General features: G+C 37.6%; 12 protein-coding genes and 3 long non-coding RNA genes across 24 annotated transcripts; 7 read left to right on the plus strand and 8 right to left on the minus strand.

Moving 5' to 3' along the window:
• Positions 1-11,918: 11,918 nt before the first annotated feature.
• On the minus strand, positions 11,919-14,244 carry LOC131690198 (probable enoyl-CoA hydratase, mitochondrial). Its single transcript, XM_058975782.1, has 2 exons — positions 14,060-14,244; positions 11,919-12,904 (listed from the first exon to the last, which is right to left on the minus strand). Exons 1-2 carry the CDS (start codon positions 14,145-14,147, stop codon positions 12,114-12,116), a joined length of 879 nt encoding a protein of 292 aa, XP_058831765.1. The 5' UTR covers positions 14,148-14,244; the 3' UTR covers positions 11,919-12,113.
• Positions 14,245-21,296: 7,052 nt separating this feature from the next.
• LOC131690195 (enoyl-[acyl-carrier-protein] reductase, mitochondrial) lies at positions 21,297-22,650 on the plus strand. Its single transcript, XM_058975777.1, has 2 exons — positions 21,297-21,636; positions 21,740-22,650. Exons 1-2 carry the CDS (start codon positions 21,423-21,425, stop codon positions 22,591-22,593), a joined length of 1,068 nt encoding a protein of 355 aa, XP_058831760.1. The 5' UTR covers positions 21,297-21,422; the 3' UTR covers positions 22,594-22,650.
• LOC131687131 (SET and MYND domain-containing protein 4) lies at positions 22,621-24,728 on the minus strand. Its single transcript, XM_058971182.1, has 3 exons — positions 24,667-24,728; positions 23,086-24,504; positions 22,621-23,027 (listed from the first exon to the last, which is right to left on the minus strand). Exons 1-3 carry the CDS (start codon positions 24,726-24,728, stop codon positions 22,664-22,666), a joined length of 1,845 nt encoding a protein of 614 aa, XP_058827165.1. The 3' UTR covers positions 22,621-22,663.
• Positions 24,371-26,970, minus strand: LOC131690200 (U6 snRNA-associated Sm-like protein LSm8). Of its 2 annotated transcripts, XM_058975786.1 has the most exons (3): positions 26,839-26,970; positions 26,483-26,782; positions 24,371-24,504 (listed from the first exon to the last, which is right to left on the minus strand). In XM_058975786.1, exon 2 carries the CDS (start codon positions 26,776-26,778, stop codon positions 26,491-26,493), a length of 288 nt encoding a protein of 95 aa, XP_058831769.1. In that variant the 5' UTR covers positions 26,779-26,782; positions 26,839-26,970; the 3' UTR covers positions 24,371-24,504; positions 26,483-26,490. The 2 variants fall into 2 exon arrangements, with proteins under 2 accessions (XP_058831769.1, XP_058831768.1); XM_058975785.1 differs by lacking the exon at positions 24,371-24,504 and having other exon boundaries at positions 26,440-26,782.
• Positions 25,822-38,948, plus strand: LOC131690196 (protein OSCP1). 2 transcript variants are annotated; one of them, XM_058975779.1, is made up of 3 exons: positions 25,822-26,049; positions 37,841-37,983; positions 38,065-38,948. In XM_058975779.1, the coding sequence occupies exons 1-3, from the start codon at positions 25,941-25,943 to the stop codon at positions 38,761-38,763; spliced, it is 951 nt and encodes a 316-aa protein (XP_058831762.1). In that variant the 5' UTR covers positions 25,822-25,940; the 3' UTR covers positions 38,764-38,948. The 2 variants fall into 2 exon arrangements, with proteins under 2 accessions (XP_058831762.1, XP_058831761.1); XM_058975778.1 differs by having other exon boundaries at positions 37,841-38,948.
• On the minus strand, positions 30,158-36,613 carry LOC131690201 (uncharacterized). The gene is made up of 4 exons (XR_009305529.1): positions 35,866-36,613; positions 30,840-30,922; positions 30,432-30,612; positions 30,158-30,375 (listed from the first exon to the last, which is right to left on the minus strand). It is a non-coding gene; the product is annotated as an uncharacterized LOC131690201 (long non-coding RNA).
• Positions 38,949-50,935: 11,987 nt separating the features above from the next.
• On the plus strand, positions 50,936-57,304 carry LOC131690197 (myeloid leukemia factor). The gene is made up of 4 exons (XM_058975780.1): positions 50,936-51,101; positions 51,347-51,910; positions 52,151-52,384; positions 56,727-57,304. Exons 1-4 carry the CDS (start codon positions 51,052-51,054, stop codon positions 56,806-56,808), a joined length of 930 nt encoding a protein of 309 aa, XP_058831763.1. The 5' UTR covers positions 50,936-51,051; the 3' UTR covers positions 56,809-57,304.
• A 9,955-nt stretch (positions 57,305-67,259) lies between these two features.
• On the minus strand, positions 67,260-70,892 carry LOC131690193 (uncharacterized). The gene is made up of 4 exons (XM_058975775.1): positions 70,234-70,892; positions 69,598-70,171; positions 67,579-67,816; positions 67,260-67,516 (listed from the first exon to the last, which is right to left on the minus strand). The coding sequence occupies exons 1-4, from the start codon at positions 70,740-70,742 to the stop codon at positions 67,371-67,373; spliced, it is 1,467 nt and encodes a 488-aa protein (XP_058831758.1). The 5' UTR covers positions 70,743-70,892; the 3' UTR covers positions 67,260-67,370.
• An 8,054-nt stretch (positions 70,893-78,946) lies between these two features.
• On the minus strand, positions 78,947-81,902 carry LOC131690189 (uncharacterized). 3 transcript variants are annotated; one of them, XM_058975765.1, is made up of 10 exons: positions 81,766-81,902; positions 81,588-81,706; positions 81,162-81,429; positions 80,883-81,107; positions 80,706-80,744; positions 80,227-80,644; positions 80,006-80,166; positions 79,768-79,945; positions 79,482-79,609; positions 78,947-79,419 (listed from the first exon to the last, which is right to left on the minus strand). In XM_058975765.1, exons 2-10 carry the CDS (start codon positions 81,659-81,661, stop codon positions 79,072-79,074), a joined length of 1,839 nt encoding a protein of 612 aa, XP_058831748.1. In that variant the 5' UTR covers positions 81,662-81,706; positions 81,766-81,902; the 3' UTR covers positions 78,947-79,071. The 3 variants fall into 3 exon arrangements, with proteins under 3 accessions (XP_058831748.1, XP_058831749.1, XP_058831750.1); XM_058975766.1 differs by having other exon boundaries at positions 81,761-81,902; XM_058975767.1 differs by having other exon boundaries at positions 81,842-81,860.
• Positions 81,903-83,359: 1,457 nt separating this feature from the next.
• LOC131690190 (uncharacterized) lies at positions 83,360-87,437 on the plus strand. 3 transcript variants are annotated; one of them, XM_058975769.1, is made up of 11 exons: positions 83,360-83,660; positions 83,718-83,840; positions 83,912-84,056; positions 84,128-84,158; positions 84,236-84,387; positions 84,496-84,525; positions 84,583-85,000; positions 85,060-85,220; positions 85,281-85,458; positions 85,548-85,675; positions 85,742-87,437. In XM_058975769.1, the coding sequence occupies exons 2-11, from the start codon at positions 83,758-83,760 to the stop codon at positions 86,087-86,089; spliced, it is 1,674 nt and encodes a 557-aa protein (XP_058831752.1). In that variant the 5' UTR covers positions 83,360-83,660; positions 83,718-83,757; the 3' UTR covers positions 86,090-87,437. The 3 variants fall into 3 exon arrangements, with proteins under 3 accessions (XP_058831752.1, XP_058831751.1, XP_058831753.1); XM_058975768.1 differs by having other exon boundaries at positions 83,361-83,660; positions 83,912-84,158; positions 84,208-84,387; XM_058975770.1 differs by lacking the exons at positions 83,360-83,660; positions 83,718-83,840 and having other exon boundaries at positions 83,971-84,056; positions 84,208-84,387.
• A 7,727-nt stretch (positions 87,438-95,164) lies between these two features.
• On the minus strand, positions 95,165-98,710 carry LOC131690187 (uncharacterized). Of its 2 annotated transcripts, none has more exons than XM_058975761.1 (12): positions 98,523-98,710; positions 98,186-98,468; positions 98,083-98,128; positions 97,716-97,744; positions 97,244-97,661; positions 96,969-97,171; positions 96,778-96,810; positions 96,306-96,723; positions 96,075-96,235; positions 95,835-96,012; positions 95,615-95,742; positions 95,165-95,560 (listed from the first exon to the last, which is right to left on the minus strand). In XM_058975761.1, the coding sequence occupies exons 1-12, from the start codon at positions 98,600-98,602 to the stop codon at positions 95,210-95,212; spliced, it is 2,328 nt and encodes a 775-aa protein (XP_058831744.1). In that variant the 5' UTR covers positions 98,603-98,710; the 3' UTR covers positions 95,165-95,209. The 2 variants fall into 2 exon arrangements, with proteins under 2 accessions (XP_058831744.1, XP_058831743.1); XM_058975760.1 differs by having other exon boundaries at positions 97,716-97,748; positions 97,907-98,128; positions 98,523-98,709.
• Positions 98,711-105,507: 6,797 nt separating this feature from the next.
• On the plus strand, positions 105,508-106,786 carry LOC131690203 (uncharacterized). The gene is made up of 3 exons (XR_009305531.1): positions 105,508-106,405; positions 106,467-106,591; positions 106,661-106,786. It is a non-coding gene; the product is annotated as an uncharacterized LOC131690203 (long non-coding RNA).
• Positions 106,787-109,569: 2,783 nt separating this feature from the next.
• On the plus strand, positions 109,570-111,887 carry LOC131690194 (uncharacterized). Its single transcript, XM_058975776.1, has 8 exons — positions 109,570-109,737; positions 109,795-110,074; positions 110,131-110,238; positions 110,298-110,492; positions 110,692-110,772; positions 110,828-110,950; positions 111,028-111,403; positions 111,459-111,887. The coding sequence occupies exons 1-8, from the start codon at positions 109,655-109,657 to the stop codon at positions 111,638-111,640; spliced, it is 1,428 nt and encodes a 475-aa protein (XP_058831759.1). The 5' UTR covers positions 109,570-109,654; the 3' UTR covers positions 111,641-111,887.
• Positions 111,864-114,889, minus strand: LOC131690192 (reticulon-4-interacting protein 1 homolog, mitochondrial-like). Of its 3 annotated transcripts, none has more exons than XM_058975771.1 (7): positions 114,749-114,889; positions 114,459-114,678; positions 114,048-114,128; positions 113,840-113,987; positions 113,061-113,774; positions 112,520-112,914; positions 111,864-112,465 (listed from the first exon to the last, which is right to left on the minus strand). In XM_058975771.1, exons 2-7 carry the CDS (start codon positions 114,504-114,506, stop codon positions 112,379-112,381), a joined length of 1,473 nt encoding a protein of 490 aa, XP_058831754.1. In that variant the 5' UTR covers positions 114,507-114,678; positions 114,749-114,889; the 3' UTR covers positions 111,864-112,378. The 3 variants fall into 3 exon arrangements, with proteins under 3 accessions (XP_058831754.1, XP_058831755.1, XP_058831757.1); XM_058975772.1 differs by having other exon boundaries at positions 114,048-114,259; XM_058975774.1 differs by having other exon boundaries at positions 114,048-114,330.
• Positions 114,890-127,377: 12,488 nt separating this feature from the next.
• LOC131690202 (uncharacterized) lies at positions 127,378-132,186 on the plus strand. Its single transcript, XR_009305530.1, has 3 exons — positions 127,378-127,637; positions 128,500-128,750; positions 131,680-132,186. It is a non-coding gene; the product is annotated as an uncharacterized LOC131690202 (long non-coding RNA).
• The last annotated feature ends 10,134 nt before the right edge of the window (positions 132,187-142,320 follow it).

A 142,320-nucleotide genomic window follows, 5' to 3' on the forward strand; every position in this document is an offset into this window, starting at 1 on the left:
TGATCCTGCTTGCCATTTGCCATTTAATTCATAGACCTTAGTCGTTGTATCACTCTTTTTATTGTACCTGTCTGGAACTTTGACTGCAGAAAAAAGTATTATATTTGTTTGTTAGGAGTTGAAAGTAAGCCTGGTGGATTGGAGAATCAGAATTGTCGTGCTTTGCCATCCGGAGTGTGTCCGTAATGTTTGATTTCCGATTTGGGCTGCCAAGCATTCGACTTTCTTCGCGTAACATATGCGGTTTTTGCAAGGAAAAGGAGTAAAGGTGTGTCGCACATTGGATAGGCTTCCTTTCAGCTTAATGTTTTCTAATGGACAGCGGTGTTTTTGGAGATTTTACGATTAGCCTGATTCCATTGATTTTCAGCCATCTCTGGCATGTGTCTGGGCACCGATGGTACGACTCTAGTTGCCTAGCTCAACAAGGAATAGTGTAGCTGAAATACACACCAAAACTGTGTTTAGGAGATAAAAGGAGATGGAATCAGGAATCAGTAGCATTTGGATCAAATGGCATGTTCCCCATATGGATCAGAGATTTGTGCCTTGCCATGAATCGTTTTTTTTTATCATTCCCCTGATGGGAAGGTTTGGGGAAGTGGTAAGGTTAGGGGTAAGGAAAATAACGACACAGAACAATTAAGCATTCTGCACCCCCGGAAGAATGCTAAACGCTTTGCAGGTGCTACAATAGCAGGAATAAAACTTCCAACCCCCGGAGGGATTTAGAATTTTTATTTAAACAGTGGGCGGATATATCAATACCCCTGAGGGGATATTAATATAACAGAACGACAACCACTTACCACATTGGGTTAGTAAGAAAAGCATATCCTTGAGTTTTAGCTATCCGTTCATAGGTTCATCTATGTATGGAGAACCAAAAATACAGATACGCAATTGCATTACTACATGGCAGTTGCATATCAAATGATATGATGTTCCGTAATCGGATTCACAAAGATCACACGAATAATACTCAGCATGCTGAATAGTAGCCAAGCGATAATTGAGTATGCAATATCCAGTCAGTGTCCTGACTAAAATACTGCAGTTGTGCTTGGAAAAACCAGCAGAAAAGCGAATCTTGCGCTTTATCCAACTTATCGAAAGTGGTAGAACTGGTTCTGGACCAACGAAGTCAGTCGCGCCTGCTCTAGCCAATTCGTCCGCCCATTCATTTCCAGTAGTACCGGAATGAAGGTAGATAGCATTTGAAATGCTACGTTCGTCGAATTGAGTTCGACATGCGATTGCAGTCTTCTGTGGCTAGTTGCACGATCTATTGGGTTACTGTTCCGGAGCCCATTAACCTTAAGACAGTATACACAAGAAAGTGCTTCTTGTTTCAGAAACACATATAGTGGTTTTATATCCAAGAGTGCCTCTAGAGCAGCAGTAGATGTTGTCAAGAACGCACTAGTCATCGCCATTAAAACCATCCTCTGAATATGGAACTTTGATTGGACTGTCATATTTTCTCCCTTCTGCCACCAAACAAGGCAGACGTAAACCAGTTATCCATAATTAGTGGTGTAGATCCACTGAATGTACTTGGGTTTGAGTCCCCAAGATTTGCCGAAAGCCCACCTACATTAGTCGAAGGCCATGCAAGCTTTCTTGATCCTGAAATCGATGTGAGCTGTCCAATTAAGTTTTGAGTCAAGAATTAACCCAACGTAGTTAACTTGGTCTGCGACAGTAATTTCAGAATCAAAACTGCAATGGACGAGCTCCGGTTGTAATCCTTCGTTGCGTGAAAAGCACCATTGATGTTTTATTTGGATTAACTGATAGTTCAACATGAAGACACCATACGTAAAACCATACGTCGGAAACCCAAGCTCATTGAGTTTCCTTAACAAGCCATCGGCGACAAGGTTCCATACAAGTGGTGACAGCACACCACCTTGAGGACATCCGCAGACACTCAGTTTCCTTATCTTTACTTGTTTTAACGATGAGCACAGATGTCGGTTGCTAAGCATTGCGTGTATCCAGATCGTGATATATGAAGATATTCCATGACTTTCAAAATGGCTTCGAAAGACACGTTGTCAAAAGCACCTTCAATATCGAGAAAAACTTCTAAAACTCGATTGCTTTTGTGAAAAAGCTTTTTCAATGTTGTAGACAACATTGTGTAACAGGGTGGTAGTAGACTTCCCCCGCTGATATGCATTGTATGCAGCGGATGCTCGCCCAAGCTAACATCCTGAGTGTAGTGGTCGATTAAACGTTCCACTGATTTGAGAAGAAAGGAGATCAGACTGATCGGTCTAAACCTCTTTGCCTCCTCATAAGGGATGCGGCCACCTTTGGAAATGACTTTTACAGTTATTTCCCGCCACGCCAATGGACTGTATCCTGTTTCAAGACTACAAGTTTTTTCAAAATATGCTTGAAGTGCTCATATCCTCTTTGTAGTAGAGCTGGAATGACTCCATCTTTTCCCGGAGACTTATACGGAGCAAAACTTTCAATCGCCTATTTGATCGATTCGGTTGTCACAATTCTACGAGCACAAGCCCAAGAATCAGAACTACCTGAAAAGAACTCAGGGGCAGTCGTCAGTGATGGCTCCGTACAGCTTGGAATGTGTGTGTGTCAAAAAGACAGCTGAGTTCTACATCTAAGATTCCGAAGCATGGAGGTTTCCTAGGAGGTTGGCATTTAAGCACGGTTATTTCAACACAATCAAGCAGTAGTCGGTTGTGAAGGTCAACAGCAGCACCTACATCCACATGATCAAGTAGTACAATCCAGTAGATCAACAGCAGGGAGCAGCGCATTGTAGCTAGATCAGTTTTGCGAAAATTACCGACGATCCGCAACCAAAGCTTCTTCGTATTGCATGGTGCTACTGGTAAAAATCATCATTTCTAAAGCGGAATGATAGTTATCCAAAGGAACGATCACACTATGTAGAACAATCCCTTTCACGAAGACGAGGTCCAGAAAACGAGATTGGTGGTTGGAGATTGTGCTTACTTGATTTAGTCCGTGGGAAGCGGAAAGCCATTCCGTGCAGTAGTAAACGACTGGCAGGATTAGTTGTCGAGTGTGACAGGCTAGAGTAAGCGTGTCCAATGGACAATGTTCATGCCCAGAAGCTACCTACAAAAGTCCTTCTTGGTTGAAATCACCAAGTACTATCATCGCATCGTTTGCATTTGTCTGAGAAAAAATGCATTCTATAGAGGCTAGATGGAGCTGCATAAAATTGCAATCAAGACGTTTTTCTGGAGGAATGTAAACAGCACAGATAAAGTAGCACTTCATTAACGTTGTAATCTTCGTCCAAGCTTCGTCGCATGATAAACTATCCACACCAAATTCACAGGAGACAAGTGCGGATAGAAAGAGCTATCAAAACTCCTCCGCCGCGAATGCTACACGTCCTCGATTTTCGTCCTTAGCCCTCCGACGTTTTGATAGTACAAACGCAAACCGTCAACGCCAGACAGGTGTCCCGGCATATTATCTGAACGTAATGTATTCGATGGCAAGCTAGAAACAAAAGGTTTTCAGGAAGCGGATCGTCATATACAGCAAAATACTCGCCTGAGAAGGGAGTTCGGAAGACCCCCTCACGATCTCCGAACGCAGGGCCGGGACGACTAAGCTGGTAGCACGACTGCTTCGGTGTGCTCAGGAGCTCCCGTAGTACTATATAAAGGGCGTCTCGGTGATGGCAGCGTGTATCATCGCGAAGGGCTCGAGTATGTTAACGTGTTGAATTGCACATGTCGCGTGTGCTAGCGTCTATGAGACCGCATTTGTACATTTTTAATGGCTAAAGAGGTCACTTTATCACCGGGGTGTTATAAAGTGTGCGTAGCTGTACGTGGATGATAGCGAAGGGCTCAATCGTTTGTATTTCAACGTGTTTGTAGCGTGTGTGGCCAGGCATATTGGCGTGAGGTATGTGGTCATAGTGGCATATTCGAGCGTGTTTTTGGATGATCGTGCGCATCGTGAATATGTTACTTAATTTTCAGTGTGCAGCTTAGATTCTAGGAGAGTCAAAAACTGCTAAGCGTGCAAACAATTTTTCGTCGGTCGAGCTTTTTCTGTAATTTTTTATGGATTCACAACGGTAAATAATACATACAATTTGAACAGTTTTTCGAAATTCGAATTATTTTCAGAGTTAGCTCTATTGACGCGCTTCTAGCGCTGTGCCTGTCGCGCTTGTCTTGCAGCCCGTGCCTGTTCGAGCGTGTGGCGAACAGTCTGAAATGGTAGCGATTGTGGTATTTTCGTTTTATTTCGGTCTGAGCCTTCTTCTCAGCGCGCAATGAAGTTTGGTTGATTAAATTCGATGATTTTTTTTACATTTGTCTGAATATGTTATTTTTATTGAGTCTATTTTTGAAAATACTTTCGTTTTAACCGTTAACATTCTTGATAACACACGTGTATTTTTTTATTGAGAAGATAGCAACAAGAGTCCGCTCTATACTGTACATTTATCGTTACATTAGATATACTTTAAATGATTTTCACAAAATATGCTGCTTAAAATTATTGCTTGCCCAATATTGCTTCATTCTAAGCAATTAAAATACACTGGTTTGCCGGTGTTAAATCGCCAAGACCTAAATAAATCGCTGTCAACTCCATTCCGGAACCGGTTCGACATCCTGAATGGATTCACTATGGAATCTGGCTTAAAAGAAACAACCGATTCTGACTCAATCGGTTGATGCATTTGAGCTGGAATCTATACTGAATCCACTCAGAAGTTCGAACTGGTTCCGGAATGATTTGACTGAGTAGACGTATAATCGCTGTCAATTCTGTCGAACTCAGCTACTAAAAAACATGACGACAGTAGCGCATCTGGTGGAGATATCCCAACTATCTTCGAAAACGTTAGGGATTTTTACACAAGTTGAATGCTTAAGATGGACATCTGTTCTCTGTGCCCATATGGAAATGCCCTGAAGCTCATAAATCTTCTTACAAATTGGTTGCCTAAAGAACATCATATTACTGAAAAATTGACGATTTTTACTAGTTTTGTCAACCAGTTTTGCTATCCAATGTAGTTGGCTACTATTATTAACGTTTATATTAACCCTTTAACGACCAACGCCTTCAAATAGGTTTACATAAATGTAGTCGAAAAAATGAATTATGGAATTTTAAAACTGATAGGAGAAATGGATTCAGCGACCCAAAATTAGCTAAAAACTCAGTTTTTAGCCACACAAACCAAATTTTATAATTTTGTGGGCCGCACAGAGGCGTAACTAGCTTCAAACCCTGGCCAAAATAGAAAAAATATTGTTTTAGTTTATTTGTCCATATTTTCAGCTTAAATTGTTCTTCGAAACATACTCTGACGTTTTTCTTAAAAAGAAAAGCGTTTTCGTTTGATAATTTTTGTATACAATTATTTGAAATGAGTGATTTTTTTACACATTTTATTAGCTTGAAAGCAATTATCCCTCAATTTTTCAGATTGCTCAAAAACCAATTACCCACAGTCCATATATAAATCAAAATCGTGCTTTTCATAGTAAACTCCAGCAAATACAATCAATTGGGGTCAATTTTAGCTTTTCTTTGTAATTTTTGGGTAGGTTTTATAAAAGTGCTTTTTTCAATTTTCCACATATTCGTTAGTAAAAAAGTACCTTGTCCGGGTAAATCTATTAGAAGGAGAAAATTATTTGGAGTGTCCTCTTACTGTTCCACGAAAATAACATTCCCAATTAATCCCATTCGGTTTTTTACAGCTGATTGAAAATGTCGTTTAATGTCGCTCAAATTTAAGAGAACACGATTAAAAAAATCAGTATTGGGGCTATTTAAAAGATCTTATATGAAAAGAATAATTTGAGACGGCGCCGGTGGTTGAGTGGCAAGCGTGACCGCCACTAATTACAGTTGCCCTGGGTTCAATTCCAGCCAAGGTCATTGGGATTTTTCTGAGGTGAAAAAATCTGTGGCGACGTCTTCCTTCGGAAGGAAAGTAAAGCGGTTGGTCCCCGGTCCATGAGTTGATGGATCGATATCCAGAAATGAAGTCACCTCTCTGGCGTCGGTAAATACGAAGTAGTATTCAACTTCTGTACTTACTAACAAATATCCTCCTCCCGTGATACTTGTGGAGTGCGCAGTAGTATATACGGCCTCTAGCAAAAGAAAGTATCGGACTAACTATTCCTTCACTTTCCTTCCACGATCTACGTTAGGGTCTGGCCGGCGCCGGTGATCAATAAACAATTTAGGATTGCCAGGAGTTACATATAAACATATATACATAAACAATTTAGGATTACCAGGAGTTGCACATTGAAAGATGTTTCGCTACTCCCAAGCATAATTATCTACGTATTCCCTGTGCAGCTTCAGCTAGTTCAGATCGATAACGGAGTAGCGGCCAGGGGTGGTCGCACAAGCTTATATGACAAGAATGATTTGATTGAGTCCCCCATATTATTTTATGTTAGATTACGTCCATTAACCAAGGACCACTATAGCCATATAAAAGAGTGTGAAATATTGCTTCCACTAACCTTGCTATATGAAACGTAACGTACACAAGTTACCTTGGAAACGTTAGCGAAGCATCAAACAAATTATGCAATCTTCTCATTCCAGTTCCTTGTCTCCGGATTGCAAGTGTTAACGTGAATAATCTAGATTGAATACGATAATCACTTGGATAGATTTCTATTACCGAATTTACAAAAACTTGAACATTTTTTCTGCTATAAGCAAACCAGAAAAGCAAAATAAACATATGACACAAAATGTTTTAATTTATGAAAACAGTTGAAAAAGACTAAATCTCAATGCGAGGTTGATAGATTACTCTAAAAACACATTTACATTGAAAAATAATAATGCTCGTGGAATTCGTTTATTTTCGGCTTTGCATCACCCTGCAAGGAAGCTTAATATTTTCATATTTTGGTCATAAATTGTCTAAAACCATGAAAAACCATTTTTCATCACTTGTTATCGTATAAAAAAGCTTATAAACATGTGAAATGATTTTGGCCATGGATTTGATATAGTTACGCCACTGTGGGCCGGTACGATTCACATGGCGATCATTGCGCGTCAATGAAAAGACGCCAATAACTTTTGTCCTGTGGAGAAGTCACCGTTATTTCAATTCATATTTTAAAATTGTTAATAACTTTTGCAGTGAACTTTTTTCTCGTTATGTAAGATTTTAATTAGAAGAACAACTCATCGCTTTTAACTGGTGAAAAATGAGGAGGATCGATGGTACCTATCGTGAGAAATTAAATGAAATCCAAACTCATGTAAAAAAAGTAAATATGAAGAGATGGCTTTTTGGTCACGGTTTTCATACGACAATATCTATATTTCGTCTAATATCTAATGGTATTAGACGAAATATAGATATTGTCGTATGAAAACCATGTCCAAAAAGCAATCTCTTCATATTAAAAACAAAGTGGTCGTCCTTCCTACCATCGAAAAAAGTAAATAGCCTTAACGCTGAAAATAATTCGAATTTCGAAAAACTGTTCAAATTGTATTTATTATTTACCGTTAATTTACAGAAATATCTCTACCGACGAAAAATGGTTTGCACGCTTGGCAGATTGTGACTCAGAATAGAGTGAGTTCCCCATATCACTAAACTACCCATCAGTCCCATGTTCTATAGGATTCCCTATCAACGTGTGACTGACTTGTGACGTGATCGATTCATGCTCGCGCGACATTGGCGGATCCAGGGGGAGGATCCTGGGGGTCCGGACCCCCTCCGAAAATTTTCAAGTTGTTATTATTTTCAATTTTATATTAGTTTCAAACATAAAATTATTTCACAGCAAATTTGACCACCAAAACTGATTTTCATAAAAATAAGGCATAAGGTATTGTACAATGTTCTTTCCAAAATCAAAATTTCGGTACAAATCACCCCCCCCCCCCCCATTTTTTTTCTGGATGCGCTCCTGTCGCGCGAACAAGATCATTTATAGGTTCACATTTGAGACCGCGTTTATAACTTTATAAGTGCCAGACGGTTCACTTTATCACCGAGATATTGTCATGTTTGGAAGATCGCGGGCATAGATATGTGTGAATGATCGCCAAAAGCGGCCAAAGATCATCCGGTATACTGTCATCTTCGGGAGTCCTAGCTTATGCCAAGTTTACGAGTCCCAAACTAGGGCTCATCACCAAGCCCAGGAGACCTTCAGAGAGAACTTAGTCGAATTTAGTCTTAAGCCCACGTTGTACATTAGTTCGACTGTGATATAAGTTGAAGGTAACGGTGAAGAACACCGCACTGCTAGCTCACCTTTAGGATCTCTCAGGGTCGGCAACCACTCTCGGGAGGACTCATAGTACCATAGTCAATCGACGTTAATTTAAATCAAAGTGAAGCGAAACAATAGAAGACCATCCAACCAAAAGAAATAGACTCTCTTATTAAACAAAAAGGAATACATACAATTTTTACATTTATTGAATGGCCATGTATGCGCTCTGTTGCGGCGTCGATCGATGTTTGTTGGAGCCCATGACGATGGATGGAGAGAGAGAAAGGACGTACCTTGGTACTCTTCGCTGACGATAGCGACGACAACCTGCTATATTCCAGGCCGCTGGCGACTGGCGGCGGTTGATACGGCGATGCTGGCGAACTCGTGGACGTGCACCGAGCAAAATTTAATTTGAATTTCCATAAAAACGTCTTATGACTTTCAGACATAAGGATTTTAAATGGATTTTATAGGTCTGTCTTATTATTTCGAGGGGAAATTTTCCAAATCCATCTCTTATTATTTTCATAAACACTCTTATGAAATTTATGAAAATGTTCGAATGAACGCCATAGGTGCCCATTTATGAAAATTGCTGACATTTATAAGCAGAAAACATAGTAGTAATAATGATTTCCATAGAACTGTCTTATGAAATTCATCAATGATCGAATGAATGCCATAAGTTTTTATGGATATTATTGTGCATTTATATAAAAAATAGAACATGGCTGATATTTCTCGAGCATTTTTAGTAGACAAAAAATCGACAGTAAAAATCAACCTTTTTAGGATATTAGGTTTTACACCAACCGACATAACTCCAAAATGAGCCGGATGAACTTCGTTTGACAATGTTCGGTGGTTTGTTTACATGGAGGTTACGTGAGTTTGAATATAACAGTTGGGCACTTGTTGCACTCGAACTCACGCAACTGACAAAGTAAACAAACCACCGAGAATTGTAAAACATGAACGTCATTCATAATGAGTTCATTCGTGTGATCATCTTGCAGAACTAAATTCGGGACAAATAAACCGCCAAGTGTAAATCCCTTCAGAAGATTGAAGAGAAAACTCCCATTAAATAATAAAATTTGTACATAATGAGCAACGCTTCGTCAATATTTCCTGGGGAACTGTGCTTAGACAACTGGGAAACTGGACTTGACAACTGAATGATAATGATTCTTACTTCTCAAATGATTTTGATAATTATAAAATACGTGTCAGACACAAATTATGCACAACTTATTTCATTTCAAAATATCGGATATCTTCTGTAAAAATCATAACCATTGTAAACTGATTTAATGCTCACAGTAAGTTATTGAATAATATAAAAAAACAATTATTCAAATTTTGTTGCTATTTGACTAAAATTCTCACTTCTTTTGTTTCATACAGCGGTAACCGAAAAGTTCTGGCCTGAAACTATTAGCTCCTTTAGCCGTCCAGGCCAGTACTGAATTCATAAGAAACAATTATGAACTTTTCACAAAAGTGACGTTTATGAAAAACAAAATATAATTTTATAGAATCAATAACAGATCTCATATGGGTTTCATGAGAAACACTTATGAAATACTTAAACACATATATTGGAGCAAAATCATAAGACTGTTTTATGAAATACATTATTTGTATGTCTATGGAGTGCATGAATAAAGATAAATGAATTCATAAGCCTGCCCATGACATTCTAAAGCGTTCAATGGCATCGTCAGAAGGCTGGTTCATATGCCGAGACTTATGAAATTCTCAGATGCTTTTTGCTCGGTGTAAAGATGTGGACCAACTTCCCAGAGGCGGTGATAGGCAGCACGCGTGTATTACCGTAGTTGGTTGTTGCTTTGGACGGATCTTACTCGACGATTTGAAGGGCCGTCCATTTCTTGGCACCCGTCTTGGTGCAGGTAGCGGTATCTTTGTAGGACTATTAATGGTTGTGAAGCGGGATCCCAGAAACTTGTCCCGAATCACTACTTGACGGTTTTTTTTTCAACTGATTTCACTCGCTGTGAGTATTACTAGTGGTTTTTTTTTCCTTGCTGATGACTAGATTGCTCAAACCAGACTCATCTCGATCGATATTAGTCGTTTCCCAGGGACTCCTTTCGCTCTCTATCCATTTCTCTCTCTCTCTCTCATAATCTTCCTCTCTCTCTCATAATCTTCCTCTCTCTCTCTCTCTCTCTCTCTCTCTCTCTCTCTCTCTCTCTCTCTCTCTCTCTCTCTCTCTTTCTCTCTTCCTATTTTCCGGATACAGTGGTGCTGCTGGTAATTTAATCCTCCTTACCCAGCTCGAATAGAAACAAGCAATTAACAAAATGTAGTACTAGATTTAAGGTTAGTTTTTTTTAATAGGTTGAATGTGTAAATTAGGGTATATATTTTTAGGTTAATTAGGGTTAGTGTACACTTATTCTAGGTTAAACAAAAAGTACATAGGAAGTTTCCAAAAATTTATAAACTAACGACAATACAAAGAGAGTCTAACAGTAGCAAAACAAAATTATCTTATGGACTAGAAACACTTAGGTACTAGTATACTAAAGTGGATGGACAAATATTGTTACGAAAAAAGTTGTTCGGTAACAAAGTGGGTGATAAAGATCGTCAAGTTAAGTATTACATTTGGTCACAATGTAGTTCAACTAAAGAGAAAGTAGTCGTAGGTAAAATTTGTATGTGATATAATCACTAATACTAGCTTAGAGGAAAAGCTCCGGACCACGTCATGGTACAGTATCATGCCGAGGGATGTTTAATATTGAACAAAACTTTACAAAAAATATATTAATTGCGACGCGTAAAAATACATCCTCGGTATCAGTCAGTAAAAAAAACTCAACACACCCGTGAATTTCGGATAAATCCTGTGAATTTAGTGGTATATGTAGTATACTAGTAATTCAGTAGTATAAGTGGGAGGCTGGAGAGTAAGAGTGAGCTAAAAATTCGTTACGTATACGTTTTATTAACAGCAAAACTGATTTAAGTACCAGTAAGAGCAGGAATGTGATAGATAACCTTAGCCCAAAAATGGGCTAAAAAGATATACCACTTTTGCTCTGAGAGGAGAAATATTCCATTTTGATCCTAAGATGTTTTCAGAAATGATTTATCACAAATCAGTAAAAACTATCAACAGTATGGGTGTCATTTGAAAGGGAATGTTCATTAGATATCGGAAATTAATAATTACGCCATTTTGAAATCAAAGGTGGCGACTTCCGGTGACCAGAAAACACAATGCAAATCATTTTAAATGTGACCAAAACGAAAGCGAAGCATATCATTCGATGAAAGTGGGAACGAGTAGTATGCTAGAAAAGATCAAATCATAAAAAAGTAAAATTTTTGTTAGAATGATTTTCTGGGAAATTGTGCATTCTGGGGGATGGAATTTTGGGATATGGTACATTTTCTGGAAAAGTATATTTTGAGGGATGGTATTCTGGAGGGGGGAGTATTTCTTGGGAATGGCTTTCTGGGAAATGATTTTCAGGGGTATACACACATACAATCAACATTCCCTATCACAAAAATCGTCAAATATCTATAGTATACTGAAAGTATCTGGCTGGAAACGCGCTTTTTGGAGTACTATATAATCTTAGTTTAGAGTGATATATAAAATCTATCGATCGTTCATGCGTAATACAGCATAGAATATTGATTCTCGTTTTTATTGAACTTGTCAAAAGCTTCTGTTACAAAAAATGCTTTGCATCAATTTTACCTTTTTATTATTCTAATAAATGCATGAAATGCTGTCGTATCATTTTAAAGTGTTCAAATTATTGATCCTGAGCGTCGCGAGATGTTTCAGAGGTAATTTTATTCATTGGTAAAGTTGGGTGCACGCTTCTCAATGAATGCGGTCATGCCCTCTAGGCGATCCTTGGTCGAGAAAGTTGCGTGGAAGTGACGTCTCTCGAATTTCAGTCCTTCGTTCAGTGTGGTTTCATATGCAGTATTTACAGCTTCTTTGCACAGTTGTACTATCAGGGGCGAAAAAGTGGAGATCTTTTCACCTAGTTTAATTGCTTCTCCGACTACTTTATCAGCTGGAAAAACCTTGCTAACTAGACCAGCCCGTTCGGCTTCCTCGGCGCTCATCATATTGCCAGTGAGGCACATCTCCATTGCCTTGGATTTACCAATAACACGTGTTGTACGCTGAGAGCCGCCAGCACCGGGAATCGTTCCAAGGGCAATTTCTGGTTGTCCAAACTTGGCCTTGTCACCAGCAAAAATAATATCGCACATCATTGCAAACTCGCAACCACCACCAAGGGCATAGCCGTTAACAGCAGCAATTACAGGCTTCTGGGCTTTGGCAACGCGGGTCCAATTGCTCAAAAAGTTTCCGGTGATGCACTTGGCGTAGGTATTGTTCTGCATCTCCTTAATATCGGCACCGGCAGCAAAGGCCTTCTCGCTGCCAGTAATAACGATTGCTCCTATGGTGTCGTCGGATTCAAATTTGTCCAGTGCTTGACTTACTTCGTCCATCAGCCCATTGCAGAGTGCGTTCAGTGCCTTTGGGCGGTTTAGTGTAATCAGGGCGACATTCTTCTTCTCGCCCACCAAATCAGTCTTGATGAATTCGAGTGCCTTTGGAGAAGCTGAAAGAGTAATAGGAAATATATGTATTTTCTTTTCATTACTGTTAGTATAGCTGTCTCATTGCGTTAAAAAATCACTTTGAGTATGTTGTATTGCTTTTTTGCTTTTTTACGTTCCAATTATGTTTTTACCTCCATAATTAATAAAAATTTTGAAATAAGATAGTGGATACGATAGTTTTCTATTGAATTGGTTGAATCAGCAAAGCGATCAGAACTAAATTATCGGATTGTATGGTAATGTAACTATGACTAGTTTAGCGAAATTGGTAAGAATATAGAAAAAATACACAGAAATTATTTGACAATGAAAAATGGTAACTAAAGTTAAACTTTAGGGCAATTTCCCGTTCGGTCAGCACCAAGAGGGTGAATGTTTTGGCGTTTCTTTGAAAAACGAGTGAAGCCAACATAATCTGGCTTTCTGGCTCGGCTAGTTGTCAAAAATGACAGCGAACGCGCTTTGACCAACGTTCACTTTGCTACGAGCCAATGTTGTTAACTCGACCTGAAACTTTTTGAATGCAAACAAACTTCATTTTGATGTGCTTAACTGGTACTCATGTTATAAAAGCGTTCGGATTTTGTGGAGAAGAAGCGATGCAAGAGAAAGCGTGAATTCTCATATATTGTTATTAATTACTTGTTGTGATTCCAACTTTTAAACAGTGTTATACAGTTCATGTGAACAGACCTTGAAAATTTGAAACGTAGCTAGCGCTACTGGCATTTGGTGGCAGCTTCAGGCAACAAACAGTTTTCACGGGGCTGGTCAGCACTTATGATTGGTCGTACCTTGGTTATGAGGTTTATTAATATTGCAATTAATTTGTTTTGAACCTTTCGAGTGGTACTGTATGCTACATTCTGCTTGTCACTCTGGGCCACTGTATCAGAAGTGACCTTGAATGTGAGGTTTATATTGTTACGTAATCAAAATATGGAAAATGTGATACTCATATGTTTCTATAAAAATAAAATACCAAAGTATGTACATAACTTAAATCTGTTCCAAACCGATAACACGCAGCAACCATCCTGAGCAAGCGCAGTAGCCTCGCAATTATGTAGATCTTACATCATGGTATCACCCCGGTAACCATGTAAATTAGGAGGTAATCGATTATAGCAAGATAAATTATGGGCATAACTTACCGCAGCAATAGAACCGTACGTTATTGGCATTAGCAGTTTTGGCAAAGCTGCTAGCACGGGATGCAAAAATTTTCCCTATATTGGCCATTTTAAACTATACTGATCTTTCCGAAGTAGAGTTTGTTCCTAAGAGCACAGTGCAACACTCCTCACGACCACTAGTTATGTGACTGAATGAGCAGTGATATGGTTGACTCGAACCAGACGATCGCACACATTCTCAACGTGGCCGTGCTCTGTTGTGCTGTTAATCTATAACCGGCTTTTCTTCGTTGTGTACGCGTGTTTATCTTACATATAATGGGCATACTCATATTTACCGGTCTGTGATGCCTGAATATATATGAATTAGCAGGATGTTCGTATGTGGATTGGAAACAAATGACATTGCATAATTGGAGATTGTTTTGCCAAATGTTATTGTTTACGATCTATATATCCCTAGAATCTTTACTATTCTGATTGAACTCGAAACATCCTAAATCTTGATTTTTTTCCAGCGATATTCAAATAATGGCATAATAGTTTGTCATTGCAATATTACAAAACATATCCTTTTGTGGTCATTGGAATATTTCTCGATTACGCTTGGCCATGTTAGAACCGATTCTAATGGGTCCTCGAAATAATTCCTTGGTCTTATCACTATTGGTATCGTCAACCCCGGATATACTCAGAATCTATTCTGGAGTTACCAGATCAGGAGTGACAGTTTCCCAAATATTTCAAGTGTATGCAATTTATAATTTCATGAAACTATCATTTAAAACAACTGTTGAACGTATGAGTACTACAACATGTAAGGAATTGCTATAAAGTGATATTTACAAAATGTCCTTAAATCTATTTTTTTCCAAAATATTGTTTTATTGTGAGCTTCATGAACTCTGGCTTTGGATAAAATGTAAATTTTATTGTTTATAAATAGTGGAAGAGATTTATCATAAACAGTAAAATCATAATAATTTATTTCAAAGGTAGATACAAATAGCCTGAAATATTTTGAAACCCGGACCACATGGAGCCTTCATTTCTTTAACATAGTGGTTTTTAATAACACTCTCGAAAACTTTGCTGAAGACATTAAGCCTCGAGATTCTCTATTACTGCTTCTAGGGGAAGTGACTGCCAAAATTATTTTATCAGATGCTGTGCCGTTTTACGTTGTTAAATATTTCGAAGATGCTAAATCTCCGAAATTAATGAATTCGAAATAATATGCTCTTGACCTTAAATTATTGTTTTTCAACATACTATTCATATAATTGATGATACATATAATTGATAATACAACCTAAATCAAACGCTCATTAAAATCGATAAGAACCTGATAGAGTCAAATGGAAAACGGATTTTTTTAAAATTTCTTTCAATTTTCGGAAAATGTTATTCTCGTTATTAACATATTACTCAAGATTACTAGGTCCTATACAAAAGATTGATAAACTATGGTTCAGCAACCGTGAACCGATGAACTCTGTATAAGTATGGTTTTGCTGCCCCTTCGTTGATAGGCGTCGATCGTGTCGCAGAAAATTCAAAAGCGTCGATAAAATGCCTTGAATACATAACAAGCAATAAACGAAAATACTCTGACTGGTACAGAATAGGAACATTTAAGTGAATACTTTACGCTGACGTCACAAATGAACTCAAGTGTTCATTTTTGACAGTTCGCTTGTACTGTTTACATGGACTTAGAAAATTTCTTGCGAATTGCTTCGAGCGAATCTAGTCGTCCACAAAAGTCCATGTAAACAGTACAAGTGAACTGTCAAGAAAAGTGAGGTTAACTGCGTCCGTAAAGCACCTAATAGTTGATTTCATGTTCGTACAGGTAGAAGGCAGAGCAGAATATGTATAAAATTAGGCACCTGGTTCATCTATCAGTAAACTTGCTATAAGATAAAATGCCATTTCCCGAACCTTACTTTAGCTCGTACGCAATTATTTTTATTATTTTTTTATAGCTTTGTTATATTACTAACATGTTTTCAGCAAAAAACATTTCCATGTTATTTATAACAACAAACATTTGCGTGGAAACGATGCATAGATCGACGTTGCTTGCTGTTGCTCAAAGCATCACTTCAATTCATAGTTGATCTGTCATTTTGACGGTGAACCGGATTCACCGAGGGGTCGTACTTCAATGGTACATGGAAAATATCTGACCACTGTATCTTGAGTATAGCTTTGATATTACGTTTTCGTCTCAACTCTACTTCGTCGTACGATTCGATGAGCATCTGGAAGTGTGGATAACAGAATATTCGCGCTAGGTCATGGGCATTAGAGTGGGTCATGGTTATATGAAAAAAATAAAATTTGGCTCCGAGTAACTTTTTGAGTCCCATTTAGCTCCCAGAACAACTCTGCAAATTTTCAGCTCGATCGGTGAAACTATCACTGATAAAAATCCAAACGTTAATTCTATTTGCTTCAAACCACTTAAAATCCATATGAAGAAGAAATGCTAATGTTATCGCGCGTACACATACCTTCTATGTGTCAACTGTATAAACTATGTATGCGCACACATAAATTATATGTGCGTATTGTTATAGAATTGGATTTTATGCGCCTTATAGTTATGAAATGTGAATATAAGATTATTATGTCTTGTGAATACACACATTAGGTTTATGTTCCAGAAAATAGTGTCTATCTGCCTCCGCTAATTGCAAAAATCTATGTGTAAAATCAATAGGCATAACATTTAAATTTTTTTGAGTGATATTTTTGCGCCCGCGGTTTAAAGTTTACATGGGATTTCGCATGGGGAAATTTTTTTTTGCAAATTGATTCTTCCAATAGTCGCACTTTACCTCCTAAAAATAAATAGATGTCTGATTTTTATAGGAAATTTGTCCAGGAAACAAAGTCTAGAAGACTGCAAAACGATCTGATGCTTGTGGAAAAAGTTATTAAGCAAAAACCGATTGATGTCTTGAAGATTGATGAAAATTTCACTTTTCATAGCATCACTGCTTCTGACGGTCTAATTATATGCAAAAAAATTTAACTTTCTCTTATTATGTACAAAAGAAGCCCTCAAAACCTTGCGAAGTGGCCAAATAGTGTACACTCAAAAAAAAGTAAACATTATGCCTATTGATTTTACACATAGATTTTTGCAATTAGCGGAGGCATATAGACACTATTTGCTGGCACATAAACCTAATGTGCATATTTACAAGAAATATTAATCTTACATTCACATTTCATAACTATTAGGCACATAAAACCCCATTCTATAACAATATGCACATATAACTTATGTGTGTGCATACATAGTTTATACAGTTGACACATAGAAGGTATGTGTGCGCGTGATAACAATAGCATTTCTTCTTCATATGAATTTTAAGCGATTTGAAGCAAATAGAATTAACGTTTGGATTTTTTTCAGTGTAGATAAACGATTTAGACACATTAAGAGAGGATTAAAACAAAATTGCGTATAACTGAACAACCAACAGCAGTGGTGCTAGAAAAAATGAATATTTTATCAATCGTCAGAGCATCAATCAGTTTCTGCTTAATAACTTTTTTCTCAAGCGTCAGATCGTTTTGTGGTTTTCGAGACTTTGTTTCTTTGTTAAATTTCCTTTAAAAGTCACATAACGATTTATTTTTAGGAAGTAATGGGCGACTCCTGGAGGAATTATTTTGTAAAAGTTAATTTTCCCATACAAAATCCCATATAAACTTCAAACAGTGGGCGCGAAAATATAGTTTCACCGATCGAGCTAAGAATTTGCACAGTCGTTCTAGGACCCAAATGGTACCTAAAAAGTAGCTCGGAGCTGGAATCTAATTTTTGTCCCACCCTAATGGGCATGTGGATTCCGCGAATGACTGCATCGATCGACCACTTCCCGCACCATGGTAACCAGCTTCCATCTATTCTGTTTAATTCACCCATTACTGCGAGAGTTTCACTTTCGATCTTCTATGATGGTTGAGTTTTCCACAGGATTTGGAATTCTCGATCGAACGCTGAATACCTGTAGGATTCAGCAATATTTTATTCTGAATTTGGTTCTAAAGCTTTGATTTTTTTTCATTGCTGAAAAACGCGACATATGAAAATTTACGTCCACTTTTGTCCACAGCCTACTTCAATCGTTACTTGATAGTACAATAAAATCTAAACTCAAAACTGACGAAAATGAATATTGGACTGTTATGCGGGTACCGGCTGTTATTTAAAAATGGATAATCTGATTGAAAATGACGCAGACTAATATAACCAGGATGAATTTCGGCAAATATCGAATGTTATACATATAAGGGACCCAGGGGGAACCCGGGGCTATTTAGACCGTGGGGATAATTCAGACCCCCTCGATTTCTCAGAAAATCGTAAGATTTTGTGGCTGTTGTACATATTCGTGGAACCGCTTATTTTGCAGTTTTTGTCTTTCTCAATAGAAAGGTTTTGCAATTGCTCTGAAAACCGACTTTTTAACGGAGGCCCGGAGGGCCGAGTGTCATATACAATTCGATTCAGTTCGTCGAGTTCGGCAAATGTATGTGTGTGTGCGTCTGTGTGTGTACGCGAACACAATCTCACTCACTTCTCAGAGATGGCTGAACCGATTTTCACAAACTTAGTCCCAAATGAAAGATGCAACGTTCCCATAGGCTGCTATTGAATTTATAATGGATCTGACTTCCGGTTCCGCAATTAATGTATAATGGTGAAAATTTTTCCAAAATGTGACCACAACTGCTTCGATTTGTAGTACTAGGCCACTAACAGCCATTCAAAGTCTTTTTGGTCACATTGGCCACCATCATCGGTTCCGGAAGCCCCGGCGGAAGTATCCAAATTCAGAATAACAGTCACATCGGTTTCTCGGAGACCGAATCAACCAAACTTAGTCTCAAATTGAATCTGTTGCGTCCCCGTAAATGGCTATTAAATTTTATCCCGAACCGACTTCCGGTTCCGGAGTTACGGGTTGTGGCGTGCGATCACATAGCAAATTGTGATTCAAACCGATACTCCGATGAAAGCAAAAAAGGTAAAAATTTCGCTAAAATTTCTCTCAAACAACTTAAATTTGCAGTTCTAAGTCACCAACGGCCAAACAGACTTTCGTTGACTACATTGACCACCATAGACGGTTCCGGAAGTGCCCGGGAAAAGCGGCCATCTTTCAAAACTAGCAAACTCATATCAGTTTCTCGGAAATGGTTGGGCCGATTTTCACAAACTTAGTCCCAAATGATAGCTATATTATCTCCACAGATGTCTATAAAATTTCGCATGGATCGCTTATATGGTTCCGGAAATATAGACAACCGTCCGGTCACATATGAAATTCCCATATAAGCCGGAACTCAACATTTTTTCAAAGGTGGGACCTCATGAAATTTCAGAAATCGAATTTGTATCTTTGATGCCAAACATCTTTAAAATGCATGAAACGTCGAGATTTTATGTTATCACGGAAATTTTTTTTTATATAAAAATCGGCTTTTTGATATTTTGCCGATTTCGCACCTTTTTTCAGTTCAATATTACTGTGGCTGTTTTTTCTTTTACAAAATTTTAGAACTCGAATAATGATTTCTTTTCCTGTATATAGTTGTCATGTGATGTATAATAATAAAATGTAATATATACATTTGAAAGCTTTTAATGAATATAAACAACGCGAACATTCTCGTGTTCATGATTGAGAAAGGCACAATTGCACCGCTAGGTGGATTAAGACAGGTTTTTCAGTTCTATATTACCGTGGCTGTTTTTACTTTTACAAAATTTTAGAACTAATGATTTCTTGTATATTTGTCATTACATGTATAATAATAAAATGTAATATATACATTTGAAAACTTTTAATGAATATAAGCAACGCAAACATTCTCGTATTCATGATTGAAAAAGGCACAATTGCACCGCTAGGTGGATTAAAACAGGTTTTTTTGTAAAGGAAATACACTACCGGTACTCGCATAACAGTCCCATATGCAAAATCGTCATATCGAGAAAATGCACTCATAAGATTTTCGTTTTATTTTGTACCCAGGTGAGCTGCGTACCCGACCAGGAGAAAATAACTGGCTAATAACCTGAGCATGCTATTTTCTGGTATTATACCAAAACCTGGTATTAATTGATTATTAATACCTCATTGAGCAGGTATTGAAGAAACATTCTTCAATACTTGCCTAATACCTCAATGAGGTATAATACCTTATTTTAGTATTATATATGTATTCCAATGATTTTTACAAATACCAAATCAATACCTTATTGAATACCTCCATACAGTGAATTTTGTCATTGGACCCGAGCAGAAGAAAATAACTTCAAAATACCAAAGCTTGAGGTTTCAATTTTATGGAATAATTTTTGTTTGGGTGAAAACACATATTTTCAAGAAGCTCACTACTTTTGTGCGAAATGGGCGTGTGGAGCCATTAAGACCCCCTATTCCATCAACCACCGCTCAGCGCAAGCTATAAACTAAGATAGTAACTATAACATTCTAGTAAGCTACTTGAAATCGTTCTATCAAATCCAACTGTTTGTAATTGATTGTAATGCTATTGGAAAAAGTGGAAGATTACATAAAAGTAGCTCATTTGAAACTTTTGTGTATATTGTCGTTTTGCAACATATTAAAAATACCAAACTAACTTAGTACGTTGATTTCATGAAACGATACTGTTATCAGTCATTTTTACTTTTTAGATAATTCAGGAATCCTGGGAATCGAAGAGGGGCATTTAGCCCTGGTGGGGCGTATTATACCCTTTTACCCTACCTACTGAAATCAAAGCAAACATATGGAGAGAGCTAGTAAACAATGTTGGTAGCTGTCATTTCTAAAACCAACATGGCTAATCGGCATTTTTGAGGATCTTATCATCTGAGAATAAAAACTCCTTGATATGCCTGTTCTCTGTGGTAAAACATGGCACACTATAGTGTATACACAAAATAAAAATTAAAAAATTTAATTTTTTACGCTGTCCGCTGGTCTCGGGAGCGTCCATCGAAATGTAAACTTATTTCTTTACAGGGTTTACCTATAAGGTCCCTGATTGAAATACCGCAATAAGAATGCTATTTAACCGTGCTGTAGGACTTGGAAATAGGTATGCGATATTGGTATAGCTATACGTGCTCAGATTCAAAACTGATTCTTCCCGAGTGACATTTACGGTGAGGGTGACGTGACATGAAATTGTTGCATACTAGCCTAGTGTCATTTGCAGTGCTTGCCGCTTCAAAATATTTAATAATTAACTATCAATCGACTTTAGCCGTTCAGTGAATGTTGATCGTAATATATTACAATAATTATCAACGCTGCTAATATAACGGTAAAGGGTGTGCAAGATGTCTCTCCTGTTTCGGAAATACCGGTTCACCACCGTAGATTTCAATCGTCAGATGAGTGTCGTTGCATCGGTTCTCCGGTATAGTGAATTTGGTGACCCTGCCAAGGTTGTTCAACTCGAGCAAGAAACTGTATCTGATCCTGTGGCCGGAGAAGTTCTAATCAAGACAATTTGTGCACCGATAAATCCAGCAGATATCAACACGATTCAAGGTATGATAATTTCTATGATATTCGTAACTGGTAGTGCGCTGATGATAAATTCCAAGACGATCCATCCACTGTTATTACGTTATCATATGTTTACATTTTTTAGGAAAATACCCTGTAAAACCTACATTCCCAGCTGTTGGCGGTAACGAATGTGTTGGTGAAGTAGTTGCAGTTGGTGATCAAGTGAATCGGTTGAAAATCGGCGATCGCGTGATACCGTTTGCTACCGGGTTAGGTACATGGCGTTCACATGCTGTGTATAAAGAAACTAATCTTATGAAAGTCCCGGAAAATATTGGTATTGCTGAAGCAGCCACTATAACTGTGAACCCATGTACTGCTTATCGTATGTTGAAAGACTTCGTTCCACTGAAACCAGGAGACTCGGTGATACAGAATGGGGCAAATTCTGCTTGTGGACAAGCGATCATTCAGTTGTGTCGTGCGTGGGGTATTCATTGTGTGGGAGTCGTTCGTGATAGGCCGGAAATTAACCAGCTAAGGGATTATTTGAAAGACTTAGGCGCTGTGGAAATTCTTACCGAAGAAGAACTCAGAACCACGAAAATATTTAAAGATGGAATATACCAGAAACCCAAGCTAGCGCTTAATTGTGTCGGAGGCAAAAATGCATTGGAAGTGTCTCGTCATCTCGACAATCACGGTGTCATGGTTACGTACGGTGGAATGTCGCGGGAGCCTGTTACTGTGCCGACAGCATCGCTTATCTTCAAAGATCTCCAGTTCAGTGGTTTTTGGATGACCCGCTGGACCAAAGAAAACGCCCAAAGCCCCAAACGATCAGAGATGTTTGATGAGTTGTTCGGATTAATCGAAAAGAGAGCTTTTGGGGCGCCCGCACACGAAATGATTGCGTTCACTGATTACGTGACAGCAGTCACTAAGGCACTCAGCATTCAGGGATTTGTAGGTAAGAAGTTTTTATTCAAATTTTAGACACTTTGTTACATGGTTAAATGTTGTGTTATGGTAATAAAATCTTTAAAAAATCAACTGAGTGGTTAAATTAAAAAGAACAGAAACCTCGGTACTTCATTTTTCGTGACTGAATTGAATAAACTATTTGGAAACATCGCAGTAGAGCTTCTTGAACAGAGCTTACCTCGTAATTGGGGTACTGATAGTCATACTCATTTAGAAATTTGCAATACTCGGGAATTTTCTTCAAAGCCATTCCAATGTCGTGCTTTCTAAGAACATCAAGCTCAAATGTGTTTATGGGATTTTTAATTCCAGTTGAAAGTTTAGCATGCTGCAAGTCGTGGTATAAAGGATAATTATTTTTGCATGCTTCACATTGACACTTGAAGCAATACTGTTTAAGGAGTCCTATTTGTCGCTCGGATAATGTTTCGAGGCAGTGATGATAGCTTGAAAATAAAAATGTGTTTATTAGATATTTGTATCACTAGTTTGCCTTAGACTCACCCGTAATTGTCGTATAACTGTCCGCCTTTTTCAATCGGTCGATTTAATAGGGCTACAATGTGTCCATTCGACAGAGTCATTCGTACCATATTCGGTGCACAGGAGTGATTTATCATGCTTAAAATGGGCAATGAAACACACCCAATGTCATGGTGCTGAAACTGTTCTATTTCATCCGGACAATAGTTCATGTATGCAGTTGAGTGCATATTCACAGGAGCAGTTTGTGAATGGCGGAAATTGAGAAGCCTAATGAGATTACGATGAGATTCGTTGCTTCCACAGAGTTTTTTCAACGGGGTATAGTTTAACAGTGCTTCGCTCATGACGATAGCGTAAATAGCGCGCTGTGTCAGATCACTGGGACTACGTAACGATTGATTGGTGGCTAGTACGTGGATCGTACTATAGATTTCTTTAGCATGTACGTTTCTCCAGTCCAATTCGAACGCGTTCAAAGAAGTTTTATCAAGTGTTTCCACGTGTTGCCGCAATTCTTCCAAATCATATCCAAATGTACTTATGGCCATTGTGGTAGTTCTGAGAGCCATTAGGATCACTTTTGTGAACAACAGTCGCATATGCTTGATGATAGGACATTCTATGCGATGGTAGCTTTCGTATGCCTTTTGACGACAAATCTCCGAGCAAAACATGGTAATCGAACAATGATTGCATGGTATCAAAGTAAGGAAGTTGTCTTGCAGGCAGTTATCACAGTTTAGATAACGGTATTTTCCTTCTAACATTGCGGAAAAAGGTTTTTCCATTATAATTAAATCTCCAGCACTTAAGTTTCGATTCGTTACTAAGTGCCGTCCAAAATGGTCATCCTCTTTCAATTCCAAACAATCAGAAATGTGAGGTATCTTTGGATTAGTATTGTAGCATAATTTTGGCTCGCGCAGAGCGTCGTCTGGTTTACTTTGATCCATGTGGTTATTAATAAGCTCCAAACAGTCTGTTTTTCTTTTCAATAGTTTTGGTAACAGATGTGCTGGGTATGGATTTTGTTGCGCTAATCGAATGTTTTCTAAACAATCATGATACTCCTTCAGCTCAAAGCAAATGGCTGAACGATTGGCATATGCAATGGCCAAGCTTTCTGAATTAGCGTTTGACAAAGCGATGCTTTCGTTATAGCACTCTATCGCTTTGATGTATTTCTTTATTTTTGGATGGAAACTTTCGTTACCAATTTTTCTACATTCTATCGCTTTAGATTCATTTTTGCTATCTCCTACGAACTGGATCTTTTGCAACAGCTCCGATTCATCCAGTAGTTGTCGTACATAGGAGATGATTTCGCTTTCGGTGCGAAAAGCTTTCAGATCAACTGACACTCGTTTTTCCTGTTTACTGATTACTATTTTTCTCCACAATGCTGAATAGAGGTCGTGTGCGTCCATTATTAAAATACTGAAAAAAGCAAAGTTTAAATTATTTCATTCTTGTATACTGCCATAATCGCAAATCAGTCCCATGTTCTACGGGCTTCTCTATCTAAATGGGACTGACTTGCGATTATAGGCAGTATCCTTCACTGGCGTGTAAATACTATACAAACATGAGGGAGCCTACAGTAAAACATTATTTTGGTGTGATGCTGCTTTACCACGACCGTTGTTATCCTTTCCGACCATCACCTCATACACTTAATATATCTATGAGTGCGATGCGACACCTGCTGCCTTAAGCGGACTAGTTATCTGACAATCCCTTTTTCAGAAGATTGTATACTCTATGGATATGAATATCACCTAACGAATATAACATCAAATCGGAAATAAACCACCGGTATACGTATATTTGTCCCATATTCTATGGGGCTCCCAATATTATACATCGGCCAATAATATGTAGAGCACTGGGTATAGGGTTAAGTTGCCAAGGCAGTGCTAAACTGATAAGGTACCAGACAATCTTTGTCAAGTTTTGATATGCTAGGATACCTAAGGATTTTAATATCCAGAAGAAATACACCTTGTTAGGTCTAAGAAGGATCATACTGAATGTTTTCAACAAATTAATATTTGATTATATGGGGATTCTTACTTTTTAAATAGGTATATACTGTCGCTATACGCATAGCTATTCCATCAGCTATGGCATTTCCTATACACATGAGACAATTATTCCTAGACTGGCGGTAAACTACGCATAATTGTGTTTGTCTCATATTCTATATCATACTATATAAACGTGACTAACCTTCGAATCTGGGCAGTAAACCATATAGATAATGGTGTAACTAGATGCTAAGCTACTATTGCCTTCCACTGGCTATTATCATAGGTTCTGACACCTTTATGACTGGTTGGTGGACGTGTGCTTCTCCTTACGAACAATATTAAGTATTTTATGAGCCCCATCTTCAAGAAGAATCATAAACATGAGTGTCGGAACAACATCCCGACCCGTGTGTGACGTAAGATGGATCAAAGCAGGGTGATGCCAAGGTTGGCGCACTTTTAAATGTGCTCAATTCTAACAAGACAACGTACAGTGTAGAGAACAAGGAAATCCGAATCTGAGCTGAGGTTTATTAAGTACGTCACAAGACTATGACGAAAATCAAAATATCACTGTCCTTCATGGTTTTATCGGGTATAAAAGGATTTCACATCCGCTTTTGCTCGGGCACTTTCGTATGCACTACAAGTGCTACTTTTGCAATGCATAATTATAAACAAGTAACACTTCTATGAAACCATGTGAACACTCACCATGGTTTCCGTTGCCACAAACAAACTAAAATTACAGTGGACGGAATATTTCAGAAGTAGGGTATTTGTGCTGACAGCTAACAGTACGGTCTGGATTCTATAGCAAATTTCCACGCATAGCCGGTGAAGATGACTATTACTAACCTGTTTATAGTCCTGAATCTGGGATGTGAGATGCTGTATGTAATTGATCAGCGCTTGAAGGCACAGACAATTCCACTCGATAAGTCCGCTCAAGGTGAGTGGTTTCCGTTTTGTTTTGTAGAAAAAATAGTTTTTACCAAAAAGCACCGCACAGAGTTATATATATGTTGTTTGATTAGCAGTCAGGAAAAACCGAAAATCGATATATACTCGCGAAAGGCAATTTTCACTAGTCGCCCTCGTTTCTGCCTGACTTTGGCTTTAGAAATTCAAAAGACCGGATTTATTTTTAGAATTCGGGGGGTCACTTTGTTATGATACAATTTTTTCAACGATATTGTATCGCGACAATAACAAAATGTAGCATACGCACTGTCGTGATACGCATTACAAACCCATTTGCTTCAAATATTCTATGCAGATGGGACTGTTCTGCGTATCACGAAAGCAAACCATTACTAAATTGAATAAAACTTAAAAAGTATTTCTATCTGATTTACTTTATTACCTCAGATTTTTATACTCACAAAATATATCAATGAACTACTGGTTCCAACGGCATTCCGCGAATTGTAGAAAAATCCAGTTTACTATCTATACTTTCGTCTAATTGACCAATCACAGCCACATTGTCCCCGCGGATGATATGCAATCCAAGTACAACTTGCTCAATTCCAGCATTCATTGAATATACCCTCTCGTGCGATTCGTCTAGGATGATATTAATTGTTTGGTCAAATCCCTTTAGCGTGCCCACAAAGTTTCGGCCATCCGCTGTTATTATTGATACTGTATTATTAACGTACGACTCCAATCCTGACATGGTGCTACCAAAAATATAGATTTACTATTATTGTATTAAGTAATTTTATTTTATTCCTACCTTTATTCCTAAAACTGTCTGGATGATTCGATTTTAATAAAATAATGCGCTGTGAACCGAAGCAAACAAAACGTTTGCCTGTGTTGTTTTAGGATGTCGCTTGTTTCACGAATGACGTTTATGTTAGCAACATGCAACATTATGGCTAGAGAAAATGTTACAAATATAGAGAGGCGCGGGGCAGTGGCTAATAAAAGTTAGAGTGGTTAAACTACGTACGAGTTACGTACCCCAGTCAAAAAAGGCGGACGAACATTGTCAGGCGAATTGAACAATAATATTTTCAATACTTAGTCAAATTTTCTGGCGGATGAAATAGACTCATGTTTGGCTTAAACTTAAATTATTTTTCAAGCAATCCGCGTATTCTCGTTTGTACTTTGTTTGTCTTGTGCACTTCATTTGACCAACGAATAAAGGAAATTGTGGAATCGAGTGTAAATATAATAGAACAAGATCAGAGACCTAGTCTTAACGAACGTCAGATTGTGGTAAGTTTTGGTGTGCAACATCAATTTCACCATTGATTCTTCCTATAGTTGGGCGGTGATTATCTCGAATGCCGATAAATTTGGGCGAGTGCATAATGAATGCAAATAGAGAAATTGTTTCCATAGCCCAAAAGGGCAATTTGTTGACTAACGGGGGGCTCTTTGCCAACTCAGATACGCATTTGCCTTTCGATTTACTGACAATTTGAGGGAAAATCGGGGGATCTCTATTGCAACTTTTGGGCGATTAGCCACCGTCTGGGTCGCCGTCATTTTTGCCGCCCTATCCACCCTTTAATTGCTGCCAAATCATCACAGTGAAAAAGGGCAACCCGGTCAGCGTGGCAAGCAGAAAGTTAGCAAAAGTTGAGAAAAGCGAAATTGATGCTGGCAGAGTTTCTGCGAGCATTTTGCGCGAGAATTCTGGCAACGAATTCGTCAAATGCAACAACCGTTTCTGACAGAAGCGGTTAAACCAACCGATGCTGCTCACTTATTCAGAATCCAGCCAGAAATGTACGGCCAAGATCTCTGCACGCTTCCTGCCACATCTTTGTCAGATGTTTTGCTCGATTCGTGCTAAATTCTACCAGGTAGGAATTGCCAGGATCTTTACACAGTTTATGTCCGAGTTATGTCAGGGTTTTGCTCGGTTCCTGTCAAAATTTGCCAGAAAACGCGAGCGAAACCGAGTTCGCCCTAGCTCAACTAACCCGACAGGATACGCGCAGAAATCTGACAAGGCTGCCAAACCAAGACTTACAGAAATCTAGCAGAGCGGTCTCTGCCAGAAAATTTGCTCACTGGGTAGTTGTTGGCTAACGGGAGGCTGTTTGCCAACTTACACGCTTACCGGCCGTTACCTAATTTTGGGTAGAATCCTACCCAAAATGGACTAAAGTGCATCTCCTCACTTTTGGGTAACAAGCTTTGAACTTAAATTTTGGGTAGTGTGAGGACTACCCAAAGTTTGGGTTACAGATAACCCAAGCGTTGGGTACAGAGCGGGTAACCCAAAGTTTAAGTAACGATGAAATAATCCAAAATTTGAGTAACGAGCGGATAACCCAACATTTGAGTAACGCGCGGATAACCCAATATTTGAGTACTGAGCGGATAACCGAAAATTTGAGTACTGAGCGGATAACCCAAAATTTGAGTACTGAGCGGATAACCGAAAATTTGAGTACTGAGCGGATAACCCAAAATTTGAGTAAAGAGCGGATAACCCAAAGTTTGTGTACTGAGCGCATAACCCAAAATTTATAACGAGCGGATAACCCAAAATTTCTGTAACGTTCGGATAACCCAAAATATAGGCTTCCAATATATATTATATGGATGCTTGGCATTCGCACTAAGAACAACCATCAATATGGGTATCATTTGAAAAGTAGCCATTTGTAGAAGCTGTAAATTGATGATTGGCGCCATTTTGAAATTCAAGATGGCGGCTTTCGGTTACCACAAAACACTTGAAACTACCATAAATATGGGTGTCATTTGAAAGGTATTGATTAGTTGAAGGCGAAAATTGATGATTGGTGCCATTTTGAAATCCAAAATGGCGGCTTCCGGTTACCACAAAACACTTGAAATTACCATAAATATTGATGTCATTTGAAAGGTTTTGATTAGTTGAAGGCAAAAATTGATGATTGGTGCCATTATGAAATCCAAAATGGCGGCTTCCGGTTACCACAAAACACTGAAAACCACCATCAATATGGCTATCATTTGAACGGTAATAATTAGTAGAAGGCGAAAATCGATGATTGGCGCCATTTTGAAATCCAAGATGGCGGTTTCCGATTACCACAAAACACTAAAAACCACCATCAATATGGGGGTCATTTGAAAGGTAGTAATTGTTAGAAGACGAAAATTGATGATTGACGCCATTTTGAAATCCAAGATGGCGGCTTCCGGTTACCATAAAACACTGAAAATCACCATCAATATGGGTGTCGTTTGAAAGGTAGTAATTAGTAGAAGGCGAAAATTGATTATTGGCGCCATTTTGAAATCCAAGATGGCGGCTTCCCGTTACCACAAAACACTTAAAACCACCATCAATATGGGTGTCATTTGAAAGGTAGTAATTAGTAGAAGATAAAAATCGATGATTGGTGCCATTTTGAAATCCAAGATGGCGGCTTCCGGTTACCACAAAACACTGAAAACCACCATCAATATGAGGGTCATTTGAAAGGTAGTAATTGTTAGAAGGCGAAAATTGATGATTGGCGCCATTTTGAAATCCAAGATGGCGGCTTCCTGTTACCATAAAACACTGAAAACCGTCATCAATATGGGTGTCGTTTGAAAGTTAGTAATTAGTAGGAGGCAAAGATTGATGATTGGTGCCATTTTGAAATCCAAGATGGCGGTTTCCGGTTACCACAAAACACTAAAAATCACCATCAATATGGGTGTCATTTGAAAGGTAGTAATTAGTAGAAGATAAAAATCGATGATTGGTGCCATTTTGAAATCCAAGATGGCGCCTTCCGGTTACCACAAAACACTGAAAACCACCATCAATATGAGGGTCATTTGAAAGGTAGTAATTAGTAGAAAGTGAAAATTGATTATTGGCGTCATTTTGAAATCCAAGATGGCGGCTGGTAACAAAACACTTAAAACCACCATCAATATGGGTGGTTACCCCTCAGGTTTAAGAACAATTATTCACTAGTGGTCTATCCCCCATACGCTTGCTCATATGTCAGTGGCACCATGATTGCAAATGTGGCCATAGTCCCAACTACAAATATATTTGAAATGAATTAATCATCAACAAAAAACAAAAAAAAATTAATGCACAATTAAAATACTTGTCTCTTAGACAGCCAGAATTCTATATTATATTCCAGCCGGTATGACTAAAGTCAAATGGAATTGTAGTGGCTCGGAGCTCGGGTAAGCTACAGTCTTGTTCAAATGTTCCGTATTGCTCGATGTATCTGAAGTCAATAACCGAGATGACGTTGTTTCACCGGTGTTGACTATTGGAAGCCTCAGTTTGACATGACTGAATAGTTTCCTTAAAAAAATGTTATTATATATACGTTATACCACAACCGATCATCTTAACCATACCTGAAGTCACCACGCAGATGCGAGGTCATCTAGAGGCAACCAAGGCCCATAGCAACAGGTGGAATATCGAAACAAGCCACGCGGCTCGCTACCAACGAGTTGCCGATCCACGAGGCAGCACGTCGAAGCCACGTGAACGGAATCGAACGACAGCAAGGAGTGCAGAGGCAGCAGAAATAATCTATAAAAAGTGGTAGAAATTAAATTAGTCTTATGGCGCTTTCGTTTGTTCTTGGTGCTACACAGGTGTAGTGCAAAAAAGAGATAGACTGATTACACTCAGGTTTGAATGAGTGTAGCACCGACTACACTGGTGTAGTGCAGAGTCAAAAACGAAAACGCCATTAGTTTATCTTCCAGTGTATCCACAAGTAATAGTGAATAAATGTCGTTTCCTTATTTACTTACCAAATATTTTGAGGAGAAAAATTTCTTCAATTATTTATTTGTTTTCCGTTCGTTGGCAACAAAAAGTGCAACTCGATCATCATCTGCAAAACGAAACGCGTCAGATTTTTAATTTTTAGTTTGTGTAATTTTGCAACATTTTCCCTTTAGATAGATTTAATAGGTGTTTGAAACAAGACGACCTAAAATGCACGGAATAAATTCTTCGATGCCGCACGCCATATTCTTTAGATTTGGAGTCACAGGACCGAATCAATTTTGCAACCCTGGGGGTATTGATGACAATGCTTTAAATATACGATTCGATTAATAGAATTAAATTACAGGACTAGATTTAAAATAATAAATATCCTTACATATCCAGCTGCTCCGCAAAACGATGCGAGGCTACCAAAATTTGTTTATATTTCTTTAACCGTATCCAGGCCTGCGTTGACGATTTTCGTTTTCTCAGTTTTCTCAAACCACTCAAAAGAAATATCAAACTGGGACGTCATCAAGCGGTAAGTGCGGTCAAATCTGAAGGGACATGAGCCACTCATTATAAAAGTGTTAAATGTACCACTATTTGCTATAACTTGTTCGTACGATTTACGTTTTGCCTTTCTCAATAGAAAACTGCTCTGAAAACCGTCTTTTCAACGGAGACCCGGAGGCTCGAGTGACATATACCATTCGATTCAGTCCGTCAATTCTCTGTGTGTATGTGACCACAATCTCACTCACTTTTCTCAGAGATGGCTGAACCGATTTTCATAAACTTAGTCTCAAATGAAACGTGCATCCTGTAGGCTGCTATTGAATTTATAATGGATCTGACTTCCGGTTCCGGAGTTACAGAGTGAAGAGAACGATCACGCAGAAAATGTTGATTTTAAAAAATTCTGTAATGAATGTATAAAGGTGAAAACTTTTTCAAACTAGTGCCACATCTACTTAGATTTGTAGTACTAGGTCACTAACAGCCATTCAAAGTCTCTTTGGTCACATTGGCCACCATCGTCGGTTCCGGAAGCCCCGGCGGAAGTATCCAAATTTAGAATTACAGTCTCATTGGTTTTTCGGAGATTCGACCAAACTTGGTCTCAAATGAAAGGTGTTTTATCCCCGTAAATGGCTATTAAATTTCATCTCGATCCGATTTCCCGTTGTGGGGTGCGGTCACTAAGCAAAATCTGTTTCAAATCGAATATTCTAGGGGAATTGTATTGACCATTAGAAGGTAGAAATTGAGCAGCTTCTAGTGCTGCGAGGGAAGCTCCTATCTTTATGAAAAAAGAATTCGTGTTTCTTAACATCACTGTTTTCAAGGAAAAATAGTTTTGAAACCCTACATGCACTAGGAAAACTTTGGGAATGAAAGGGTTAAAAGCAATAGATAGATGATTTGAAAAAAGGAAGAGCGTCAGTACGATGATTTCCATTTCACCGAATGCTAGTTTACGAAATGGATGATTCTAGAAACATAGTTATTTTTAATGGTACTATCGAAGTACTTAGAAATATAGGGAAGATCCGATATTATCAGCCACCGATATTGTCTGTGCCTGATTCAGTCTACCCCCGATTTTGTCAGTGCATTGACTCCATTCTGTCACCTCTTGCATGAAAATTTGTTTGATGGGCTCTATCTAACAAGCCAAGTCAATCGTCTTAGATTTCAAAATGGCGCCAATCGTCGATTTTTGGCTTCTACTAATCAATACCTTTCAAATCACAACCATATTGATAATGGTTTTTGATGTTTTGTGGTAACCGAACGCCGCCATCTTGGATTTCAAATGGCTCCAACCGTCAATTTTCGCCTTCTACTAATTACTACCTTTCCAATGACACCCATATTGATGGTGGTTTACGGTGTATTGTGATAACCGAAAGCGGCCATCTTGGTTTTCCAAATGGAACCAATCATCAATTTTCGCCTTCTTCTAATAACTACCTACCATTTTGGGTGTGATTTTCAGTGTTTTGTGGTAACCGGAAGCCGCCATCTTGGATTTCGGAATGGCACCAATCATTAATTTTTGCCTTCTACTAAACACTACATTTTAATTGACACCCATATTGATGATGGTTTTCAATATTTTGTAGTAACCGGAAGTCGCCATCATGGAACTCAAAATGGCGCCAATAGGGATCTTTAATTTGGAAAAATTATGTCAGTGTTTCATATGTACTGATAGCGGGTGTCCTCACGAGTACACTCATATCATTCTTAAACCTTAATTATTCTTTTCTGATTTTTAAATTTAAAAAAACCAAATTAAATTCAACCAACAAACTGACAGTTGTTCTACTAAATGACGTATCTGCAATTATCTCGTTCACCTCATTGTCAACCGGGTCAGCACCCCACGCGGCATGATCTGGTACTTTTGCAATCCGCTAGCAGCCTGCCATCCCAAGTTTCATCTGCAAACTATGGTAGATCTGATAAGGCAACCTATAGAGCTGTGCAAGTCGCATGGGTTTGGATGTGTTATTGTCTTAAAAGGAAACAAACTAAAACATGTTTTTTCAATAGTTTTTGGCCTAAAATTGAAAAAGGACTGAGATATTAACTCACGGTACTAATATGCATCAGAAAATGCCATGGTTTTCAGTGTTTTGTGATAATCGGAATCCACCATCTTGGTAACCAGTAAGTGTTTGGTTGTAACCATAAACCGCCTTCTTGAATTTCAAAAAAACGCCTATCTTCAATTTACGTCATTCAGAAACTTCCCAACTGCCATTGACCAAAAGGAAATGTTACCCGAAAATTCAAAAAAAAATATCTGAAAGTAAACGCAACACTTTTTGGTTCTAATCACCTACATTTTTTAGGTGAGCACGCGCAGAAAAATAATTATTAAAGTCGAATAGAATGAGGGTTAAAACAACAAATTTATCAAATTGTTCAGTGTTCAATAAAAAATGTTTGTTAATTTAAATAAAACAATTGTTGAAATAACTCTGAATAATTTATTGGGTCAAACGTGAAAAAAAAAATTAAATCAAAAAATGTTTTATTGATCTCATCATAACAACAATCGAAACAAAAATACAAATTTGTTGTTTCAATAAGTCCGTTTGGTTGCTTTAAACAATACAAATATTTGTATCAATACATATCAAACATTGAAATGAAAAAAAAACTATTTTATCAATTCAAATTGTACATTTCGTTGTTTTAAATATAAGAAACGTTCAAAATAATGGTTTTGAAATGTTGAGTCAACACCAATTTTGTTGCAAAATGTAATTATATTTGTTGCAGGGCATATAATTTCAACCATTTCTCCTTCACCTGGTACATTCGCATCAACTTCAGTAGTAACAATCGGTATATTTTCCGTGACACTATCGAGTGTCTCCTGTTCATCTGCAGAATTCACTTATTCTGGGCCAATTTCAGTAGCATCTATAAGGACTATTTAAGCAAGAGAAAACATCGCCACTGTCGCTGTAGCCTGACGAATATCTCGTACTACTAGAACTGTGTCTTCTGCAGAGTTATTCTATAAAATGAAGTTGAAAGCAAGCAAGACTTTATGGATGCGATCGTCTCTGTTCTATTCTTTGATGCGTCGAAAAATCTAACAGCAGATTTTTCGTAGCATTCGTTGTACCTTCAAATGAATAAATTGTTCTCAACTCATTGCGCAAGACTAAATGATAAGTAACTTACCACTGAAGAATTTTGTTATGTTTAGAACCTTCGGCATAGCGACGGCCTACTCGCGTAAGACCATTACTTCCGCGGGATGCTTTTGCTCAGTTAGTTCCTCGGTCAAATGCTCGCTTGATATCGACTTCGAACGACTCAACGAATCCGGCAGTAATGCCAACTTGACCTTTGTTGCTATTGAATCCAACAAATCGCTGGAGAGTATATTTTCTTTGGGATTTTGTTTTCGATGTAACGCATCAAAAACAAATTACTTTCGATCGCTTCAGAATTCGATTGTTTGTCGCACGTGTAAACAACGTTCTTATTAGTTAGAACAAACTTTTATCTCTTTGTTTCAATCCAGCAAGGATTGTCGAACTAATACAGGAAGACTTTTGGAATCAATCAGACGCATGTTTATGCTTCAATCACTGATTTATTTGAAATAAACAATAATTTGGTTGATCTTCGAAAAACACAGATATTTTGGTTGATCCAACCCAAAAATCCATTTTAGTTTAATAAATTCCTGGATTTAAAATGAAAATTTTATCTTGATTAAAAGTGAAGAAATAATTTGTGGAATTAAACATAGATAATTCTTTTTCGTGCATTTAGTCACTTTTTCCCATCTTACGATGACCGTCGTCACTCAAAATGATTATTGGAATCGCTCTGCCAGGTGACTTCTGTCACCTTGGGTGACTATAGTCACCTAAGTGACTGCGGTGATCGCTTTTTCGCTCTCACCTCACCAAACTAGGCGAGGTGACGCGTCATAACGGTGATAATACATTATTCTGTTTTTTAAATTTTAAACTTTTGTTTCATTAAACCTTTAGTAACATTGGAACCTTTGTTATTTTCAATCATTTGCTATATTCGACCTTTTATCATTCAACATTTCGTCGCATCTTTTAGAATTACCCCGTTTACTAAATTCACACCGCTTGAGGTTTTTGCCTGCTTTTGATCAATAGACTCGAATTAGAATTGTTGCAGCCTGGAACATTTGGCATATAATTGCCAAACTGTATCGCTTTGTAGCTGCTATTGTTACTAATTACTTTAACCTGCGTGTGTCAGGGGCAACAAATGTCAATCTAATGGGCCCATCATATGTAAGAACGAGAAAATATTTAATCACCGCTAGCCGCTGCCATTGCCCTCTAATAGTTATATTCTATTTTAACTCTAGCGATATGCATTTCAGACATTTCCAAAAAATATGAATCATCAACGTCCCATCATGAGTTCAATGTGTCTTTCGAGGTCCGATCGGGTTTCGGAATGATGCGGTGGCCGCTATTTAAGTACTATGAGCAACTCAACATGAACCCACAAGCAAAAAATAAACAACGTTTCAGTACTCACCGACTCATGTTTTAGATCCAGCGCTAATTGCTTTATCCTACGCTAAGGCAAAATGCATAGCGAAATTCATAAGATTCATCTTATGATGACTAGAAAAGTAACAAAACTATGATTTCATAAGATTAATATGGAAAACATACGACTTGTATGATTACCTTTACATTTTACAATTTATTGCATATGTCAGTCGTTCGAGTTTCATACGAGCATCTTATGATTCTCATAAACATAAGAGAAATGTATGATATTGTCTTATGATAATTCAAAGATGCCTTATGGAACATGAAATCATTGCAAACCGATTTGACCAAATAAATGCCGTTTCATAAGATAATCTTATGATTTACATACGTGCTGCTTGTGGCTAAAAATTATACGATATTCATGTGAAATTCGCTGTATTTTTTGCCTGAGTGTAAGTTTCTAGGCTGAAATAAATTAATCATTAATTTTAGTTGAAATTATTGCATTATGCATTATAATTACCATTCTTTTCCAGAGCCACTTCATGCAATTTGATTCACAACAATAACAATGGCTGTCAAAAACATTACCTACTACTTTGTTTGAAATGGACTACCCAAAATATAAGTACAAAGCGATGAACTTGAATTTGAGTAGACGTCATTATTCAATTCCTACCCAACACGAAGTTCACAGCGACCAACTCAAATTATGGGTAATCGCCATGTTCAAATTTCTACCTAATTTTGGGTTGCCCATGTATAAACTTTCCAGTGAGCAAATTTAACCCAAAAAATAGGTAACTTTGATTTTCAGTGTACCCTTCAAATTGCTGGTACCCAGTGAAAAAAGGCGGACTAACATGGTCAGGCGATTTAAACACTTTGACGTTTGACTCAACTCGCCTGTGCTAATTGCTCCTAGGAAAAATGCAATTTGCGGATGCGATATAAAGGTAATTTCAATACTTAGACAAATTTTCTGGCGGCTGAAATGGATTTGGTTGTTTTCCGCATTTTTCTAACATGGCGGTTCGTGTTTGGCTTAAGCTTAAAATTGTTTTTTTTTAATAATTCGCGTGCTCTCGCTTGTATTTTGTTTTTCTAGTGTATTTCATTTAGCCAACGAATGTGGGAAATTGTAGAATCGTATGCAAGTATAGTAGAACAATATCCCTGACATAAAGTCTTGACGAACGTCAGATTATGGTAAGCTTTGGTGTGCAATATTAATTTCACCATTGATTCTTCCTATAGTTTGGTGGTGATTATCTAGTATACTGATAAGTTCATGTGAGTAGATAATGAATCCGAAAATAAGTATTATTTATAATTTCCATATTAGGCAATTAAGAGCAATCAAATGGCGCGTTGTTCCGTGAGTGATTTTGTGGCGATTTAAGGGCGGATAGGACGGCAAAAAATGACGACGGCAAATCGCTCAAATGTTACAATTGCCCTCAGTTTGTAGGCAGATTGAGGGCAAATAGGAGAATACTTTAAAGAAATATTAAAAAAAATGAAATAGATGTATAAACTAACTTCACCGCTCGAGCACATTATTATTTTCTACTTGTTTGCTAATTACTTTTTAGGCGCAAGTGTGGCCACGTATGCTGCGTTATTCAAAGCAAGGGCAAGACTAATTTTTCACTCACAGAAAAGGCATATTGAATTTGTTGTGGAATTAACGATCTGTAATTACATACTTACTCCTGTAAAAGGCGGAATAATTTCCAGATAACTGTACTTTTGTGTCACAGGTTAATTTTAGTTATTCTGGCAAATAACCACTGCAACTTGAGCAGTATGGCATGGTTTGAGATTTGTACCTCCTTCAAGTCAACATTTAGCGCTTCTGTAGCGGAATAACTATACTTAAGAGGTCTTATGTTTATTTATCTGTTGAACAGTTATCATTTATTAACAAGTAAAATCGACGCGAGCATCCAAAAATCAATACAAATACTATAAATGATTTATTCTCTGTTTATTCAATTGCGCGAGAACAGTGTTGCGTGAAATCACCGAGGTGTTACTGGATCCTAAATTTCTTCATTACATTTCAACTGCCTATCAGCGTAACATGCTTACCGTCCAACAGACTCGAATTCTACTGACTGATATTGCGTGCTGCTCACTAATGCGCCTCGACGTAAGTTCCATGGACAAGCTGTGGGATTTAATGATAATGATTTTTAAGTGGCAAATGTATCTCACGAATAAAAGTCCACAGGCATTAATGGATCTCACTTTTCGTCATCTGGATGGTATCGGGCGACTTATCCCGGAAATGAGAAAGCAAATAATGATCGACAACGTTAAGAAATCTTTAATCGAGATGTGGGAACCACTTTGTGAGGATGATCAAATAATTATACATCGTCGTGTTTATAAATGGCTTAAACCATATGCAACTAAAATTTCGATTTTGATTAGAATGGGTTTACAAAAGCAAGATGGAGAATTTGAAACACAACTGCATAACAATGTTTTCTATAATTATTACATCAATAATATTGGAGAGAATATTTACGCTAAAACAGCAAATATCCAAGATTTGAAGGAGCAGGTAGATCAATCAGGAAAAGGAAGCGTAACGTCAGATCAGCAGCCTATTGAAAGTCATGAAATCGATACGCTTGTTCAACAACTGAACATACAGCATAATACTAATGAAACTCCGGAACCAGAAATGCATGCGACAGATTTGCAGAGATCAAATTCTGTTCATACGGCACTGCACGAAATTATAATCAATCAGAACGAAGCAACTGAGTCGAAAGCAGATGGACCTACAACCAGTGATGAAAGTAATTTGGTAAAGTTTATGAAAAAAATAAAAATGGAGACCGATGAATTGGCAGTAATGCAAGTAAATGCAAAAAATTTGAACGAAGAACTTCTCAAAATGTTTGAGCAGAAAATAGATTAGGAAAAATAGTTGTGTGGTAAAATAGATACAGCCAAAGATACAAGATGTAGAAAATATATGATATAATGTGAATCCAAGAGACACATTACTTTGAGAATGTGCAATGAATATAATTTAAAGCAGAAATGCAATTCTTTGTCCTGGCTAATAAACGTAACGTAAAATGTACACTATATTTTGTGTCAATAGGAATAGGTTGTCATGCATTTAATTTTGTTTTAATTATGATTTTCTTGGCCTTCAATGCAAAAAGATGGGTTGGTAAAGTCAGAGACATATTTGCAGTGAAGTAGAGTAAACTTTAGCCTGTTAATTCGAATGCAGCAATGGTTACTATCTTCTTGGGGACCATCCATAAATGACGTAGCATTTTTTGAGTGATGTTTAACACCCCCTCCCTCATCGTAGTATTTCCTCACAAATCTCTAAATACCCCCCCTCCCCCGGGAACTACGTAGCTTGACGGTAACTCTCCCCCACCTCCTTTGATCCTGTAAATTTCCTTAAAAAATGAAAAAATGATGTTAGTTATTCCCCTTTAAAAATGCTACGTAGCATGGCATGACCCCCTACCCCCTGTCGTCACACATCATCACAAAATACAAAACTCTCCCCTCCCCCATATAATGCTACGTCATTTATGGATAGTCACTTAAAGATTGTAGTAATTATATCAGTTTTTATGCTATTTATACATGTCAATTAACATAGCAATTTTTCGGCAATAGAAAATATTCAAACGTTTTCTGTAGATTAGCTGTAATGCAAGTAAATGTATAGTAGGGATTCATCCGTTAGATATTTGTTCAACGAACGTCGGCGGAATGTTTCAATAGTACGAACAAGCTAAAATTTATCATCATGGATTCCATCGTCTGTGTTAAGCCCGCAGCAAACAATTTCGTTTTTTTTTTCAGTGGTTCAATGGGAAGTGATTTCAACGTATTAATTTGCCTGATTAATATTTTCAGCCGGGGCAACTAATGCGCATCTTGTGTACATGTTGTATAATCAATTTCCCCATCGTCTACACCAGTCGCAGTTTAGTTGCGCACGCTGAAAGTAGGAGAAAAATCGAAAGGCGCATGTTCAATATTTCTATTTTTAACTTTAACCAGAATACAAACTTTTATCATACCGTATGTATCATTGACATTAATATTGACACGAAAAATTGTAGGCGAACGTCTGCAATTTTCCAGGGTCTCTACATGTATTGGCTGTGTATGTGTAGACTAGACTACCCAACAAACAATTTCGTTGCATAATGGCTTAACCAGTTCTTGTTCAGTTTATTTAATCGTAGCAATGGCTTGTTCAGCTTCCGATGTTTGTTGGATAGCAACCAGAGTACAACCATTGAAATTAACCGCCTAAAGTATAATCTACTTCACTTCGATTATGTCTGCCATCACCCACCTAATTCTATAGATGACAAAAGGGAGGTCCCAATAACCTTATAATATGCAGGCTCGCTCGATCGAGTAGAATGGACAACTCATAGTACAGATAATTACTGCTTTTACAAAATCCGCTATTTTTGGTAATTGTACATTCTACGGACACTGAAGTTAAGTAACATCGGGTACGTTTAGTAGTTGGTTAAGCGACCGCTTCCAGTCAGGAACGTCGCGTGTCGTTGGCTTTTCGCCCTGGTCTGGCGTTTCATAGTGTACGACACTGGGCTCATAAGCCATTCGTCGTATGCTCGAGTCTCAATCCGAAAGGATTCTTAGTATTAGCAGGATCACAATACTAGCCATGTAATGTCCTGTACACCAATAATCGGTTACGAAGTCTGTTGAATAAGAAAGTTAAGTTCCGTTACGGAATGTAGTACCAAAGATCGGGGAGAAATCGAAAACCGGAAGTCGCAACAATGACAAAATGTTCAATGTAAAACCCTTACCGCTTTGTTCGAAATTTTGCAATGAAATTGGAAGTGTCATCAGCAACCGTGGATCGAGCAAAAACGAACGAGACTGTCGGCTTATGAGAAGGTATTGATTCTAAATCGCGACGTTAAACAAACTAAGGCGAAAAGTAGCAGCCAATACAAAATACAAAACCATTATATCGCATTCATCGTATACAAGGATAAGGATTCATATCTGGCTTGGCAGTCTATCTATGCCTGTGGCTTGATATTTTCGTCACAACCGGGACCGCCAACAAAAAATTTCACACGACCGAGTGTCTAGAAAAACGTCTGCTTCGATTGCATGTCAGGCCCAACAACAATAAATCTCCCAACACGCTAGAGTTCTGTCTATTTGAGAAATATTGGCATTGCGCCGTGAACATAGTGAACGAGATGGATGTACAGAATCTCATGCCAGGAGCTAAACGAAAGGCATGACAATTCGAAATCGGTCAACTTAATTTTTTTCGAGCAGATAAACGAGAAAACTTTTCCCTTTTGTTAAGGCTCAAGTTACCTCAAGGCTTGGTAGTATGCGTAAGAAAAATTGTGTTCAGCTTTGCCACCAGATTATCTATTTAAACCTTTTCAAAACTCTAAATGAAGAATATCAGTCGATTTATTAGATCATCACGATTCAATTCATGCAAAATACCTGCTGGAAAAACCATCGGCTTAACTGGATGGTGCTTTTGAAAAAGTGGCTGTGATTTTTTATCACTCTACCACACCGAGCTGGGGTACGCAACACAACTGCGCAATGAAAAAACCACAGCCACTTTTTCAAAAGCACCATTTAGCTAAGCCGATGGTTTTTCCAGCAGGTATTTTGCATGAATTGAATCGTGATGATCTAATAAATCGACTGATATTCTTCATTTAGAGTTTTAAAAAGGTTTAAACGGATAATCCGGTGGCAAAGCTGAACACAAATTTTCCTACGCACACTACCAAGCGTTCAATTCGAACACATGCTTAAAAAAGGTAACTTGAACCTTAACTGTCAATAGCTAGAATGTGTGACGTTAGCCATAAATACGTTACGCATATGTAAGATAGACACATATGTGTTAGGCATATTAAGCAAACCGTGTGTGTAAATCTGAAATAAGTTCTCGGTGATCGAATTCTTACGAAAGATATTTTGGCAAAGCTCTGCCTGGCAGACCTCTGCGGAAAGTTTCTCCACCCGAATAGAAATGTACAGCAACAAAACCATGATTTTCACTGTGACTGCAGTAATTTTAGAATAATTTACAGTAAATTCTAGTGTTATACTACAATAGATAAACAATAACCTTTATCGTTTCTCCAGTGAATTTCAACGTAAAAATCAACTTTTACAGTAAAAAGGGCGGTGGTTATGTATCTTAACTTTAAAAAATCGATTTTTTCCATGCATTTTTTCTCGAACACAGCAAAATTTAATGTGAATTTACTGTATCAGTTTTTTTTTTGCTGAGCAGTAAAATTGGTTGTTACATGAAAATTTGTTTTAAATCTACTGCGAGAACTCTCCGTCGAACAATGTTGAAAAAGTAATATGTATCGTGAATGCGGTTTGTTCCAGTACATGGAAGTTACTCCCTGTTGCTCCGGAGCAAAAAATTCTTGCTCCTTTTCACTCCGGTTTGCCACCAGAAGAAGAAAAAAGAGAAGAAGATAGTACAGGAACGATTTTCTCCCTGTTTGCTCCGGAGTACTTCCAGTTTCTCCTGGTACTGGAACAAACCTGCTGTTGTAAAATTCTATCCGGGTAGGAAGTTCGAGCGAGAGATAACAGAGGGGAGAGGTTCCCCTCGACTGTCCTGGTTTGTTGCTCGCCTGATATGGTCACCCTATTTACGCATAACTCATCAGTATATTGGCGATTCTACGTTGAAACCGCTCGCAGATAGCGCTGGAAGGAAAGTGTTACTGATTTGATTCTGTTCTGTCATAGTGCATATATTTTCTGTAAACATTGGTAAAAAATGACTTTTAAACACCAAATTACCGATCAATTTGTTGATAATTGTTTATGAAAATGAAGGAAAACCATCATTTTATAAGATGACGAGTAAACATCTTGCGAAAAGAGTGTAAAACATAGTGGCTTCTAATATTATTCGCAGAGCTATATGCGCGCTGTTTCGAAATGTAATTTGTTGAGCACCGTAGCCGCCGCAACAGCATTTCCCGTTCATCCTAAGTTAAGCTAAACCTTCATGAGATGGTGTAAATTTATGAAACTCTCCAAATCAGGCGAGGAAAGAATATATCCGGCTAATAGGAAAGTGTCAGCTTTGTATCATGCACAGCCGATCCTTCTCTCCGATAGTCTTCACTGAATCTCCTACGTAGTTCAAAATATGAAGGAGTTTGCCATTGGTACTGATTGGGTCTCGGTTTCGAGTTGGAACTTTATTTATGGAACGATTTTTCATAACCACAATAATACCCCGATTACATTTCGAAGAAATGTATGAGTGAAATAGTTGCAAATGGCTGTAATTTCAGAATAATTGCAAATAAAACTAAACTTCTTACTCGTTTCATTCATATTTTGGCAGTGGTAAGCTTTTTCCGAGAAGATAATGAAGATTTTGTTGTAAGCTACGACTCACTTACGGGTGAAAAAAAGCAAACTGTATCACTTTGCCAGTTCATGAGCTGAATCATAGGTGTCGCATGACTTTTTTTGGCTTTGCCGCAAATCGCCAATGCGACAATCGGCAGGGCTCATTTCGCAGTGTTGGCATCATGATCAGTGCAAGTTGCCTAAAATAATTTGAATTCGTTACCAAAGTAACCATAAGCATTAAGCCATTGCACTATATTGGCTATACATCTGCACTAATGTTGCATTGAAACTCCATTACAGCATTAACAATGCAATAAAGCTCCATCACGCAGAAAAAAAATTAGTAAAAATAAACAAATTTTGGTTTTAAATAACAATTTTTCCGCTTGATATAGTGACAAACAACATTCAGGTTTGCTTCAATCAATACTGTTGGTTGAAATTACCAATTAATTCATTTGTTGGCTTTTCAGTAGTTTCAACAAATATTACGTTTGAAACAACAAAATCATGATAAGTTTAACCGAACAAACAAGTTTGAAGAAACAAAAACAAATCGTTTGTATTAACCAAAGGAGAGAACAACTCAAATTTAGTTGAAATTAAACAAAGATTCTGTTGGTTTTTAACAAAGGGTCAGTTAGATCTAACAAATTTTATTTTGATTCAACAATGTTTCTATTTAAAATGTAAACAGAAGTATTTGTTGAACTAAACCAAATACATGCTTTCGAAAAATGCCCATTTTAGTTTGAAACAGTCATTCGCCACGTTTTTGATTCAACTAAACGTTTTGTTGATTCAAAAAGGCCTGATTCTTCTGCGTGATATTAGCATCAATAATGCATAACTGCACAGCCGACATATAGCATTATCGCTTGCTCTATATGCGTATATAAAGCTGATATAACGCGTTCATGCTTCAAGGATCTTTAAAGCATGTAAGCTTTACAAGTGCATTTAGTGCCATTATAGAATTTATAAAAAGTCGCCATAATGCTATTGTAAAGCTTCTGGAAGATTATATTAGGTATATTCCATTTCAATGGAACATATGCAATATAGTCCAGGGAGAAAACACAGCGCACTTACTGTGAAGGACGTGGCAAGGTACCTCAGGTCTAAACTACTAAAGGTAATTTTCGTAAAACATTCATATCATGTGAGAACGAAAACCCATTAAGGATATTCATTACAACGCATTAGAAGTGAGTCAATTACGGTTTTAAACAGAACATTTTATTTTAAAATTTTTCCTTTTTGCTCATTATACCGAAAGGAAACATAAGAAATGGTTTTAAAACCATGGCGGACAATGACAGCCAACCGAAGCTTTTTAATAGCATTAGTAGTGCCAATATTAGACTTTCTGCACAGTAATAGCACTATATTTCGCCTTCTCTGGCATAATACCAGCATTATTACAGTATTTAGGGCTCCGCGGCTCTTTAAGACAGCTTTATATGTAGATCTAAAGCAGATATTAGGCTACGTTATAATGCTTATTGGTTACTTGGGCTATTATGCATCGTGAAAATTCAATTCATTAAATAACGTTGAATATTTGACATATCAATAATTTCTTTACCGTTTATATATTAGTTTCCTTCCGACCTATCAATAGCATTCATGTCAAGCAAAATCTCATCGAATTCTATTTGAAGGAGAACATTGATTATTCTCGTGTAGTCGTGTATAGTTGGAATGTCGCTGACCTATGTATGAAAAGAAAACAAAATAAAGAGTTGTCGAGTCATCATTCAGTGATCCTACACTGAAAAAAATCCAAACTTTAATTCTATTTGCTTCAAACCACTTAAAATTCATATGAAGAAGAAATTCTAATGTTATCACGCGCACACATATCTTCTATGTGTCAAATGTATAAACTATGTATGCACACACATAAATTATATGTGCGTATTGTTATAGAATCGGGTTTTATGTGCCTTATAGTTATGAAATGTGAATGTAATGTCGTTTTTCATTGAAAAACACTGGGGCGGTGGATTGCACAGGTTTTGCACTTTCTAGCAGAAGTGGGAATGAAACACGTCTAGTGGCCTGCTCTTCTGCTAGAAAATGCAACACCAGTGCAATCCACCGCCCCGGGGTTTTTCAATGAAAAACCCCATAAGATTAATATTTCGTGTAATAACACACATTAGGTTTATGTGCCGGCACATAAATTTTAAATAAAGCCTCCGCTTATTGCAAAAATCTATGTGTAAAATCAATAGGCATAACGTTTACATTTTTTTGAGTGTACGTTTTTATGTTAATCTATTAAATAAAGAGTGTGTATCAGCGGACTGATCTGTAACGAGTAGTTCACATAGCAAGTCACATAGGGTGAATCGAATGGATTTATGAATGTTTCTATCCCTATGTGCGGAGCCAGGACTCGAACCCAGGTGTGCTGCGTACAAAGCAATCGATTTACCAACTACGCTACGCCCAGAGTTTTTAATAGTAGAGTTGCGTAAAGAGGATTGGCAACATTGGACCAATCATTGGACTTTTTTAAATTTTGGCAACCTTTTATTTTTAGTTAAATTTCAAATGACTTAACCTGAACGCTTCAGTTAGAAGTTAACTTTGTGCATTTAAAATTAAGTGTTTAAAAATCAGCACGATAAATAACATCGTATAAAGAATTTAAGCTTTTTCCGGTTCTCAACTGATCCGCAACTAAGAACGAAATGCATTGTTTTTTGCCGCTTGCCGTCTGATTGGGGTGTGACAAAAAACAGTCGAATTTGCAGCGTAAGATAAATTTGGAACAGGTACATATGTATAAGTGGAATGCATACACAAATTTGTCAAAATTTTAGCTGCACTTTAACTATGAGAAATACCTTCATATTTCCACTGTCGGTGGAAGATTATTAACACTACCCAGAGCTGTTCCGGTGTTTGAAATAGTGCCAAATTTGAATATCAGTGAACATATATTTTTTAATAATTGTCCTTAAGCGAAATATTAACATTATTTAAATGTTAATATTACATCATTGAATTTTTTCTCATAATTATAATCACATAATAACGATACTCCCCACGCATTCGAGCATTGTTATTCTTCGTGTCCGATAGGTAGACGTTTTGAGTGTTCAATAGGTAGATTTGCTTCAGTCTTTGCGCAACTGTTCTTTATAAACTGTGGCTACGCCCACCCCTAAAACGGGCATTGTGCTTTATTGGCGATTTGCGGCAAAGCCAAAATTAGTCATGCGACACCTATGATTCAGCTCATGAACTGGCAAAGTGATACAGTTTGCTTTTTTTCACCCGTAAGTGAGTCGTAGATTACAACAAAATCTTCATTATCTTCTCGGAAAAAGCTTACCACTGCCAAAACATGAATGAAACGAGTAAGAAATTTAGTTTTATTTGCGATTATTCTGAAATTACAGCAATTTGCAACAATTTCACTCATACATTTCTTCGAAATGTAATCGGGGTATTATTGTGGTTATAAAAAATCGTTCCCTAAATAAAGTTCCAACTCGAAACCGAGACCCAATCAGCACCAATGTCAAACTCTTTTATATTTTGAACTACGTAGGAGATTCAGTGAAGACTATCGGAGAGAAGGATCGGCTGTGCATGATACAAAGCTGACACTTTCCTATTAGCCGGATATATTCTTTCCTCGCGTGATCTGGAGAGTTTCATGAATTTACACCATCTCATGAAGGTTTAGCTTAACTTAGGACGAACGGGAAATGCTGTTGCGGCGGCTACGGTGCTCAACAAATTACATTTCGAAACAGCGCGCATATAGCTCTGCGAATAATATTAGAAACCACTGTTTTACACTCTTCGCAAGATGTTTACTCATCATCTGATAAAATGATGATTTTCCTCCATTTTCATAAACAATTATCAACAAATTGATCGGTAATTTGGTGTTTAAAAGTCATTTTTTACCAATGTTTACAGAAAATATATGCACTATGACAGAACAGAATAAAATCAACAACACTTTCCTCCCAGCGCTATCTGCGAGCGGTTTCAACGTAGAATCGCCAATAGCAATATATCTAAATATGAAAAAGAAATTGGCTGCACTGCCACAATCGCTAGCCGCATACAGTCAACTGTCATCAATTATTCAGCAGGGCACAAAAAACAGAAATAAGAATCCATTTGTCTCATCTTGTCTTAGAAAAATACGAGATCTCAATAGGGATCTTTAATTTGGAAAAATTGTGTCACTTTTTCATATGTACTGATAGCGGGTGTCATTATGAGTACACTCATATCATTTTAAACCTTAATTATTCTTTTCTGATTTTTAAATTTAAAATCACCAAATTAAATTCAGCCAGCAAACTGACAGTTGTCCTACTAAATGACGTACCTGCAAATATCTCACCCCACACAGCATGATCTGGTAATTTTGCAATTCGCTAGCAGTCTGCCATCCCAAATTTTATCTGTAAACTATGGTAGATCAGATGAGGAAACCTATAGAATCATGCAAGTCGCATGGGTTTGGATGTGTTATTGTCCTAAAAGGAAACAAACTAAAAAATGTTTTTTTCAATCGTTTCGGGTTTAAAAATAGAAAAAGCACAGACAAACAGACATAACACATCGAAGAATAATTTAGGAATTCCATCGAGCAGATTTAAAAAATATATACTTGACTGTCACTAGCGCCATCTATCATCGTTCCTGCTCAATTTTTGTATTCACCTCATCGCAGGCAGCGATGCTGGTCACCTGTAACAGATTGATGCTTATTTTTGTTAAATGTAGCTGACACAAGTGCTAGCGATAACAATGTGATCATTATTTGTAAAACCAGTTAATATTACTGAATTATATTAGGTTTGTTCCAGTACCCGGAGAAACTGTAAATACTCCGGAGCAAACATTGAGAACGGTGTTCCTTGATTCTCTTCTTCTCCTTTTTCTTTTTTTGAAAGAAAACCTATTTTTTGCGCCTGTTTACTCCTTAGGAACTAGGAGTAAGAAGCATGTACCGGAACAAAACCATTATTAGCAGATGTGTCCATTTACATGATACGATCGAATCGAAGTCTCAATCAAGTAATGAATTTGGTTATCCTCATTCTCTAAATTATTTTTCTTAACCACTGTTAAGAAAAGATTCCAAGTAGTCAAATAACTCATTTTGTAGGACCAATTCGCTTCTGGTTATACGTCTCGCAGAATACAGATAGATATTGCGAAAAGCATTATTCCGGCCATAACTGATAGTTAAACCGGTAGCTGTTTGCAATGGTGAGGATGTTTGTCAAATCGCACTGACATCGGATAATTTGATTATGCTATGATACTTATCCTGAATTTTCCAATAGTAAGTCCTTGGCAGCTACGTACTTTCGAGTTATGCTCTAGTAATGATTACGGATGCTTTATCTGCAGCATATTTGGCAATGAAATCGACGCTATCTTTCTCCATCATTTCAATAAATATAACTGACCGCGCTCTATGTGCTGGATCCTTCTGCTACTTGCTCCAAATTAATAAAAAGTCGTCGCATAAAAAGCAAAGAATATGCTTGGAAGCCTTTCATTCCGCAATCTGGAACAGCATAATTTAGGTTTTTATGAGTCGATGATTTCGAACTTACCTTTGTTTTAAGCGTTAAAGATATTATTCGTTTTGGCGACTAAAGCACAATTAAAATTCCACCACCTATCTACGTTGTACCTGAAGTGCACAGTTGAATATATGCAAATAAGAATTATAACTAAAATTGTTCGTAGCCCCGAGGACGCCGAAAGAATGGCTGATAAATGATTGCACTTTTTCTGCTTTGACAGAAAATAAGTAAACACGAATACATATTCACACCCCGCCTACTACGTGCTTACTTTATATTATGAACAGTAGCGCCACAACACTGTCTGTGGAGTTCCTGCACACTAATGTATTATCAAAACTCCTGTTATCAACATGAGCGATGGTGAAATTTCAAGTGTTATGTCTGTTTGTCTGTGGAAAAAGGATTGAGATATTAACTCACGGCATTACCCGAATAGAAATGTACAGTATCAAAACCATGATTTTCACTGTGACAGTACAATAATTTACAGTAAGTTTTAGTGTTTACAATAATTTACAATACATTTACAGTAAGTTTTAGTGTTATGCTACAATATAAAAACAATAAACTTTAACGTTTTTTACAGTAAATTTCAATTTGAAATAAACTTTTACAGTGAAAAAGGGGGGTGGTTATATATCTTAACATTAAAAAAATCATTTTTTCTCCATACATTTTTTTCTCAAAAACAGTAAAATTTAATGTGAATGCACTGTATCAGTTTTTTGCTGAACAGTGAAATTTTTTGTTACATGAAATTTTATTGTAAATCTACCGTGAGAACTTGGCATCGAACAATGTTTGAACAGTAATAACTATAATAGTTATTGTTTTATGATTATTCGTAGGGTAAATGCTATTGTAAAATACTCTCCGGGTAATCTGCATTAGAAAAGGCCTTAACCCGCACACACTTAAAGATTGTGCCTTGCAGGATAATCGCTCGATATGCGATTATATGAAAGCTCAATTGAGATAGGCGTGTGACAGCCGCCTATATAAATTTATAGGCAGCTTTTTCCTTGAAGCTTTCGAAAAGCCCACAGCTGGCAGAAAAATAAAGCTCCACTGAAATCTGCTTGCGGAGCAACTGCGGCTATATTTGATGCGCTTTTCAGACGCCCGCAATGTGAGATTTTATTATAAGCGCGACAATATTCCATCACGATACCCCGAGATTGAGTTAAAAGAACTTAGCTTTAGATAGTTTTTTGTATGCGTGCTGTTTGCGTAACTTTTTATAGACTCTGTTTATTGTAGTTTTGGAAAGGTCGTACAGAGATGCCAGATTTGCAGACATGTCTTCAAATTCGCAGACTTAATTTTTTTTTTCGATGACGCAGATATTTGCAGATTTTTTTGTTTGGTTGCAGATATTTACAGATTTTTTAGTTTGGATGCAGATATTTACAGATTTTTCATAATAAAGGCTTTTGGTTACACTAGTTTCAAATCTACTTTAGGTTTTTCTTCTATAAGCTATTCCTCTCTACTTATCTTGGCCCATAAATGCACTATTTTCATTTAATATAACACATCATCAATAAGTCATTTTTGGTCAAGAATAGTTCTCGACTAACATATGATTACGGCCTAAAAGCCAACTGTCAAAATCCACTTTGAATGGAAATTCCGGATAAACCGTTACGCGCCAATCAGAGATGTTTATAGTAACCGAAAGAAAAATATTTTTTCTTTCATAAACTGTTGTGAACTGTGTTCGGCTAGTAACGGTTTGTCCGAAATTTCCAGCCCCCTGCTAGGCAGCCATTTTGTCCTAGCCAACATCTGCCTTTGTTAAAATCAAAACAACCCAATGCTATTGCACGGGCGACGTGGGCCTAGATGCAGCTAGGCCCATCATATGTTGACTACTGTCAAAGTCCGTATATCTCCATAGCGGATGACAGGAGTGACACCCTCCTGGAAATTTCCATTCAAAGTGGATTTTGACAGTTGGCTTTTAGGCCGTAATCATATGTTTGTCGAGAGTTTTCCTGACATTTTTGGTTCTTCCCAGACTTTTAAAAATATTATTGCAGACATTTGAAAAAAGTATCTGGCATCTCTGCTGTCGTAGAATAAACATTTTTGTGTGCTTCAGTTGGCTGCACTATTTTTTACTTGACTGCATTGTGAAAAAGTAAACGCAGAAAATTTAATGATCTTTTGGAAAACTTTGGGAAACTGTAATATACAAGTGTTAAACTACGATTAAGATGTCTCTTTTTGGAATGATGGGTGATCTTGAGGATGATCCAATTTTCGGGTAAGTTTCGCTAAAATGTTGTAAGTAATATAGAATTTGTAAAGTGGGTCGAAACATGCAGTTTGATGTAATGAGAAATGTTTGCGACGGATTCGAGATCTATCAGTAATGTTAGAAAAATACAAAAAGCTAATTAAATTTTTTGTTGCTGTCCTAAAACTTATTTGCAACTAAATTTTTCTTTGTCAAGAATAATAACAAATGAAAAAAATAATACGTTTCTGTATCCATTTTGTTCGCAATAGTCATCATATGCGTTCGATGCGGCAAATGAATAACATGATGAATTCGTTATTCGCGGATCCTTTCGGAATGTTTGGTGGTCTGGACAGTATCGCTGGACCATCACTAGCTGGACCTCGTGGAGGATCTGCATTGATGCCATTTATGGGACCTAGCATGAACATGAACCGACTGTTGAATAATAACGCACAACCGTCATACTGTTCGAGCAGTGTATTTTCGATGTCCTCTGGACCGGATGGGCCTCAAGTATACCAGGCTACATCAAGCACCCGAACTGGTCCGGGAGGAATAAAAGAAACACGCAAAACAGTTCAAGACAGTCGCTCTGGTACAAAGAAAATGGCCATCGGACATCATATTGGCGAGCGGGCTCACATAATTGAGCGTGAGCAGAACGTACGCACAGGAAACCAGGAAGAGCGACAAGATTTTATCAATCTTGATGATGAGGAAGCGGAAGACTTTGATCGTGAGTTTCATACAAAGGCACGAAGCTCCTTGAGTCTCTCGGGTGGACGACGTTCGGGCCCAGAAATCATGGAGTTGCCGTCAAACCAACCAAAGTGAGTATTTTCAAATTGCATATAAAATTCAACTCAAATACAGTCGAATTTTCCGGTTCAAAATAAAGGCAGTAAAGTAATGTTCACCTAATGATTCATCGACTGTTTCGCAACATAATGTTTAAATTTGAGACTAATTTATCAAATCATTTGATACATTTGCAATATCGATAAAATATGTAAATTACGTCGAAACAAAAACACATTTCCTGCTACTGTTTTCCATTACAAACAATCTAGCCCACCGCATATTCGTGCTATCACGAACAGTCCATACAACGTGTCCTCTCCTGGTAGCAGCGGTCAGTATCAACAGCAGCAGAACTCGTCGCCAGCACCGATTTCCGCCAATCGTAATCGCATTACCGGCGGTCCAACTGCTTCAACAATAACGCCACGTAGGGGAATTCGATCGCCAGCGTCATCTCCGCTAGCTTTGCCTTCATCGTCCGGAAATGGCCACATTACGACAAGGTATAGCCGTTAAAACTTCAATCCGATAACCATACTAAGAATAAGATTTAAATATGCTAATTTAACTAACGTGCTTGCACATGATTTGTACGAGTACTTATCATCAAGAAAATTTTATGGTATGTTTTGACAGTTATACTCTTGTCTGATGAAACATGTAGTAACAGATATAATGCTCCTCGGAATGTGAGCCAATTTGATCAAGATCCGTCATACCATATTAGTGACTAAGAACTCGTGACTAACCAATTTGACAATTTGAGTTTCTAGTTGCATTTTTTATGGCTTCAAGTACTAAATCTCTTAACCCCTCGTCAGTGATCAGAACAGACGTTCTATTAGTTCCGCGAACATAAACTGTATTCACAGTGCTTAACGCCTAATAAAATTTGTCGTCTAAAGTCAATTTAAAATGGACAGTGCATTTACAAACTATTCTTACTTTTATAGATTTTTTTTTAAATTATTGAGACGGATTCCTCGGGTTATAGATATTACGAGCAGAATTAAAATGAAATTTAACATAATTAGTTACATTTTGGTTGAAGTTCCGGGTAGGTAATTGCACTGTTCAGTGATTTTTGCCATCACGGCCGATCGAAGTAAGAGGGGTGGTGACGATCGCTTATAGGAGACATTGGGGGTCGGCGTGTCCCATTAGTAGTTGTTGTAGTTTGCGATGACATCATAAATGATTTATCTCCGCGCACCATTGACGTTCTGATTAAAAAATTCATTAGTTATGGCATTTGCGTTTCGACTTCGTCTCATCAGAATCCGACACCAAATTAGTGACAGGGCTAAGCCAGCGCCGGATTTACACTAGCTCCAAAAAACGGAGACGGGATACACAATTTGTGCTCCTGAGCAAACTTCTAGTCAAGCGTGATGTCCCGCGAGAAAAGAAGCTCATTTTTCTAGCGGGACATCACGCTTGACTAGGGGTTTGCTCAGAAGCACAAATTGTATCTCCATTTTTTTGGAGCTAGCATTAATCCGGCGATTATTTTAGATATTGATTGTTTTTAAGAAGATCTAGATGAGGGACATATAGCGGAGTCAGGAATTGTAATTCTCTCTCACTTACGCGAGAAGAAGCTTATCCGATGTCCAACTTTTCCGTGATAAGATGAGTCACAAAATTCTCCGTCTCCATAAATAGCGTGAGAATAATTCTCCGGATAAAGTTTATTTGTTGTTGTTGTTGAATATTTTGACAGCTACGGTTTATTAAAGGAATTAAATATATGTTGTCGTTGCTCCAATTTGATCAACCAAAAATACACCAAAGGGGCTGATAAAAACGGGTCTTCGACGCATTTTAATTTCGTGGAAATCAATAAAACCGTCAAAATATACATTTAATTTCAAAGAAAAGCGGCAAAGAAGTACTATAGATTTGTTTTTTCGTGTTTTGGAATAGCGACAGCAAAACAGCGAGCGCAAAAAGGGTACAGTGATTAACCCATTCGTTCATTGTCCAGCGGTTTTATTTATCCGGAGAAAACACGTTGTATTTATCCCGAGAAGTTGTGTGAGTGCCAATAACTTTTCGTGTTAAAATGTGAGTTTATTGTCGCAGTAGCGAATTATCCGGACGCATTTACTCATATGAACGATAAATGCAATGCCTGGCGGAGATTGTAACTTGTCATTACATCTCGAACCAAAACGTTGAGTAATCTCACTTGGACCCTGAGAGAAATTCAACAACTAAGGCCTCGTGATAGCAATGTCGCCCTCGCGCGCAAAGACCGCTCTCCAGAAGTCTAATGCGCTGAAGATGTGCTTCCAACGTGTGAGGATTTGGGACGTAACACGAATCATGCTCTTAAACCAAGGTTTCGTCGATAACTTCGGGATAATACAATGTAGTCAACGACCAAGCCCCTCATTTTGAGCACGTGATAGCGAGAGCTTATGCTCATCGGTGCTCATGCTAATTTCTAGCTGAATGAACTTAGCTTTGACACATTGGGGACCATCCATAAATGACGTAGCATTTTTGAGTGACTTTTAGCACCCCCTCCCCCAACGTAGCATTTCGTCACAAACCTCTAAATACACCCCTGGTAATTACGTAGCTTGACGATAACTCCCCCCCCCCCCTTGTCACGGTAAAATTAAAAACAAATTCTTCTTTAAAAAGCTACGTAGCATGATATAATGTGTTTGTTAATTCTCAGTTTGTTGTACGAAAAGTCGACAGCAACATTGGTAGCCTTAATGTATATAACTATATATCAACAAAAGTCATTAAACAAAGAAGAAAATTATTTTTCCATTGCGCAAATCGATAAAGTTAAAGTTTTTGGATGCGAAATATCGGAACGATTTGTAGTGTTTTTTACGAAAATATAAACAGGTCATTGCTTGACTGATTTAAACCATAGGAATTAATATCTTCGATAGATAATCCAGAAACAGGTTAAACGACTCAACTGATTCGATACAGATATAAATACAGATTTTTCGAAAAGTAAATACAGATGAAAAGATTTTTTAGGACAAAAATACAGATTCAATTTTGGCAACCCTGATCGGTTGAATCCCGTAATTGTTGAAAAATCTTCATATCGTCGGCGAAGAGGAAGTGAGCTCCTTGTAGTTTGTTATACCATTAAAATAGAGGAGAAATATTACTGGGCCGAGGTGACATCCTTGCGGGATGCCGGATGTAGCGAGACATGATGCAGATAGATAGTCCTTAATGTTGATTTGGTGTAGCCTTCCATTGAGGTACGAACGAATCCAGCGAAGAAGTTGATCGTGAATAGATATGGTTGATGTTGTTGAAGGCCGTGCATAGATCCATGTGAGTAGCATCGGTTTGCAGTCCGTCAGTGAATCCATCGAATACATACGTTGCGATTGAGAGCATGTTGGTCGCTGTCGATCGTTTAGGCATAAAACTATGTTGGTAGTCTACGAAGTTATGCTAACAGTGAAAGAATATATGGTCCAAAACAATCAGCTCGAATAGTTTGGATGTCGTATTTAAACACGAAATTTTTCGATAATTATCGATGTTCAATTTGTTTCCCTTTAATCGACCGGAAACTTGTGGGTTGCTTTCCAACAATTAGGAAATAATCCAGTAGTAAGAGATAGCTCAGTCTCGTCGAAAGCGTTAAACAGGCCCACTGAGGCACTTTTTGACAAAAATCGAGGGTACGCTATATGGACCTGGAGAATTAAATACCTTCAGCTTGGAATTTGCTGCAAGAATATCAGCATTATCGACGCAAATTCAGTTGAAGAAGTCATATTCCCGGCAGATTACGTGTGTAAGGCGCTCGTCGAAAAAAACACTTGAAAATTAGTCGGAGAACAGCTAGTGGATTTCCTTAGTGTCGGTGTCTAAAACTCCATTTAATGAAATACATTCCGGATTCTTTTCGCTGCTCATTTACATACTTCCAGAAAGATTTAGGCTTAGATTTTAGTTGACGTCCGACGTTCCGCAGGTAGACACACAGAAGAGGGCTCGTTTGCTTTGATGGTTGTATTCATGGTTGAGTTGAAAATAGTGGTTTCGGAATACTAGCGTCTTATGCTTCGAGAATTTTTTCGTTGGCTCGTTGGCAGTTTTTAATCGTCTTACGACAGTTGGTTTCGGTTTTGGTACATGCGCCAGTCGATAATTAATTAATTAATAGGTAATTAACAATATTAGAAAACGTCGTCGCTGAATCATTCACGTAGTCGTAGCTAAGATTTACGTCCCAGCTTATATTCAACATGGTGCCAATGATGCTATCGTAGTCTGCTGGAATGGCGTCAACAGTACTAGTAGTAGAGAGCACAGCAATGTTGTCTTTTGGAGTAGGTTGGGAAGTTGAACCACAACCACAACACTTATTTTGCGCATTTTTTAGAAGTTTGTATGAAGCGAATTGATGCAGTTTTGCCTAAGTCGGCAAATCAATCCAGATTTGTAAGATGTTATTAAACTTTCAACGAAATGATGCGTGAGTTAGTTGGGCGTGGGGCCCAACAGCGCGTGGTGGTGTAACAGTTCTTTATGAATACTAGTGCGTTATATGCATCACCTCTCGGCTAGAAAATTTTTGTCACACATTTCACCGCACCCTATACAAAATTCAAGCACGTTGTGTCGATAACAAGAGTTGTTTCGTTTGGATCCTTGCGGGGCTACAATGTGACTTAGGGGAAGATCGATTAAGTTTTTAAAAATTCGTTTTATTTTTGGGCTCTACGTTCTGAACTATACTCAAACTTTTGGTAATATTATAAATCTGTTCTGCGAATACATTGAAGATAACTTAAATCTAAAACATGATTTGATATTGTAAACAATCTCCTTAAATGTTTCTTCTAGCGTGCATCCGCACCCCTACAATATGGCAGGCCGGAAGAACCGTGCTATCAAAGGTCCATCTTCTTCACCCTACCACCAATAGATTGGCAGAGACAAAAGTCGAGTAAAGTCAGAGGAATAGGCTATGTTCACTTTAGGTCGAGCATCGTATAGCGCAAAGGTAAACCAACTAAGTAATCTTAATCCTAAGCTGTAGCTGTAACGAAAATCTGATTTGCGGTTTGCAATCTTTCATTCAATCAAAACAACAACAAATGACACACTGAACCAGATCATAGGCGCTAAGACTCGAAACAATTTGAATCTTCTATATCAATAATTACTACAAAAATGATGTTTGATTTGGAAAAGCATTGAGTTATTCTGTTTTTTTAATCGATAAACTGTTATTTCCAAGAGAAAATAGTTCATTCAAAACGTTTGTAAAACTGATATATGCTTTCTAGAAGTTCTAATTTTCTTAAGATTGATATAGTTAAAGGTTAGTAATGTATCTCCCTTGAACTTTTTTTAATAATCATAGACTAATTTCACGTGTATAAAATAAAACTGATTTCACGAAACGATATTTCAGACAAGATGTAGATATTGTTTTTACTAGTTTCTCTAAACATATTTTTGGTATTAGGAAAACGCTAAAAAGATCAATTCACTCATATTGTTGGCGGTTGACATGTACCATCTGTAATCCGGCCCTATATAATGAAATTCACTGTCGCAATCTCCCAACTTGTAATTGAAAATACTGCGAGCCTCTAACATTTCTCGACAAACATATGATTACGGCTTAAAAGCCAACTGTCAAAATTCACTTTGAATGGACATTCCGGACAAACCATAACTTGCGAATCACAGATGTTGACATTAGATAAAAGAGAAAAGTTTTCTTTGTCGTTCACTGCTATGTACCGTACTCGGCCAATTACGGTTTGTCCGGAATTTCGTTTCAAAGAGAATGTTGGCAGTTGGCTTTAACGCCGTAATCACATGTTTGTCGAGATTTGTACCTTTTCAACTTATGATTCCCACTTCTAGATAATTTTGGAAAATTACAATCTTCGACATAGAGGTGTGCGCCATCGATTTCAGGTTAAAAATGGTCAGCGCGCCAACAATTTTACCTTAAATCGCCGGCGTGGCGCGGCGGCGCATACCTGTAGCTTCGACAGACCACCTGCAGTTACTTAATGTTTGTTGTTCGATTGATTCTAACACCCGTTTTATATTTGGTTTTATCTATTTTTTTTCATAAAGTATCGTGGACGTTTTATTTTTGGTTCGAATATGAAAGAGTTTACCATACTCGAATCAAATTCTTTTTTATGGCTAGCAACAATTGACATCAGATCCGTTGATTGTATTAAATACGCTCCATCAATCTTAAGTCTTACGGAACAATTCCTATAAAATTGAAAAGTATATAACGTGTAAATGAATACATGTAAAGCGAATTTCAGTAATCTTGACGAATCGGTACAGTCACGATTAATTTCGTTGGCGGAGGCTAAGTGTCTTGGGAATTAGTGGGGCATAAGAGCAATGCAGCGTTCTAATGGTAACAGTATTCAGACAGCTGCTCCGGTCAGCTACGTTAAGACCTGAAATGTTCTGATTGTGTGAATCAATATCTCTCATTAATTTTTTTGTTTGCTAAGTTGAGAAACCAAATGATCCCCAACAAAATCACCAGCGACAACCAGCGATTAAAATCTTACACCGACATTTTAAAAGAAGAATACTAAACCGTGGAAAACGGAAACAACAAATAGATGTTGGTGGTGTAATTTGTGAACTTGTGGAGTTTTTGTTCTTTTAGTTTATAAAGTGTTTGTAAACGATTTATTACATATGATAATGGAAATATTTAATAAAAGATTGCATCATCTAAACTAAGTGGTTGATTGTAGTTACTCATTGCTAGATGAATGGTACTGACTCGAAATTATCCCTTTATATAGTTATCCTTAGTTCAATTATTTTTTTGGAGAGTTGTCCTACTGGAGCTGTAGAGCTAGGTTCTTGGAAGGGTTCCCCGTCAGAATCACATACTACAATTTGCAAACGAGACAGGCAATGGTGCCCACTAAAACACTGCTTAAAGCCAATTGTAGTGGGCCGTGATTCTGAATGTGATATTTACTGTACGGTTCAGATATGTAGGGGCGTACAGACTTCGCGATCGCGTGTATCATCGCGAAGGGATCGAGAATTTGTACGTTAATATATCCAAGGGATCGAGAATTTGTACGTTAATAATCCAATGTGCGTTTGTATGTTGCGTGTGCTAGTATGTATGTAACTTCTCGTGTAAAATAGAATTTTTACAACCGTATGTCCATTCGCATATTCGCGCGTGTTCTTAGATGATCGCGCGCGGATCGTGGATCTAATACTTAATTTTTGATGTACGGCTCAGATGGTAGAAGAAAGTGAGATCTTCCATATCACTAGAGTTCCCGGCAATATCACCAAGGAAACTGTTGTCTAGTGGATATGAGCTTTATTTTTAGATTCGTCCAACTGAATGTATGGACCTAAGTTGCTAGGACGGAGGGTAATGATTTCCTGATGTGACGCTTCATGATCGCGCGAACCTTACAGGGGAGTTATCAAGTTTGCGTGATCGCGGGCGTAGATGTGCGTTGCTGATCGCGAAGGGCTTAAGCGTTCGTATGTTAACGTGTTTGTCGCGTGTGCTCGCGTGCATGTGACTTCGCGTGTATAAATTCGATTTTGCAATCGTGTTGCCATCCACACATTCGCGTGCGTTCCTGGATGGTCATGCAGACCGTCATTCTGATATTTATTTTCGGTGCACAATTTACATTCTGACAGGGAGTGAGTTACCCCACATCACTAGAGTTCCCGGTCATATCGCCACTGAATGCATTGCCTAGTGGATATGAGTTATTTTTTCATATTTTTTTGTTCTTATTTTTTTTTGTTGGTCCAATTGAAGGAATGGACCCACACTATTGGTGCCGAGAGACTGTCGGACGTTACCCTTCACAGTTCACGTACCCGAATCATGATCGCACGATCGCGGGAGTTTATAGGTTCACGCTTGAGATTGCGTTTGTAAGTTTAGAGTCTTAGGTTACTGGGACCGAGGGTAAAGAGTTCCAGACGTGATCGATTCATGATCGCATGAACACGAGCGATAGTAGGTTCGCGTTTGTAAATGCCTAGGTGCTAAGACGTTCAGCGGGCGTAGATGGCTTGCATGATCGCGAGGGGCTCAAACGTGTGTATGCTGACGTGATTTTGTAACCGTGTTTCCCGGTGGTGAGTGCGGTTCAGTTGGTAGCAGGAAGTGAGTTCCCTCGTATCAACTAGAATTCCCGGTTCCGTCACCATGGAACGAGTTATCTGGAGGATATGGGCTTTTTTTAACTGGCCCAGCTGGAGGCGTGGACCTAAGTTGCTGCGACCAAGGGTAGAGGTTTCCGGACGTGACCGATTCATAATCGTACTAACACGAGCGTTTGTGGGTTCACTTTATCACCGGGGTGTCCGCATGTTTGCGAGTTTGCGGGTGTAGGTGTGCATGGATGATCACAGTTGCATTTTCGCGCGCGTTTAGTTTAGGGTCTACAGCTTCCGGACGTGGTCGATCTATGATCGCGTGAGAGCGCGCGTTTGTGTAATCGCTCGTGTAACCCCGTTTGTAGATTCGTAGATGTTGCGATGTTTATTTAGTCACTGGGTCGTTTTTATGTTTGCGAGATTGTGGATGATGATATACGTTGGTGTTTGCGATCATATGGTCGCTTTATTGATCAGGTTTGTGTCCTCGCGAAAGGCCCGATCGTTTATATTTTAGTACGTTTGCTCGCTAGTGTGTTTGCGTGTTTTGTGTATTAGCATGTGTTTATCTTCACCCATGTAAGTTGATTTGTATAATCGTGTGATCTCGTGCCGATTTGGGTCCTGAATGTTCGTGCGAGCATGTGTATGTGTCTTTTGGGGCTGCCGTAATTTGTTTTTGACGTCTTGATAGTGCCGTTGTGATATATGAGGCCAAGACAGAGGTTTCCTCGTGTGGTACGGGGAGCAACGCCTATCAACTCGCTGTTGGGAACCTTTTTCCCTCACCCGCGGCTCGGATGCCCCTCCCTGATTACCCGATTCACATGCCCGAAGAGATTGAGCTGCCACAAAACCCATTTTTCCGATGTTTCGTCATCATATGACGGTGTCGCTTCAAGGTCTTTTTTTCGGTCCCTCTCCAGGATGATATGGTTTGTTTTCTGGCACGCTTGGTGTTTTTTCATACTTGCTGAAAAGAAATGTTAACCAGCCAGAAAAAAGTGAAGAAAGAGAAATTGTTCTATGTTAGTATTCTGTTTGTAGTACATATTTATATAGTGGTTCGGTTTGTTGTCCCTTAATACCGGTTTGTCGCGTATTTGGGTTAGTTGTCCTCCTCCATGTCGAAGAGTATTGTGTCCTCACTGTCCATGGAGCCCAAGAGTTCCGATGGGACTAATGAGCTGTCACTACTGTCCAGGTCCGAATCACTACTCATTTAGTACTCCGATTCAACCATGAAGTCAAACAGTTGTTTTGTTTGTGTTTCAAATCGTTTTCTGTCGTTTGCTAGTTCTTACCATTCTGCTATGTGTATGTTGCTTCTTTCTACGTCTTGTCTGATGTTGGTCCTCCAGGAGAAAGCTGGCTTACCCGTCTTTTTTTTGGCGGGGTATTTTGTAGTTCAGGCGGTTAATTCTTATTTTATTATTTATAGTGTGTCCTTTCAGCCAATTCTGTGCAATGTTGGGGTTCTCCGTTTCTGTCTGATCTGCTACTATCTCGTTTTCTTGTTCTTCGGTTTCCACCATATTTTCACTATGGGACCATTCATAAATTACGTAACGCAAAAATTGCCCAAAATTGACTCCCCCCTCCCCCTATGTAACAAATTGTCACAAATTTTTCCATCTCCCATTTTTTTTTCTTCGATGAACACATGTTACGTAACCATCTAGTTAACACCCCCTCCCCCCTATGTCGTACCCCCTCCCCTCCAAAAGCGTTACGTAATTTATGAATGGTCGCTATGCGCCTTTTGTCTGTTTTTCCCAGTAGATTGCTTCACACTGAGGCTTCGTAGTGTAAGCAGCATCTCCGTTTCTATTCGCCTCAGTGAGTTCCTATTTCTTTTTAGCACTGCAGATATTTCAATTGAATATGAGACCACTTGTGTGACCAGGCTATGGTACAGACGGTTGATAACTTCGCATTTAAGCGGATGTTGGAGGAACGAGCATAGCTTTTTTTATTCGTTCTGCCGTGGTTTCTGTACGTGTGAGACTGCTCGTGATATATACCCCCAGATATCTCAGTTTGGTCACTATCGTTCGTATTTTCCAAATTTTCCTTTAGTCTCTGGTGCTGTGTTGTTCGTGATATAAGGGTCTTGGTACAGTACTTTTGTTTTGTCCTTGTTTAGTTCTAGCCCAATCGAATATAACAGAGGCACCAGGGTATCTATTAGTTTATCGATAACTTCTCTTTCGCATAGAAACAGTATTGCATCGGCGTACCCTAGGATACATGGCAGCTCAATATCGTGGTTGTGCTCCAGTCTGACCTCTGGCATGAATTCATTTAGGGACATAAGGACATGGTGCAGCATCAGAATGAATAACTGTGGGCTGAGAGGCCATCCCTGTTTGATGCCTCGATTTTTTCATTGTCGTCGTTCTTTGTCCAAACCACTGTATGGACGTTGATTCGATTGATGCCTTGATAATTCGGTTTATAAGTTCTTTTGAGACCACCAATTCGTTTAGTATCCTTGCTGCTTTGGAGATGTCTATTCTGTTAAATGCTTGTCTCAGATCCAAAGAGACCAATATTGTTTTGCACCCTTTGCGCCATCTTTCATCAGGGATGCGCCGCATTACGAATAATTTGTTTGAGGCACTTTTCTTACTTTGGAAAGCCATTTGATACCCTGGCAACTGATCTACTTGGCTAGTTAGTCCATTCAATAGCAGTCTTGCATATATTTTGTAAGGATTGGTGCACATAGTGATGCGTAGTCCTCAAAGCCTTGTGGGCTTGTTTTCCTGGATATCGGTATTTGTACCGTCTCAGTCCATGAGTTTGGTATTACGTTGGCTTTAAATGTCTTTGCCATTAGCTCTGTAAATTCTCTCAGCATACTTTCCGATCCATTTTTCAGCAACTCATTATTGATACTGTCGGTCCCCGGTGCACACTTATTTCGGATTGTCCAGATAATCCCTATTTCTTCTAGTGTTGGTTCTGGTCCGGCGTCACGACCATATATGATTTGTATTTTCGCGTCTTGGTTTGAGTATGATTTCAATTTTTCTTCCCATTTTTGTGCTGATATATTTTCGTTGTTTATTCTGTTTATGCCTTTTGTGTTGCTTAAGGAATCTAAAGGTTTTTGTCATTTTTGCCATTGTGTTTTCTTTGTCAATGCCTTCTAGGAATTTATCAACCTTTTTCTGTTTTTCGAACGCTTCCCTTTTCTCGATTCGTGTCTTTCTCGCTATTCTTTCCAATACTGTCCTCAAGCTCTCTCTGGTGAGCGTGAGCGTATTTGTCCATTGCTGTCTTTCTTCTAGGGTTAAGGGAGATCTATGCGCTGTGATGGTTTCTTCCGCTGCCTCCTTTATCGCATTGTGTATTCTGTCCCAGTCGTCCTCCGTGCTAGCATCTGGATTCTGCATGGTTTTGATCCACTTTTTCTTGGTAATTTTAGCTCTTCTTTTCATCTATTCTCAGTATCTCAGGTTTTTTTTTTTATTTTTTGTTGAGGTGGTTGGTTTTTGTTGGGAATATGCCTTTTCAAGACCCGATCTTTTGAAATATGTGTTGATGGTATCAAGGTGCGATCATTTTATGGTTGCTATGCAAGCATTCATGGAAGAATGCTCGTATGCGGGGGAGTTTCAGAAATGGACTTTTGGTCATCAGGACGTGGTCTAGTTGAGAGCAGATTTTCCCGTTCGTCCACGTCGTTTTGACTGATTTTGGGATGGCTAAATGTTAGGTATTCTTTGAGTTTTAGGCTATGTAGTAGATTTTTTAGATTTTGTCCATTTGTGTTGCAGAAATAGTAAAAAGGTTCGGACCTTTGTCGTCTCTGTCATTTTCTGCAAGGTACTTAATCTCGATTCTAGCATTCATATCACCTACTATTATTAGGGTAATTTTGGGAGAGATGCCGCGTCAGAAGAGTCACTCTACACCGAGGGTCTGCCCCAAAGGGAAAAAGAGCGTGTCCGGATAAGAATAAGAAGAGTGGCAGATTTGACAAACGCAAAACAGATTCAAGATAATCTGCATAAGGTGTATGCATGTGTGTACAATAATATTTTTGGTGGCAAACGCTTTGAGAGGCTGAAAGCACTAGTTTCTATATTCAAAACATTGTTTTAATTAATTTCGTTTTTATTAACCTCTTTTTTGGGAAGTGAATCAGTATTTACGCAATGTCGATCTTGCCAATCGTAAAACCAAAACTCTCCCTTTACGTATGCCTATACCTTATCTGGTACCATCTTGGGTTTTCACGTCATTTGCAGTTTGACAAGACCATAATTTGATGTTGGAACGGTCTATCCCTGAGAATGATCATAGGAAGGGCAATTCCTCGCTCTACACACTACATCTCGTATATGGGGTCATTTTTATACGGTAATATGATATTGTGAGATTGTCTTTCGAAGAATTACAACACTGGAGATGTAAAATAATCCTTATTATTAACTCACGAAAATTTTATTAATGATTATGTGCGTCCAGTTGCATCACGGAGCGTCGAAAAATTTTCAGTATCACATTAAAATTTAGTTTTTTTTTTAATTTTTCGATTTTTTTTGGTAAATCATGTATCGGCTGAATAGCTGGAACTCATCCCTGAAGAACCGATGTGACTTTAATTGTGGACCTAGAGACCTGCGAATAGAAGTAATTTGGGAAACATCTCAATAGGCTCAGCCTTTGAGGTATTACGATTGTAACGGGTTATATGAGAAATTTCTGTGGGCCCTTACTAACCAACCTGTTACTCTGGAATCAAAAGTCCGTAGCCGGAATTCCGATTAACTAATAATTCAATAGCAGCTTATGGGAGCGTCATACCCTTCATGTGAAACTGTAAATCGGCTCAGCCTTCTCTGATAAAATTGTGTGAGTTTAAATCACACACATATACATACACACAGACATTTTCCGATTTCGCCGAACTGAATCGAAAGGTATATGAATATCGGCACTCCGGGCCTCGGCTGAAAAGTTGATTTATAAAGTGATTGCATAGCCTTTCTTTAAATGGGAAAAGCAAAAGGGTACAAAATTGGCTCAAAAAGTCGATTTTCGCCAAAAAAATATTTTTTAAGATATTTATTTAAGATTTAAGATTTTAGCATAAAAAATACGAATTCGATTTCTGAAATTTCATGGCATCCCCCGGGAACGCGGGTTATATGGGAATTTTATGGAGGGTTATTTGGGAATTTCATGTGTGACCGAACGGTTCAGGTATAATATACCTTTCATTTAAGACTAAGTTTGTGAAACTAGGCCCAACCATCTTGTGCTTGAGCTGGCTGCTACTCCGTTATCGATCTGGACTAGCTGAAGCTGCACAGGGAATCATTAGAACATTATGCTTGGGAGTAGCGAAACATCTTTCAATGTGCAACTCCTGGTAATCCTAAAGTGTTTATTGATCAATACCGGGGCCGGCCAGGCCCAAACGTAGATCGTGGAAGGAGAGGGAAGGAATCAGCCCAATACTTGTTTCTGCTAGACTGCCGCTAGAAGCATAACTGTCCCATGTGCTATGGGAATCCATATACACATGGGACAATTATGCTTCTAGCGGCAGTAAAGGCCGTACATACTACTGCGCACTCCACAAGTATCACGGGAGGAGGATATTTGTTAGTAAGTATAGGGGTGCAATACTTCACCAGAGAGGTGTGACTCTACTATTTGGACCAGATATCAACCTATCAGCTCATGGACTGGGGACTAACGGCTTTACTTCCCTTCCTATGCTTTAACATCTCTAAGGGCCGGTGCGCTTGGCAGAGTCACATACGGCCCTATTCTGCGCGGCGTGTGACGTGAGACGACTATTCTCACCTTACTCTACGTGACTTTTCTCACCCAATTCTGTAGAGTCACTTCAGGTGACGTGAGACGCCCATTTAACCGCAATGGGGAATCTCACTTCACCCGAGTCGACTGTCAGAATCGGGTGAGGAAAGTCACATAAAGTGAGGTGAGTTTAGTCGTCTCATGTCACACGCCACGCAGAATAAGGCCGATAATCATAAAAAAAAGGTTTTTGTACTAGATTCGACCACGGTGACATTGAAAATGCAGCAATTTTCATCAGCGAAATTGTAATAATCACACGAGGCTAGGTATGCACTCTCCAGTCCCAAAATAGATAAAAAGTTTTCATATTTAGATCTTTAGGGAATGTTATTTTGCGCGTGGAAATTACATTTTAAGTCTTCGTGGTCGTGTCGTGTATACAACCCTCCATTTTTTTTATTCTGCCTGTATCTAATAATTTTTACGATATTGATTATATTGATTTTAATTTCAATTACGAATATCTGAGATGTTGCCTTCTTTTGAATATGAGCAGCAGAGAAACGTGGTACGCTTGGTAAGATCAAATCAATAACTTGATGTAAAAAGATCTTTTAGATTTTTTCTGGGGAATGGTGCATTTTAGGAATGGCGTATTCCGGGCGATGGAATTTTCGTGAATGGTGTGCAATGATGGAAAAGACGAACATGCCTTAAAACATATTTTCTTTTTATTCCACTCTTTGAGAAGACTATCCTTGCACTATGTAGAAACATCATTTTAAGAAATTTAACGAAACTAAAAAGTGACCACTATTGATACTCATTTCAAGTCTAGGGCTCTTGCGACAGAAACAGTTTTTGGTCTTCGCAAAGTTAGATGTCGTTTTCTGAATCCATCTTACCAATCAAATCCGGTAAACTTGGCCGATTGATTGCATTGATGTACAGTTAAATCGAAGATCAACGAAGACATTTCATCGCAATCATAACGTAAACGTACTTTACAAAGAATTCAAAATTGTTAAACCAGCTCATATTCTTGTGTTACTGTGAAACAAGTTGCTAAGCGGCCCAAATCCTGTTGTGTCCATTGTCTTTCTTTAATTCAATATTAATTCGTCAAAAGGGCGAAACTGTTTTTTGTAAACAAACTTGCTTCGCTCATTAGTCTGCTGCAGAGTGGAATTTCATGAAAAATATGCGTTAATGTAAATTTTTACCCTTCGTATAAGTAATTTCAATTGTTTTCTGCGTTGAAATTATAGTAAATTAAGAGAAACCATCAAAATAAAAGTTTGTTTACAAATCTTATTCGCCCTTTTGTAAATTTAATATGGAATTGTTTGTGTTGATAAACAAATAACTTACTGTACCAGAGATATTTTATGCTAAAATATAATACTGTGTTTCGGAAATCTCCGTTGAAGAAAATCATAAGTATTCTCATAGATGCTGTTTACTCATATTCGGTTACGATTTCAATGAAATCTTTCAAATACAATAAACTGAATCTGATCTAAGGTCTAGAAAGCACCGAAATAGCTACTCCAGTCACGCCGGTGGAAAATTAAGTGTTTTCTTCCTTTTCGCATTTTGAATTTTGATGTTCAACAGTCGATTGATGCGTGAGTCGTCAAACCGTGCCATAGCCTGTACTCGATCATTTGTTTCCATGATGGCTCTGTTGTAGACTTTCTCTGTGCGGACAAAAATATGTAGTAGAATAACGTTATTGGGGCATGGGTAACAACTACACTACCTTTGATAAAGCTTAATTTTTCCGGTTCCAGCTGAATGCTTGGTGGTGTATTGTGCCCAGCGTTATTAGATTTTCGACCCGTTACACTGCTTACCGATAACCTTTCGTGTCCCCAGAGTGCTACCGCTAATTTGCTTACGAATTTTAGGTCAAACTTTTCACCCGGTTCAATCGCATCAATGTCCAGCATAGTTCGACACGGTATAACCGAATCCATTACCACAACGTCACCGTTATCCTAGAACATTGCTATGCTTAGAATGCTCAGAACTTTAGATATATTTGAGAAGCGTACTCTTCATTTTTTCCCATGCCACCCTAAGACTCTGTCCAAAATTTGAACCAAATTCGTCATTTTTTTCTGTTATTTCTGAATTGGGTTAAAGTTGTATGAAATCATTAAAATAAGAGGGGGTCTGTGCAAGAACGACCGATCTTCAAAAAAATTGTTTTAAAATAAAATAGAAATACTTAAACAACTGAAATTAGTCTTTTTATGTTAGTTTGTACGATATTTCTTGTCTCTTTTTTGGCACATGTTGGTAAAGATCTAAGTTATTTTTGATAACAAATTTGCGATTTTCGTTTTGTCGTTGGGATATTTTTTTGCAAATCAGAAAAAAACAAATTTTTAAAATACATTTCTCAAAATTTGGATTTTTTGATTTCTTAGTGTCTTATTAACTCATTATAACCCATACGCTTAAATAAAAACAACAAATTTTAAGTTGTTTGACACATTTCTTCGGATTTTCTGATAGACAACACTTCTTTTACACTTGTAGGAACGTTTTGTCACATATTGGAATTATTAGCACGAATTCCAACAATAAAATTCAATTAAATGTGTTGCTTACTTTTCAGCCGCCATTTGCCCCAACTATACACGGTTCAAAAATGTAAACAAAATTATAAAAAATGGCAGTTGTCTTGTTTCACAATGAAATATGAGTTGCAATGATCCCATTAGTGCAATAATAAAGCAGTAAGATGTCAAAATTCTGCGGTAAATACGCGTTAAACGATGGATAGTTCTGCGCATGAAATTTCGTACGCTAGGATATAATGTGTTAACTTTAAATTTTTTTATTATAATTAAACCACAGAGAACAAACATATAAGTTAGAACAAACTTTCCCGAAAAACCTGTGTAAACATTTAAATTAAAATACGTTGAAAATCACCATCGTTTACAGGTTCGCATGCGTGAATCACCATTGTATCCAAATTTGCACACAAGTCCCGTGTAGCGATTGCTGGCCGACCGAAACGCCGACTAGTGGCAAGTTGCTACACGCTGTTGTCATTTCAAAGCGACAATTTTATTTCTTACACAAGTTGAAAGCTTTACTTGTATGTCAGTTCGCAGTGTTAAAACATATAACATGCCAATACTCATTTTTGTTTTTTGAGATGATCTTTTTATAAAGAAAAACCACGTTTTCAAATTTTCGGCACTAGATGGAACGGTAAGCGTGCTAGTACTTCGTCGATGAACTCAAGATGATCAGAGTTTTTAACATTTATTATAGTTGTCTGGTAGATATTAGAAAAGAAACTGCTAAAGCATCATAAATGCATTTTATTTACCGGTAGATTTTAAAATTTTAATTACTATAATACACTTAAAAAATTGAAAAACACATTTCACATTGACGCTTTTCAATAACATGTTAACAAGTTGTTAGGCGCGCAATTTTCTATAGGAATTTTAAACTTAAACCCACTAAGAAACCCAATATGTGCAAAATCGTCCAACACTGGGTCAGTACTGTACTGCCGTTATAAGCTTAATTGTCACATGTTCTATGGGCGATTCAACGATTTAGTGTCATTAATTCCTCGTACATCACCATCTTGTGTCGAAAATTGGAAACACTAGTTTCAAATCGGATAAATGAGGACCGATTCGACTCAAATTTAGAACAGAGTCTCGGGGTGCCATGGGGAACAAATGAGGGATTTTTCTTGGGTGCCCTTATGTAGCTTTTGGTAACAATTCAAAATTGGTCAACTTACCAATGAGTAGGCTCCGCTCAACGATATATACTTGTTCGAATCGGTTTCTTGTGGGGCTGCCAACGGCATAGTCGGCAACGAACAAGATGTCAAAGATGGACTTATTGGGAGTGGTTTTGGGTTGACTTGTGTTACGGCGGAGGAGAACAATTTGGAATTATCATGCGTAGGAATAGGTTTGGCCAATGCATTTGGGTCATATGATCGCAATTTTGTTGTCAATTCTCGGTTGATTTGGAGAAGATCATTGTTTCGCACGTGGACGTCTCGCAGTCTTGTAAGTAACAAATGGTTTCGACGTTTGAGCCATTCATTCTCTTTACGAAGACGCTCCATCTCATCCAGCTCCACAGAACTAGATGTCAGCGGCTGATGAATCCGTTCATCTGGTGGTTTATCGTACTCACAGAAATCCCCATCCAATAGATCTAATTCGGAATGAGTAGTATTGCTTAACAATCGAGAATCGGGGTTATGAGGTTGCCATTGTTCTGGAAAATTTCTTTTTATCCGTTTTGGATACGGATGATTGGTATTAGGTCCACTCGAGTGGCTATTGCCCAATGAGCTGGCCCTTGAAAGAAATTGATTATTGCATTAGAAAGTAATACTATATCTAGAAATACTGCGCCTTACTGGAATACGTTTACAATAGAGTCTAACAGTTTATTCTGTGCGCTTCCATTTCCATTCTGGTCTGGTTGGGATCCAAACTGCTCATCCAAAAAATTGTTCAGACCATCTACTTCCGCAGAATGGTCGAAACTATAATTATCATCTGCCTTTTCCTCTTTAATAGACATTTCCATTTCAAAACCTTCTGCTAAAGTACTGGGACTGTTCCTTCCCGACACCGTCTTCATTTTACGATTCCACTGGATTTCTTTGATTCTGAGATAAAATTGGTGGAAACTTCCTAACTGCTGACAACAATTGCAGCAAATATATCCGTCTGTTTCAAGATTTTCTTCTTCGAAATATTTTCGAATGAGGGCTTCGACGTTTCGGCGAATGCCTTCTTCCCCACGAACAGCAATCAGTGATTCCCGGGCTAATCCGGTTTTCTCAAAACACAGAAGACAATGAGCGTTTGTTTTTGTTGCCTGCTGTCCCAGCTGCTGATGAGACCGTGAAATGCAGTCCATTGTGGGGCTCAAAATGAAACCGTTGTCATAACTCACATTAGTAGGGTACAGCGCAATTCAAAAATATTATTTAGTTTAGTCTTAAATTTACAAACAAAACTGCCACGATCACCTATATGACAACACTATCCAAGAAAATATTGTAAACAACTTAAGTTATTTTTGACATATCGATTTGTTGATGTAATATGACACTCAAAAAAATTGCTAATTAAAATAACATTATGTCGCTTGTACGTTTCATTGGAAACGCGCCTTTCAATCAATTTGATGCGACGTTTGGCGAATTAAACGTCGAAAAATGTATATTGTCCACTAACGACGCTGAATCCTTCCTATTCAGTAATTCAGCGTCTTTATTGTCCACTAGATTGCTCATGTTTAATGTGTACTAGTTGGCAACGTTCATTGTTTAATTAATCTGACTAATAATGATTCTTCTGGAGCATCCCCAGAAAAACATGCCTTTTTGTTCAAATCAAGCAAAAATTCTACTATCTTAAAAAAGGATCAGGATTACATTTTTCGATACAATCGCATTTTAGTTTTAAATAAACATTGTTTAGTGTATTAAGCAAAATATTAAATCAAACTAAACATTTTGTTGCTTCAAACTATTTTTTATTTTATTCAGGAATTGTTATGATTAAATCAAAGAATGTATTCAGTTGTTCCAATACACAAAGAAATAGGTATATATCGTTAGAATCGACGAAATCGTTCGATTGAAATAATGGTACATTAGATCATCATGACGTGTACGGAATGGAACAACCAATATTTTGTTGAGGTCATCAAACTTAATTTAAACCCTTTTCAGCAAATTGATTTAATGCTAGGCTTAATCCAATCACAGATAATAGACATATACTTCCTATGATTGCAAATCAGTCCTATTAATATAGGAAATCTCATAGAAAATGGAACAAATATGCCATCATGGGCAGTACAGGCTAGAATAAAATTTCCTTAAAAACCTGTGTAAACTTTCAAATTGATAAACGTTGGAAAGCCATCTATGCAAATTTTTGCTATACAAGTGTTTAACAGCTGCACTCTAACTGCATTGTATCGGTCACTGCACCACCTACAAACGTTTGCCAAACGTGTTTCAGACTACAGACACTTTAATGGCGACTCTACGTTGAAAACGTTCACAGATAGCGCTAGAAACAAAGTGTTGATTTCATTTTATTCTGCCATAGTGGATATATTTTCTGTAAACTTTGCCAAAAATAACATTTAACATTTTAAATTGTTGCTCACTGTAATTGCTCACGAAAATGAAGGAAAACTATCACTTTATAAGATGGTGAGTATCTTACGAAAATGGTGATTTCTAATATTATACGCAGAGCTACATAGTTAAATGTGTACGGTTCCAAAATTGATATTGTTGAGCACCGTGTCCGCCGCAACATAATTTCCGGGTCCTTATAAGTCAAGCAAAACTTTTGTAAGATGGTGTAAACCTAGGGGCAGATCACTCTAAGAATGTATAACAAATTTGCATCAAATTAGAAAAAAATGCATTTAATTTCCATTTTGCATCAGCTTTGCACTCCCACGCAGAAAAGTTTGTTTAACAAACGTCCTACGCTGATCCACTTTGTTCGACGTTTTGTTAAATGTAGGGCTAGTTTTTCTGTAGGGTTTTGACGTCTTACACGCAACGCAAACAACATTGCACGCAACGCAAAAACATTGCACGCAACGCAAAATACATTATGAATTTCTATTTCGATGGAAATAAATGCATTTAATTTCGCTGATTTTTAAAAATGCATCACAAGTGATCTGCCCCTAGGTGTAAACTCATGATTTCATTGGGAAGTGTCAGTGAGAAGAATACGAGTTGGTGTTTTCGAACAGCAAAACCTACACCGAGATAAAATAACTAATAAATTCCATAAGAATCACTTACAATTCGGCACCACAAGTATCCCATATGAAAATCATAAGTTTGACTTATGACTCGGAGGAAAAAATGGCCATCGAGTCACTTAGAATTTTCATAGGTCATGCTAATGAAATTTTTAAGCCATCTTTATACCTTTCATGCGACTGTGCTTATGTAAATCATCATACTTGAATATAAATTTAATAAATGAGATGTTATGAAATCCATAGATATATCATATGGCGCTAGTTCGAGAAAATATTAACTCAGCATATTTTTCATTTCAAAACATATTTTTTATTTAAACGAATTATTTCACATGAATAAGGAGCACTTATCTCTAGTTTGATGTTTTGATGAGTTTGTGAACTCTCATAATATTTCCAATAAGCTGTAAATGAATGGAAAAGAAGTCTTGAAAGTTTGAGAAAATTTAATACATTCCTTATGAAACTAATGTAAAATATGGAGCAATGAGTTACGAAGAATATTTACTTACATTTCATTTCCCCAAATTTGAAAAAAGAACATTAAATTCAATCCACTTCCAAAAATGCCTAGTTTCCTATTTTTACTGATTTCATATGTTAAATTATGACATTTGAACAATAATACGATTATGAACATCATTACATACGTCTATAAATTCCATAGGGCGAACTTATAAAATGCATAAGCGTTCAATGAAATCAAAATTGTGTAGCTTCATAAGTTGCAACTTATGAAATTCTTAAGTATATTTGAGTCAGTGTAGTAACTTTTTTTTCGTCCCATAGACTTTTCTACGGCTCATGTACGTACACGCCACACGACACAAATACTACATCACAAGCTGGTGGAAAATAATAAACAAAGACGGCAAAAGTAAATGGGATTGTTTTCAATCAGGAAACTGGGGTGACATTATGGAACCATTTCGAATCGACTTTTTCATACAAGCTTGCATACAATAAACCTTTCGTTTCGAGATGCGCAATGCCACCCTGTATTAGTATTCGTGAGACCGGTCGACAAGAACTCAACGGAGAACCTGTTTTTGGAATTCCCCATTGACCTTTCTATTCCCGTTGAAAAAGAAAAGGCGCTGAATTATTTCGTGATGAAAACAAAATATTTTGCGCTGCAAAAATCGATTTAGGTTAGGTATTTCCTGATGAAAACAAACCAATTTCCTTTGACTTGAGTTTGCATCTGTGGTTGTAAATGAGCTGTCAGAAATCTTAATGCTTATTTGGTGTCAGTTCAAGACAGATATCCACAAACAACGAAATCTGAACAAGCCTTTGATCAGAGAGAATAAGCTGAACAAGAACTGTTTAAGCCATTATCCAGCCATTATTGTTTGTTGGGATTCTATTTGTTCAGAGCTAAGTAAAATATGGGAATAGTAAAAAATTCGCATTCCATAGTATAACGGCATAGCAAACAGCTCAGATGAAGTAGACAAGCCACTATGTTTGGACTGACCGATTCCTGCTTTGCATGAGCAGCAATGGACCAGTCAGAAACACTATTTGTTATCTTTAAGCTGATTTTATCCGGCATATTACCAGGATGAGAAGTTTTTGTTATGCAACCTTTGATGCTTTGCATCTTACGCAGTCGATGCTTCTCTCTGATAAGCATAACAGAATCTCCTGCGTAGTCCAAAATATCAAGGACTTTAACATTGGTATTGATTGGGTTTACAGGTTTCCAGTTGAAACTTTATTGGTGGAAAGTATTTGTGGAAAGTGAAGTCGCTTTCTCGTCAGCAAACAGCTTCTGTATTTGCTTCCCGGGAAAAAACGTCTCCTGGCGGGTGTCTTATGGCGTACCGGTCTGGGCTGTTGCGGTGAACTCAAAGCGGAACCGGACGAAGTTAACAAGCACGTTTCGCCTAATGGCTGTTTGTGTCGCAAGCGCGTACAGAACGATATCGTCCGAAGCGGTATGCTTAATTGCCGCATCACTCTGGCTAAGGACGTGCACCGATGCTTCTGGAAATACTTTCATCGGTTTGGGCATGCTTCGTTGCCGCCTTTGCCCGGAGTGTGTGAACGTGCAAGAGACATCGGAACATGTGGTCTTCGAATGCCCTACACTGAAAAAAATCCAAACGTTAATTCTATTTGCTTCAAATCGCTTAAAATTCATATGAAGAAGAAATGCTATTGTTATCACGCGCACACATACCTTCTATGTGTCAACTGTATAAACTATGTATGCACACACATAAGTTATATGTGCATATTGTTATAGAATGGGGTTTTATGTGCCTAATAGTTATGAAATGTGAATGTAAGATTAATATTTCTTGTAAATATGCACATTAGGTTTATGTGCCAGCAAATAGTGTCTATATGCCTCCGCTAATTGCAAAAATCTATGTGTAAAATCAATAGGCATAATGTTTACTTTTTTTTGAGTGTAGATTCGAAGAAGTTCGAATGGTGATGTTGACAGTTCATAATATATCGTCGAAAAGATGTGCCACGATGAGCATATTTGGGTTGCTGTCAATAGAGTAGTTACGAGTATACTCTTCGAGCTGCAGAGAAAGTGGCAAAGGGATCAACAAAGTAACGTGACCGCCTAGGAAGCCGCAATGAAACCGCAAATCGGGCTTCGGGAGAAATTCTACCGTTGGGGAATTCTCCGCCAGTGCAGATTAGGTCCACCGCCAGGGACCAGTTGAGTAGCGCGCGACGTGGCTCCGGGTTCGGATCGTCGAGGCGTCAACGAACCGAACGTCAGGCTTCACCGGAATCTCCGGACCGATCTCGACTCCCTACCGGGTAGCTCGTGAGTAGGTTAGATCCACCACCGGGGATTGGTGCAATTAGATCACGTTGAACTGCTAGTAGTGGGTCGTTTGGGCACCATTGAACCGAAAGCTACGCTCCACCCGGAACCGCTGGACAGCACTTGTTGGCTGATCAGTTGGGTAGGCTAGGTCCACCGCCGGCAACTAGATCGAGTAGATCGGAACGAAGCGAGGAGCTAAATGGTTTATGGAAACGATCATCGATATAAGGACAAATCTACCGCCGGGGAGTTTACAGTAGGGTAGATTCACCAAAGGACTATCCGACTATGTCGTGACAAAAATGTATGCTAATTGGCTCACTAAACATACGCTGGAACCAAGAGAAATTCCACCGCCAGGGATCTTTCAATCGGGGTAGGGTGAGTTCACCGCCGGGGATTATCCGAGTAGATCGGGATAGGTCTGGAAGCTGAATGGCTCACTGAAACAGGAGCTTAGTGGCGATGTAATAGATGAAGCCGCAAAGCAAGAAGAGAGTCAAGAGTTAAATCAACGTTTGCATTGCAGTTTTGATTAAAAATGTTGTCGATTTTTAAATGAGAAATGTATCGTGGGCTTGGCGGTGGGCTACAATATTTTATGCTCAGATTTGTAGCGTGGATATCTTGGATTCTGGCGGTTCCTAGAATTTTGTAGCAACTCTTGCCCTTCATACATTCCCATAAAAGAGATCGCCATTTAAGATCATATCTTCGTATCTACTAATACCTCTTTTATGTACGAGCGGAATAATTCATGAATACGTGGAACCTAGAATATTTCATGAATACATGGACCTATATGGGGGGAAGGGGAGGAGTTGCTTCTCTAATCTTCCGGTCATCACATCACATGCTTTGGTATTCTTAGTATGTATAACAAACATGAAGATGTGACACAAGGCGCCAAGAGCGCACTAAAATCTTGTCAATCCTATTTTTCATTGGATTGTCTGCTCTAAATATATCACCAGGGGACTATTCATAAATGATATCGAATATTGACAATAGGGGAAGAGCGTAACGAGATAAAAACTAAAAATGAATTTTAGACGTATCAGCGGATCAGGGATAAAAAACGAACAACAATGTTTATGAATGGCCCCCAAACAAAGAATATTCCATAACGAATATCACGTAACATCTGCGACAGAGCATTGGGATCAAGGCCAAGTTCCCCCTGGCTCGTGCAAAACTGAGAAGCAACATCAATTTAGGCACAGATAGGAGGCGTCCATTTACTTTCATTTTTTTGTCTTTTCATTAGTTTCTCTTGCTACAATATGTGCGGCTCGAGCGTGACGGCCAAGGAAACGGAAAGCCAATGGCCCAAACAGATCAGGAACAGGAAGGAGGACTACGAACAAGGGAACAAACAACAGATGAGAAATCGTTTACTTATTTATTATAACTACGATACTAAGCACAATTATTTTGCTTTTCTTGTTTCGTTTCAGCAAACCAAAATCTATACGGACTAGCACATACGAACAGTTAGTCTTTGTAGGTTCTCATCTTGACAGAGTCTAGATGTGCGGATGAACGTCTTCCAGGGGGTGGGCTGAGAAATGACAATGACACTATACGAGATGGCGCTGGGCCTGTGGCCTTTGACTGGCATGGTCCATTCTCATTAATTCGGAAGTCTTCTTGGCTGGTTGGTAGATATGTGCTCCTACTTGCAAGTTGATCAATTCACTTGGGTGGGGAACATGTGTATCCTACTAGTTGTCGACTCTTTTGATCGTGAGTATGAGGCTAGTTCTGGAAAGGAGTGCAGGACTGGCACCTAAGAGATAGTTAATTATTCAGGACTTGTTCTTATGATTATTAAACTCGACCAAGCACACCGGTTCTCAGAAATGATAAGCAACCCTTTCGGGTCGGTGTGGTCTATTCGAGTCGAACCAGGTGGACATTCGGTTCGAGCAAACTTTATGTGAATAAATATTGCTTACGCCTTTATTGACAGAGATTCTTTTTGCGAAATCCTAAAATACCTTCCCTGGTATAGCTACTCAGGATAATAATAATAGAAATATTAAGGGTTTGCCTGGTCCATATTGTAATGAATATGTATATTGACTAGAACAGGGATAATCGAGTTATGTTATAAGATAGAGAAGAAACAGCACAGTTGTAGGAAAAGTATTCGCGAGTAAGGACTAATACTGCTAGTATGTTTACCGTTTCAATTAATAGTCGACTGATCCGTTTCGGGCCTAGGAGACAAAAAGGAGATTAGGAAGAGACAGAAACGGATTCAATGCGAAATTTGCCAATATGACGTTGACCCCAAGGCGATGGTAGGATAATTTTCCATAGGATGACAGACTAGATGACACGACGTTACACGCTCTAAACTTGCGCCAAATAGTTTGTATGTATGTATGAATGTAAGCCCGTATGCATGCCTGTATGCATGGATGTGTATAGGACCAATGTATCCCTGAGCAACATGGAAGGACACCTCTGAGCCGCCAAAACGCTCATGGGAAGCCGGGTGCGCCGTCGTGGGTGTGACCATAAAGCACACCCTGTTAAGTGCAACGGAGAAACGGTAGGTGTACAGTTAATGCACATCGGTTGCAGAAATAGGTTGTTGAGACAGCCCGATTGCACACTGATAAATAACAATAAATAACAAATAACAATATCAATACATGGACCTTTATTCACGAATGCGTGGACCTGGAAAGAACAAAAAGAGAACGAAAAAGGACGACAAAGGAAATATAACATTATATAAAATCGAAGAAAAGCACCAACAGCCTCATGATAGGCATGATAGAACGCACCGACATAACCGGTGATTAAGGTAATATATATTTTAATCCACTCGTACCTTACAGCGAAAGCAGAAAGTGAAGTCCAAATAAGGAAATAAAATCTTACAATAGCATAGAGGAATAAGGAATGTTTATAAATAGGAGGTAAATACCAGCGTCAAGGTAAATTATGGAAATGTAAAGGAAGAATGCATAACAACCAATAATAACAATGATACCAAATGATTTTTTCACATTGCAAAAGGTGTTCAAATGGTTCTCATGCGCTAATCCGTTCTAGTTTAAATTTGGGTTGAGGGGGGCACGCATTTTTGGCAGGGCAGAAATGTCGATCAGACCGGATCTACACCAAAAATGTACTATAAGGATTTTTTAATGAGAAATGTCGTAGACGGGATAGGATTAATATCGGTTTATTGATTTGACAATACCTTTTACATGAAAGATGTGGGGTCGACGAGTTTCAAATATTTCATAAGGATGGAAATGAATAGCTTACTTTTCATTTGAAATGAGCAATCTATACAAAAGTACCCATACTAGTCGTTTGTAACACTTATTTCTGTTATTCTTCGTTAATTTTGGATACATTTTAGTCCAAAACTAAGAAACAGAAACACAGTTTGCTATCATTAACGATATAACATTAAACCAAAAGATACTAGAATAATAAAAGAGATACGACATGTCCCATTTACATCAATTCAGCAATAAATAGGAACACTTGATTTGGAATTCTAAATGGAATATATCGATTCTTTATTTTAGTTTCGTTCATCTAATTTAAACAGCTTGTTGTCTGCACAATGCAGCCTCTTAAAATGGACATCTATTGTCTGTGTCTGATGTTTCTTCAGTTTAAACTACGGTTCAAATCTGTAATTAACGCTACGACATTTGAATCCTGCCTAGCTCCGTCATATATTAAGTTATAAAAGTACTGCTGAATGAATTTCAATACGCTCTCGCATGCGTATGCGTATTCCAGATTAAAAACAGTGTATATTTTGAATAAGAGATCTACCGCGTCCACCATTGATTTGCATTTGAATATTGTGCTATCCAGAACAACAAAATAGCCACTAATTGCCTGAGATTGCGTATTTCCGATAGCAATAATGTACGGCCATAGTTCTGCGTTACCATCTTCTGCGGCAATTCGCTTGCGCTGTGCGATATTTTCGGTTATGCCGGCCTCCGTCTAAATGTAGTAATTGGAAATATCAGTTTTGTGATTAACGCCTATCGCGATAGAACACCTACCTCCAACAAAACGATGAAAGTTGCTCGACCCGATTTTACTGAAGGTTTGCTACGCTTCCTGCCTCTGACAATAAAAGTCTGCCTCAAAATCAGTGGTAACGCGTAGAAGGCTAGGAAAATGGACTTATCTGCCCCATAGATAAATACATAGAAGAAATAACAATAAAAAACTGACAAGTATACTGCCGCTAGAAGCATAATTGTCCCATGTGTATAGGGATTCCCATAGCACATGGGACAGTTATGCTTCTAGCGGCAGTATATACTTAAACCTATTTTCGCTTACCGTTAACTTCTACGTCTTTACTGAACGATGACAAAAGTGCACTCGCAAGCTGCTTGTCATCGTCAATGGATGCCTTATAACTTTGGTAAATGTCGAAGAACTGAGTTACAAATTGAGGAATTCTGTCTCGAATGCAATCATGCTCATTCGAATGTATTGCACAAAAGTCATAGCTGATCTAAAATTTTGCTATATTTTAATCGAATCAGAAAAGCTAAACATAATATCAAAATTTTACCAGTTCGTGAATTTCCTCGTAACTAGCTAGCACCTCCCATTCATCCAGACGCAACCCTTTAGTTACTGCTTCGTAACGACGAATTGGAAAGGAGGTTTTCCATGCTGAATAAATCTCAGATTTATTCATGTTTGCAGCATGTCTCAGTTTCACTTTTGCGTCTAAAATACAGATTTTAGAATTTCGCGACCCTTTCCAGTATAACTATAAAATATGCCTACCAGTGCAATCCATCTGCGCCTCTTTGGAGAGTCCGTTCCAACATCGTTCTGCTTGTTCCAGAACCGACGCAGCGTGTGGCACTACTGGGTCAGATTTTTGATTTCGGTACCGTTTATCCTTTTGCGTTAGATATCTATAACGCGAATATAGTAAGCCTCCCGGTGACATACCGTTAAACGGTGGATTGTACCAAATTCTGGGATCTTCATCAGGCAGCTCATCTAGAATGATTTGTACCATCGTTGTAAAAGTTTGTGCCGCTATGTGACCTTTGCCTATTCGTAAAAAGTATTCCACAATAGCGTTTTTGATATATTTCCGAGATACCGCTGAATAGATGCGCTTGCCATTCTCGATTCTGTAATGCTCTAGAAATTTACGACCCATCTCGTGCCATTTGCAAATTTCTAGAAGAGACTGAAAATATATTCCTAAATTGTAATGCATCAAATATAAATGTATTCGTATTGTTTCGTACTTCACGATGACGCATAATTGGTATTGGTTCAAGTGGTGCCTGGAAATATAATACTACATAAAATCATTGTTATAATGTAAATATGTAATAGCTAGTATGACTCGTAGCGTAGCTAATACAGCACTGAAAACTGATTTTTCCTTCAGTGTGATAATCGCTAATAATTGTAACACTTACATATTCCGGCATGGAATCTTTCGATTTGGCATTCCGATCTAGCTTTGGTTTAGTTTTCGATGCACATGCAGCTGACGGTTGGGATATTGATGTACTAGTGTCCTGTGATGATCCAGAAACGATATTCGTTGGTTCAGATCTCTTTGCTATGAAAGATTGATCTACTTTTGCACTGTTGCTATCAGCCTTTGATCTCTCCGATTCATGGTCCTGTTTCTTATAACTCTGAAAATTTAAATTTAATAAGTGTTTCATATTACTGGCTAAAGCTAACATCACCTTCTGCTGAAGTTTCTGTCGTAGAACAATCCTGTAACGCATAGGAAGACCCTTACAAATATCTATAATATCCACGTCCAACATGTAATCGAGTAAGCTCACGTCTATTAGATTGTGGGTGAATCTATCCGATAACATTTCAAGACCCCATTGCTGCAGCAACAGCAGCATTTCATCATTTGGAAATCCTGTTTCGTTGGATACGTAAATAACATCTGTATGTCCCGTTTGTTGAGGCGGTTTGTAGCTACTTGTCCCGCTGTTTGAGCTAACATTGTAAAAACATTTAAGTATGTATGAATGTTTATTTGTGATTATAGCCTGTTAGCGTATTTGCCTTATATCAGGCCAAGGAAATAATGCATTAATAGTTCAGCATGAGGTATTTTACAATATTATTATCATGACTTTATGACTATAGGTTACCTGCGATCAGTAAAATGGTCCACCAATTCATAACCCTCAATGATTACCGGTTCGTTTTTTATTTCAATATCCATTGCAGCTACTACGCTTTTAATTCCCGATAATCCAAATAGAAATAACTTGAATAGAAAACAGAATTAAACATTATTGTAATTTATCATTGTATTGCCTACCTTACTTCTATCAAAATAAGGCCAGTCTACAATCACTAACAACTTCAAATAATATTTTCACGTGAAATCACTGACTATTACAATTTTAAAAGTTAGGAATTTATTTTCAAAAATGAGCCAGAAAAATCATCGACACAATCACTAAAACTTCACAATAATAACAAACAACATACACGGTTAAAATAAAGTACCCGTTAATGAATGCTTAATACCAAAGGCGTTAGAGGAAAGTGAAACCGAAAAAAATCTACCAAGCGAGCAAAATTAGAATCCAACTTTGCTGCAGAGGTATTAAAGATGGATCCAATTGTGCTCGATAGGTAGGATTTTTGGGACTTTACTCTTGGCGCAACTGCCCGGTCAAACCATTCGGAATTTGATTCGGAATCCTGAATGGAGTCAGCATGATTCCAAATCAAAGGCAACAACCGATTCTGAAACCGATTGAGTCGGAATCGGTTGTTGCATTTGATTTGAAATCCATAATGACTCCATTCAGAAATCCGAAATGGTTCTGGAATTAGTTTAACTGAGTGTTCTCTATTAACTGTGCCTATAATAATACCTATCTCCAGCAAATCACTCTGAAAAGTCATGTACTGTCGTGATTCGCTGGTTGGACACCCTTTAACCGGACCGCTTTTTAGTTGGACCTCCGCTAGTTGGACCATTGTCCAACTGAAAAGCACCTGAACGCCAAAATCTCATGTTAAATTTACTTTGACAAGCTATCTAAATGCTACTGTACACCTCGGGAATTTTATGCATTTTATCACGGGATTTTGTTCTCCAGCCATTTCAAATGGGAAATGGATTTTCGATTTTCCGTGACGGAAAAAAGCCTACACGGAAAAATCAACATTCCCGAAGTGTAAACCCCCCAGTGAGCAAATTTTCTGGCAGAGACCGCTCTGCTAGATTTCTGTAAGTCTTGGTTTGGCAGCCCTGTCAGATTTCTGTGCGTATCCTGTCGGGTTAGTTGAGCTAGGGCGAACTCGGTTTCGCTCGCGTTTTCTGCCAAATTTTGACAGGAACCGAGCTAAACCCTGGCATAACTCGGACATAAACTGTGCGAAGATCCTGGTAATTCCTACCTGGTAGAATTTAGCACGAATCGAGCAAAACATCTGACAAAGATGTGGCAGGAAGCGTGCAGAGATCTTGGCCGTACATTTATGGCTCGATTCTGGATAAAAGTGAGCAGCATCGGTTGGTTTAACCGCTTCTGTCAGAAACGGTTATTGCATTTGAGCGAATTCGTTACCATAATTTTCGCACAAATCGCACAATTTCGCTTAGGTCAACTTTTGCTAACCTTCTGCTTGCCACGCTGACCGGGCAATTCTGGAAAATGTCACGGGTTTTTAAAATTTTCCACACAGAAAAATCTTGTTCAAAATCCCGCGATCAAATTCCCGAGGTGTACAGTAGCCTTAACAATCTTTTACACTATAGTGTCTCCAAAGAAGACGTTAGTATACTAACGTCTTCTTTGGAGAGTTTTTGACATTTGTCAGTCGGTCCAACAACATTAAACTTTGTGTTTCGCTTCAAGCACAAGCGACATAAATAAAGTTCTCCGTGTGGGAAAATTTGCTCCTGAAGATTAGGTTTTCGACGTTAAGCGTGTAGACAATGTTGTGATCATTTTTGTTGTAAATGATTCTAATTTTTTTAATGTTGTGTTTCTAAATTCAATGTGGATTAATTTGTTTATGATTATTGTTTTGTAATTTGTAAACTGTAGCAGAAAGCAGCATTACTCAACCGGAACTGAAACAAAGTTAAACACTGCGATTTGGCCTCTTACGAATTGTGCATGTCCTCATGAGGACTAAATTAATACCTATGATAAACATTCATTTCCGTTGTGGAGTGATTTTTCAGAGAACATTTTTCAGTAATACAGTTATTGAATTGAGCCAACTGTATACTTAGGTTACTTTTTGTTTTGCAGCACCTATTTTAGTCATTCAAATATAGTTTAGATTTCCGGTATGGATGCAATGGATGTTGAAATTAAAAACGAACCAATAATCATTGATGGCTATGAATTGGTGGATCATTCTTCTAATATCAGGTTTGTTTTATTATATCTAATATTTAATAACAGTAATTTTTAAACTGGTCCAACAATGTTTGCTTGGGTAGCTGTAAACCATCCCAATCCTCCGGTTATGAAGAAGTCACACACGTATCAAACGAAACGGGCTTCCAAAACGATGAGATGCTTCTGTTGCTACAGCAATGGGATCTGGAAATTTTATCGGATAGATTCATCCAAAATCTCATAGACGTAAGCTTACTTGATTACATGTTGGACGTAGATATTATTGATCTATGCAAAGACCTTCCGATGCGCTACAGACTTATACTGAGGCACAAACTTCATCAGAAGGTAATACTTATTTTCAGTATTGACTTTCATAACTAAATAAATGTTTTAGAGTTACAAAAAAGTAGATTATTCCACAGCGCCAATGAAGGATGGAAGAAAGAATGAGAAACCAAATAAAACATATGTGGAAAAAACTTGTGATCGAACAGATATTAATGCACCTTCTCAGTATGTATCTCAAGTCAAACCAGATCAAAACAGTAAAACAATTACTGCGTCGCCTGAATATGTGAGTTTCGTGTTTAAATTTTATTGCTCTCTCAGTACAAATTATGTTTTTTCGATTTTATGAGATTTTGCGTATGTATATTAAAATAATTTATTTATAATTTTATAGGTATCTAGAGAACCACAACTACATCGTGAAGTACGAAACAATTAATTGGTCAAATTTTATGCATTAGAATGCTTAAATAAGTTTTAGTCTCTTTTAGAAATTTGCAAACTGGATGACATGGGTCGTAAATTTCTTGAGCAATACAGAATCGAAGATGGTAAGCGAATATACTCGGCGGAATCCCGAAAATATATCAAAAATTCAATTGTCGAATACTTCCTGCGGATTGGGCAAGGTCATATATCTGCTCAAATTTTTACAAAAATGGTGCAAATCATACTGGATGAGTTGCCTGATGAAGATCCTCGAATTTGGTACAATCCATCGATTAACGGCATGGCATCGGGGGGGCTACTTTATACCCGTTACAGATATCTAACGCAAAAGGATAAACGGTATCGAGTTCAAAAAGGTGATCCAATAGTACCACATGCAACATCAGTGTTGGAACAAGCGGAACGTTGTTGGAATGAGCTTTCCGAAAGTGCCCAGATGGAATGCTTTGGTAGGCACGCTATAATAGACGCAATGTAAGGCATAGTAATGCTAAAATTCTTTTTTCAGCTGCGAAGCATAAACTGATGGATGCCGTTAATATGCACAGGGTTGAGATTCATGATGCGTGGAAAAATTCCTTCCCGATTCGCCGTTACGAAGCAGTTACGAAAAAACTACGTTTGGATGAATGGGTAGTGCTCGCTAGTTTCGAAGAGATTCACGAGTTGGTAAAATTCCAAATTTAAGTTCAGCCGTCCTATTATCATTAAACTAAACTAACATTTTAGATACGTTACGACTTCTGCTCGATACACTCAATTGAGCATGATTGCATTAAAACAAGAATTACCCAATTTGTTACTCAATTTATAAACATTTACCCAGGTTACAAGGCTTTGATCGAGGAAGACAAGCAGCTTACGAGTGCACTTTTGTCTTTATGCAGAAATAACTTGAAAGTCGACGGTAAGTGTGGACTAAAATTTCCATATTCACGTTTATTGTTTGTGATGGAGTAAATAGAACTAGTTTTAATTTATATCCGTACGATGCAGATAAAGCAACTTTCCTCGCCTTCTACGCTTTGCCGCTGATTTTGAGAATGAATTTTATTGGAAAGCACAGAAAACGTAGTAAACCGTCGCTGAAGTCGGGTAGAGCAACGTTTATTGTGTTGTTAGAGGCAAGTTTTTGTAGTAGAGTTGTGTATTAATTGTCAGACTAACCTTTCCTGAATATTATATTTTAGACGGAAGCCGGCATAACAGAAACCATTGCACAGCGGAAACGAACGGCATCAGAAGAGGGTACTGCAGAGTTATGGCCCTACATTATTGCTATCGGAAACACACAATCTCAGACAATCAGCGGATATTTTGTTGTTCTGGAAAGCATGATTTTCAAGTGCAATACAGTAGTGGAAGCAGTGGATCTTCTGTTTAAAATATACACAGTTTTCCACCTTGAGTACGCATATCAGTGCGAAAGCGTGTTGAAGTTTATTCAGCAGTATTTTTACAATTTGATCTACGATGGAACTCGACAGGATACGAACGTAGCAGCATTTATAACTGATTTAAACCGTGGTTTGAGTTGAGATAATGCACGAAGATGTTGAAGAGTTTGATTATATACTGAGAAAAAATACATGGTTGTACTAACCATATAAGCATGGTAGAAAATACCATATTTAGGAAATAGTATAATTTACAATATTTTTTGATTTACCAAAAAATGTATGAAACCACAATTTGATCAGAAGAAACGCATGTGGTTCTTTTTACAATTTTGCGTATTTGATCTTTTTTTTTATTTTGATTATAGATATTTTAACCTTAAGGTCTCGTTCGCCTCTTTTCGGAAATCTCTTTTGGAAAAAATGTCTAACCCTATGTACGGGGTTGGGAATCGAACCCAGGTGAGCTGCGTACAAGGCAATCGATTTACCAACTACGCTATGCCCGCGTCAGTTGATTTAATGGAGGCTTCTGGTGTAGTGGGCGAAAAAAAATCGACTTCCTTATTGTTAGTATTAAATTCCTAGAATAGTCTCCCGTAATCTCGGTGGCCGAGCTGAACTTTTTTTGTTTTAAGGACATTATACATGCGAGCCACAACATGGCTCCTATGCCGCACATACCCCTCTTCCCTACCTAACCATGTATCTGACATGAGCAAATATAAAAATACGTTTTTCAATACATTAACCTTGCCGGTGTACAACGAAAATGCTACTTGAGCAAGCTAGAACATTTTCCTATACAATCAACCCGAGTTTATGACGGAATTCCATCTGTAGCTCTTATTTTGTGCGAAAATAGCATCCCTCTTCACTTGGGGTTTCTTTTCGAAACACTTTTATTATTCTTCTCACTTTCAGAACACTTTTTCAAGTGCACTTTAATCACACACTACTGAAAAAACACATGCGAAACTTTAATCGTTTACTAACTAAACTTCAAATTTTCTGTCAATGTGCAGATGACCGAAGGAAAATGTCCGAAAACTCATTTGTGCGTTTGAATTTTCCCTTCAAATTCCTTTTTTTCTCAATGTTAACAAGCGCGTCGGTGCCCAGCAACAAGCGTGCGTTCCTGGCTTCCACATATTCTGGTTGCAGTTGAAAACTGGAAACTCCAACCAGCGACAATCGTACTTTCTCTGGTTCTAAACAATGGAATCACGTCGGAAGTAGTGCGTTGTATTCGTACAATGAAGCGCTATGCAGCGCACTGCTTCCGACATCATGCTTTAGCACTACACAAGAGGAAAAAACGATTGTCGCTAGTTGGATTTTCCAGGTTTCAACTGTATCGATAATATCTTAACCTTAAGCAGCCAGGCATTCCACGCGCGTATATTTGCAGTAATAAACACAGATTTCAATCTATAGCGGCAACAATTTTCGAAAAACTGACAGTAATAAAAATACAGTGTAAAAAATACACTCTAAACTACTTCTACCCTAATTTTCAAGAGAAAGTACCCAATGGGCTATTTTCTACAGCGTTTTTTCAGTGATGCAATTTAATGTGGGACACCCTTTAATAGCGTTTTTCTCGAAACCGTGTATTTCAAATTGGCGAACACTATATAAACACTCATATAGTAATAGAGCTTGAGTTTGTACTGTACTGTAGTTTGTAGAGCGATCTGGACTAGCTGAAGTTGCACAGGGAATCAGCTGATAATTATGCTTGGGAGTAGCGAAACATCTTTCAATGTGCAACCCAGTCATCGTGGCAAGCAGAAAGTTAGCAAAAGTTGAGCAAAGGAAATTGATGCTAGCAGCGTTTCTGCCAGTATTTTGCGCGATTTGTGCGAGAATTTTGGCAAAGAATTAGCTCAAATTCAACAACCGTTTCTGATAGAAGCAGTTATACTAACCGATGCTGCTAACTTTTAGCCAGAATCCAGCCAGGAATGTACGGTCAAGATTTCTGTACGCTTCCTGCCACATCTTTGTCAGACGTTTTGCTCGGTTCGTGCTAAATTCTACCAGGTAGGAATCGCCAGGATCTTTGCACGATTTATTTCAGAGTTATGCCAGGGTTTCGCTCGGTTCCTGTCAAAATTTGCCAGAAAACGCGAGCGAAACCGAGTTCGCCATAGATCAACTAACTTGACAGGATGCGCGCAGAAATCTGACAGGGCTGCCAAACCAAGACTTACAGAAATCTAGCAGAGCAGTCTCTGCCAGAAAATTTGTTGACTGGGAACTCCTGGTTAACCTAAAGTGTTTATTGATCAATACCGGCGCCGATCAGGCCCGAACGTAGATCGCGGCAGGAAAGGGAAGGAATGGTTAGTCCGCTACTTACTTTTGCTAGAGGCCATATATCTACTGCGCAATCCACAAGTATCACGGGAGGATATTTGTTAGTAAGTATAGAAGTTGGATTCTACTTCTTTACCGACGCCAGAGAGGTGACTCCACTATCTGTCCATCAACTCATGGACCGGGGACCAACGGCTTTACTTCCTTTCCGAAGGAAGACGTGACCACAGATTTTTTCACCTCAGAAAAATTTCGACGACCTTGGCTGGGATTGAACCCAGGCCAACTGGAATGAGTGGCGATCACGCTTACCACTCAACCACTGGCGCGATCATATGAAAACTCATATAGTAACAGACTCGCGAAACTTTTTTTAGCTTTTTTGTATGCAAAATAACAAATAAAAATTATTCTGCAAAACTGAATTATCACGACCACACTTTGTGGGTGAATGGAGAACAGTGAGTCTATAGTTATGTAAGGTATGCAAACTAGGCTCGATGGAACTATCCAAGTCAGTCTTGGATACCACATATATTTAGAGCAACATCAAATGTTGCTTCAAGCTGTTTTCAACTCCTATTCGGCAGTTTTTTCGCCGCCACTCGCGTTACGGCTTGGTAAGGCCAAACTGGTGCCGAAGGGGGTTAATTAATGTTGTCTGAGGTATTCTTGAGGGTCACATCATTAGCGTTTCTGCATTAGAATCGGCAGACAGCTTTAGTTGATTCTAGGATTAGGGAATATGTTTAATGTGATAAATAATGTCTTGTTCGCTTCAGATAGTTTATATTCGAGCCAGTAGAACTCCTTGAGCGTCTCATATACGAGTTCCGACGGAAATTGAGGATTCGATGAAAGATATCTTCTATGAGACGGTCGACCGACGCGAGCTTTACAAGAGGGAATGAGATAGTTCTTCCATTGAAATGAAATCTGTAAGTAGCACTAACAAACATTTAATTTTAGGAACTGTAGGAGATAGCACTGGGCCTGTGGCTGGCCTTCGACTGGCATGGTCCATTCTCATTTACTATCTGTAAGTATAATAATAATCAATGATGGCAAAAAACATCCTAAATTTTTGAAGTGGAATACTTCTAACGTTTCAATAGGGGGTCGCGTTTCAAAATATCGGCTGTGGCAGTTGCGTCAGATTTTGAACGTTAATAACTTCCATCTTACTTAATAGCATGATTTGAGGTTTAAGGCAATTTTATCGAAAATATGTTCCGCACTGTAGTATTAAAATTTGGAGTATGTGTAATATGCATTAATACCGAAAATACTGTGTTTTAAAAAAAAACTTTCAAAAACTACCGAAAATGGTGAAAATTTTCAGCTCATCTCGGTCAGAGCCGTCAATATGGTGCATCAACCGAACACTTACATGATGAAAAGTTTTAAATATAGGTCCGCTACAGATTTGTTTCTAACAACATTCGTATTTGGTTGCTTGGCGCGAACGGATGGCTGTATATTAGTATTTGTGAGCTGTACACGACTGGTGGATGAATCAGTTTGTGTCGATACGTGCTACTAGCAGAGGCCATCATTTTCATTTCTGATGGATGAGAAGCGGGCGAGAAGGTGATTATTAGGATTCATCTCCGTGGATTAATTTGTGCAGCTCCGTGTTAGAAAGCAGGAACAATTGGAACAAAAATCTCCCACCCGGAGAATATTTTTGAACGTGAATATCTGTCATTGTACTGAATGGAAAAATAAGATTAAGATTCTGCTATCTGTTTGGAAATATGTAGAACAAGTTTGTATCCAATTCTGTAGGATGTACAATTACTAAAAATAACGGAAATAATGGATTGTATGAAAGTAGTAATTATCTGATCCATGATTGGTCGGTACAATTCGCTCAAGTAGCAAGCGTTGCTATGACTGCCTCTTTTTCATCGAATGAGCTGCGACACGTATAAAAAGGGAACATAAAAATTCGTTAATTTGTGTTCTGGCGTTGTAAGCGTAGCAGCTGCTGCGTTTCATGTCAGCTCGCATTCTTCGGTGGTAGGTGATACATCTCATGATTGCCGCCGGCGGTGCTGATAGCATTCGTGCCAGTTTCATGCATACACGGAAAATACAATGTTGACACACCACAGAAAAAGCAGAAAGCTCTTTCTGTGCCAGTTTTTCATATTTATTGATAGCAGGTGGCCTTACGAGTGCACTCATATCATTCTTAAACCTCAATTATTCTTTTCTGATTTTTAAATTTAAAAAAAACCAAATTAAATTCAACCAACAAACTGACAGTTGTCCGACTAAATGATGTATCTGCAAATATCTCGTTCGCCTCATTGTTAACCGGGACAGCACCCCACACCGCGTGATCTGGTACTTTGTCAATCTGCTAACAGCCTGCCATCCCAAGTTTCATCTGCAAACTATGGTAGATCTGATAAGGCAACCTATAGAGTCGTGCAAGTCGCAAGGGTTATTGTCCTAAAAGGAAACAAACTAAAAAATGTTTTTTTCAATAGTTTCGGGCCTAAAAATTGGAAAAAGACTGAGACACGGTACTAATATGCATCAGAATATGCCTTAACCCGCACACCCCTAAAGATCCCTATTGCAGGGTTATTGTGACAAATCCACTCTAAGATATCTCTATCGATCTGCTTGGTTAAGGTTTGCGTATATCGATATTTATGAAAACATGGGGTAAAACACGCCCTCTAAGGAAGTATGATCATAGTTTAGCTATAGAACATTAATTGGGAGAATTCAACCAACATTTCCCCCTGTAATCGGCATAACGCTTTGCAAAATGTTCAAAAACATGTAAAATTTGCAATGTTTCAAAATCATTAGAAATTACACTTTGAAAAATGGGCAAGGCAAAACGCACTTTTGAGGGGGTAAACTTCGCCACATTAAGGGGGCATGATTCACTACAACAACGGGACAGAAAGCTCGTTGGACAAATACGTAATTTTGTTTTTTGTCGGGATTTCACAAAAGTGTAGCTTTAAATCACCTTAGGTTGTGCAATTATTGGGTTTTCAAAACAGTTTTCCTGTTTTAGATTAGAAAGATGGGTAGATAATGTCAACGACATTACCGAAATGAAGTAGCATACATTTTAAGCTATTAATACGAATGCTGCAATTTTTACTAATTTCTGAAAGTTATTTCTAATGGAAATATCGAAATAACGGTACAAGTGTATCCTATTCTCTGCTGTTGCCAAATGAATTGTTTCACTCTCATTAAATGCTCTTTTCAGGGTTACCATATGAGGATAAATATGTTCGAATATTTTAGGTTTCGATAAACGTGTACCGATATTTCGGTATTTCCATTAGAAATAACGAAATAGCTGCTATGCTATATTTTTAGCATAGGCCTGCTAAGCCAAGACAAGTTTCAGATTCACTGTGTCTCATCGGCATAAACAGAACTTCTGCTCGGACGGGACATCACGTTTGATCAGTCGTTCGATTGAAACACAAAGTGTGTTTTAGTTTTAAGCGATATGCGTCAAGCCGGCGCTAATCTATTCCGACAAAAAGTTAGTGTCGGTTTCTGATGGGGCGAAGCCGAAGCGCAACCGTGTAACGAAATAGCTGGTTTTAATACAACCTATCAGAAGATAGTCAAAATTGAAGCATTCGTATTAACCCATTATAACCCAGCTATGTTAAAACTTTTGGTAATTTGTAAAATACTTCGTGAGCCCTCATATTATGCCGAATTAAGTATGGGAAAAATAAAATAACTACTTTGGAACGTTTTGTTGCGAAAAAAACTAACGTATGAAATTTCATACGCTGGGCTGATGGGTATCAAAAAATCATCACAGAGAAAATTCGGCTAAAATCTTTATATTCAGCATAAAATCGAATAATATCTTCAATCTTGCGAGATCATTCGTTTAGCAGCTTTTTTGAATGATTTTAACACTTCTCTCCTCTCTCGTGCCGTTTCGTCTCATGATTGGTTCGATGCATTAAACTATTTTTCCCTCAAACTTTGTAATTATTTTAAGAAAAAGAACATTTTCTCACGAGAATTTACATAAAAAATATTCTGGGTGGAACCAGGTATGGTTTGCCATGTATTAAGCATTTGTTAGCTTTCAATGCACTGATTCAACGTTAAAATCAGCGTGAAAGTTGTGAATCCCCTCCCGGTCCTAAAGAGGAAATAATTTTGCCTTAGGAAAAAAGATATCGGTTCAGCCTAGCGTATGAAATTTCATACCTTGAACTACCAGCAGAATTTTCGCAATTGTTTCACCAATTTCTTCCATTTTTTCGCACTGAGCCACATCTTTCACACCTCTCATGGCCATTCGTCCACAATCCGAAACAAGAATTAGTGATTTAGGAGAGAAAATAAATAATATGTATTGTTCATATTTTTGTTTAAATTTTGTCCAATTTTGACGTTTGAAAACACAATGGAAATTTACACTAAGAAAAATTATATGGTAACATTTACCATATGAGGAGGTTAATTCGACTTTTCGAGTATAGTGCTTTTTAGCCGACTATAGTATCAGGTCACTTTAACTATATCCATGTTCAAGTTTACTATACAAGAGCTCTTGACCACAATAGTACTATTGAACATTGTTTTGTAAGCAGGACCATTATAAGTGGGATGCTCGCCGTAACAATGTGCATCGTTATCTAGACCTGGAACTGTTTGTTATAACTAAGCGAGGAGAATGGGATGTTTTACCAGTTTTACCATGCTTTTTGCATAATAGTCAAATTGAACACTCTGTTGTGTGAATGACCATTAAAAGTGGGATGCTTGGTATAACAATAAGCATAGTCATCCTGAGCAGGACCTGCTTGCAATAACTAAAACCTTGGGGTTTTGATATTTTTCCACTAGTTATTTAAAAAAGAGCTATCACTGTTTTGGAAATGACGAGGGTGGATAAAAGAAAGTTTGAGCCAATCTTGGTTTTTGAAAGCATTCCTTAGTTTATTCATGATACACATTTTTTATAAAAATATTAATCGTCTCAGCATCCACATTTCAGCCTCCTTTTCTGCCTTTACGTTTAACTGAAAAATCGAAAATTTTATGATTTTAAAATATCGTTATTGAATTAAATTGAAGTATGTACTTACATAGTGCAATAAAGCAAAGCAAATACTTAGTAATACAGTCCTTTGTGAAACATGACCTTCTGTTTCGTAAAACTTTAAACCGATTCTTAATGTACAGACCTTTTGTGAGGCTAGTGCTAGGCCTAAATTTAGCTTTTAAATACCTTTCCTGACTGGAACTCTATCATACAACGGCTTTTGATGCTATCGCCTTACCCTAATATCACAGAGATAATATTATTGCAATAGTTAAAAAATTAAAATTTAAAAACATGTACGCCGAAAAGCACGCACGTATGTTCTTTATACATTTTTCGCTGCAATGGCCGCATCCTGCAGTAATACTTAATGGTAACGCAAACATTGACAAGTTTTATGGTTGTTAGTAATACAAAGAATTGTCAGCTGAAAACCACTATGCGCAGAAGCTGCTTTCGACAAGGGTAAAGTCCGCATAAACGGTGTATATAGTTATTTTAACCTTTACATTCTTATAACAACTATACATTTAGTGTTCACGACTTATTAATATATTGTGCAGAGGACAATCAAACGAAAAGTAGTTATAACAATGGCACTGGTTACATTCAAGATGTTTACCATGTTCATATTTTTATTTTTACTTTAATTTTAATAGTGATTCACACTATTCCAACAACAGCATAGTTGAGCGGTAATCGATTTTTGTTGTATTTTTTGCGATACAGCTGTTTAGTATTACCGATCTCATGGTCATTACTGCTATTTCGGCAAATAGTTAAAACAACCACGAAAGTCTGGTCACAGATACCACAGGTTTTTTCTCAGTGTATAAAAAAGATTATTGAGCATACACATTATAAACTATATGGTATTAATTAACGTTCACAGAAGACCAGAAGTTTTAAAACGCCTTTACTGCCGCTAGAAGCATAATTGTCCCATGTGTATAGGGATTCCCATAGCACATGGGACAGTTATGCTTCTAGCGGCAGTTTATTGTATAACAAGTATGATCCAGAAATGTGTTGTTTTTGCGTATGAAATTTCATACGCTAGGACATAATGGGTTAACAGCCTGAAGTGTATTCTACTTCACTCCGGTTATGTCTCTGACATTACACACCCATCTTTTATTTTCGCATTTTCTATTCCCCAGGATTCAACGAAATTTTTTTGGGATTGACATATTGAAGCAGTTTTCTCAATATTTTATTGTCAATATTCTTGTCTCGTGTAGGGTCCGCTTAATTTTGCAGTTTTTCAACGCAAACCAAAACTGCTTGTGCAACTTTTAACGCAGAAATCCGATTGAATCAACCTAAAAAATGCGTGTTTTCGTTTTATTTTTTTCTCAGTTTATAGTTACTAACGAAATGAGTTTGAAACACAAAAATTTTAACTTAATCAAATGCAAAAGCTTTGTTTTTGTGAACTTCTGTACGTGAACTAATGCACAACATTATGAACGTTATTTATAAAACATTCATGATTTAATACATCTTGATCATGATCTGGTTTCCGTGGTTGTGACAAGTTAGTTTACAAAATCAAAAGGTTGAATATTTTCTGATGAACGAAACTCGAAATACTATAGATGATCGTTAACTAATTAATGATTCCAAATATATTAGTCACGATTCACCATTTGTGCTTATGAAATATTTTACAAAAATATAAAATATTCGTGGATTCGTGAACTAGTTCATGATTCCTGGAATATTAGCCACGACTCACCATTCGTACTCGTGAAATAAAGTATTGATGAATTCGTAAACTGATAATTGATGCATCTGAATTTCGGAAATACATACAATCACACAAGTGAAAATTTCATTAGTACTTTGTTACTGTATTTCATGATAATAATATCAACTTAGTTCAGACTTCGATTCAAATCTGTTATTAATGCTGCAACACTAGCATCCTGTCGAGTCCCTTCATGAATCAAATTATAAAAATGCTGCTGAATGAACCTCAACACACTTGCACAACCATACGCATACTCAATGTGGAAAACGACGTACAGCTTAAACAGAAGATCCACTGCGTCTACAGCGGTTTTGCATTTGAAAATTGTGCTATCTAGGATAACAAAATATTCATTGACCTTATGAGATCTAGTATTTCCAACAGCGATAATAAACGGTGGCAACAACGTTCCTGTTTCCTCCTGATGAAATGTTTGCTTGTGTTGTGCGATTACTTCGGTTATTCCAGCTTCTGTCTACAATGAGTACAACGATTGAAGGTTTTGAAATGTGCACTACTCAATACTTACCTCCAACAAAACTATAAACGCATCTCGACACAATTTCAGTGATGGTTTAATTCGTGTTTTACACATTGGGATAGAACGTTGTCGCAATATCAATGGCAACGTGTAAAATGCCAGGAAAATCGAATTATCTGTAACGACAGAAAAATATTTGATACAAATCATTACTATTATTTTTCAACAACCATTCGAAAATAATTTGATTATACGTATATGAACTAACCGCAAATTTCAAAATGGTTGCCGAATGTAGAAAAAAGAGCCGTCGACAGCCACTTGTCGTCATCTACTAACATCTTATAACCATGGTAAACGTCTTTGAAGCGAGTTACGAATGTGGTAATCCGATCGCGAATACAGTCATGCTCGATAGAATGCATCGCACAGAAATCATAGCTAATCTGAAATTACCCAATAATGCATTACAAAAATATGCGTAGTTAAAATCAAACATGCATCTAACCAATTCGGTAATATCTTCATAACTAGCGAGCACTTCCCATTCCTCTAGGCGTATGGTTTTAGTAACTGCCTCGTAGCGCCGGAGCGGAAAGGAATCTTTCCAGGCAGTAATTATATCAGCTCTGTTCATATTGCTGCATTTTTTCAATTTTCGCTTCGCAACTGAAAGACAATTACGGACATTAAGCGAAAATTGATCGTGAGTTTTGCTCAATCAGAACTGAACACACACCTGAACAATCTAGTTGCGCTTCCTTTGAGAGTCCCTTCCAGTGACGTTCCTCTTGTTTAAATACTGCTGTAGCGTGTGGTACCACTGGATCACTTTTCTGCACATGAAATTGTTTATTTTTTGGCATCAGATATTTGTATCGCGCGAAAAGCAAACCCCCTGCTGTCAAACCACCCGATGGTGGTATGTACCAGATTCGTGGATCTTCGTCTGGCAGCTCGTCTAGTATTATTTGAACCATTGTAGTAAAGTTTTGATCCGTAATACGACCTTTCCCACTTTTGAAAAAGTATTCGACGAGAGCAGTTTTGATGTATTTACGTGAGTCTGCTGAATATATCCTTTTGCCATTTTCTATTCGGTATTGTTCGAGAAATTTTCGGCCCGACTCGTGCCATTGACAAATTTCAACAAGTGTCTGGAAATATTTTGGAACTCTAGATAACGATCAATTGAAAAACTTACTACTTACTTCACGGTTTCTTAATGGTCGTTCGCAGTCTGGCTGTAAAACAGGGAAACAAACATTTATTAAACTAAAATTGTTTTGCATTTCCGCAAATTGTACCTTCCTTACATCAGTACTTTAATACATTGTAAGTAAACAAGTTTAATGGATATATGTACTATATTATGTTGCCTCACTGTGAAACGATTACTTACATAGTCATGCAGTATTGCCGTCATATTCACATTTTGTTTTGATTTGGGATCCGACTGTGCAGGAACAGTTAGCTCGGAGTATGGAACGACTAATTGTGGAGATGGTTCCCGGCAGGCGTTTAGTTTAATAGTAGGATCTCCGGTAGCATGTACATCCGTTTTATTATTGTATCTACCATCAGCCTCTGAGCTGTCAGTCGCAACTGAAACAGACAATTACGGACATTAAGCGAAAATTGATCGTGAGTTTTGCTCAATCAGAACTGAACACACACCTGAACAATCTAGTTGCGCTTCCTTTGAGAGTCCCTTCCAGTGACGTTCCTCTTGTTTAAATACTGCTGTAGCGTGTGGTACCACTGGATCACTTTTCTGCACATGAAATTGTTTATTTTTTGGCATCAGATATTTGTATCGCGCGAAAAGCAAACCCCCTGCTGTCAAACCACCCGATGGTGGTATGTACCAGATTCGTGGATCTTCGTCTGGCAGCTCGTCTAGTATTATTTGAACCATTGTAGTAAAGTTTTGATCCGTAATACGACCTTTCCCACTTTTGAAAAAGTATTCGACGAGAGCAGTTTTGATGTATTTACGTGAGTCTGCTGAATATATCCTTTTGCCATTTTCTATTCGGTATTGTTCGAGAAATTTTCGGCCCGACTCGTGCCATTGACAAATTTCAACAAGTGTCTGGAAATATTTTGGAACTCTAGATAACGATCAATTGAAAAACTTACTACTTACTTCACGGTTTCTTAATGGTCGTTCGCAGTCTGGCTGTAAAACAGGGAAACAAACATTTATTAAACTAAAATTGTTTTGCATTTTCGTAAATTGTACCTTCCTTACATCAGTACTTTAATACATTGTAAGTAAACAAGTTTAATGGATATATGTACTATATTATGTTGCCTCACTGTGAAACGATTACTTACATAGTCATGCAGTATTGCCGTCATATTCACATTTTGTTTTGATTTGGGATCCGACTGTGCAGGAACAGTTAGCTCGGAGTATGGAACGACTAATTGTGGAGATGGTTCCCGGCAGGCGTTTAGTTTAATAGTAGGATCTCCGGTAGCATGTACATCCGTTTTATTATTGTATTTACCATCAGCCTCTGAGCTGTCAGTCACACCTGTCTGCCTTTTGTAACACTACAAGAGAACATAAGTTACATCACAACTATTAATATAATTGAAATGCCCTATTACCTTTTGCTGAAGATTGCGTCTCAATATTAACCTATATCGCATAGGCAAATCCTTACAGAGATCAATTATATCTACATCGAGAATGTAATCCAATAGGCTCACGTCGATTAAATTTTGAGTAAATCTATCCGCTAGGATTTCTAAGCCCCACTGGTGAAGTAGCAGTTGCATTTCTTCGTTCGGGAACTCCGTTTCACTGGGTACGTAAATGTCTTGCACAGCCTTATCAATTTGTTGAGGTTTCTTTGGAGAACTAGCTACGTTTGCGCGTCCTTGGTTAAGGCTAACATAAAAACTGGTTAAATTGATGTACTTCGTTGTTGTTCTGTAACAATACCTGGAATCGTTGTAAAAACCGGCATCAACCAATTCGTAGCCATCAATTATAACAGGTTCGTGTTTAATTTCAGCTTCCATGATCGTTACAGAACAATTAAAGCAGCAGTAAGTATACACTTCCTTAACCTGATATGAAGCTTACGCTAACCTAAGACAAGACGTGACAATAGGGGGGGCCGTTTTTGTTCCAATTTTCTCAGAATGTTCCAGCTCCGGATTGGTTATAACGTCTGGAATTTCCATTCAAAGTGGATTTTGACAGTTGGCTTTTAGGCCGTAATCATATGTTTGTCGAGATATATAATTATTTTCGTTTAACAAATGTTTGTCATACATTAGACGTTTATGTATCTCGCTGTAAGGAAAAAAAATTTTACAAGTCGTGCATACCAAGATGAACAATGAAAGGTTTACTATTTTTTCTGCATAGTTGAAGATAATTTATGCTATTCCCTATTCTAACAGGGATTGGCTCTCAAACGTGAAACTTATCCGATCGACGCGCCAACTAGATTTCATTATTGGTACCAGTCAAATGATGATAAAAATATTTTATTGCATTGATGATGTAGGACGGTTGTACTATTTTAATTGTTTTAAGATAAACAATACATAGTTCCACAAAAAATTTAAATACAGGTGATAAGAAAAAACTCGTTCTTTCGTTTGGCACCAAAACATTCAGTCGAACTCGATATTTTATTACGAATTATTGAGATCCGGAATTTTTTTTGTATTGTTGAGGTTACGTCGGTTGATTTAGATACGGGAAATGTTTACTTAGAAATTGGATTTATCAGTGGATAACCTCGACTTTCAATACCTGCACTCTTTAATCCAGTGATTTTCGCCCACTATCGTGTTTTTATTGAGATTTCAATCTCTAAATTTCATTTTAGCATAAACTGAAACCGGATGAACGAATTCTTAGTGGTGTTTCAAGATATTTACCATCAAGATATTTTTCAAACGTAGGAAACATATTTTCTTCATCAATTTTTCTTTTCATTAGATGAAATCACATTTGATTATAATTTTGATTGGGTTTATGAATTTCAAAATTTAATTTTCAATGTGTTTTGACAGTTGAAAGTAAAAACATCATCATTGCACTTTCATGCCATCTTGCGGTCTACATCCAGCTTTAGATCGCGAATTACGTTTGTCTTGTTGGGAACTTTGGATCAGTACTGTAATTGTAAGTTTTGTCAGGTTAGGCTCAAAATAAAGTTTCAGTGCCAATATCGGGAACGTAAGTCACATTTGACCTGCTTTTTAAATTGTATGTGGATTTGCTCCGCCGTGATAAATTTTATCAAAATGAAGTGCTGCGCTATGCACTGTGGCCGCACAAAACATTTTCAACCGAATCTTAGTTTCTTTCGCTTTCCGAAAGATCCAGTAATACGACAACAATGGGTACGTTTTTGTGTGCAGAGCGAAAAAGATATTCCGTTTTTTGTTATCAACGCAGGGACGAGGATTTGCAGCGTATGTTGAAATGTTCAATTTTTTTTCAATAAATGCTAATAACATCCTGTGTAGATACATTTTCCAAATGGAAAGAAAAAAATAGATGGAGTCTCAAATGTCCCTTCAATTAAAATGCCAATGGACGAGGAACGTGAAGCAGGAAATGTTGAGAACAACAATCTTTTGCTACCTTTAACCAACGACACGACTAGACACTTGCATTCCGAAACTGTATCTCAAATCTGACTACCCCTCAGTGACTCAGGTAACTGGAAATGTCAAATTTGATGTTTGCTTAAAATATTCATGAAACTAGCAGCTCTGACGAATCTGTTGCTATATTTTTTTCTAATAACAGTAACCCATGGTTACAATATTGTGACTATAAATAAACTGGCTAGTATCTTCAATTCTTTAAAATTAATTTTAAGATTATTGTTGAACAAATAAGCTTCCCGGCGCCGAATTTGCTCATTCCAGAGGTCAATTAGCTTGGGTGCGGAGAGAAAATGGTATCAGCTAACGAGAATCAACTGCGCTACGATGGCCGAGTGGTGGTCGTTACCGGTGCCGTGTGTACGGCCAAGATCTCTATACGTTTCCTGCCACATCTTTGTCAGATGTTTTTCTCGATTCGTGCTAAATTCTACCAGGTAGGAATTGCCAGGATCTTTGCACAGTTTATGTCCGATTTATGCCAGGGTTTTGCTCGGTTCCTGTCAAAATTTGCCAGAAAACGCGAGCGAAACCGAGTTCGTCCTAGCTCAACTAACCCGACAGGATACGCGCAGAAATCTGACAGGGCTGCCAAACCAAGACTTGCAGAAATTTAGCAGAGCGGTCTCTGCCAGAAAATTTGCTCACTTGGTACAGCTGTGCACATTTTTTTCTGTGTGTGAGTGCGGTTGTCATTTTTCTTTGATGAAGCCGAAAAAACAAGAGGATATGAAGAAGAAAAGCACAAACAGTTGACGTAGCGGGCCCTTCTGTTGCCATAAGTTTTGTTTCGGTTCGGTCATAGTTAATTTAATCGGATTTTTTTTCGAGGTAAAGTGTCCATAAGTGTTCTAATCGATAGATCCGAAGTGAAGCTCGGCCTTTTCTCACTTTTCATCGTGCGCCAAAGAATCAGGATGCTCGTTCGGATGTTGATGTTTACTTCAAGGGCCCCGGCCGCCATGCTTAATTTTGCAAGTATAATACTAATACACTCAAAAGTGTCAAATGTTCCCACCTTTCTCTCCATCTTGAACTTGATATACCTACACGGTTAAATAAAACAACCTGCAGAATAAGTTCTTTTAACTTACTTTTGAGTTGGGCGTCGCTTTCGCACTTATTAGTGTCAAAAACGGAAAGAGAGATTCGACTCAATCGAGGTCTTCCGTGGAGGAAGGTACTTTTGAGTTGTTTGGGGTGAACTCAAAATTAGGTAAATTCAACTTAAATTTGAGCATAAAAAACCTATCAATGAGTTGTAATTTTTGCCGTGGTTAAATGGAAACTACCTTCAACACGGTTTACCTAATTTTAAGTTCCCCCACGATACCACGAGATTGAGTCAAAGGAACTCAATTTTAGGTAGTTTTTCGTTTCCGTGTAGAAAATTGGCAGTGGCCGCCCTCTAAGAACGGTTGGTTTCAAAATCGACCAATAAAGGACGTTCGTTGGACCAATTTGTACAACGTCCAAATAACCGTTCAACAAACGTCCATCGTTGGATCCGTGTTGAACGGTTTTGCCACAATTTTTTGGACGTCTTAGTGGGCGGCAAGAAAAACTCTACACGGTAAAAAAACTTTACCCATTTTATGTATTAAAATTGCACATTTTCGTATTTTTTTTGTTTCTAACAATGAGTACTTTTCATCCATTTCACAACTACTCGATGAGGTATGTCAATGTCAAAGGGTACCCTAATAAAAATATTATGCACGAACTTTACCCCATATAGTCCAAAGATTCCACATATTATTGGGATGATACCCTGAACAGGTCGTTAGGCTCTTGAATGATAAGATGTTAATTAGGGCATAGATAACAGACGTTTAGGCTAGAAGTAAATTTCTTCAAAAACCTGTGTAAACTTTCAAACTGACAAACGTTGGAAATCCGTGTTTCACTATTGCCATCTGCGCAACTGTTTGCTACACGTATTTGACGGCTGCACTCTAACTGCATTGAATCGATCACTGTGCCATCTACAAACGTTTGCCAAACGTATTTCGGGCGTATGATTTTGACATTAAAAATGTCTTACTCCACTATCTGGGGCTAGGTGTCATTCTAAAATCTAAACTATCTCCCATGTAACGAAACTATGTAAGGTTTGCACGCTTATAACTCCGATATTACAAAATGGATTTTAATCATTCATACACCAACCGATTCAGAAACACCTAACTTAAATATTGGTAATAATTTAAAATCTCCCCAATAAAAGTAGACTTTTAAAAATTGGTAAAATTAAAAAGTTCACGAAAAAGGGAAAATTACCATTCGTGATGCAGATTTCTCAGACACAGCCGTCATTAGAGGGTAGGTTAGTGGCTCAATCACAAACGAAAAGTCATAAATAGAAGCAACGCATGTCCGTTTAAATCAGTTGTTGCTCTTATCCCATATGAGCAACATCGTCTCCGGGCGATGCAATAAGCGCTATCGATTTTCGGCAACGTTGGCATTCGCATACACTCGCACCTAAGTGACTAAACCATATACGGTTAGTTTATAAATAGAGGTGACCCGTACCCGTTTGAATCAGTTTTTGTTCTTATGTCGAACGGGGAAGATCATGGCTGCAGTGTCTGGGCACTACAATAAGCGGTAGACGCTATGCATTTTCGGCAGCGGTGGCCGTGTGCGGATTTTTCGGGTACCAGCACGGTGTCACAGAATGATTTGCAAAGTGGGTGGGTGGGGTGGTTTGGATTTAATTCAATACGGTGTGTGCTGCTTAAGAGTGTTGCGTTTGAAAAAAATATATTTATTTTTATGCATGCGTGTGCCTTGTAACTTGTTAATCCATGTTTACGGCGCTTTGAAGCTGCGTAGGGTAAAGAGCCTATTGGTTTTCATATGTTTCATATTTCGGTTATATGTGATATATATATTTCGGTTATGTTTTTTATCAGTAAGGCATCTGACAACGTGCTTCTGTAGTTATTGCACTGTTCAGCAGCGTAGTATTTTATATAGGAGAGTACACTCAGGTTTTTTACGCGGATTTTGAAACTGAAAACCGCGTATCATTTACGCGGTTTTCATTTGCACGGCCTGTATTCCCTGCGTGAAAAATCTGAGTGTAATTGCATCGGAAACAATCACATTCCCAGCAAAACTTTTTGTTTTCTAATTTCAAACACTTTTGTTTCGTACTGCACACAACGGAAAATTTTAAAACAGAACTTACCGTCCCAGCAGCGGTTTAAGCGGGTGTTCTTTTTCGATTCAAATTCAAGCCATGTCTTAAGCGTTACTGGACTTAAAATTGTTTTCCCAGTTTATCCAGTCAGAGTGTCTGTCCTGCCCTATGTATTTAAAACACAGTTCTAATTGCGTTTTAAAGTTTACAACTAATAGAACGGTTGGGTATATTAATTTAAATTTAAAAAAAAATCTGTTTTACATTATGAAACACACCGCTGTACTGAAGATATAATTATGTCAGTCCTATTACCACATAAAACACCTATATAACATAAGACGCTGCAGAATTGGTTCAACAATACAATGTTTACACTACAGAGTTATAACATGTAATAATAATTATCAACAAGAAAAATGTCACCAAGATAGCATAAAAACCCGTTTTAACTGGTAGTGCGAACGTTGTATAACAATGTAATTTATCAAATAATTTCCTTTTTTCCACCACTAATCTATCAAGAAATACTTAACCTTAAGATTGTTTACTTAAGTTCATTAGTACATTATTGAAAATTTAAATGGAAAATGAAATTTCATATTTCATGGAGAATCTGTATATTTCCGTTGGCGGGCGTGGGCTTCCTCATCACAGTTCTCAATATGGAACTTTTCTTTTGAATATATGTTCTGGCCTATAGCCTATTTTTACTAGATGGATCAGCCAAATAACGCCAATCACCTAGTGAGACACTTGATTAATTGTAATAATAGATTACCGCTAAATGACCTTCAATAAATTATGTTGTAATGGGAAGGGTATATAGAAAATTGTAACATATGAAAACAGGCGAGTGAGCAAGAACGTGTCGATATGTGTGATAGATAAAATTCATTTGCACGCTCTTGAAAAAAGCTACATTTTTAATGTCACCGTGGTCGTGTCCTGTACACAACCCTTTAATTTTTTTTTTCGAAATTTCAGTAGCGGGCTTGGTAGCGGGTATTTATACACGATTCAAATCGAGCTTAAACGTCTGTTATCTGTGATTAGGGTATATTGATCTTAATAATGGGTGAAAAATCCTTAAGAAGTATTTCAAGCGAGTTAACCTGCAAACTAAGGATCGTAGCGGAACCTGCAAATTATCGGCCTGCATCGGAGTCCGTGGCGGAAACGGAACACTTCGGCAATGCTCCGAAAACAACGGCTGTTTGGACTACTGAGGATGTTGCAAATATGGGCCAGTTCGGCATTTTTAGAGAAGCCAAAAGATCCAGCCATCAAAAATATATCCAGTTGGCGGTTTTATTTTATTAAGTAGTTTTAGAATAGGATCTATCTAGACTCCTCATCCTGGACTCCTGGACCACTTTTTAGTTAGACCTCCACTAGTTTTTGTCCAATTAAAAAGCGTCTGAAAGTCAAAATCTCATGTCAAATTCACTTTAACAATCTATTTATCAATCTCTTACACTACTAATGTCTTCTTTGGAGAGTTTTAGACATTTTTTAGTTGGTCCAACTAGCGAATCAAATTCGTTAGTTGGACAGAGGCTGTGGCCCAACCAGCGAATCACGACTATAAATGTTATTTTATTTTTTTTTAATTCAGAAATAATTCTATTGACAGTATTTTTCATTCTGGCGCGATTTTCATGAATGGGTATTTTTACGCATTTCATTGCAACAGTTCCGCGAAAAAAAATGAGCAAAACATACCCTGGTTGATGTACTAGACCTGTACTCACTTATGGGTACAAACTCCTTACCCATTTAATGGGTTATTCCAGTTTTATTGAAAATGTGTAGTTTTCTACGCATTAATGGGTACTTTATTTTATCAGTGTAGTAAGAGAACTGCGAAGAGAAAACAGCATTTTTGGCAATGTATAGACTTTTTATGTACGTACACGTCACATGACACAAACACTACATCACTAGCTGGTGGAAAACAATAAACAAAGACGGCAAAAGTGAATGGGATTGTTTTCAACCTAGAAACTGCGTTAGTGTTCGTGAGACCGGCCGACAAGAACTCAATGCCCCGGCATTGTATGGCAACACGTCCAATGTTATAATGTTTGACAGCTAAACGCGAATCCAATCGATCCAAAATGGAGTCTTCGCTGTTCTTTTTCTAGAGTTTTTTTCTAGTAGTGGCGTAGTACCCATAAAATGGGTACAAATTTCCTACCACATTTGATTCGCTAGTTGGACCAACTGACAAATGTCAAAAACGCTCCTAAGAAGACATTAGCAGTGTAAAAATATAGATTTTTAAATAGATTTTCAAAGTGAATTTGATATGAGATTTTGACATTCAGATGCTTTTTAATTGGACAGTGGTCCAACTAGCGGAGGTCCAACTAAAAGCGGTCCAGTTAGAAAATGTCCAACCAGCGAATCACGACTGTATCACAATACTTTCCAAAATTCATTCATCAGATTGCAACATTTTACAAGTCTTCTGCTCGATTGGAATGAAATTGACAGGTCTCGTGCCCGATTGGAATGACACTGCCATATAAATGGGAAACAAACGATTGACATGTCGAGTCTATCCAGAAGGATTCAGCGTCGTTATCTCGAGAGAGTTCCGTACAGAGAAATGCGTAACACTGCATAAAATCAGAGTGTATGTATGCACTCAGCACAAAATGAGGCCAGAGAACCCGGACAGAACGGAAAATCGGAATTGATAGTCGAAACATTGTATTTACAACAGTTATCGTTATTAACAACAATTTTTATAGTAACATCAATTTTTTGGTTTCAGTACTTTCTAAGATTTTACACAAAAATGACGCTTTTCGTTTTTTTGTGTATTTTATTTGTTATTATTTTCAAACGCACTTTTTTCACCATGGCGTCCAATTTGACCGCTTTGTGGCATGTTTTCCAGTTTTTAAAACTTTGGTATGGAGATATTATATATACTGTGATGAAGAGAAATCTACCCTAATAAAAAATATTATACACGAACTTTAACCTATATAGTCCACCGATTCCACATATTGCTTGGATGATACCCTGAACAGGTCGTTGGGCTCTTGAATCATAAGATGTTTATTAGGGTAGTTCAATATTTCCTATTTACAGGCCGGCAATCGTGAACTGATCCGGGCCAGTTTTTGGCCGCGTGGTCGATCATCAAAAACAGACAAAAGCGAGGATAAAAGGCAACAAATGTCAGGAGAATGTTCGGCGGAACATGAAAAGTTGAAGTATGATTCAATATTGTCACGACTGCTAAAGGTTTTGTTTGCTAACTTTTCATTTCACGATTTTTTCAGTTGGCAAGATTTTGCTCTATTACCGGACAATGTTGCGCGTTTTCATTTCGAGTTCCCATATGCGATGTGCTTCCGGAATCGATTATAACGTGGAGAAGAGATATTGTGTAAGCATCTATATACTGCAATTCAAACATGAATAAAAAAAATAAAAAAAAAAGATTACTTTTAAATCCCAATTAATCTGCAAATCAAATTTAACAGTAAATCCGATGAAAAAAAAAACAAATAAAATCATTGTTAAAACAATGTAAAACAAGGTCTTGACATCCAAAATCTACAACAGAATAACAACATAAATCGTTGTAAGTGATTTCAGAACTAGGGGCAGATCACTTGTGATGCATTTTTAAAAATCAGCGAAATTAAATGCATTTATTTCCATCAAAATGGATATTCATAATGTATTTTGCGTCGCGTGCAATGTTTTTGCGTTGCGTGCAATGTTGTTTGCGTTGCGTGTAAGACGTCAAAACCCTACAGAAAAACTAGTCCTACATTTAACAAAACGTCGAACAAAGTGGATCAGCGTAGTACGTTTGTCAAACAAACTTTTCTGCGAGGGAGTGCAAAGCTGATGCAAAAATGGAAATTAAATGCATTTTTTCTAATTTGATGCAAATTTGGTATACATTCTTCGAGTGATCTGCCCCTAGTTTCAGAATGTATGGAAAAAGTTGTTTTTTCACTGTCACATCGCTTAACAACCCCCTTTTTATGTAAAAATCGGTTTTACAACGAACTTGATTGCAGAAACAACAATTTTGATCGTATTTTCATTGTACATTTTGCATCATATCTGATTCTTTCACATCGTTTTTCATTGTGATGTAACCTAGGGGCAGATCACTCTAGGAATGTATAACAAATTTGCATCAACTTAGAAAGAATGCATTTAATTTCCATTTTTGCATCAACTTTGCACTCCCTCGCAGAAAAGATTACTTAACAATCGTCCTACGCTGATCCACTTTGTACGATGTTTTGTCGAATGTAGGGCTGTTTTTTGTAGGGTTTTGACGCTTTACACGCAACGCAAAATGCATTACGAATTTCGATTTTGATGGAAAGAAATGCATTTAATTTCGCTGATTTTTAAAAATGCATCAAGTGATCTGCCCCTAGGATGTAACAATGAAAATCGTTGTAATTACGTTATACATTTTTATTCGGGATAGCACGAGAAAAGAATTCAAGCATGATTTTTGAAAACACCGTAACTAACAAATGTAAACAAACTGAGATTATCACTCCCAGAGATACCAAGTATTTTTCCAAGAAGTCTGGAAAATTTTTGGAAAAAGTCTGGATTTGTCTGGATGGCCAAAAAATTTTTTTTTGAGTGAGCTTCATTTTACATCTATGAGCTGTATTTTGGCAATTTACTAATGTTCGACCGAAAATAAAAGTCGCAAGGATAGAATATGCTTCGTAAAACGTTCCGTTCCAAATTCATTAGAATATAAAAATCGGAAATAAACTTCAAGCGTAAAAATCGGACGGACATTCTTCAGCATAAGAATCGCTTAAAAATTGTTCACCAGCAAAACTCGGTAAGAATGAGCCTCCAGCATAAGCTACAGGAGCTACAGATGCTCGTGATTTTCAAGATTAAAAGTTGGCTAACAAAAACTTCTTTGTAAGAATCGGACATATTTTCTTCCGGTTTTTATACTGAAGGTTTTTTCATCCGACTCTTGCAGAGGAAAGTCCCAGTTCGATTTTTATGCTTGAAGTTTATATCCGGTTTTATATTCTAAAATATTTGAAACGGGTTTTACGAAGCATGTTTTGTCCTTGCGACTTTTATTTTCGGTCGCTTTTATAAAACGTTAACAATATATCTCGGCTTTCTGAAAATTCATTAGTTGCCCCGCCAATCTGACCAATTTAAATGTTTAATTTACAGCATAAAGCATATGAATTAAATTTGAGTCTCTGAGCTTTCAGTATCTTGCATTACTGAACTCGAAGCTGATTAAAACTCAACAAAATTTATTCACATTTAGCGAAAAAAAATTTTGGTACGTTGTGTTTCCAGTATTTCTAAAAAGTTTTGTTTTAGAAATCGTAGGTTAAAAGGCAGTTCAAAAATCAACTATGCATTCTTGTAACTCATTTTATTTTCGAAATTGTCTTGATAAATCTGGACAAATTTTCAGAATTCTGGATCAGACAAACATAAATCTGTATGTCTGGACGACACTTAAAAATTTGGATGAATCCAGATAAATCTGGAAGGTTGGCACCCCTGAATTCACTCCCCCGCATTCTACGCATCTTAATGTGCATGTTGACAAACTTTCGTTTCATTATTCGGTAATGCAGCTGAAAAACTAATTGAAAAATGTCGAAAGTGTAAGCGTGATGCTCAGAATAACGTATCCTTTATTTGTCTTCAACACACTGCTCAAAAGTGACAAACTATACAAATGTTGGTTGTCCTCATTGGCATACTGCCTCGGCGGAACAGTTCAGTCAAAGAATTGATTAAAAAATGATAAGATTAGTCACCACAATTGACGAAACTGAAATAACGTAAGTGCAACAAAGATACCAAAACTAACGAAAGTAAAACGACGAAACTGTGAGCGTGATACTAATAACATCGTAACTTTAATTTTTCTTCAATCCGCTCTTTTAATTATCGTGATCGCGAATGTTCGTTCCATTCAATGAAAAGGCACCTTTGGTGAGCATTTTGGCTGAATAATTGGTGTAAAAATCGGTATAATTTTTAAAAAACATTTAAAACAAAACTTCGAAAATGTCATCGCCGTTTTCTCTGTTTTGGGTCAAATGCGAGTTTCGCTGTTTTCAAAATTCATGCTTCAATTGTAATCTCTTTTAGCGCGAGTCTTTATCCAGAGGGATTCAGTGTCTTTAACCTTTCTATTTTAACGTCTTAAATGTAAACAAACTGAACAGGCGCAGAATACTGATGTTAAAATCCAATTTAATTTAAATTATAATTTTTTTTTATTGTATCTCACGATGGAAATTGAAATCAAGAGTGAACCGCTTACAGAAATGAGCTATGGCGAATTGACAGCAACGCTTGAAGACCACAATTCAAGGTTTTGACTTTATATTCGTTTGTAAAATTCCGTTTTGGATAACGTAAAATATTTTAGCGTTTGTGAAGAATTTTCCTACGTAGATACTGGCAGCAATATTTCCAACAAACGGCGCCTGAACGAAACGGATCCAAAAGAAAATGGGGTCTTCAATTCCTGTGATGAGTTACTACTTCTACTGAAACAGTGGGAGTTGGAGATTTTGTGGGACAGGTTTTCGAAGAATCTTATTGATGTGAATCTCTTGGATTGCATGGTAGATATGGACATCGTTGACTTGTGTGAAGGTCTTCCCCTGCGGTACAGAATTATTCTCAGACAGAAGATTCGACAAAAGGTACGATCAAAAGTTAAATTATTGCTTTTTTCATCGAATACCCTTTTCCGTTTTAGCGCTGCAGGAATGATGATCTATCTAAATCTGCCCATAAGCGTAGGAGAAAGAGAGCAGTATCAATAGCGAAAAATGGAAACATTTTCCATGGTCAATCAAATGCGCCTGTGAGTGATTGCTTTAAACATCTTTATATTTCAATAAAAAAAATTGGTTGTTCTAACAGGCCTCTAGTTCGCTTTCAATTACTGGATTTACTAATTTGAAGGCTCCGGTTAATTGCTCAACATTACTAAATGCAGATATGGATCTTTTAAGCAACTCTCCAGAATCGCAGAAAACAGGAAAAACTCGCGCTCCATCGCAAGATGACAGATGTAAACAGGCAATTGATGAATCATCAACATGTGGATTGGTGGAGGTAGTAAAATTAGCTTTAGGATTCTTTTCTGTTACGAGCTGTGATATGGATTGTCAGTTCTATTTATTGCTAATATCTGCATGACACTGTGGAAATGTTTAGATACCGCTTGTGTTGTAGTTTCATCGTAATTGTATAAAAATTCAATTTCATAGTAATTTGACAAGCACTACTGATCAGAATATTATGTCCATTTTAGGATTTGAAACCGCAATCTCAGATTGCTCTAGCAAGTTACATTGACAGCGATACATCTTCAGAAACCGATGGAGTGAATAATGTGAGCTATAGAAAAAAATATTTATATAAAATGCTTAACATGAAGTTCGTTACAGGAATCTGCGAACAATAGTTGTGATTCAATTTTGGTGCATGACACAAATCAACGAAAAACGGGTGAAACTAGCATAATTCACGCAACAAATATCAGTAGAATTCAAAAGTCTCGTTCTAACCAGGTAAATTTTCAGTGTATGTGGGTTATAGAAAAATTGATATATTACGATTTGAATTTCGTCTTCAAATAATCGAAAAGTGCGACCAGATATTGAAAATGGAAAAGAAAGTCAAAAGGATGGAATCTGAAAACCAAATGCTTTGGGAACGGAACATGTCCCTTCATAATGTACTCAGCATTTCCCAACCAACGCGGGCTGCTTCATTCAAGTCCTACCTAAATTATCCGAACGGCGATCAAGTGTTGGAGATGCATCGGATAGCAGCAAATAAAGACTCCATATTCGCCAGACTACTTCTTGAAGTCCTCTATCCTGCGGGATTCAAAGAGATGAGTATAAGTGGAAAACCGTCGAGAAATCCTAGTGGGGCAAAAAAGAATGCAGTAGAAAAGGAGACATTAATCGTGGTACCAAAAAACGAGATGCCCACGAGTGACAGAGAATGGATCTATGGTAAATGCTGTGTTCTAAATGCTCTACATGAATATCAATTCGTTTCGTTTTGCAGAAATGTTCTATGATCGTTTCATAATGCTGGGTATGTCCGAATCAGATGCACGAGCAGGCTCAAATCAATATCGTGTTAATAGCCTTTTACGAGCAGCATTTAAAAATGAAAGAAGACGCAAATCGCGAACAACTGAGCAAGTACCAACCGATCATTTATCGCGTTCTTACGATGGTGTGTAGATTTTAGCTCGAGCATAAATTTTTTCTTTTAAAATCCGCCTACAGAGACCACAACTGGTAGGTTCCTGCGAAGTAATAAAGCTAATTTTTGTTCGAAAAAGTGATCCATTATGAATTGAGGTAAGGTTGAATAGGACGCATTTCTCAATTTGGTACTGATGCAATAATACTTCAGTAAATTTAAGATGCCTTGTGATACATAAATTTAAAACAAATAAACCAGTATGTTTGCAAACACAAAGATGAAGACATTTTTTTCATTTTCCTACAGTTGTAATTCGCTACCGATATTACATTTTTGAACTAATGAAACTTTTCGTGAAACTAAATAGCAGACCTAGGTATAGTAAGATCAGGTTTTTTGCATCACCTTGAAAAAAAAGCTAAATTACTGATGTGGGTTCTGCTAATTGGCTTCATGAGAAAGAATTTTTAACAGCAAACGGTAGAAAGATATTTGCGTAAGCCACAATTTTTAATAAAAACTATGTAAATTTTTATGGCAAACTGATGTTCACCAACATCACTACTAACATAAAGAGATGGAACTAAAACCTGTTGCAAGAAATCTTAAAACTGTTAGATACCCAAGAAAGCGATTGTTGTTTAGAATTACACATAGATGCGCGCTGTGGAATTGACAATTGTCACAATTTGAGAACTAGTAAATCTTCATGATAAAAATGGTGTTAAGTCTGTTTGTGCAGTACTGTTCCCAAGTTCAACCAATTACTACGCTCATCGAAACGTAATGATAGTGCTACCAATACTTTTCTCACTGCAAATGTGGTCAAGCGCCCGTTCAACTTCATTTGGGGTGTAAACCTACAACGAAACATGTTTGTACTCGCAGCAAAATGAGCGAGCTTTACAACTTACCCTGTCAACAACTGTTTTCAACGTTTCATCATTCACAAACCCAGCCAGTCTTTCCAGCACCAAGTGACACAGATGTGGTCCTCCCCAATCAGGATGTGTTCGAAAGAGTGCTGCTGTCACTTTCCGAAACCTTACGAGAATACTGAGAAGCACCCGCATCAGGGGGCCGAACTCATCCGATGCGAGTTCTGGTTCAACTGCGTCTATAATTTTACCGCCTTTGGCAAGAAATTTTTCCAGAAATTTGTGATCGTATGCTATTCGGGTCGTTAGGAAGATGTAGTCAAACTTTTCTCTACCCGTCAGTTCGTTGATCAGATTTGACTTTTCTACGTTAACGTCGATGAAGTTGGATCGAAAGTGCTCGTTGGCGAACGTGATTATGTCACTGGCACCTAGAGTGGAAAATTGGAATGATTACTGGTTACAATGTGAAACTTCACAATCACAAATACCTCTTTCTTCTGCAAGCGTTTTGATTTTGAAATTCGATAAAATTTGTCAGATTACAAACTACCGGTTGGCTTAAAATCAAACTTACCTAGCTCATGAATGACCGGTGCGGATCTGGTGTGACAAGTAACAGCGACCTGAGCTCCCCATTTGTTAGCTAATTGTGTTATGACGCATCCTACAGGCGAGCATGCATCCTGTACCAATATTCGTTTTCCTTTGGAAGTATGTTCCGTGAGACAGTTAGCATCCATCAAACTTAATGCTATGCAGCCACTGTATGGCAAACTGGCGGCACCCTCGAAACCAATTAGGAATGGTTTTCTGGATATTCGAGTTTCAGGTACAACAACAAGTTCTGCAGCAGTACCCGACTCATGCCAGGGAGCTACCAACCACACTTCATCACCAATTTCTATACCACTTTTTGTACCTTTCCCGACGGCTTCAACGATCCCTGCACATGAACGCCCTAGTACTAATGGAAGTTCCGGATTGTAGTTGGTGTCGTAGTTCTTAATCATCCGTCGAAGGGTTCGTCCGTAGCCGAATGCTATTCGGCGATCTATTCGGTTCAGGGCTGCTGCACGTACGCGCACTAGTATATCGGAGGACGATTCAAACTGTGGAACAGAAGTATTGCACACGGTTACATTATCCGGATCCCGGAATGAAGTACAGGCGATTGATTTCATAATTGGTGTTGCCAGATGGGGTCGTGCTAACCAAAAACCGAGTAGGACACCTCCAGTGGTACCGAAACCAATTCCAACCAGAATGAAGAATGCGTTGTTGCGTGAAACTAATAAGGAGAAGAAAAACGGATATTGAATGTTAATTCTACCAATAATATTTTCAAGCACCTACTCTCATCCCGGAAAAGGATCCGTAGCTGTTCATAGATTATTGTTGGATCTGCCACCTCTCTAGCAGTGTCTTTCAGTCTTTGAATCAACGTTAAAACATTGGACCACGCATTTCTCACAGCCGTGTTGGCAGTAGTATCATTTAAAGCCTACAATAGAATTATGTTCAAATGATTCATCGAATTGCACCACTCGTATCTACTACTCACTCGCATAGCCATATTGCGACCTTCGTCCGAGTACTGTCTCACTACTCGGAGCCCACTTTCGGTAGCCATATTTATGTTCGTCTAGGATGTTACCAAATCAACACAGCAGTATCGAAAATATACAAAAAATCAGACTATGCACTATTATTGTTTATATCCCTTAAGCTAGGTTTACGATTGTTTTCTTTAGATCCGTTCACCACCGCTTATCACTAACATTGAGTATTCGACAGAAGTGACGATGAAAGCATGAATAAGAAGAAATACAGATGGATACAATCACCTATAGTAATGAATCGAGTATCGATTTATCAGTTTAATATAATATGCACAGTCATTACGTAACATCGACTTAAAATCTAATTAGCCAATCTAAAGTCATGCAAACATCTTGAAGCAAAGGTCGCTCACCTGCATCGATTGGACAGCATCTACAAGACGGTCCCGAACTTCTTCCATTTCAACCGTGATGATGCTTCAAGGCTTTTCTTGAGACCAGTTTCTCTGGTTGACTTAATCTAATGTATACGATAGTAGCAAATTGTATCTCTTATCGTTCGGTGGTCATTACTCTATGCATTTCTCTGCTAAACCCTCCTACAAGAGGGTTACCTCTTAGCTAAAACCAATTCTTTGAAAATCGGAGAAAAACGCAATAAGGAATGGGTGTAAACCGAAGCAAATTTGTGCACTTAACTTACCATATTTTTCTTGAAACTGTGCCAAGGAAAAAAATAGACTTTTCATAAATTTTCGGTGATTTTCTTCCGATCTATACGTCTGATTTTTGCATTCTGTAACAATAAAAAGCGACCAACGAAACCAAAACAAATCGATATTTTTATCATCCGTACTTTGACGTTTCGAAACAAGTCACGTTAGTACTTCTAGTGGTCACTGTGAGTCGCTATTATCTTTACGAAGAAACCCAGTTAAGCTCAGCCGGAAAATCAGACGGAATGCTGAATGGTTCTAATTCCCAGTTAAACTCAACCGGAAATGAACTGGAGTTCTGGCTGGTTCCAGTTCGTATTCCCAGTGACACAACCGATTCTAACTAGAATCGGTTGTGTCACTGGAGCCGGAATACGAGCTGGAACCAGCCAGAATTCCGGGCTGGGCTAGAGTATATATACACGGTTAAAATAAAGTACCCATTTATGAGTACCATTATGCTCATCTCCGACGAAACTGGGAAAACTCATTTATTGAGTACACTGCAAAAAAACCCATTTTATATATTCTATGCTTTCTTTTGTGTTGTGCTCGTTTCCAGCACACTTGCCCAGTAAAGTTCAGCCGGAAATGAACTGGAATTCTGGCTGGTTCCAGCTCGTATACGGGCTCCAGTGACACAACCGATTCTAACTAGAATCGGTTGTGTCACTGGAGCCGGAATACGGACTGGAACCAGCCAGAATTCCGATTCATTTCCGGCTGAGCTTAACTGGGTGTATGTACAATCTTGAACAAAAGCGATTATAACTACTCGAGGGAGTAAAGCGCTACCACAGAGAACAGACGTCCATCTTCAGCATTCAACTTGTGTAAAATCTCTAACGGTTTCGAAGATAGTTGGGATATCCAAACCAGGTGCGCTACTGTAGTCATGTTTTTTTTTGTGGCTGAGTTCGACAGAATTGACAGCGGTTATTCCTCTACCCAGTCAAACTAGTCCGGAACCGATTCGGACTTCCAGCATGAATTCCAGCTCAAATGCATGAACCGATAGAGTCGGAATCGGTTGTTTTCTTTGAGCAAGATTCCATACTGAATCCATTCAGGATTTCGAACCGGTTCCGGAATGGATTTGACGGATAGTTGGGATAGGTTGGTGTGGCGGCGCTAGTGTTTGTCGTATATTAATTCAAATGTTTATACACGTCCTGGGAGTGATAAAGTGGGATAAATGCTCGAAAAAATTTTCAGCGTGCAAGATCACCTAATTTAATAATACTTGTCTTTGGAGGTTTGACAACTTCTAGAAATTTACCAATATAGAACAGCGCATACTCTGATATAGTAATTTTAGTGATTAATTCTCATAGAGGTAATTATGGAAAATAAACTCTTCAAAAATAGTAAGAGACTTCCCAAGCAACCAGAAGTTCGGATAATACTTAAAAAGCACACTTTTAAGTTCACATAAAGTTCTTACCGAACTTTCAAGCTGCTTAAGCTATAATGGAACTTGAAAGCTGCTTAAGCCGCTATTAGAACACAAAACGTACTGAAAAATTACTTAAAACGAGAAGCTTATGCAGCTCCCTTATACGAACTTTTGGTTGCTTGGGTTGGTGCCTTCAGTAAAGTTGTTGATAATGTTATTTCAAACAATTTTGTTCAAAATATGAAGGCTTAATGAATGCAGCATATCGAGATATAAAATACACACCATTAATAGCCACTAACTTGACATATGGGTCATTCCACGCGAAGTGATCAAGGCACGTGTAGTCGACCTTCACGGATTTGATCCAAATTTGGAGGAATTGTTCATCTCGGGCGAATGTGTAAAAACCCAAATTTTTGGGTCAATTGAACCACCCGTCGGGTCATGGGAGCACCCCTCGTTTTGACAAATTGTCAAAACCGTTGATCTTCTTTTGATGATATCTCCGGCTCTATTAACTCTAGTAGCAAACCGCAAGATGACTTTTGAAGAAAATTATTCAAGGGGTCTAGAAAAAATATTATTTTTTGGCAGCAGTGCCAACTATGCGATTTTTTCAGTTAAATATTAAAAGTTGATTTTTCTCTCAATACATGTATTTTAGTGTTCCAATTCAATCCTATTCATATAGTTTATAATACATCAAAAATCAAATGCTCATAAAAACCGATGCTGACCTGCTAGAGACAAACTGTAAACGTCATTTATCATCAACTTCCAAATAGTTTTCAAAATGTTATTTTTGTTATTAACCATATTGAATTTTTGTCTAAACTCTACGCAAACTAAAAAAATACATTTTCAGTAATTGTTGAAATGTGTGCAAGTTTTCGGCGAGTAAGATTTTTATAGACAATCAACCTATTCAAACTTAGCTTTCCATTCGAAAAATTGTCTCTAATCCATATTTTGGAGCATGTTTTCAAAAATGAGCTCATAATAATTCAGACAGTTATTTTATTTTAAATTGAAGTTATATGAAAACTATGGGATTTCGGCTAAGAGATAAGTTACAAGATCCCCTTGCCACAATTTTCAAAAGTCCTCATTTAACCTCAGTTTAACCATCAAACCCCCCCCCCCTGGCTACGCCACTGCCCTCTAAGAACGGTTGGTTTCAAAATCGTCCAATGAAGGACGTTCGTTGGACCAATTTGGACATCGTCCAAATAACCGTTCAACGAACGTCCACCGTTGGACCCGTGTTGAACGATTTTGAAACAATTTTTTGGACTTCTCAGCGGGTGGGCCTAGCACATGTAAGAGCGAGATGATAAATTATCAGTGTTAACAGCGACATGCGACCTCTAGTAGTTATAATCTCTTTTTCTTGAACACAATTATTCGTACACAAAATCGCTTGTACATTCTAGGTCCATTTGCAAACAAGGTTAACATAGGTAACACCGGTAGTGTTGGAAAAAGTAATTTGGATTTTACCACAAGTTTTAAAATCGTTATAACTATTTTTTGAAAACTCGTAGCTAGTTACCGTCTTCGACAAAGTTGTTAACTAAGGTTTGAATTATAGGTTTATAAAGCTGGTTTTTTTTATATAACTAAGTTTATTTAGGCCCAAATACGGTGGCTTAAAGAGGCCGATAATTCATTTTTTAAGGTACATCGCACGTGTTAGTGGGGGAAGAGAAAGCCGTATTTAGGGGCGGCTTGCTCCCCTCTTATGTTAGTAAAGGGGAAAGGTAGGAAGTGGGATACATGTTGTATAATTGACATTGTCGTTTGCTGGTTGATCATTGTGGCGGATATGCACACTTTTTTGTAGTGATTTCCAGCCTGTGATCGCAAAGCGAGGGGAGTGTCGAAATTTCAGATAATTATTGGCACTCCGATGCTGTCATGATGTTCTCTATATCATCTGCATGTGAGGTATGTCATGATGTTCTGGATGGACGGTTATCAAGAAGGGTATGCATTGTAGACTCGTGAAGCAATGCCATACTGTAGATACAGGGAGAGGTTGATGAGGTTCTACTGTGAATGAGGGAGGGGAAAATGTATAAAACTTGGACATCAATAGTTTTCAAAAAGATATAGATAAGAAAAATGTAGGGGTGGTCAGGCATGGGAAAAATCATTTCACGAAACGATCAATTTGAAATCATCCACCAACATGCTCTTACTGTGAAACCCGATCGCGCCAACCCTTCTTGTGCAGAGTTACGCGTTCATGCGAAAGCAAGAAGCAAAACACAAAACTGAAAAAAAGTGACAGCGTCCGGCTATGATTCCTTCTCCATCGCATACGTAGTGTTTTGAATGAAAGCAGAAAGGATCGCAAATGAATGCATTCTTTCATTCACAAAGATTCATTACAAAACATTCACCGGATCGTTCTAATAAAAAAAACTTGTTCATGTTTATAGACCTATGGAATCTTCACTTGGTAATCTCTCATTGTTTAGTAAGTAGTTTGCAATGTGCTAGTGAAAAAAAAAACAATTTTTAGAATGAAACGACGCTGTACTCAAAAAAGATGCTGTTGCAAGTTATCCAGGAAGAGGACAGAAAATTCCACTTCAACGTAGATGAGAATTGCGAATATAAGCAAGCACCGCTGATGCTCGAAAATTTCAAAAGGAACATTTTAAAATACACCCTGCTGTCTACGTAGTAATGAATTTACCTGCACCGCCATACGAGAAAACCGAACCGCGGAGCCGTAACATGGATTGTTTGAAAAATACGAAATTATTAATTAAACAATTTTTATGTATGCCATGTGCAAGCATGCATTTGCCCGGAAAAAAAACTTCTTAAAACGATTCCGTGCATATCACAATATCAATTTCAAGTTGATGCTAGTGCAATCTACTTCTCACATTGATTATAGTGTACATTTGCACTATAAAGTTGACTTAACCCAACCAGAGAATACAATGTCACATTCATTTGTGAACTAACAGTTGATTCACTTGTGAATGTTTACAGTACAATCTTCCGATTCAATCCGCGAATGAAGAACACGATCTTCTTCATTCAACATGGTACGTGTCATTCTTTTACCTAGCTCACATGTTCGGAAGTTCATCTCTACCTACGTTCAGTTGTGTTCTTTTAAAAAGTTTTAGTCGGATCGTGAATGAATGACTGGCTGCTGTCAAAGCAATGAACGGATTCGCCAAGAATGTGAATGAATGATAATTCCCATCCCTGGGGGTGGTCACGGCTTGCCAGGACGTCCGGGACTGGCACATAAGGTGATCTACCTCGGGCCCGAAGGGAATCTATTAATTGGGACCTGGCAACACAGTACTCTGTGCAAAGCCAAACAACGTGCTCGATGTCGTGATAGCCGTTCTCACAAACAAACAATATTTGGGACCACTTGTGGGCGAATGTGATCCGGGATTCCACAAATGAAGAGTCCTTCATGGATATGTCGAAAAATACAGTTGGATCAGAAGTATCTGAGAGATGAGCACGGTTAACGTTATATGAAGATGAATTGATATTCTGCGCTATGTAATCGAAGTATAAGGACATGAATCGAATTTCGCTCGACAAACCTTTCGCAATTTGCAATCACCAATGGATTCAAAATATCGCATCGAATGAGCAATCGATAAGAGAGGTCCCAAAATCGATTTTTTTTAGCGGAAGGACGCCTCCCAGCACTTCTAAACTCATCGTATGGGTCGATTGCATGCAACCCAAGACAATGCGCAAATAGCGATACTGGATTGTCTCAAGTTTGGTGAAATGTACGGAGCGAAAGCAGAAACATCCGTACTCCATCACTGATAGTATCGTTGTTTTGTACAGCCTGATTAGGTCTCCTGGGTTGGCACCCCACCATGTTCCAGGTATCGTACGGAGAAAGTTGATCCTTTGTTGGCACTTCTGTTTCAGATACCCAATGTGACATCCCCAGGTTCCTTTAGAGTCGAACCAGACCCCGAGATATTTGAATGTTGAAACCTGAGCAATAGTTTTATCCATTAACTGAAGCTGTATTTCACGCTTCCTAGAAAATACGACTAGCTCAGTTCTCTCCGTAGAGAACTCGATACCCAGTTGGAGAGCCCTAGCAGACAAATTGTCTAAGGTATCTTGCAGTGGTCCTTGCAAGTCGACGGCTTTGTGACCTGTAATAGAGACCACACCGTCATCTGCAAGCTGCCTTAGCGTGCAGGAATTGTCAAGACATTCGTCAATGTCATTCACGTAAAAATTGTATAGAAGAGGGCTTAGACATGAGCCCTGGGGAAAGCCCATGTAGCTAAATCGTGATGTCGATAAATCACCATGCGAGAAATGCATTTGTTTTTCAGACAACAGGTTTAGCAAAAAGTTGTTTAAAATTGGTGAAAGACCATGCTGGTGCAACTTCTCATAAAGAATGTTGATAGAAACTGAATCGAAAGCCCCCGTAATATCCAATAATACTGATGCCATCTGCTCTTTGTTAGCATATGCCATTCGAATTTCTGTTGAGAGCAACGCAAGGCAATCGTTTGTCCTTTTACCTTTGTGGAAGCCAAATTGTGTATCTGACAGTAAGCCATTTGCTTCGACCCAAGTGTCGAGGTAAAACCAGATCATTTTCTCGAATAACTTCCGGATACAGGATAGCATTGCAATCGATCGATACGAGTTGTGGTCGGAGGCTGGTTTTCCTGGTTTTTGGATGGTGATGACACTCACTTGTCTCCAATCATGTGGGAGAATGTTACCCTCAAGAAACTTATTAAATAAATTTAACAAGCGTCTCTTGGCAGAGTCTAGTAATGTTGCAAATATTCTTCGCCAAACTAGCACAGAATCACCGAAAATGAATAATACAAACAAACAAAAAATTTGAATTTGATGTCTGCTTTTCGTTGCTTGTTTGCATCGTTGTTTATTGAAATTAGCCATTCATGCGATGTTCATCTTCACGCATCATTTGGATCGGCACACGAATGGTTTAGGTGATAATCGCCACTAGCCATTCTTCGCTTAGGATTCTTCGTTCTTCATTCCTCCTGCATTGTGACCAAGAAAAACAAATTTCTTGTTCATTGGTGGAAGGGTCAAAGCAAATACAAATACAAATATATATTGTATTTGGCCAGAACTTTATGACTGAAGTTGTACAGAAATGCTTGCTATGTTAGAAATAGGATGATTGCAGGGTGTTCATAACTTGTTTTACATAAATAAATGTAAAATGTCCAGCGTGAAAATGTGTTCCGCGAAATGTTTTTTTTAAATCGAGTAATTTTTATCAGAAATGTGTTGATTATCTTGAAGCTTGAATTACTAAATTTGATCAAGTTGTATATTTTAAGTGGGTGAATCTTAAATTTACCATTGATTGGAACTTGGTACTTCTAACATATTTCGAAATTGTACGTAAACTTAATTGCTCCGACGATAGAGTAGGGGAACATGGGGAGACTTGACCAAGCGTAAGATTCTACTTGTAAGCCATATTGTGACTCCAGTCCCCGATCAGAACAATGTACCACCAGGAGACAAGAAATTACTGTAACTGCTCCAAAACCATCGACGATTAAGCCGCTCCGTACGTTGGCAACAATAAACAAAATTCCATAACTAATTTAACAATCATATTCTCTCGCTGCAAAACACTTCAATTCGAGGTCCGCGTTTCCTTGACCATTACAATATGTGCTCATTTTGTTTGATAGATAAAATGTTCATGGCACAAAAAAGAAATAGTTTCTTTTCTAATGAGAAGAATATTTTTCTTATCGATTTCATTTTTCATGCATGTTTTATGATATTACGAAAGAATGGACGAACCCTCCCTCTCCCTCAGATAAGAATTTCGTAAGACATTTTGAAAGACTCGAAATCGCAATTGCGCTACCGCTGGACAGTTGCATATCAGATGATATAAGGTTCCGTAGTCGGATTCACAAAGATCACATGAAAAAGGCTCAGCGCGCTGAATAGTTGCCATGTGATAATTGAGTTTGCAGTGGCCGGTTAAAGCCCTGGTCAGCATGCCGCAGTGGAGCTTCGAAAAATGTAGGAGATAAGAAATTCAACCATTTTATCTTTTTTATTGGTATCTAAGGATCTCGACAATATTGAGCAAAATAATTACAGCACGTTTTGTATGCCTTTATTTTCATGATTATCATTTTTCACAACACTCTTGGTCTTGGTTCCTCGATGGGGGAACAAAAAGTAATATTTGCATTGTCCATATTACACCCATTACACACTGTTCATTCTAAAGCTAATTTATTTTTAATCAACCATGCTGATTAAGCGATTTCGTCGTGATACTAGCAAAACATGCGCAATAGGTTAAATTATAGTGATATAACACCATGGGCAGATTAAAATCAAAACTTCATCCAATAGAATTTTATTTTCCTTATGGAGAATTTTATCACCAGACATGGGTTTAATTTCCTTTGAATACTTGACAGACAAGGCTTCTATTAAGATTGTTCTATATTTAACAAATATTGCCTTGATTCGGCTGTTAATTTAACCCATAGTTTTGTATGTACTGAAGAACTAGTAGCGCATTGGTTTGTTCCGAGTAGTACAACGCATCAGAATAAAAATATATTTCTTCGCGAGCCATCATTCTACGAAGATAAAATTGTAGTCATCTTCGCCAAAAGTTGTAAACGATCATCGCTATGGTGATGAATGGTTTGCTGATCATTTTATTCGTCATTCACTTCATAGCTTCCTCGTGCAGTTCATTCGGTCGCTCGATGAGCAGCAAGGCAAGAGTGTATGGATAAGGCATTCGGATGAACATGGATTGGTAGTCGGCTTCATTCGTGATTCAGAAGCAATATTGATTGGATTGTAACTAATATATTAGGAATCATGAACCAGTTAACGAATACATGAATAATATTTGGCTGGCTATCGGTATTATCATAATCTTTTATTTATGCATTGTATTGAATAAGAATAAATAAACCCGGAAAAATAACGATAGGACACAATAAAAAATGGATTTACCCTAAGTAGTGGTTCTTGAGTAAGTTCTAATTTATTTGAATATTTATATCATGATGTACACGCAACTGGTATGACTCACAGCCGGGATGTCACCATACTTTACACTAACCGATCCCCTTTTCAGAAAACGAGGTCCAAGTCAACATTTTGCTTGCTTGTCGTCGGCCGTAAATATATAACCTGCCGACATTTACATAATGTTAAAAAAATATAATAGAGTATGTTATTAACCAAGTGGTAAAGGCAGTACTCGTACCGTATGTGCACCATATATTTTCCTACCCAACCGTTTCATAATGTCGATAGTCCTGTTCGTATAATTTTTTGGTTGACAGCATAAGCCAAGTCTGTCAACGGTTTTATAAAGCGAGGAACATAAAATAGCACATCGAATTGGTGAAGCTCTGTTTGCTTATATACCGTTAGTACGAATACTTGCTGCTTGCTACCAACAAAGAGAAGGAGAGCGAGAACTTTTTTTGGTTGCCAACACGAGATCCCAAATACATCATATAAAAGTACTGAGCACAGAATCAAAATAAAAACAATTTGGTTAAAAAGAAAAACCTGAACCCAAGAGAATTGACCCTCCAGGGCGCAGTCTGGGTTGAGCTGGAATGGGTAGAGAGAGATCGAACTACCAATGTACACTGTAGTATATTATGTATCTAAAACATAGTGGGACAACCATAAGCTGAAATCGATACGGCAAGCCACACCACCCGTTCCGTTATGCCACGCCTTTTTAAAGTTTAATTTTGTGTGTCTTCTGTCTTGTGCTGTTACTCTTGTTTTTGTTTATGCTTAACGCGGCCAGTTCTTTTAGAATTTAGTCCGTCGTTTTAATATTCAAGGATACGAACGAGCAGCTGGAACACCAATTGGGATTTTATTTTTATAAATTCGGAGTAACTCTGAGAATACTAGTAATTTTTGATAGTTGTTATTGTGCATTTAAAATAACAATATTACATACAGTAGTAAAACTATGCATCAGGGCATAGTATTTATTAAGTACAACGATGCTGCATTATGCTCTATTTCCACTCCACTAAGGAGAAAATTGTTTAAAACTACATTCACGCGTAAAAGGCATAATCTATAACTGAATGAGTTATGGAGATGTGTTTTGAGTTCCCAGCACCATATTCAGACAATTCGGGGCCCCTGGGGACTATTGAACTATGGGCCCCTATCATTGAACAGGTGTAAATAGATATATAGTAGGATCTCCATGCCACTCTTAGACTATTCCAAATTTGAGCCAAGTAGACCAACAATTAAGTGTGTATAGTAAAAACCTTTAAAATATATGTATACATGGTATTAAAATATTAAGACATATCTAATGCAACTGGTAATTTTTGCGCTATGACCAGTATAATCCAAATTTTACAAAATAAGTCAAATTTTCTCTAGAATTCTCCTTTGGCCAAGGCACTCTTCATCCTCAAACAACGTCATGCAACTATGAAAGTCAGATTACTTCATGTTAATACCAACAGGTTAACGCTACAATATTCAACTGCTATTAAGAGGAACGCCACGCAATATCTTTTCTTTCTAATCTTCAAATGTCATATTACCTTTCCAATAGCCATTACAATTCTATTTATAATAAGGATGTAATCAATATCTATCGATCTATCTATCTATCTATCTATATATATATATATATATATATATATATATATATATATATATATATATATATATATATATATATATATATATATATATATATATATATATATATATATATATATATATATATATATATATATATATATATATATATATATATATATATATATATATATATATATATATATATATATATATATATATATATTATATCTATCTATATATAAAATATAATTATATTTAATATAATTTCCGTAAAAATTTGCATACAGTAGGCATTTGTTATGGAGCGTGTTTGTGTGCTATTGGTTGGGAATTATCTGCCCGCCAGATGGCGCTACGGAACAAATCGTGTTTTCCTCCTATTTCGTTGGAAATCGCAGCAACGCGCGATGGGTATTAGCTAGTCTATCTATATATATATATATATATATATATAAAAGTCAAAGTTTGTATGTATATGATTTATAGACTCCCAAACGGCTTAACCGATTTCCGTAAAAATTTGCACACAGTAGCTATTTGGTATGGGGCGTGTTTATGTGCTATTGGTTGGAGATTATTTGCCCGCCAGATGGCGCTTCGGAACAAATTGTGTTTTCCTCCTATTTCGTTGAATATCGCAGCAACGCGCGATGAGTATTAGCTAGTATCATATAATATATAAAAATAATGTCATTCCTCACCAACCCCCCCCCCCCCCCCTTTCTCGCTCTCTTTAATTGCATGTAAAAAAGTGAGTTGTTCAACTTTTCCTGGGTCATTCAGTCTGAGTTTTACATCAATAGCGTCAAATATTTAATTTTAAATATTAGAACATGTAAAATCCTATTATTAGCCACGTCAAATGTAATTTTTATTTTTTCTAAGAGCGTGTGTTTTCACCCAAACAAAAATCATTTTATAAAATAGAAGCCTCAAACTTTCCAAAATACTTACCTGTTATTTTGTTCACTTTTATCTAGATTTGGTATTGGAAATTTAATTGTTTTGAGGATGGCAAAAAAATAAAACTCCAAAACAGCAGGATGAGAATCATCTGTCAAAAAATCATTTTTTGAGAATGGCGCTTCCATAAATTTGTACGACAATCAGAAAGTCTTACGATTTTCTGAGACATCGAAGGGGTCTGAATATCCCCCCCCCTGGTTTTAATAGTCCCGGCCCCCCTACTGTTTTCATTTTTCGTATTTTATTCAATTTTTCAGCTCATACATTGAATTCACTTAAAAATTTGACTATTTTTGCAGTCATTAATTTTATTCACATCATCAAAATTATAAATTTGACATGAATTAGTCTATTCTATTAAATTTAAAACTTTTATATTATGGCTTAATTTTTCATTTTAATCTTTAAATTCATTTTATTCTGTTTATTTTTTTAATTTGTTGTTCATTTTACCAATTCCATTCACTTTGTTTCTTTTATACATTTTATTGATTATATTCATTTATCCATAATATTTATTTTATTCGGTTTTATCGATTTTGTTCAGTCATTTATTCATTTAATCCAATTTGTTAGTTTAAATCAACTTCACTTACTATCAGGTATCAGGTATCAGAATATATTGGCTCAAATGGCACGTTCCCCGTATGTAGTCGGGGATTTGTGCCTTGCCGTGTCTTTTCATCATTACATGAGCGGAAGGAAAGGAGAAGGAGCAGGGAGGAAGTAGAATTGGAAGGGTGGGAAAAATGACAACACAAACATAAAAGAAAACAAACAGCAGGTAAGTTAAACTCACAAGTAGTTTAACTCGCCTGCGAGTAAGCCCAAAGCTCTTTACCACATTGGATAAGAAACTTTAGTATGTCTCTGAGTTTCAGTCGTCCAAACATGATATATCAGATGATATGAGGTTCCGTAGTCGGGTTCACAAAGATCACATGAAAAGGATTCAGCGCGTTGAATAGTTGCCATGTGATAATTGAGTTTGCAGTGGCCGGTGTTGTGTATACAGTAATTTTATAAACTATTCTTTCGAATAGATCACTTGGTTCAGTGTACAAATGTACACCGAGCTGAAACTGGACGAATGTCAAATTGATACACCAACACATATACCGACCAACTAGTCGGACTTCGAATAAACCTGTAAGATGAGAAGCTGACATTCTCGATCTTACATCCTAACAGTAAAGTTGTGGTTTTTATTAAGGTTTAAAATTATCACAATGTTCCTTGGCAATCTGCACCACTCCAGTGGCACTCACCGGTTCTAGCCCGTTTCGCTGGTCGTTCCTGTTTCACCTTTATAAAAGGGTAAGTTTTCTTTCTATCTTGAAGATAGAATAACTGGCGACGAGGATCCAGGTTACTGCTAATAGTTTCTTGGTTTACTGCATTGAACGAATACCGTAAGTGGTAGATAAAATTGGCCAATAGGGTCCGCGTGGCGGGCGCACACCATTGTTAAGTTTTATTACACAGTGATCGCGATAGGGTGGTGCTAATGTAAAAAAAGTGCAAATAATTTAATATATCTAAAAAAAAAAAAGAAAAGAGGTGAAATTCAATACGTATTGAAATATTTTATAAAAATCCCTTCTAATACAATTAGTACAATACACCGTTGTCTTTAGCGGCTACACAAAAGAATCATTGTTTTAACCAATTAATAAGAGTGTTTCCTCTATTCAATTTAGGCGTGAGTTCGAGTGTTCAACCACAAGATAATCGCTAAAGGGCGGTACCAACAATAAAGATAGCAGCTAAATTAGCTGAGCAGCCTGCGGACGGCACGATTTTTGCAGCTTACAGGCTGGAGTAGATTTTTCCTTTTGGGTTTCCTTTAGTAGGAAGGAAAGGTAAGCCGCTTAATTTATATATACATATTTGTGAAACTATTGCGTATCGCTTCGTATCTCTTGCCCATTTTGTATATTTTTTCATCGAGATTTTCTTTTATAAAGATATTTTTGATATGGCTCAGATGAGCATTACAATCGAACCTTACCGTAAAGGTTGCTCTTTTACGGATTGGTCCGAGAGACTGGATTATTTTTTCGTTGTGAATAATGTGCCGGAGGTTTCCAGAAAAGCACATTTTATTTCTTTATCTGGACCTGCCGTGTATGCTGAGCTTAAATTACTTTTTCCCAATGGACAATTGACTACCGCAACTTATGCGGAAATAATAAATAAATTAAAATCAAGATATGACAAAACAGAATCGGACTTAATCCAACGTCTGAAATTCAATAATCGTATTCAGTTGCCAAATGAATCGATTGAGGATTTTGTTTTAGCTTTAAAGCTGCAGGCGGAATTTTGTTCATTCGGCAATTTTAAGGATTCGGCCATAATAGACAGAATTATTTCTGGGGTTCGAGATCCTGTTTTAAGAAAACATTTAATTAATGAAGGAAATATTACATTAGAAGCAACGGAAAGATTTTTAACAACTTAGGAGATGGCGGATACCAATGCAAAGAAATTTGGAGCCAATATGACGAACGCGGTTGTGAACACACGAGTTGATTCGGATTCTGGGCAAATTGCGTCTATGAGTTCTTTCGCAGGACAGGGTGGTCCTTACTTAAATAAACTGCGTAATATATATGAAACGGCGAGACGAAATAATTCACCCAACCAATCAAGTAGAGGCAGTGTCAAGGATCGATTGGGCTATGCTTATAAAAATAAATTTCCCTATTTTGCGGAGAATAGGGACAGATCTGGCGACGGGCGCGGGAATCAAATTCGTAAACGTCCAGATTACTCCAACATGATCTGCGATTTCTGCGGTGTCAAAGGGCACATTAAACGAAGATGTTTTAAGTTGAAGAACATGCAAAGAGGTTCCGTGCATTTCGTGGATGATGAACAACAGCCAGGACCAAGCAGTGTTAGCTGATTGCAGGATATTTTCAGCCAGATGCAGACGGAGGATTCGGGCAGTGATGAGGATCGCGACACAGGTGAAATTGAATGCATGCAGATTTTCTCCATTAATAATATTAATAACCCTTTTTTGGTGAATGTTTATATCGAAAACATTATGGTCCAAATGGAAATAGATAGTGGGTCTTCAGTGTCAGTAATGGGCAAATGTCAGTATTTTTCCAATTTTACTAAGCCACTTACAAAATGCTATAAGAAATTATTTGTTGTTAATGGGGATAATTTAAAAACCGAAGGTGAAGCCAGTGTTTCAGTGAAAATCAATGGTAGAGAAGCAAATTTAAAGCTACTTATCTTAGATTGTGGCAATAGTTTTATTCCGTTATTTGGACGAGAATGGTTAGATGTTTTTTTTATTCAAAATGGAGGAAAAGTTTCATGAATATGAAGTTAATTAACAATGTGAATCTTTCTAGTATCACTGAAATTGTTGCGAATATTAAACAAAAATATAAAAGTGTGTTTATTAAGGATTTTTCATCACCTATTGTCGGTTTTGAGGCGGAATTAGTAATGAAAGATGAATTTCCGGTTTTCAAGAAAGCTTATAATATTCCTTACCGTTTAAGAGAAAAAGTATTGGAACATTTAGATAAATTAGAAGCTGAGAAAGTTATAACCCCCATTCAGACAAGTGAGTGGGCGTCACCAGTAATAGTTGTCATGAAAAAAAAACAATGACATTAGGCTGGTGATTGATTGTAAAGCGTCCATAAACAAATCTCTTATACCAAATACTTATCCCTTACCTGTTGCTCAGGATTTATTTGCTGGGTTAGCAGGGTGTAAAGTTTTTTGCGCCCTCGACCTAGAAGGGGCTTACACACAATTATCTTTGTCGAAGAGAACCAGGAAATTTATGGTTATAAATACCTTGAAAGGACTCTACACTTATAATAGATTGCCACAGGGTGCATCTTCAAGTGCCTCCATTTTCCAGCAAGTAATGGATCAAGTTTTGAAAGGGATTGAAAATGTTTTTTGTTATTCGGATGATGTCCTTATTGCAGGTAAAGATCTGAAAGATTGCTTAATGAAACTGGAGTTAGTTTTGGCCAGATTATCAGCAGCTAATATTAAAGTAAATTGGGAGAAATGTAATTTTTTTGTATCTGAGTTACCATATCTAGGTCATATAATTAGCGAGAAAGGTTTGTTGCCATGCAAGGATAACATTGCCACTATTAGAGATGCCAAAGCGCCAAGGAAGGTCACGGAACTGAAATCCTTTTAGGACTAATTAACTTTTATAATAAATTTATACCGCATTTATCATCAAAATTATATCATTTGTATATTCTGTTAAAGAATGATGCAAAATTTATATGGGACGCAAATTGCGAAAAGGCTTTTGTTGAGAGTAAAAATTCCTTAATGGATACAACGTTTTTAGAATTTTATGACCCAAATAAACCAATAGTGGTTGTGTCTGATGCGTCGGGCATTGGCCTAGGCGGGGTAATTGCTCAGCTAGTAGACGGGACAGAAAAACCAATATGTTTCACGTCATTTTCGTTGAATTCATCACAGAAAAACTATCCTATTTTACATTTGGAGGCATTGGCTTTAGTTTCTACTATAAAAAAATTCCACAAATTTCTGTATGGAAAAAAATTTCTCGTTTTTACGGATCACAAACCACTAGTTGGCATTTTTGGCAAAGAGGGTAAAAACCCGATATATGTTACAAGGTTGCAGCGATATATTTTGGAATTAGCGATATATGATTTTGATATTCAGTATCGACCTTCATCCAAAATGGGAAATGCGGATTTTTGTTCGAGATTCCCACTGGAAGAAACAGTTCCTAAGGAATTGGATGAAGGATTGATTAAGAGCATTAATTTCGGTAGGGAAATCCTAATAAACTCGGAAGCGATAGCTGAAATGACTAAGCATGATGAATTTCTCAAACAAATTATTTTCTATATGCAAAATGGCTGGCCGAATAATCGTGACAAGCGCTTTATTAACGTGTTTTCCAATCATCATAATTTGGAATTGGTTGATGAATGCTTATTGTACCAAAACAGAGTAGTTATACCATATGTAATGCAAGGAGAAATACTTAAACTTTTACATGCCAATCATGCTGGTATAGTTAGAGTGAAGCAACTGGCTAGGCGTTTGGTTTTCTGGTTTGGGATAAATTCTGATATCGAAAAATATGTAGCGGGTTGCGATGTTTGTAACAGTATGGCCATTGTACATAAACAAAAAGTTGTATCTGAATGGATACCGACTACTAAACCTTTTAGTAGAATTCATATAGATTTTTTCCATTTCACCCACCACACATTTTTATTAATAGTAGATAGTTTTTCTAAGTGGGTGGAGGTGGAATGGATGAAGAATGGAACTGATTGTGCAAAAGTGTTAAATAAATTGGTAGCATTTTTCGCTCGTTTTGGACTGCCGGATGTTTTAGTCTCAGACGGAGGTCCTCCATTCAATTCACATAATTTTGTCGATTTTCTGCAACGGCAAGGCATAAAAGTTCTTAAAAGCCCACTCTATCACCCTCCTAGTAATGCGCAGGCGGAAAGATTGGTTAGAACGGTGAAGGAAGTGCTGAAAAAGTTCCTAATGGAACCTGGTTTTGTGAATATGAATTTGGAGAATCTGATAAGTTTATTTTTAATTAATTATAGGAATAACTGTTTGACGAAGGATGGGGAATTTCCATCAGAAAAGATTTTTTCTTATTTGCCAAAGATGTTATTAGACCTTCTACACCCAAAGAAACAATTTAAACATAATTTACTAACACCTACAAATCCTACTAATGAAGTAATTATACCAAAGGTACAGGACAAAATTAAAAACGATCCCTGGGATAATCTGATGGCGGGAGACATGGTTTGGTATAAAAATCATAACCCCCAAAATCAGTTTAGATGGATGAAGGCTACATTCTTAAAAAAGTTTTCTCAAAATACGTTCCAGGTTGCAGTTGGAAACGCGACAATCATGGCACACCGGACGCAACTTCGTCAGGACAACGCAGATAAGTCTGTACGACCAAACGTTTATGTGCCTCTTCCGGCTGGGATTTCTTGCACCAGCGACGAAGAACCGTTTAAGGGATATCCGGAAGAAGAAATACGAATTATAAATAGAAAGAAGCGCAAACATGCGTTAGTTGAGTCTGAGGACGACGTTCCAAGACGATCGAAAAGGATTAGAATGGCTAAGGTCGCAAAGTATAATGATTTTATATTTCAGTAATGTTATTTTTTATGAATTAAAATTGTCAAAATAATTGTTCATTTCGAATAAGATTGATATGTTTACTTTTGTGAAAGGGAAGAGCTGTTGTGTATACAGTAATTTTATAAACTATTCTTTCGAATAGATCACTTGGTTCAGTGTACAAATGTACACCGAGCTGAAACTGGACGAATGTCAAATTGATACACCAACACATATACCGACCAACTAGTCGGACTTCGAATAAACCAGAGTTTTTAATAGTAGAGTTGCGTAAAGAGAATTGGCAACATTGGACCAATCATTGGTCTTTTTTAAATTTTGGCAACCTTTTATTTTTAGTTAAATTTCAAATGACTTCACCCGAACGCTTCAGTTAGAAGTTAACTTTGCGCATTTAAAAATTTAAAATTAAGTGTTTAGTTTTATTTTGTAAAAATCAGTACGATAAATAACATCGTATAAAGAATTTAAGCTTTTTCCGATTCTCAACTGATCCGCAACTAAGAACGAAATGCATTGATTTTTGCCGCTTGTCGTCTGATTGGGGTGTGACAAAAAACAATCGAATTTGCAGCGTAAGATAAATTTGAATAAGTACATATGTATAGGTGGAATGCATACACAAATTTGTCAAAATTTTAGCTGCATTTTAACTATGAGAAATACCTTCATATTTCCACTGTCGGTGGAAGATTATTAACATTACCCAGAGCTGTTCCGGTGTTTGAAATAATGCCAAATTTGAATATCAGTGAACATATATTTTTTAATAATTGTCATTAAGCGAAATATTCGTGGTTTTAAATTAATTAAATCATTGATTTTTTTTCATAATTATAATCACATAATAACGATTCTCCCCACGCATTCGAGCATTGTTATTCTTCGTGTCGTAGGTAGACGTTTTGAGTGTTCAATAGGTAGATTTGCTTCAGTCTTTGCGCAACTGTTCTTTATAAACTGTGGAATAAACCTGTAAGATGAGAAGCTGATATTCTCGATCTTACATCCTAACAGTAAGTTTTTATTAAGGTTTAAAATTATCACAGTGTTCCTTGGCAATCCGCACCACTCCAGTGGCACTCACCGGTTCTAGCCTGTTTCGCTGGTCGTTCCTGTTTCACCTTTATAAAAGGGTAAGTTTTCTTTCTATCTTGAAGATAGAATAGCCGGTTAAAGCCCTGGTCAGAATGCCGCAGTGGAGCTTCGAAAAGTGTAGGAGATTTCTCGAAGTCACTGGGCACGGTTGTTCTAGAAATGCCTTTGTTTGGTGACACGTTTGTAGATTACTCCAATAATTGCGGTGCTCGGACGAAGCCCAGGACCGTATTTTTTTCCCTTATCCAACTTGTCGAAATTGGCAGGGCGGGCTCAGGACCAACGAAGTCAATCGCTGAACCCGCCCTGGCGGTGAATGCGATCGTCTCAAGCACTTGGATGTCAGCAATTCACTGACTAACAAGCGTAAAGCACCTTGACCAACCTAGTGCAACGTACCCATTTTTCTTACTGAGAATTACGACAGGAAAAGTGAAATCCATCACTATCATCTGTCAGAAATAAAATTATCGTCTTTGTATCAAATATAATGATGAAACGCGAAATAGTAGTTTGTTATCTCTCCCTCAAAAAGATATGCCAAATATATAACATACTTCTAAGTTGTCTCTTAAACGGAATGTTTCGAGTTGCATTTTCAGTTCCCTCAATGTTAGATCGGAACACATTATAAATGATTAGAGTTATATACAAAACTTTCACTTTCCTAACTATGGAAATAGTAAAAATATCCTTTATATTTATTATATTATACTTATCCTGAAACGGGAATTTTTAAGTCACCGCTGTTCGCCCGACACAACAACAAAACCCGAAATGAGCATTTTTCATATTGGCGATTACTTAAAGGGCCAATCATGTTCGCTCGCCCGTCGAACAACCAACACACTGAGAATTCTTTTATAAAATCTATTTTTTCGTAATTTATAGTAGTTGTAATTTCTTCGAAATTAGATACAACATTATAGTGCATATTTTAGATAAGATAACGCAAAAATCTAGTTTGGTATCTTGTTTAGTACAATAACGGTTAATCCCGGTTAAAACCTCGAAAAATATTTCTACCGATACTGAAACCCCTGTGTTGATACATTAGAAGTATTCTAATTAAAATATTCAAATTGTCATTCAATTTGTCGACGCGTCAATTTCTGTTTATCTGAATAAATTCACTGGTATATATGTATACATGTACATACGAACACGCTGTACTGCGCTAGAAGCATTACTTCATTTTTATGAAATTAACACCAATGTTAGTTGGTTGGCGAACAAAAAATATTACAAATTAATTAACCATTTTTGTAGACTGGTTGTCGTCAGTTGGTCAGTATATCCGAGTACACACAAACACAGTCTGTTTCGATCAAACATACGAAAAATCACAGCTGGAGCGTGGGTGAATATGTATCTATACAGATCAGTTAGGCTTTGGTTGTTTCGTGTTTGTCATCGACGAACCAGATTCTATATTGCAGGATGTATGGTCAGACGGTCCGGTGTGGTGGTCAGCTGTAGAGCTCTGTGACACTAGTTCTCTCCCCCAGACAGCACTCAGGAGCTATTCGAACAAACATGGAACAGAATATTGATTTAATGTAAATAAAGATGTCAAAATGTGGTAATAAGATTGATGCTAAAATAATAGCCTTCTCGTTTTTGTAGCTAAATTCACTGCTCAGACCAGTTCGAAACTAAACTAAATACAACAATGGGCAGAATTTGTTTTATATGCAGCCATATGTGTTGCATCGATCCTGTTGACCGTTGCTGAGTTAACTGGTTCGACCCACCCACTCAACCCGACCGGTATACGTAGGTATGTATATTTAGCTATAGTTTTCGGTCTGACTGATTTGGGCCATATGACGACTAAATTCATAATCTTCAGTCTCCAAACAACCACACCGTACTTCACCATAGCGTGTTGACACTGTTGATGATGACATTATTCATTTGGCAGCAGTATGTATACTTTGGAGACTGCAACTCCAACAACATATACCTTCAAACTCGTACGCCGATCGAAAACCCGACGACAGACGCTTGATTCGGTTCAATTTGTATTTACAAATTTTCGCCTAAAGGACCCATCTGGTGAGACTAAACTAAACTGACCACACCAAACCGCGGCTGCAGCGGAGACGCAGTGCAGCAAACGCTGTGGGAGTGTATCCTGCAAACAATGACACGGTGTGAATGTGCTAGGAGCCCGGTGCTTGTGGATATTTATCATACTTAACTATGCATTATGCTTCAGCAAGTTGCACTTACGACTCGAACCAACTATTGGATAGCTCACACTGCACGGACGATTGGTGGATATTTAACAGCAGTTTCAAGCATAGTTCTTACTGAGACTGCAGATATTATGTTATATGTACATATTATATACATATAATAAAACTAGAATTGGAACACTGAACGTGTTCTTTGTGAAAACAGTTTCGGGAGGATAAAAACTACCGTGAATTGGCTTGAAGCATACCGAATCTCAAAATTGTATTAGGGGTCTCCTCATCAGTCGTTCATAAAGAGGTGATTTTTTATGATTTTTTACGTTGAAAATGTCCTGCTGAATTATCTGGCGCTGGGTGTCATTCTAAAATTTAAAATTAAACGAGGCCAGGTTTTTGCGTCACTGTTTTGAACGCTAATATCTTTGTTGTTAATGGAGTGATATCCACTTTTTACTACCGAACAATTAGTTATTAACAGAAATTAAAATGTGGAAACTCCTTTACATGAGTCAGTATATTCCGACCAGAGCCATAAGGAACACCAAGCGATTCAATTAAATACCACGAGAAAGGGGACGGGCATAGCGTAGTTGGTAAATCGATTGCCTTGTATGCAGCTCTCTTGGGTTCGATTCCCAACCCCGCACATAGGGTTAGAGATTTTTCCAAAAATTACTCTAACCCGAAAAGAAGCGAAAAGGTTTAAACCTCTATAATCAAAATAAAATAATTGTAATTTGTAATTTGTTTATTGAGGGCTTTAACCGGGTGGTCATTTACCCTCAAAATAAAATAAAAATACAACGAGATTGTAAATAGAGGTGCCGCGTATCCGTTTAAGTCATTCGTTTCTCCGAGTAAGGAAGCATTTTTGATAGTTAGCAGTTAGCTTTGGTATAGCGTTATTCGCCAGTACCGTGTCGTCTCAAGTGATGGAAAAATCGCACCCTAGTGGAGATAGTTAAAAAAGAACAAATTATTCACCTTCTATGTGCACTTATGTTGACCACGGATCTCAATAATCTCATCCGCCATGGTCTGAAGGCTACAATTGGTTAGTGCTTCAACGCATGCAACATCGTCGTCGCTTCCAGGCCGCACTTCAACGCTATTCAGAATTATTTTAGCCATGTGAAGCTCGAATACTTCACTCATGACATAACTTCGAGTAAATTACTGAAGCTGGTGCTGTGCGGTCCACCGGACATGTTGACCGAAAAACTTGAGTAGGCACTGAAAGAATGCACAGTGGCACGACTTAGAACAAAAAGTGGACTAAAGTCCAAACTTTGCTGAATCGGTTCAAATAGGTCGATTTTATGTAATTTTGGTACGCTGAATTCGTTTAATTAAGCGTTTACTATTCATTAGGGTGTCTCAAAAATATTTTTTTTCGAAGTCGCTCTTAAAATTTGTGTATATTAATTTTCGTATGCTAAATCGTTTTTGATATTAACACATGTAAAAAAAATTTTCATTATACGTTAGGGTGGCTCAAAAAAAATTAATATGTTTGTAAAGGTTCAAATTTCTTTAAAGAAATTTCGAATTTTCATTTTGATTATAAAACTACTACTACTACTCATCAGAGTGGCTCAAAAGTAAGTATTTTGTCTTTTATAATGATTTTTTTCAATAGTAATTTTGGAATTTATTTTCCATATTGAAACGAATTAATTGACATCTCATTATGGGGTTTCAGAAATGACTATTTTGTTTTGACGTAGGACTACGTCTTTGTTTGCGATATGGGAGTGCACTCTGCAAACTCTACAAAATTGGTATGTAACTAAAAGTGGTTCAATTTTAAACGCATATAATTCAGCCATCTCACGATAAATTTTCAAATTTTTTGCACATATCGCTCCGAAATACTTCTAAGAATAGATTCCAATAGATAAACCCAAAGATTTTTGATATCATGGCATTAAAATTGAAATAATGTACAACCTAGTCAAAATATCGCGCGTTTACAGACAGAACATAGCGCTTCCCAAGTCCGGCACGACAGATTTGTGTAACTAGCGCGCTACGCTTCTATGAATGACGTCATCATCGACTATTTAAAGAACGGGTTTGGCCGGTCGAGCTCAGTTGCCTGTTGAACGGAAGGCGGATCAGATCACTGCGCTGTGTGTTTTCACAGCCAGTGTAGCTGAGTTAGAAGTCCGTTACACTGGCTGTGAAGGTACGCTACTTAGTGCTACTCAACACGCGACTAAGCGCTAACACTATGCTTTCTTTCGTGTTGTGCTCGTTAACAGCACACTTTTATGTACAATCTCGAACACAATTATTCGTACACAAAATCGCTTGTACATTCGAGCTCCATTTGCAACCACGGTTAACATAGTGTCGTGGTACTAGTTGTCTCTTTCGCTCTACCCATCATCATCAGCGTTGACTCATTTTGCTTTGTGCGCTTGGGCTCAATGTATAAGGCGAATTTGTTTGCAGGGTTACCATATTCATAGGTTTTACTGTAATGTCATAGATTTTTTTCACAGATGGCAGAATTTTTGGCTTTTTGGTGAAAATTTCACAGATTTTTCGGAAATTTATCACTGCTTAAACTACACGTAAGAAATATATTTGATTTATTATTACTCTAAATGTACTAAGAAAAAAATATTTTACATTAAGTAGTATAGTCCTACGTCTACAGTTCGTGCAACCCCATAGGCTACCCCTTGTAGTTTTTGCGGATCAAATAAGTGGTTTGCTTGATATGAAAGTTACATGTTTTATCATTTTCAAAAGAAACATTTTGAGCGTTTTAGTGGAATGTTTAATTACATTCACTAATCAACAAGATCGTTAACGATTTTTTTCGTAGATGTATTTTAAGTTACTTAGATTGCTTATTTCATAACTTAAATGAAAATAAATCCAAAACTCTTTTATATGGTTTATTTAAAATGGTCTTATTTAATTTGGATAATATCGCATACCCTTAAGCTATATCAGTGCTATGCAAATTCGGATCAAATTAGTCTCACCAAATGACTAGAACTCAACTGTATTCACTCTATTTGATAGTTATTGCGCAAGTTAGCAAGAAATAGTCCCAGAAACATTTTATAACCTATTTCAGATGGTTGAAAATATTTACTGATTTCCAAACATTTTTAATAAACATACTTCCCATTCGGCTCCTTACTCTTGATCACTAGTAAATCCCTTGTAGATCATGCTCTCAATGATACTGAAAAGCTGTGCATGTATTCGTGTCATTATTCTAACTATATAGTGATTATTCAATTTCAATATTAGTAATAACCATGCGTCTCCATTCACAGTTTTTTTTTTAAATTTTGACTGCGTATCGCAAGTTTTCGCAAAACTAGCATATATTCATTTTAAAGAGAAAATTAAAAGCTTTCGAATGAGTATAGTGTGATCGCGGTCATTCATGTAATTTTATCGCACGGATAATTTTAGTGGAGTATTGCAATGCATAAAATCAACCATTTCTTTGAAAAACGAAAATAACCGGATGTAGTTCCTATGGTCTAATTATGCAAAAAACACTTGAATTATGCCCTTAAAAAAGCTACCAAAAATTCATTTTACGTTCAAATCACTTAAAATCTCGCAAAAATGTCTCTGATAGCTCAGCTGATAGGAGAAAAATACTAGCGAGAATATTACATAACATTCATATATGAACTTAAGTCCGGGTTCGTCCCACTGTGGAATGCAAGCTCAAACCGCTGGCGGTGTATACAATTAAACGGAAGGATCAAAACATCAAATATCGGAATCAGCTGTACCTAATCCATTTGGAGAATGGCTCCATAACCATGGATGAGCTGAAGTACATCAAGGCATTTTTTCATATCATGATGGAGTGGGTGCGCTATAAGCTAGTTCACCGAGAAGTAACGCAGTGCACAAACTGCCTCAAGTATGGCAATGGGGCCAAAAACTCAATTCCATACGGAGTAGCAGGCTTTACTCAAACGAACTGAAAATGAGAACTGCAAGATCCGATTCTTTTATTCACTACGAATTTGTTTCAAAATTTAAAGTTTTATTTTTAGTGATGGAAAGGATCCGCTAATCATAATGTTACTGCATTTTTAATTTTTCTTTGCTGTCCCCGACTTTATCCTAGTGATGAAAAAGATCAGCTTACCGGAAATGTTCTTACCATTTTTTGCCTGATTCCACAGCCCACTGCTTTTTTATGACAGCACTAAGTAAATCATTTGCTGAAATCAGGCTGAATTTATTTCCACCTCGATGGCACACGCTTTACACTTCAACCACTTGGACGACACCATCTTTCGCACCTCGTGATGTAATCCAATTATAAGGGTCAGCAGCTGGCGATGGAAGTGTACCCCTAAATGAGCGTGAATCAAGACAGAGAGAAAAAAAAAAATGGAGTGCTAATCTTTGATGGGAGAATTTCTTTTTTATCTATTTTAAAATTTCAGCCGGACTTTTCGCTGCCGGCCAACCAGACAAGATTCAATTTAATTAAGTGAAATGATAGCTTTACCATCTCTTTTTCCAGAAACATGTGGGAAAAGTAATACAGTCATAGAAAAATCTTTTTGAAAAACGGTTTTGTCACGGGAATATTTTACTGATTATGGCTGGAAGGCAGCCCACCCAACTTGTTGTACCTACAAATGAAACAAAGATGCTTTTATGATCTATTGCTGATATAAGTTTTTCGCATTCTTTGCGCCAGTTGCTACGAAAATCGGTAGCATCCAACTACATATCGAGCGGAGATAGGAGATCATATTTTTGCTTTACTATCCTCTGATATGTCTTTCAACTTATTATATCTCCCATAATTTTGTCTCTTTCTCCTTTAGGTTTTCACATTGCGTTGGATTCTAAGCCCGCGCATAAATAAACTCTCCTGGAACGATCAAAATAATGGTAACATTGATGTCGAACAGGATACGTCGACGTTCCGTTTTAATAAATGTACATTGAATCGGACTATTTCTGATCTTCATTCGGGTCAAATATAATTCACGAATTATTTCGAAAGATTTCGAAAGAACTGCCGCAGAACTATTCTACCGTGACAGATATCTAGATAGTTCACCCAGATAAGCTAAGAATTATGATATTCTGCCTAAAGCAAGCAAATGACGTTACTGGTGACAAGTCTTTTACGAAGGACTACCGCGTCTACATGCCCGCTCACAAAGTTGGGATCGACGGTGTGTTCACCCATTGGCTGTTTAAAGGACCCCCAGTGCACAGTGAGGCGGGAACGAATATTAGCAAGATAAAACCTCTAGCGCTTTGGATCTACATTTTAATTCAATACTAAAGAGCGTTTACAGCTTTCTTGGAAAATGGTCTATTTTTCAAACAGCGCTATGGTGCTTGTCTTTGGAAACACGCCTATCAAGCTGTTTGATGCAACGTCCTTTGAAAAAGCTCAGACAATGTTTGTCAATCTTACATCACCTGTATATGATGCAGGTAAAACGTGATACTTTGTTGAACACATTGACTAAAAAATATATCCCAAATTGCTAGAAATATTGATTTACTGGTTCCAATCAAGTATGGTAACACTGATGTAGGTGGACAGTAGCGTGGATTAACCGAGTGTACCACGTTCAGAAACTCTAGCGAAACCGGCTTTGAGCGCCAGCGTTTGCTCTTTTAGAGGGCCATTCGTACGGCTTCCTGGCGGTTAATCACCAAAATTTCAAAACAAGATAGTATGCGGTATATTTGATAGGACATCTTAGGAAGTAAAATATGAACCAAAACATAAAAAAATATCTAGACTTTAATTTTTTTTAATGTTTTGGCTCATATTTTATTTCCAATGTGCCGAAAATTCGCAGTCTTCTACAAAAGACGCAAATAATCAGTTCTGATAGAACCATAAAATTGTAGGTGAATTATTTAACGAATATGAAGAGAATGGTACAAAAACGTGAATCTCAGTGAAATTTTCTAATAACCGCTATAGCTTTGTTACTTGAAAACATAGAGCTGAACTATCTTTGACAACTTTTCATATTTTTGAACGTTCTAAAACTTTGCTGAAGACTCCAAACCTATAGGATGCTATATAAAAAGTTAACATCGCAGCGCCACTTATTTATGTAGTAAAAATTTAAACTAATTTGAATCATCAAAATAAGGTGTAGATAAAACTGAGATACTTTGCTGAACACATCAACTAAAAAAAATGTAGACCCAAAGTGCTAAAGGTTTTGTCTTGCTGATATTTGTTCCCGGTCCACTGTGCAGTGCTTTACCTAATTACATCTTGTTCGGTAAGCTTCGTTTGTCTGTTCTTCTATTTGAATTGCTCCTATAAATTATAGGCAGATGAGATTCATGGTACCCCAACCAAAGTTACCAGACCCAACGAACCATAAGCAATAAGTCATTGCACAATATTGGCTATAGTTTTGCATAAATATTGCAGTACAAACCCATTTACAATGCAATGAAGCTCTATATTTGTAGCGTTACGGCCAGCTCTATATATGTATATAAATCTGTTATAACCAAAGTCGATGGTAAATATTAAGAAACTCGAAGAGAATAAAATCAAATCTGGCTACACGGTTTACTAAACTATTTTGTCTCGAAGACTACATATTAAGAAGACTGACATCTCTTTCTTTTCCCCATACAAACCATGAGCGACAAAGGTTACAGCGCCTCTATTGGAGGAAGGTAGGAAGCTTAATGTAAAAGTGTATATGTGTGTGCATCACTATGGGAAGTACTACCTTTACCCGCAAGTGGCGTTGATGTTACTGTCTCAAGATTCAGGACAGAGTTGCCAGTCTTTTTGATGTGCAGTCTTCGTTTGCTGCTAGTTTTTGCATCCAGCGATTGTGTGTAAATTTCGGCTGATTTCTAATTTGAATGAATGCTTTCCGAGTGAGCCTAAATAAATACTTTGGTTTGGATTACATTGTTTTGTGTTAAAAGGAAAATGCCATTGAAATGCGCGTTTTGAAAAAATAGGTCGTTAAAAAGTGTAACAAAAACTCTCGATTATGTTCAGACTTTGCATCCATCAGCAAAAACTTGGGAGAACAAACTTGAAAGACGATCAGGGGCTTTG

Source organism: Topomyia yanbarensis, chromosome 3 (assembly GCF_030247195.1).
Source record: "Topomyia yanbarensis strain Yona2022 chromosome 3, ASM3024719v1, whole genome shotgun sequence".
NCBI lineage: Eukaryota > Metazoa > Arthropoda > Insecta > Diptera > Culicidae > Topomyia > Topomyia yanbarensis.

What these genes read in the sequence shown, in the direction of transcription:
- LOC131690198 (XM_058975782.1), bottom strand. Translation starts at nt 14,147, where the DNA reads ATGGCCAATATAGGGAAAATTTTTGCATCCCGTGCTAGCAGCTTTGCC. An exon ending in CGTACGGTTCTATTGCTGCG is followed by an intron (nt 12,905 to 14,059) that starts GTAAGTTATGCC and finishes TTACTCTTTCAG; the next exon opens with CTTCTCCAAAGGCACTCGAA.
- LOC131690195 (XM_058975777.1), top strand. Translation starts at nt 21,423, where the DNA reads ATGTCTCTCCTGTTTCGGAAATACCGGTTCACCACCGTAGATTTCAAT. An exon ending in AGATATCAACACGATTCAAG is followed by an intron (nt 21,637 to 21,739) that starts GTATGATAATTT and finishes TACATTTTTTAG; the next exon opens with GAAAATACCCTGTAAAACCT.
- LOC131687131 (XM_058971182.1), bottom strand. Translation starts at nt 24,728, where the DNA reads ATGGTCGGAAAGGATAACAACGGTCGTGGTAAAGCAGCATCACACCAA. An exon ending in CACCAAAATAATGTTTTACT is followed by an intron (nt 24,505 to 24,666) that starts GTAGGCTCCCTC and finishes TGCTTTTTTCAG; the next exon opens with TATTTTAATAATGGACGCAC. An exon ending in CAGTTATACGACAATTACGG is followed by an intron (nt 23,028 to 23,085) that starts GTGAGTCTAAGG and finishes TTTATTTTCAAG; the next exon opens with CTATCATCACTGCCTCGAAA.
- LOC131690196 (XM_058975778.1), top strand. Translation starts at nt 25,941, where the DNA reads ATGACTATTACTAACCTGTTTATAGTCCTGAATCTGGGATGTGAGATG. An exon ending in ACTCGATAAGTCCGCTCAAG is followed by an intron (nt 26,050 to 37,840) that starts GTGAGTGGTTTC and finishes GCGCGAGAACAG; the next exon opens with TGTTGCGTGAAATCACCGAG.
- LOC131690200 (XM_058975786.1), bottom strand. Translation starts at nt 26,778, where the DNA reads ATGTCAGGATTGGAGTCGTACGTTAATAATACAGTATCAATAATAACA.
- LOC131690197 (XM_058975780.1), top strand. Translation starts at nt 51,052, where the DNA reads ATGTCTCTTTTTGGAATGATGGGTGATCTTGAGGATGATCCAATTTTC. An exon ending in TTGCCGTCAAACCAACCAAA is followed by an intron (nt 51,911 to 52,150) that starts GTGAGTATTTTC and finishes CAAACAATCTAG; the next exon opens with CCCACCGCATATTCGTGCTA. An exon ending in AATGGCCACATTACGACAAG is followed by an intron (nt 52,385 to 56,726) that starts GTATAGCCGTTA and finishes TGTTTCTTCTAG; the next exon opens with CGTGCATCCGCACCCCTACA.
- LOC131690193 (XM_058975775.1), bottom strand. Translation starts at nt 70,742, where the DNA reads ATGGACTGCATTTCACGGTCTCATCAGCAGCTGGGACAGCAGGCAACA. An exon ending in TCTATTGTAAACGTATTCCA is followed by an intron (nt 70,172 to 70,233) that starts GTAAGGCGCAGT and finishes ATTTCTTTCAAG; the next exon opens with GGCCAGCTCATTGGGCAATA. An exon ending in AAAATTAAGCTTTATCAAAG is followed by an intron (nt 67,517 to 67,578) that starts GTAGTGTAGTTG and finishes TTGTCCGCACAG; the next exon opens with AGAAAGTCTACAACAGAGCC.
- LOC131690189 (XM_058975765.1), bottom strand. Translation starts at nt 81,661, where the DNA reads ATGGATATTGAAATAAAAAACGAACCGGTAATCATTGAGGGTTATGAA. An exon ending in GACAGAAACTTCAGCAGAAG is followed by an intron (nt 81,108 to 81,161) that starts GTGATGTTAGCT and finishes TTAAATTTTCAG; the next exon opens with AGTTATAAGAAACAGGACCA. An exon ending in TAAAGACGTAGAAGTTAACG is followed by an intron (nt 79,610 to 79,767) that starts GTAAGCGAAAAT and finishes TCTATGGGGCAG; the next exon opens with ATAAGTCCATTTTCCTAGCC.
- LOC131690190 (XM_058975768.1), top strand. Translation starts at nt 83,758, where the DNA reads ATGGATGCAATGGATGTTGAAATTAAAAACGAACCAATAATCATTGAT. An exon ending in AAATAACTTGAAAGTCGACG is followed by an intron (nt 85,459 to 85,547) that starts GTAAGTGTGGAC and finishes CGTACGATGCAG; the next exon opens with ATAAAGCAACTTTCCTCGCC. An exon ending in CGTTTATTGTGTTGTTAGAG is followed by an intron (nt 85,676 to 85,741) that starts GCAAGTTTTTGT and finishes ATTATATTTTAG; the next exon opens with ACGGAAGCCGGCATAACAGA.
- LOC131690187 (XM_058975760.1), bottom strand. Translation starts at nt 98,602, where the DNA reads ATGGAAGCTGAAATTAAACACGAACCTGTTATAATTGATGGCTACGAA. An exon ending in GGTTTTTACAACGATTCCAG is followed by an intron (nt 98,469 to 98,522) that starts GTATTGTTACAG and finishes TTTTTATGTTAG; the next exon opens with CCTTAACCAAGGACGCGCAA. An exon ending in AGCGCAACTAGATTGTTCAG is followed by an intron (nt 97,172 to 97,243) that starts GTGTGTGTTCAG and finishes TGTCTGTTTCAG; the next exon opens with TTGCGACTGACAGCTCAGAG.
- LOC131690194 (XM_058975776.1), top strand. Translation starts at nt 109,655, where the DNA reads ATGGAAATTGAAATCAAGAGTGAACCGCTTACAGAAATGAGCTATGGC. An exon ending in GACAGAAGATTCGACAAAAG is followed by an intron (nt 110,075 to 110,130) that starts GTACGATCAAAA and finishes TTTCCGTTTTAG; the next exon opens with CGCTGCAGGAATGATGATCT. An exon ending in CAACATGTGGATTGGTGGAG is followed by an intron (nt 110,493 to 110,691) that starts GTAGTAAAATTA and finishes TGTCCATTTTAG; the next exon opens with GATTTGAAACCGCAATCTCA.
- LOC131690192 (XM_058975771.1), bottom strand. Translation starts at nt 114,506, where the DNA reads ATGGAAGAAGTTCGGGACCGTCTTGTAGATGCTGTCCAATCGATGCAG. An exon ending in ATGCTGTCCAATCGATGCAG is followed by an intron (nt 114,129 to 114,458) that starts GTGAGCGACCTT and finishes GTAACATCCTAG; the next exon opens with ACGAACATAAATATGGCTAC. An exon ending in GATCCTTTTCCGGGATGAGA is followed by an intron (nt 113,775 to 113,839) that starts GTAGGTGCTTGA and finishes TCTCCTTATTAG; the next exon opens with TTTCACGCAACAACGCATTC.